Genomic DNA, 121,896 nt, shown 5'->3' on the forward strand with positions numbered 1-121,896 from the left:
AGGTCTTTTAAAATAACTAGTTGGAAAAAATCTACTGGAGGAAATACAAATATTTTTAATTGGGGAGCTAAATAAAAAAAGAGGATTGCATGAGATCTTGGAACAGCATATCTAAAACAGGAGGGAGGCACAAGAAATCCCAGAGAAACAGTGAAGGAAGTCCCAGGGTGATTGCCCCACGGGAGGCCCTGTGGGCAGGCTCATGGGTGGAGGGCTCCAGCAGGGGCGTATCAGTGAAAACTGAGCTGATAAACAATGTGGTTGCTTGATTGTATTGAGATGCTTCTTAGAGCTCTGTCCGATATTTTGAGGCTGAATTAGTGATGAGAAAGTTGAAAATGGAGGAAATGAAAAACAGATACTTGTGTAAGAAAAGACATGCAGTCATCCCTGTGGCTTATCTGTAACAGTTACATAGTTTTGCTAGTGTAAACTTTGACTCATGAACTATCCGGTGATACCATGTGACTATATGGGGAGGATGGGAAGGGCACGTGGACGGTGTGGGGGCTATGACACAGCTGGCTGGTGCATGGGGTAGAAAGCTAAATCCTTATTCTCCATAGGATGAAAGCAAGAGATGTTTAATACTGAAGAAAAATCAAGAAATGAAATATCAACATATTGTTTAGAAAATACAAAGTTAAGCATCAGGAGAAATATTTAGAGGAAATGACAGGGCTTGCCTCTGAAGAGCAGGAACCAGGAGTTCCTGCATGATTTTTAAAACTATGTTCCTGCGTTAGTTTGATTTTTTAAAAATATTGTTTAAATATAAAAATAAAAATTGCATTAATTTCAGAATTTTGAATACTTTGTGACTAATTAGCTGTGACTCATTTCGTGATGCATTTGAGCATCGCCATGTTGGTAAAGTTCTAAGTCATCCTCTTTCTTCAAGGGCAGGGTGTTCCAACTCCTAAATTTGCATTGTGCAGTGGACTGGCCACTAGCCCATGCATGGCTATTTAAATTAAAATTAAATAAAATTCAAATTTCAGTTCTTCAGTTGCCCTAGTCACATTTCCAAGTGCTCAGTAGCCACACGTGGCTGGTAGCTACCATACTGGACAGCACTGTCCTAAATCATTCTCAGATTTCATCCCTTCTTCCCAGCTCGTCGCTGCTCTCTCTGAGGCAGTATACAGTCATGATTGAAGGTGTGGGCTTTGGCGTAAGACTACATGAGCTCAAGTGTGGGCTCTGTCAGTTACTAGCTGTGTGATTGGAACATATCACATAACCTCTTGGTGCTTTAGTTTCACCATCTGTAAGTGGGGAGATGAATAGCATCATCATGTCCTGGGGGTTGTAAGGAAAGACTGTGATAACACATGTAAGTGAAATGCTTAGCGCCATGCCTGGCCCATAGTAAGTACTCACTAAAGGTCACCTGCCGTAACTAGTACCATCTTCACCATCATCATCAGGCCCTGCCGCATATCCCTTCAGCCACTTCTGAGCTTGCGTGCAGTCCTGATGGACAGTCCCCATACAGACTGATAGCTTCCCACCTCGAGGGCCTGCCTCTTTGTTTTTCTCTGCCCAAGGACTTCCTTGGGTGTTATGGAACTGGCTCAGTCTAGAAGCAGAGAGGCCCAGAAATGCTGGGATTACATCTCCAGTAGAAGCTCACAACCAGAGAAGGATGGCGTCAGGGGATAAGTACCCACTTACTTGTTGGAGCAACTCCACAGTGTCTTCTCCACAATCCCTCAGAGGCGCCCAGGGCAACTGAGCCCCTTGGTCCAGAGCAGTGTCCTCATCAGCGATGCACTTTTTTTTGGCCCTTCTCCTATGCCTGTCTTACTTCCCTCCTTCACTTGTGCTTCTTGGGATCTGCTCCCAACCTGTACCAATGTCATGGTCTCAGATTTGGGGAGAACCCAAAGACAGTCATCACCACCATCACCACCACCGTCACCATCGTTATCAGTTCAGATTCTCATTATCTCAAGACCAAGCTCTTCAAGTAGCTTCCTGGTTGGTTTTCCCATCTTCTCTTCCATACTACCATCAGAACTATCTCAGTTTAATACAAATGTGGAGTTATAACCTACCTGCTTAAAGTCTCCATTGTTTCCTTCCTACCTGCTTAAAGTCTCCATTGTTTCCTTCTTGCACAAAGGCAGAGATTGAACTTAGTCCTGCAATAAAGAACTTAAACAAATTCCTCAGGACCTCCCTTACCACCCTCACCTCTTGCTAGTTATGCTGCTCACCGTCCTTTAAGCATACCATTCTCCTTTGTACTCCTGCATCCTAACACATGCTGTCTCCTCTGACTGGAGTGATAATGATTTCAGTTATTAAGTTACTGACCAGCTACCCTGTCCCCAGCAGGGTTCTGTGCAACATGCATGGATTAGTTGACTTAATCCTCAGCTTTATGAAGAAGGTTTTAATATTCTCCCTGTATTAAAGATTTAGAGACTTAGGCTTAAAGAAGCCACAAATGTGATAGTAAAGTTGGGTAATTCCAAGCGGATGCCCTATGCTTGGCAGGAAAGTGACATCACACACAGTTGATGTAGAGGACGTCAATTTACTCAGCCAGGAGAGAAAGATAGGGTGAGAGAGAGAGAGAGAAAGGAGAAAGATAAATACCGTGGGTGATCTGCCTGCTAGTCAACTCCATGCCTATGTGCTCCCAGGGGAGAGAGGGCAAGGCAGGGGTCTGTTGTTACCGGCATTTTCTGGACTTCTCACACCGGGAGCAGCGTTGGCTGGTTCAGTGTGATTACAGTGCTTAACTTACTCACAATGATCATATGACATAGCCCCCCACCCCCACCTCCCGAACACATACCAGAGACTTCCTGAGAGATGGTAGGTCCATCTCCCTGTGGGCTTTTCAGGGCTGACTTTGTGCGTGACTCCCCCCTTTACAAGCTCACTCTCCAGTGCCTGGTCCATGAATGAGGTGAGACTCAGTGGTCCTGCTTCCTCTTCCCACTTCCCCACCTGATAGACACCAGCTCATCTCTTCAGACACAGGTCAAACCCCACCTCCTCTGGGGAGCTTTCCCCATCTCCCTTGGGAAGGACCTTTCCTCCCCCCAAACCCCAGACTCCTGTAGTGCCCTGTACATATTTCTTTCAGTGCTCTCCCGTGTTACCTTCTAATAATTTGCTAATGTACCCTGTTCCCCAGCTGGGTAACGGGCTCCTCAGTAGATCCCTTTCCTCCCTTCTTCCCCAGTATCTGCGACAATCCCTCCTCTGTAGCAGGGATTCAGGAACTATCTTCTTTGGTTGTCAGGAAGGCAGGTCTCTGTGCCTTCTAGAGAAATGAATGAGGTCAATCCCGGATGGTTATCATAATCAGTCATGTTCTTACAGAATCTGGGACTGAAAATAATTGGTCTCTGTTCTCCTTTTGTCTCTTTGGTTTCTTTGTTCTTTCTCTGGGGTCGCTGTTTGATCATAGGACTTTAAGAAGTCAGTTTCTGCAGGGCACTGCAGTCCAGGGAGTTTTCCTCATTAGATCTGTGTAAACATGATTTGTTGTCTATTTTCATACCCAGATTAAGACGTACCCAAATCCCCCCTAAACCCTGTAACTGGCACCATCCCTGAAGAGCTTCCAAGTTATCTTTCTGTTTTTCTATCTATCCTGTGAAGGATGTGGGTTTTGGTTGCGTGATTCTTTTTAAACCGCTTCATTTGTTTTTGGACTAATTAATAACATAGCTCCCCGAACTTGGACAGCAGCGTCAAATTCGGAATCTGGAAGCACAGCACTAAGAAGCTAATTAGCTCGCGTTTTCCATGTGAATGGGACTCAGATGCACAATCACTGCTTCCTTGTTCTATCTCTCACCCTTGACTCTGCTGGCAAACCTTGCTTTTCCTTTTGGGTATAAGGGGATTTGTTGGGAACAAAAAGTCTTTTCCTGTACTTCACCTGCCGGATGGAATAAACAAAAGCCTCCGGGGAATATCTAAATATTTAAGAAATATAACCTCAACCCCTCAAAGTTTTAAGTCTGGAATACATTTTACAGTCCAGACTTGAACCCAGGCCAGAAACATGCATGCAGATACTGACTATTTGTGTTCTTTGGCAGAGGGTCTGGAGAAGTGATATAATTCAGTTGTGCAGGGACGGAGAGGGGGAGAGAGAATGATTGTGGAGATACAGCTTCCACTTGGTTATCTACATGTGCTGGAGAATGGAGCCCACCGAACTTCCCTCTTCCATCACTGGCCTCTACCTGGCCTCAGTTCACACCATGCTCCCCATCCTTGCTGTCCACTCTTGAGCCTCACTCGCATTGTGCTCCCTCCTGCCACAGGGCCTTAGCATATGCTGCTGCCTCTGTCTGGAATGATCTTCACAGCTCTTGTCTTTACCTTATCAACTCTTCCTCTTCCTGGAGATATCAGCTCACTTCCTCAGGGAAGCCCATGAGTACGTTAAATCCCCATATTCTGAGGACACTGAATACTTCTCCCTTGTAAGCACCTGTCACGTGTGCAATTTTGCATTCCTCTCTATGATCCTTTGTATAAATTGCTTCCTAGTTTATGGCATGTGTATATGGGAAAGATGATATGCAGGTGTTCATCTTTTTTTTTTAAAGTTCTGTGTTTTTTAAATGACTATTAGGAAAAAAAAATCTATATAGTAGTAGCTTGTCCCTTTGTGATTATTTCTGCTTACAATAGCCCCAAGTAGATAAAACTGTGAACCACCTTTCATAAGACATATAATCAGTCAATGGGCATACAGGCAAATGACTGAAATTGGAGAAATACTATGTTCATATGTTTCCCCTCACTAGAATGTACACTCCAGAAAAGAGCCTTTTTGTGCACCACTGTGTCTACCAGGCGTGGTGCACATTTGGGCCTTAATAAATATTTATTGAAAGGCTGGACAAGTGATTGAATGAACAATTTAATGACTCAACGAGTGCCCGGTGACATCAGGCCAGACACAGGTCAAATGATCAGAAAGAAGGCTGAGGTTTCTCTTAAGGGCCATCCATCTGGGGGCACACAGTGGAGACAGGTTGGAACTTTGTAGACTTAGAACATTCAGCTTTGGATGTGTGAAGACTGTGTAGCATCACAGGGCTGTAGGGGGCCTTTGTGGTTATCCTGCTCAGAGCGGTGCCTCTAGCATCCTGGACAGGGATTGTCACAGGCAAGCTTCCCTGAGTAGCAGTCGCTGTGGTGAAGATTAGCAGGCAGTGAGTTTATTAGGGATCTGGGATCAACACCTGTGGAAAGGGAGGCAGCACAGCGCAGAAGGCAGCCTCAACCTAGAAGCCTCAGCTGACTTTATGAGACATTATGAAGCTGGAATGGTCCTTTGGGGTGGTCCAAAGTTGAGGCAAAGGGCCAGGCAGTTATGCACCTACGCAGACCACCTTGGAGGGCGTGCCCTTGGACAAGGCAGCTCTCATGTAGGCCGTCCGCCTGTGCGTAATACTCTTGGCAGCTGGGACGGTCATTTCTGAAGGGGGACATGGGTGATGCATCAGTCTGCCGTAGGTGCCCATCTAGTCTCTGTGTGAAGGTCCCAGGAGCAGCAGATACTAATCTCTGTCTCTGGATGTGCTTCAGCCATGCTTGGAATGGCTGTAGTTGTTAGAGAGATTTTTTTCTTTATACTGAACCACGACCAGTTCCTTGTCAAGTCCCAAATACTTAAACTCATTTTGACTACCAGAGCAAGAAAAACAAGATGACCCTTGAATTATCTGAAGAGAGCCATAATATGTCATTTTAAATCTTCTCTGAACTGAACTCACCTAGTTTCTTTTGCTGGGTTTTTTGTTCTTATAGTTGTTGTATGTTTTTCTGGCCCCTTATTATTCATCTGCTAGCCTCCATATAACATTTTTTTTTAATTTGTAAAACTTCATTTAATATGCAACATCTAAAATGCAATACGGTAGCCCTGATATGGGCTAACCAGCTCAAACTACAACAGGACAAGTACATAACATAATTTATGCCTTATAAGAGTGAGCTTGGAGTTAAGGTTAAGGTTAAGGTTCCCGTACATTTTTCAAACGAATTGCTGTGAAGCAAGCTCTCTCTGAATGTGGACTTGTGGAAACAGTCACTGGGAGCCTAAATGGAGAGTCTAAAAGATTATCTTAAGCCCTGTCTTACAATACGTATAATTATTTTTATTATGAAAATAATAACAAATGTTTATTCAACCTTTATTGTATTATAATTAAAGTTAAAAATACTTATGTGCCTCCATCTTATTGGATCCTGCCAACAAGCCTGTGAGGCTGGTGCTGTTTGCATCCTCATTTGACAGAGGAGGAGATGGAGGACACAGAGATGAGTAACCTGTCCCAAGTCACCAAGTCCAGAAACGAAAGAGCCAGGATTCCAACTCTACCAAGTCTGACTCGAAAGCCACCTTCTTCTATGTGTGGCTATTACATTGGTTTGGGTTGATTTAAATTAGTAACTGAGTTAACAATATCTACGGAAAGTATCTTGAACATACATGGTGGGCTTGGGAGAAGCTTAGAGGATTTAGAAAAATGGCATTTTTTTTTAAAGGGGACAAAGCCAGAAAACTTGCTGCTTTCACGTGGGGACTTTCTTCACAGCTGTTGCAAGCTTTTTAAGGGCAAGGACCACATTTGTTCATCTTCTAATACTGTATCTAGCACGGTATCTAAATCCTGTTTATGCTAGTTACCAGTGTATTGCTGCTCTGCTCCAGGCTCGTTAATTCTTCTTTGCCTTGTTTTGCCGTACAGGAACTCGACCCTGTAATCATTTCTCCTCTGCCCCCTGATGCACCTACAGGTTTGTCGGTAGGGGGCGCTGGAGGGCCGCTGCAAGAGGAAGGGGCTTTTCTTTGGGGTTCTTGTGCTTTTCTTCCTGCTCCTCTGGCACAGCGGGCAGCTTCCTGCTGGACACCTAATGGTGCACAACGTCCAGTGAGTGTCCCCAGCAGGTTGCTTCTAGAGTTTCGCCAGGGCTGCGGAGGGAAGCTCCCTGAAGCACCGCGTGAGGTTAGATCCTCTACCCTCCCGTGGGCCACAGCCACACCTTCATCTGGCAGCTTTGTTCCTTCCTTGAATACTTTCCTCCGCCTTGGGGATAGTAGCTGCTCCCTGCATCTGCTGCTCCCATATTCTTCAGAGACCTCTTTACCCCTCTTTGTAGTCAGTCCCTTTTTACTAGTTGATAATCCTTTCCATTAAAATTTTCCTGTTTAAATTATTGATGTGGTTTCTGTCTCCTGATCAGACCCTGACTAACCCAATGCTAGACAGCCCAGCACTAGACTCAGTAAATGATGGATGAATCAGTGAGGGAACTGAGGAAAGATGCTTCATTTTCAATTAATTGCTGCTGTCGTGGATGAGTCTGGGGGGAGTAGCCTTCTGCCTGATCAAACTCTTCTTAAGTCTAAGAGTTGCCTGGGAGTTACACATTTTCAAGTAATCTGTAAAACCATCCCTCTTCTTCACTCCAATTAAACATTATATGACATGTTCCAGTGGCACCAAGAATAAAGAAAGAAGTTTCTCTCTCATTTGTCCTGTCTACACGGTCAGCTTGGATTGCAATTTCATCCTATACTATCAGAAAGAATCCGGCCAGTTCTAAAATGCACATCATTTCCCAGGTCAGATTCAGGGTTCCTCATGCCAGAGTTCCTATTTTGAGAATGCCATAGATTTTACCATTCGTTTCTACAAGAAATTACTGAACTCTGAGTGCAGTTGACATTCCCAGTCTGTGAGCAGTCCTGTTTTTACAATTCACACAAAAGAATTAGCATGTAATAACATTCCTGTAACTTACTTTGGAGAAAAAAGTTTGGGGCTAGGACGAATCACTAAAATAATCTAACATCTTGCTCTTTTGTATCTCTGGGTCAGACTAAAAAAAAGGTTTTTTTCCTAAGGTAGGAAAAACCTGAAATATCAAAATCACAATGAAGTGTGTTTTGGGGATGATTTGCACAAATTGCCTGCCTACAGCTACATCCCCACACACTGCAGCCAAGTGAACCAAATCCTGAAATTGAGCACAGTTCCAAACAGGGAATGCCCAACCCTTCATTAAGGCTGATAGAAGGGCGCATCAAGGACGTGGTGAGGTTTTGCTTGTTTATGTAATAAAATAGACACCAGTGTTTAGCTGCTGGGTGTATAAATTTAGCCTGTGCGACAGTGGGAAGCTGAGAAGGAAGGAAGCAGTTGGGGAAATACCGCCTCCCCACATCACAAACATTCTCAGACCCGTCAGAAACCCCCAAAATGAGATCCTACAATATATGCATGTTATAAAAGCAGATCCACCCTCCAGCCTCACTTTGTATGTGACCTGGTTTCTCTTTTTTATTTTATAGCTTTGGTGGAAAGCTAACAATGTAGTATGTCATGGTCAATATGTCAACCGCAAAGTGGGTGCCATGTTATAGAAAGATCCCAATAGTCATTTAGTACATTTCCCTTGTAACTTGAGAGGATATTAGATGAATCACTGGGGTCCGGAGCACCTGATGCCAGGGCCCCATGTCTCAAGGGCTGAGTTCTCTGACTCGATTTTAGAGTAAGATTTTAGATACAACGAAAAAGGGAGTCTTTCTGGGGGTGAAGGACAGGTTTAGGGAGCTGAGTAGGAAGGAGGGGGGTGTGCTACTTTTTATGAGCTATCATTTCAGTTTTAGCGCTTGTCAAACCAATCCTTAGTAATTTTGAAATGGAAAACATTCAAGTCCCACTGCTTGGTTGGGCTTCAAGATTCTTAACTTTGCACAATTGCTGCTGAAAGTAATTTTTGTTAACTTGTGAAAGTGCAGTTAAAGGCACATCTTTGTTTAATGTGTCACTGTGACCAGGCTTGTTAATATACCAACAACCCAAAAGTGCTTAAGGTTTGGGATTCCCCTCCCCTTGCTGCCCCATGGCAGACAAGGCATCACTCAGAGAAATATGAAAGGTGATGTCTTCATTTATATTTTTTTCTCTTTACAGTCTGGTTCACCCACAGAGGCCAATTCTCAGCTACCCTAACGGCCCTCAGACATTCAGGGCATAGAGTTACACTTTTTGTTGGTTCGGCAAAGATGGGAATTTTTTAATCCCTGCATGAGGTGCAGTCCAGTAGCAGTGGTGTTTATCTTACGACTGAGTCATGAATGGTATACTCTGTTTTTAGGTAGATAAGAGCGTAGTTTCCAGACATTGATAGGGGCTGGGGAGGATGCTTAGAAGTCCTGGGTTTCTAGCCTTTTCCTGGCTCAATCTGCTTTTTATGTCTTGTTTAGAAGTGGTTATGGAATGGAAATTGTGGGGGCAAGAGAGAGGAATGAAGCAAAGACTGTAAGACTTAGGGAAGGAATGACCTCAAGTCGACCCAAAGTGATGAGAGGGAAGGAATGACCTCAAGACCCAAAGTGATGAGAATTCCGTAGGAGGGGAGAGGGTCAGTCTCCGGAGCTCTGAGGGTAGAAATGTGCTAAGACCAGCATTGGAGGCGGCAGTGGGTGCCTGTGGGATCTGCACCATTGCCTTCATTTTGCGTGATTAGTTAGCAAACCAGCTAAAAGAACTCACCGTGCCCTCAAAATAGATGGTCCTTGGGCAACAAGATGTCCCCTTTATTGTTTACTCAAGAACAAACCGTGTCTTTGAAAACACTAAAGTCACAATACAACAGCCTAACAGGGTCTGGTCATCTCTGGGAAGGAGAATGGTTGGTTGCATTAAGGCAATACATTTCACATTGTGGTTATGACCCATGAATGTCGTGACCCCATTTCATTGATCTTTGACCAGCATTTTTTAGTGGAATATAAGAAAAATCTCAGCGCATTTCATGTATTTTATTTCGTGACGTTTTTGGTTTCAGTTGTGTGTGTGTTCAAGGTGATGTATGTGCTGGGTTGTGATAGAAAATGTGGTTCTCATGGTTGCTCACAGTCCAAAAGGTAGAAAAAGACTGCTTTACGCAACTTTCACAGGAAAAGGAGGGATTGATGGTGATACGTCATTGGCCAAGTGAGCAAACACTGCCCAACTGTTTTTTATAGATGTATGTGCATGTGTGCACACGTGTGTGTGTACCTGTGTGTGTGAACATATGTTGGCATGTGCGTGAGTACGTATGTGTGTGATGAGATTCTGCCACAATGCCTGAGCAACAGTAAACTTTCTCCTAAGAAGTCGTAAGATTTAGAAGTTTATTTAAGGAGGTTTTTTAAATGTGATGATGATTTCAGAAAATCTGTTGGGCAAACCTACAGCCCCACATCAAAGGCTTTTGAGATGCGAGAGGCACACCTCTTGACATTGACTGAAAATTGTAAATAAGCCCTTAACATTTTTTTCGGGTCACTTTATCTTTGCCAAAGCACAGCTGCTCAGCTCTGCAACAGCAGCACGGTTTCACAGGCTACAATGAAGAAAAGGCGTCAGCTGAGTTAGTTATGGTGCTTGGCTCTTCAGGGGGCAAATTTCCTGACTGTATTTCCCTAATGGATCCCTAGACAAGCACTGGCCTGGCCTTAGGTTTCCAAACAGAATGAGAAGTGTTTTTCCTATTCTCCTTCAAAGTCTCACATTTGGTGACCAGCTCAGTGTAGAAAACAAGGCAGCCACACCTCAGGGATGCCACAAAGTCCTTCCCAAGGATGATGAGACACAATGATGCTCAGAAACTCAGAGAGACATTATCACCTAGAAGTGGAACATTTATTAGCATTTTTAGGGTGCAAAAAAAAGAGAGATGGTGATGAAAAACGGCAGGCATCTTCTTCAGAGGTCTGCTTTGCAGCCTAGGAGCTCGGTTGGTTTAAGCAGTGCACTGTACAAGGCTGAGGACCTGGGCTCCGTTGCCTCCAACACGAAGCGAGGACCCTGATCTTCAGTAACACGTGATGCTCCAGTCAGTGTTTTGTAAGTGCACGCTGTTGGCCGTAGGAGGCTTTAATTATCATCCCTTCCAAGGAAACACATCCCTACCACCTCCATCACCACACTGAAAACCATCGAAATGCCTGGTGCTTCGTACAGAATGTCAGGCAACTCGTAACAGTTGGCCACACGGCAGGCGGATGGCTCCAAGACTTCCTCAAGCGGGAGGGAGAGCAACAGGAATGCTCCATGTGTAAGGAACATGCTCAGAACGGGGCAGGGAACCACCGGCCGCTCCTTTCTTACAAGATCAGACAGCCTGCCTTCCTTTTTGGAAAGCGGTCCCCCTGAACTGACATGGGCTTGCAGGTGAAGTGTTAGGTTTACCTTGCCGCGTCCTCTCACATTTCCATAGGGGTTTCTTGTATGCTGCGGGTTGCTAATTCTTCCAAAACCTTGGTTTCTGGGACTTGCTGTTCATTCAGCAGGAACCCACGGTCTCTTTTTTTTACTTGACTGAAAGAAATGAATCCTTCACCATAAATATAATGCCCTGGGAGAGAAGACAGCAGCAAACCAGACAGACAAGGTTCCCAGGGGCCCTAGTACCCAGGCCAGTGCCTGGCACACAGTTGGCACTTAATATTCATTGAACGAATACATGAATAATGACTGGGCTGAGGTTGTCAAGGTCACAGTAGTGTTTCTTCTAAACGCTTTGGGTCTCTGAAACCACAGACTTCCGTCTCATCTGTTAGCCGCAGTATTTAATTTTCCTTGGCCAATGTTACACTTGAATTTGATTCATACACTAAAAGTTATGGGCCATTATAAATATCTTGGATTTCCTCTCTGGGTACCTTTTTCTGGCCAAGTCTTCATAGTAAAGAGATGTCAGGCCGCACTGCACTATCCCCAACTTGCCTGCAAAGATTTACTAAAACAAAATAAGAATCGTCTTATCCAAGTTACAAAAACAAAACAAAAAAAAAGTGATGAAATAAAACTTGCTGTACAAATGCAGAAAGATACTGTTAACCGTAGTGTTAACTTGGTTCGGTCCCTCAGTTGCAGTGTCACTTTGAGCTTTCACAGATTGTCAGTTTTCTTCCACTCAGAATAGACAGTCCAATTACTAACGAGTTACCTTTCAATTAATAATGATTTCAGTTCATTAGAAAGCACGAGCTAACACTCTCAGCAGTTTTTCTCCAGAATTACATCACTGCTTAAGAGCCCCCCATTTTCAAAGGAGAGTTGATAATAGCACAGCAAGAAACAGAGAAAAATCTCATTTTATAGGAAAAGGTGGTCTAAGCAGCAGATGATTGAGCTTATACGTCATGTCCTATTGTCGTTCTCAGTGGCTGCACGCTGATCAGTCTAACTGCCTTTGAGGATGTATTTTTAAGCGTGACTAAGCGTACAGTCTCACAGGAAGTTTAAATGGCTTATTAAAGGCCTTTATGTGGCAACAGTATCATGTCAGAGATGAATGGTGTTTCTAATTTGCTAGCCGCTCGGGTCAAGTTCACTTTAAGCAGGAAGCACATTTATACAAGTAATGGTAACACAAATGGCCTTTTGGGAAAAGCTGTTTGTGAGGGGTTAACGTTTCTGAAGTATGCTTTGGTTTATCTTCTAAATGGGCATTTTAGAGACATGGGGCCAAAGCGCCTTAAACCCAGGCCCCTTAACACGTAACACAGGCACGGCTGCCCAAGCCGTCTGAGTGCCCCGGAAGACCCACGGGTGTGTGGTTTCACGGGCGTGGCTGGGGAGGGCTGGCGTTTGAGCCCACTTCATTTGAATAACACTTTCGGGGACCTTGCTTAAAGTATGGTGAGGGAGGCAGCAGCGTCTCCAGCACCTGGGAGCTTGTTAGAAACGGGAAAAGTCCACCCCAGACCCACTGAACCAGAATCTGCGGTCAATCGAGATGCCCATATGATTTGTAAGCACTGCCCCAGGACCCCAAAGCCTCTGCTTTCTGGTGGCCAAGCACGGGTTGTGACGTCCCTTTCTTTTTCCTTCTCACTTGTAGAATCATCCTCTTTATTTAGATGATAACCTCCCCCCAGCCCATGTTTCCCTTTCTTTCTTATCACTCTTGCACCCACTCCTCAGACCCAAATGAATTTCCCAACACCCGATGTCCTTGCTTTTCTCAGGAACCCGCACCTCCTGCTCTCCCCCAGCATCAGCCGGGGGCTTCCTGCTGCCAGAGAACCTTGGGGAAGTCAGGGCATTGAAACAGCTCCCAAGGTTGTGCATTCATTCTGCTCTCCTGTGCCTGAGCCTCCCAGCCTTCATCCCTCTAGACTGTCCACTAGAATCCAGTCAGTCTCCCCGCGCCATTTCAATCCCTTCTGTTCCCGAGAGGGGATTTCTTCATCCTTCTTTCCACTCATGGAAAGCTGCCTTCCGCTAATCTAGCCATAAGTGTCTCTGCTAATATGCGTGAGAGGAAGAAAGGGAGTCATGCCAGATGTTTGGGGGACTCGCAGACGGGGTTTACTCTGCAGAGGGAGTTGCATGCAGTTACTAACAACCCATTTGGCAGCCCGCCCCCCGTACACACTTCACTTGGCCCTGCCCTTGCATTGAGAGGCTCAGCCTGCAGTAGATGCCCAGAGGCAACTGGACTTCTAAACCAGACCCAGACTGTCTGGCCAGTTGGCCCCTAAAAGCCATTCGGTCCCTCTGTTCCAAACTGTGCCAGGGTGAAGGGCTCTACAAAGAAGTGAACTGGGCATTGAGAAGCGCATTATAAATTCAGGCTCAGTGGGCCAGGGGTTAGCGCAGCCGATGATCAAGGGAACAATCTGGGGTCGGGGGGTGAGGACCCCTTCAGGCTCCTCTGGACTGGTCGGCACCCAGAACAGATTTCTTTAATCAGAGGAGACTGGCAAGGGGAGAAACAAGATCGCCTTCTGGCCGTAGTGAGTCCGAGGACCGCGTTTGCAGCTTCCATTCTTCTTGAGACCAACAAACCAATTCTTTTCGGCGTGCTTCTTGGACGTGTAGGTGTTGTAATGGTTTTCCTCCAGCCTTTCCAGGAACAAACATTCCTCATTTGGTGTCTGCTAAAGAGATAAAACCAGAAGAGAGTAGAACTATTGGTGAATGCTTTTAGACGGGGTTCTTCTGTTCACTAGCTGTGTGACCTTGGGCAAGTGAGTGAGGCCCTCTGTGCTTCCGTTTCTTCTTCAGTAAAATCGGGGTAATAATGGAACCGATCTCTGAGGAGGGAAATGAGAACTTGGTACCGGACTCAGCACATAATGAACCTTCAATGCACATTTGCTGTTACGGAAGCTCCCCTCATAACTGCTGTGCTCAGGACCCTAGAATCTCCTACTGGGGAGATCCTACATGACTTTAAGCACCTTAAGGGCAGGGCTGGGTCTTTTGTCTCTGGGGAGACCTGGCACCTAAGGTTGACCATGAAAAACGTCCAAAATGGGTAAAACCGGCCTGTAATGCAGTGGGGATTCTTAAGTTTGGTCTTGAAGAATAAATGAAAACCTACTAATTTGGCTTTACATTGTGGCAATTTCCACTAACAATATCAGGGTTTTATTTCAGTGTTGTTAAGAACATAAACGCTTGCACAAAATGTGTCCTAAGCATAAAATAGCTCCTGGAACTTAAAGTTGTTTTGTTTTTTTCTAAATGAAACTAGCTTTATTTTTTGTTACTTATCGGAAGAACAGTACTTGGAAAAAATCACAACTTTAAAAAAGGAAAGAAAAAAGAAAAAAAAATTGCCCCAAAGTGCACCCACCCAGATACAGGCAACTGTTTACAGTTGAAGAAAATCCTTCCTTACATCTTTACATATGAGCACACAGAGCGACACAGCTACGGCCATATGGACACAGACAGCATGTTATCGAGATGACATGCTATATCTGCTGTTTTAAAAATGTGTGATAAACCTATGAAAACATATTTAATCTCACTCGCAAGAAAATGCAAATTAAAAGACGATTTAACATATGTTGGCTCTAATATCTGCAAAGAGCAGAAAGATTTACAAGTCTTAGTATTGGTGACAGTGTGGGAAATAGGCACTTTCTTGCACTGTTGGTGAGATAAATTGGTGGAAACTTTGTGAGGGGAGTTTGGCAACACTTATGAAAATGTAAAATATGCCTTCCCTTTGACGCGCCATTTCACTTCTAGGCATGGACCCTTCTGAGATAGTTGAGCAGGTGTAAAACTGTATTTTCAAGGATGTTCTTTGAAGTTTTGGATATAATGGTAGCATATTGGAAGCCACCTGAATCCCTGTGGGAAGGTGACTGGTTAAGTGGATAGTGGTACATCCCTACAGTGGAGTCCAAATTTATGAACCTAGAAAGATAGCTACAACATATTAAGTAGTGCAGTTACATTAAAAATATCTACCAACAGTTACTTTTGTAGTTGGAATTCATCTGTTAGAGTGGGAGGAATCCCAGTTCTCTGAACTTTCTATTTGTCAAGATTTCAGAATACATTTATTACGTCTGGATACACATCAGTGAGGAGCATTAAAATACATATGTTCCGTATTGACTTTGCTCCAGTTCCAAGTCCTGTGATCTCTGTATCATCATCTCACCCGCAGTGGTTGATGATTCCCATTCTGGTGGTTTCCAACCCTGCTGTTTATTCTCTGTACGTGGGCATGTTTGTCTATTACACTGTCAGCCCTGCTGAGGGAAGAGACGGACTCTTGTCAGCCTTGTGTCTACCCGCCAGGCACAGAGCCTCGCAGATAATAGGTGCTCACCAGCTAGGGGATGAATTTAATTTGATTCTTGAGATCCTGCAAAGCAGTCAATAAACTTATCCTTGATTAGGAAGGAGCTATGTAACAGGAAGTATTCCGGTCTTTATTCACTTGTGGTCTAGTGGAGTGACGGCTGGGTGAGACACTTCAGGTCATTTTGGAACAGGATGGGACAGAGATGTAATATTTAATTGCACGACGCTGCTGCCTCTAGAGGAGCTTATCCAGACGTCGGTGTTTGAAGCACGTTGTCGGGGGTGGGAGGAGATAGGCAGTTTTGGACCCGTGTGGGTTGCCCACTGTCCTGTAAGGAGGACTCAGCCCATGATGCCCCGCTGTGGGCGTCAGGCCTGTGTTCTGTGACGAAGCTGGGGACGGCCGCGTCCCCCACCTGGTGTGTCTGTTACACTAGGGCACTTGACACACAGAATGGCTGAGTCACAGGTTGAGTCAGCCGTTCAAACTGGAGGTGCTCCATCCGTCCCTCACCCAGGACTGTCAGCGCTTGTTACACGCTTCGTGCAGTGCCGCGGGCCTGGGGATTAACAGCTGACTCATGCCTACTGTTTTAATCATTTTCTTTTCTATATTTAGCATGCTTTTCCCCAATTACATAGGTGATATGCACCCACTGTAGAACACTGGGAAAAATCAGAAAGGCATTCTCATATTATTATATGATTTGTTATAAGTTAATATATATATGTAATTATATATATTATATTCCCATATCATGAAATCTGCCATTCACCACTCCCAGAGATAAATATATTAACCTTTTAGAGCCTTTCAAACTTATTTTTTTAAACAAATATATCCTTTCCACACACAAAAATTTGTCTCAGGCTGGATGAATACCTAAAATTGGTCAGCACATGAGGCAGAGCCCTGAGATGTTTTAGGCCTGCTTGTTATCAGCGGGGAAATACAAGAATACTTCGGCATAATATATTAAGACCACCCTATGAGTATTTCAGGGGAAAGAGTGATGGCCGGGACGATGGTGGGAGAAGGGGGTATCTGGAGCCTAGAGGAAATTGGATTTGGGGGGAATTCTCCCTCATTTTTTTATACAAGGAAGAGAAGGTTATAATAAACATCAGAACTGACTTAAAGGAGGAAAAGCTATAAAACCGTAACCTAAGAAATAACGCGGGTAAGGGATTTATAAACCGACCGTCCTGTAGCTACCCTGGCGGGCAGGTTCTGCTCCTGGTTTCCGATTCCTCTGAAGCCCTGAATGCGGTAGTTACTACCCACTACTGCCCACACTTCAGACAAGGCTCAGAGTAGCTGAGTAACTTGCCAAAGTGACAGACGCATGAGATTCAGCTACGAGTCTGAGGTTGAGTGATTGGTCTATTGATTTTATTACCAATTGGAAGACCCGCCTTTGAAAAAAGAAAAAAATCGACTCCCTATGTAGGTCCCTGCCTAGCTCCAAACCCCTTGAAATTGTCCAAATCAATCCATATTTCAGCAGACAGCCTACTAGAAGCTACCTGTTGCTCGGATGGTTTTGTCTCCTGAACCCTAGAGGGCTGCGTGAAAAAAATGAACTGTGTTCACAGCCCGATCTGTGGCTGAGATTATGGCCGAGATTACAACTTCAAGACAGGGTTTTCCCATGCCCTCTACCACTTGGCAGCGTGTTGTAAGTTAAAGGGAGCCCCTGACCAAAATCCCCCTACTGGCTGCCTTTTGGTAGCCGTCTTCCTAAAAGGGAAGAAAGGGGTTTGGTCCAGCCGTCACTGTCTTGTCAGGCTACAGAGAAAGGATCATTGAAATCCAGAAATAATTTCAAAACCTGCAGCCACTGGCTTCAAGTCTTTTTCCATTCAGATCGTTTACCAGAGACCCCAATAGGGACAGAATCAAGCTGCTTCTCTTCTGTTCTTTTCTCACGAAGATCGACATAGACTGAGTCAAACATGGATAAACCATGAACTAGGAAGGGGATAGAGCAAGTGAGGAGGATTTTAGCTACTGAATAAACTCTGCTTCTCTAGGACAGGGATGTGGCTCACTACCCAACTGTACTTAGGCACATTTGATAAGTATTTGTTGAATTAAGCTTTTAAACATTAAAAAAATTTTTTTAATTGAAGTGTAGTTGATTTACAGTGTTGTGTTAGCATAGTGATTCAGTCATCCATGTATATCTTCTTTTTCTTATCTTTTCATCATGGGTTATTCCAAGATATTGAATATAATTCCCTAAGTTATTAAACTTCTAATCCTTTTCGGTGACCCTTCCAGACTAAAAGGGCTATTTTCGAAGTTTTATGCATAGCACATAGGCCGCTACAATCTGGGGTCTGCAATTTTTTAAAAAAAAGCATTAGAGACACACATAGACAGCCTATGGTAGATGCTCAGGAAACATTTTTGGAATGAAAGAATGAAGTGGGATTGAGTATTCTGGAGCAGGTGACTGGATGAGTTACTAAAATTTCAATCAATGTTTTCTCTATGTCTCGGTGATGCATTGGAGTATTTTGAGAGAATACTGCAAGAAACTCTTCTGTGTTAGTGCCTAAAATAAGGCCGGGCGGAGGGTGGGAATCCTGCTGGAAAAAATAACAAACAGAGACTAATTGATGCTTTATAGTTTGCATCACTCAATGTGACAAGATTTCTGGAAACCTCAAACCTTGGCCGCGTCTGGAAGCATGTCAGCCTTATACTTACTGAGCCGTACAAAAGCCCGTCGGTGTCCATGGCCAAGTACTGGCCAGTCTCGGTACTCTTTATATACACCTCCCCCACGCTTTCCGCACTGAGCTGCAGCTGAACTGAAACAAAAATAACATGAGCAAAAGTAAATAAACACCACGCTTTTGCCGATAGGGCCTGGCGGCCAGGACAGTTAGCCACGGAAAATTCTGCTCATTCATTTCGCTGAGCCCTCAAGGATGAGCCTCAGATTAATCAAAACAGAGGAACACAGTTCCTTTTTCTTTGCCCTCCAAAGCAAGCTGTCCGTGGGGAATCCTGTTCTCGAGAGAAGAGAGGTGGTGGCAGGCCCGCCCGCCCGCCCACCCTGTTTGTTATGAGATGACCCCACGTGCACTTCACAGCACCTCCCTCCTTCCTCGGTCACCTGGAGGGGAAGGATCAGGGGAGGAAGCAGCGTTCAGTCCTGGGCTCTGTCATCCTGGGGTTCCTGGGGTGCTGTGGAGTCAGCAGCTGGCCAGCCTGAGGGGCTCTGCTCCAGTTTTCAGCCTGCTTTGGTGGGGGGATGCCTTTTTATGGCCCGGGCCTTCCTGGCATGGGAGCTTCAGAAGGTTATTTTTAAAAAATCTGGGAGTATTATTTTTCCAGACAGAGGAGATTCCTGGGAAGTTGGATTCTTTGGCACATCTGAAACTGAGGGAACTCACCCACAGTGCAGTTCAGTCAGCCCCCAACCTCTGTGGCAGCCCCAGTGGGGTTTAGGCAGTGGGGAAACCCTGGCTTCTGATTGGGAGAGCGCAGCAGCTACTTGGGAACATAGGGATGGGACTGCTGGTTCTCTCCTGGGGATGGTTTTGTTCTGCAAAGGGCATTTGGCCGTGTCTGGAGACATTTTTGGTTGTCCCAACTGGAGCAGAATGGTGCTCCCGGCATCTAGTGAGTAGAAGCCAGGGACGCTGCTGAGCACCCTGCAACGCCCAGGGGAGCCCTTCACCACGAGGAATTATTCAGTCCAAAATGTCAGTAGTGCCGAGGGTGGGCAATGTCGCATTAAGGGCAAGGACTGAGGTACCCTGAGCTACACTCTCCGTTTACACTGATGATACTCCCACAGTGCCTTGCCCGCTGCTGGATACCTCCTTGGAGTCCTGTTTGATATTCATTTGTTCATCCCCCCTGGGGTGGCTCTGGAAGGAGCTGCTTTGATGGTTTCTATTTGGGAGTTGAAATTAATTCTGGCCTCGTCTGAACAATTTCTTTGGTCACAATCATTTGTTATGATTAAGGGTGAACTCTGGACCAGGGACCGATGAGCACCCAGTAGTTCTCCGGGAGGGCAGCTGACCTCTCTAAGGGTCAGCTTTGACAGAGGCTGAGGTGTGGAGGTGCTGGAAGGAACACAGGGCTTCAGTCGGCGTATCTAGTCCCCTCTTTGCTTTTTCTTTGTTTTCATTTTCTATTTAATTACTTCGAATCAGACATACACCCCCATGTTTCATACTTGGAGACACAGAAGAAGAGACGGTGCAAAGTCTACCTCCTGCCCCTCCCAACCTCGCCTTCCAACCTGTGGGGGTGCAGGACAGACAGCATCCTTGCCCTGCCTCCATCTGGGGTGTGTTCTCCTTGGGAGACAGAGACGAACAAGTAAACCCCTCCTAGGTATATTTTGAGTGTGTCCATCTAGAGATACTTTCTCCATATATGAGAAATGCATGTTATCCCTCCCGCCTTTTTTTTTTCCTATGCAAATAGTAAGACACCATACAGTACTTTGTGTTTTTTGCTTCACAGCTAACTGGAAATCTTTCCACTTCAGTACTGAAAGAGTTACCCTCGTTCCTTTTGCCCATGGAATTGTGTTCCATGACGTGGCTGGATCATACTCGCTTAGCCACTTCCTTTCTAATATGTCTGTATTTTCTCATTTTCCTCTGTTTTCCTTATCTGGTGATTCATCCCAAGGGTGATACATCATTACATCACCCTTATTGAAGATGCAATTCTCTTGTCCTTGGAAGTCTTTGCTACAGAGACCCAGGGCCTCCTCTGGCTTCCTCTGGTAAGTGGAGTTTATTTAATTCACAGGAAGGAAACCGGAAGTCATGATCTCCTTTCCCACAGGTCCCCCTAACTCTGGTTATCTCTGAGAGCATAGGCCGGGAGGCCTCCCCTCCTCCAGCCTCAAGTCATGCCACTGGCTCACTGAGTCACTGCTCTACTTCCTCGCCTCCTTCTGCACACCACGCTCTCTCCTGCCTCAGGATCTTTGCACATGCTCTGCCCTCTGTTGGTACCTTCTTCCCCCTAATAGTCACGAAGTTGGTCCTTCTCCTCCAGGCCTCAGCCTAAAACCCCTCCTCAGAGAGGCCTTTCCTGCTCACGTGCCCCACACGCTCTATATAGCAAGTCCTTTCACCCCTACCCACCACCCCTGCCACCCTAGTCCCCACACCATTGTCTTTCTTGGTCCGTGTGTGTTTCCTTCATGGCATTGATTTTTATCACTTAGAGGTTTACTTGTTTGTTTCTGCCTCCCCGGGGGAATGAACACTTGGGACAAAGGCCAGGGGTCTTATCTGTCCTATGCCCCTTTGGTCTCCAGCACGTGCCTTTGTGCCCTGTCCTCTGGGGACAGCCAGTGTATATTTGCTGAATAAATGACATTAGACTAATCTTTGCAGAGATGACTCTCTTGGTCCCTCGTCGGTAGCTGCACATTCTAAATTGTGTTTGCAATATTGCTTTGCGGAGTGAAGTAAGGCGGGGCTGAGCTGAGACTTGTCAGGCTCAGGCTGGGCTCTGCCACCAACCAGCCGGGTGGCCTGGGCTCGGCTGTTGAACCTCCGGGCCATGCTCTCCTTATTAGTAAAATGGAAAGGGTCTGGATTCGGTCGCTAGAGTTGATTCAGCTCTAACAGTCTAGGAAGCAAGTAAACAAACTTGAGTAACAGTGCTGTGTACAGTAGAATATTATTTGGCCATAAAAAGGAACAAAGTACCGATACGTGCTGCAACATGGTGGAACCTTAAAAACACGCTAAGTGAAGGAGCCAGTCACAAAGGACCACATACCGTATGCTTCCATTTAAATGAAATATCCAGGATAGGCAAACCCTTAGAGACAGGAAGTAGATTAGTGGTAGCGGGGGGCTGAGGAGGGGGTGGGGGAGAGAGAAGGAGGAATTATGGTTAAGACATATAGGGTTTCTTTTGGGGGGGGTGATGAAAATTGGTTATGGAGATGGTTGCACACATCTCTGAATATAAGAAAACCATTGCATCGCACACTTTAAATGGGTAAATTGTAAAGTATGTGAATTTATCTCAACAAAAAAAAATTTTTAATGCTCTGTGTTTTCATTCAACTTTATGGTTTTCAGAGAACTTTCACGTATATTTTTCTATTAATTCCTCAGCATAATCCTGTATATTTAAGAGAGACCAAAGGAAGGGAATAACCATTTACTGATCACTGACAATGTGCCAGGCACAACGCTAGTTTCTGTCTTTATAAATAGTGTAAAATTAAAGAGTTTGGACTCCAGAATCAAACTGCAGGAATTCAAATTCTGGTTTGGCTGTGTATTAGCTGTGTGATGATTAGGCGTGTTATTTGCCCATTTCATTATCTATATGATACTTTGTGGAGTTGTGAGGTGTAAGGCTCTGATGCCGAGAAGTGTCCGATACTCTTACTGTCATTTCCACTGTGTTTAGGTGACCTCATCGCTCCTCGCAGCATCCCTGGAGGAAGGTGGCACTGGCTCTGTCCTACAGGTAAGGAAACTGACGCTTGGTAAGAGCATGTTTTACCCAACATTGTACTTACAATTAGGGGCAAAACCATGACCAGAGCCCAGGCCCGGCTGTCCAGGTATTCTGTTTTTCCCTCTGTTTCATGCAATCCCTTGTGCTCCAGTTATAGGAATGATTGTCCAAATCAAGCCATATTCACTCCTCTTCTTGGTCCCCCTTGTGTTCAAGGTCAGACAGGTGCAAGATGGCGACTGGCCATCCAGGGTCCCATGTGTAGCCATAGAATGGAGTGATGTTAGTTGCCTGAAATTTTTTCACCTGCCGCTCATATAAGTAGGTATTTAATCAAACACATTATAGATGCAACAGGAATCCCACAGGTCAAGTCCTCTTAGGTAATTAAGGAAGATTTTTTTAAAATAGACCTTATTTTCAGGGTAGTTTTAGGTCCACAGCAAAACTGAGGGGAAGGTATAGAACATTACCATGTGCCCCTTCCCCTAGGTGCACATGGCCTCCCCACTGTCAGTGTCCCCCACCAGAGGGGTACACTCGTTAGGACTGGTGACGATTTCAAAGGTTTTCATTCTCTAGTCTGCTTCTGTTCTGTGCCTTCGGCGATCCCCGCTCGTCTTGCCGTGGGGATAAGCAGAGTTGACTTGGCCGTGTGAGGAGTCCCATCCCGGCCGTGTCAGGCTCCCCGGAGGTAAACACAGGCAGCGCTGCCTGGCACAGGACTCAGTCCTCGGCCGTGAGCCCCAGCACCAGGGTTGTTGCGCTGGTGAGAGTTCGTCTCAAGAGTTTCCTCTGTAAATATTATTTCTCCAGGATGTCCAAGTTTCATAGCTCATTTTCACTGGATTTCATTCTGGCTAAGTTTCTTGAACATATATCCTTCTGCAAGCAAAGCCGGCAGGAAGGAGTAACACCCAACCATACTGCTCGGGTAACTGACTCGGGGTCCAGCTCCCTACAGCCTCCTGCAGCTGCTGCTGAGGGGCTGTGCGGGGTGGGAAGGCGAGCAAGTGAGAGAGGGGGGCTCAGAATGAGAGGGAGGGGCTGGCCAACCGCGTTGGCTGAAACAGCACCTCCTCCCCCTTGGAGCAGTGCGTTGAGCTTGGCGGAACGCCACTCAGTCTTCACGTATTCATTGACCGGCCAGCGTGTGCTGGGCGCTGTGCTCAGTGCCCTGCGAGGTCCCTGCCTTCAGGGGCTTACAGCCAGTTAGGGGTGCAGACGACCCATGAGTGATAAAGCAACATGGTAGCAAAAACCCCACTTCTTTTTGAGCTAAAAGCCAACAAAAGTTCAACTGCAACAAAAACTCTCTTTTCTATATTTATATAGTTTTTTTTTTCCTTTCCAAGAAAAGCAGAAAATAACGTATTGGAAAAAAAAAAAACATTGCAAGAGAATGAGGATGAGAGGACTACGACAGGGGAGGGTGGTGGAGGGAACTTTGCCTTCGTCTTAACTCTTCATTTCTTTAAAAACACAATTCTGAGGTAGAAGCAGCTAGCTGGTAACAGGTAATCTGGGTGGTGGGGCTGCTGATGTTTTTGTACTTTTGGGGGCGGGGGTGGGTGGGTGGTTGACGTGTAAAGCCCGGTTCTTCACTGGTGGCAGACGCTCGGCTTCTTGCTCCTGATGAGCCCCGCAGTGCTCTCTGACCTAGTGCAGACTCGACCTCGGGTACCATCTAGACCTGAGCACTGGTATCCACAAGAGGGGCTCTTCTTGGAGGCAGAGAGGGAGCCAGGAAAGCTGGTGAAGGGCCACCAAAGCCATGCCTGCTCTCTTCTTCCAGCACCTTGCACCAGGTCAGCACCTAGCACACAGGGTGGGGCGGCCCCTCCATCCCACATGGGGAATTTAGGACTTGTTCTCTATGAGCAGGAAGGTCAGTGGCTCGAGAGCATCCCAAGGATGCAGGGCCAAGTACTTCTTGAAAAATGAGCCGAGTCATTTAGCCCACAGGGGACTCACCGTTCCCCAGGCCTGAGATGCGGAAGGCGACTTTTCACTGAGCAGAAGAAATGGAAAGCAAGTCTTTTAAAAAGGTACTCTAGTGATAGACGCAAGTTTCTTAGAGAAATTCAGAAATTTACAGAGCGCTGTGAGAATGTGCTCCAAGAAGGTTGGGAGTGTCTGCCTGGTGGATCTGTAATCACAGTGTCCCCAGTGGAGTCCAGTGTCCTGCCCCTTTTCCAGGAATGCGGTTGGGTGTGCTGGTTTGGGAATGGCCGATTTATCAAAAAGCAGGTGTCAGATAACTGAAATGCACTGACTTTCCTTGGCAGCCCGTGCTCCTGCCTTGTCCTGTGCTCGTCCGTGGACCCCTCCACGGGTCTTTATTTGTGGGAACCTATGTGAGGGCAAATCCTGGGCTTTGAGTGGATATGCTGACCTCTGACCAGATGCTCTGCCTGGTTGTTCAGAGGAATTATAAGCCAGTATCTCTGGTTTTCTCTTCTGCTCCCCAAAGCCTTCCATTACCTCATTTTTTTTTAATTGAAGTGTAGTTGATTTACAACATTGTGTTGGTTTCTAGTGTCCCTTACCTCTTAATAGGAGGCTATTCCCTGTAAGACATGTGAGCCCTTACTTTCCAAGGGTAGAAAGAAGAAAAGGAGTTACGCTCCTGAGCTCTGGGGCACGGTCCTTGCATCCTCCGATCCCGCCCTAGGAAATTTTAAAGCGAAGATCACCTGGTGCGTTCAGCAGGACAGACGCCCGCGGAGGGAGGTGCCGCTCCTGCAGCCCGTCCCTCCATGGCCTTTAGGCCTGCTTTCCACCTCTGCTGTCCAAGGAGAGGCCAAGAGAGATTACGTGCCTGGTTTATTCTGGGTTGGAGACTTCCCGTCCTTTGCTGTGTTTACCCAAAATGAGGTCAGCCTCATTCAGAACTCGGTGAGGTTGTTTTATGTCAGCGGCGTTTATAATTAAAACGTAGCCACAAGCCGGGCGCCGTAAACCATTTGAGGGAGACGGAGAAGAAATAAAACGGAGTTAGTGGAAAAAAGTTCCAATGGTTTGGAATACATCTATGTAGATAAATGAAAAAGACTTTTCTTAGAATGAATAATGGTGTCTGCTTCTCCTTTAGGGTCTGAAAAAGGTACCTGGAAAATTTTGGTATAGTCCATGGACTGTGTGACATTTAAAAAAAATAGTTTATCTAGAAAAGTCCTTTCTGTGTAACCAGATAAGGGGCAGGTGGGGAGGAGAGGAAGGGAGTCCTTTGGCATCACATCCTGCTGCAGGGTAGCGCTCCTGCCTGAAGACTAGCCCCTGTCTCTGACGTCTGGCAGCCTTGCCCCGCAGCGCCCACCGTGGTCGTTTGAAAAGCTGTTTTGATTTTTGGCCCAAGCTTTTGGGGAGCAAAGTGCCTTTACCACTAGGTGCCGAGTCATAGCCGGATGGGAGTCTGGACCACCCCTAAAACTAGGGGCAGGACGGAGTCACCGGAGGGAAAGAGCCTGCCCTTTCTAAAGGGCTGCAAAGTAGGATTCTTTGGACCAGTGAAGTCCTCTAGTGCCTTTAGGATGTGGTCGGATTTATAAATATTTGATTGGCACACACTTTGCTCAGGAACATTTCCATTTGTGTGGCGAGTGGTGCCGGTAATCCTGCTCCCCTACACCGCCTCGTTTGTGCCTGGGGAGGCGAGGGGGTGTGTGCCGAGGGAGGAGGCTGCAGGTTTGGGGCGCCCGTGAGCTTACTCCTGTCCTCCAGGTACCGTTCCAGTTGTGAATCCCATCCAGGAATGAGTCATGGCCCCTTCTGGCCGAGAGCTATCTCCAGCAGAAAGAGCGGAATCAGACACAGGGCTCCTCCTTGCTTTGCCCAAGACAGCGTGATCCGCAGAGAGGTTAGACAGGGCGGGGCTTGCGGTGCTGGTACCTGGGCACGAGGTACCGATGTGCCAGGCCTGGTGGGCTCCAAGCCTGGGCCGTCCCGGAGATGCTGAGATGGAGAGAGCTGGCGTAGCATTCGTTTAACTCAGCAGACTCCAGAGATCAGGTAGTTAGGCGAGGAAGGCCGGGCAAGCCTCAGGATGAAGATGAGGAAGGTAATGATAATAATAAATACCATTTTCCGAGCACTTATCGTGTGCCTGGAAGTATGTTAAGCACTTTCACAAATGATCACACTTAAAATTCCTACCTTCCTATGAGGGTGGGTACTGTTGTCACCTTTGTTTTTAAAATGAGGAAACTGAGGCATGTGAAGGAGAAGTAACTTCCCCGTGGTGACACGGAACCAGAAAACAGCAGGGATGGGACCTGCCTGCTCCTGCCCCGATCTGACCCACAGCACGGGTGCTGTGAGTCCAGTGCATTTACTTAATCAGCACGTGGGGTGGCACCCCCGTCATGGTGTTGGTATTGGTAAGGCCTATGGAGAGCGCCTTGGTCTTGGAAGAAGGAGCTGTGGGTCTGTGCCAAGTTTCCCAGTTAGAAGCTGGTCCCAGGCCCTGTGGGCTCAGTGTTCACAAGGTTAGTTCACAGGGTAGTTAGTTATGAATGATAATTAATAACCTCCCAGGACCATGGCTAAGAGGAAATGAAAGATTCTAGCGCAGTGCCTGGCATATATCAGGTGCTCGACAGACGTCGACGGAGTACGTTGTTGAATTTGAATTTCCCTGCCACCCACACAGTTCATTGACTCATCAAATTCATATTTATTGGGCATGATCCCAACTGCCAGGCAGTGTGCTGGACATAAGAGTTGCAGTGCGGAGCTGTTAGAGAGTGCAGTCCCCATCATTGGGGAGCCCAGTGGGGGAGGAAGCCATGAAATAATCACACGAGTAAATGCGCTGTGCTAACTCCAAGGAGGGCTGCCTGGTACACGAGGCACTCCTCAGATGCCCTGTGTCTGGAATGCCCCTGGTCTTCTTTCCCTGCACCTGTCCCTCTTCCAGGATCCTCCCTTTTATGGTGACGCCACCACGTACCAGCCTCCCCAAGTCAAGCCCTCAGAGTCAGCGTGAATCTTCTCACGAGCTGCCCCCGTCGCCCCTTCTCTCTCATTCTGCTGGCATTCCTAGTATGGCGATGTGACAGATGTCCACAGCCTGCATTGGTAATTGCCTCTGGCCGTGATTTGAGCCATTGTAAAGGGATACGCCAAAAACATCTCTGCAGTCCCGAAGCTCCCACCAGCGGAGACCTCCCATTCAAGCCTCCATTACAGCAGCCCGCGCACGCAGGCACCCATCATAGGTTTATATCACTCCAAGAAAGGCCTTGCGTTAGGTCCTGGGAAACTTACTCTCCTGGAGGTAAGGTGGGAAGACAAATTTTTGAAAACGTCCCATCTTGCCAGGGCAGATCGACTGGCTGGGGACAGAGAGAAGCTGTGAAAGGAGGGTTTTGTTTTTATTTTTTGCCTTGTAGAGCTGGAAGGCAGAAGGTTCTATCTTGCATGATTTACGTAGACTTATTTAAATATTTGATTGGCTTTTAGATATATTCTCCCTGAAGGAAGACTTAAGAGTGTGGCTTTCAACTTGTCACCAGAGTCTCTAGTCATGCTCAATCTAATGATCACAGAGTAGAAACCATCCCCTTGCAGACTGTGCTAACCAGTTACCCAGGGATCACCCGCTCCAGGCCGGCCCAGGTTGATTGTTTTTGATCCTTGAAATTGAGAAGGGTTGTGGCAGTACCACCACTGGCCAGAAGAGGGCGACAGAACCACATTGAGAGGGCGCATCCGTGCTGAGGAGTCCTCTTGGCTACAGGATCTCATAAGAATTTTCAGCTTTGTCAGATGCCCAGGGCAGTACTGTTATTCCCATTGCAGAGGTGAGGAAGTGCAGCCTCAAGATTTCCCCCCGGGAGGATATGACTAGGAGCCCTGGAGGCTTTTACACTTCTGGATGGGAGAGGGCGATTGGAAGGGGCACGGGGCTGGCCGACCTGATGCGGCTTTTACAGAGCAGTTTACACAACATGGAGAGCATGGTAGCTGTCCAGTGCTGCTCCAGGTAGAAAGCGGTGGTGCAGGAATAGGAACCCAAGGTTTCTGAGTCTAAACCCAGGACCCTGGACTCCGCAGGGAGCATGTGGATTATCCAGCTCTCTGGGCATTGACAGGTGCGGGGATGGATTTCTGCTCGCTCCCCCCACTGTGATTTCTGTCCTCCTTGGCCTTTGTTCTTAGTCCTGGATTAAGTAAACAGGCCAGCGTAAGTCTGAATATTGCCAGAGAGGCCTTGAATCAAAACCTGAATCTAGACCCTTGGCCTTCCTGGAGGGCAGCGTGGTTGAGGAGAAGAGACCAGGCGTGGTCTTTAAGTGTAATATTCTGTTTCCATGTGCTGTGTTGAATGTGTGGACATCTTGGTGGTGGTGGTGATGATAATGGTGACAACAGTAGCAACGTGACCCAACACGGGCTGCCCTGGGACTCTGGGCTGAGAGACTGCCAGGAATTTTTACTACGTTATCTCATTTAATCTTCCCAAGAAACCTATGAGGCAAGTAATATTATTCTTATATTTTATAAGTGGGAAAAGTGAGGCTAGACTGGTTAAGTAACTGGCCCAAGTTCACTTGGGAAGTCTCTGATCCAGCATTACTGGTAGGCAGACCTCCTCACACGCACTCCTACGCTACCGGATGCTGCCTTCCAGGACTCCTGACATCTTAGGTCAGGCAGCTAAATTCGCAGCACTCTCGAGACATCCCAAAGTTACATACCGAGAGTGCAGTCTACAGTGTTAGCAGTGAAGTCATGTACCGCTGGTACAGAAATTCCACTACTTGGGCTTGGAATTGTAGCCTCTCATTACCCAAGAATTCAAGTTTTCCCAGGAGAGCTGGCTTAACTCCACAGAGCACATCACCAAGGTAGTCTTTTCCCCTGGGATTCTGATGATCAGAGAGCATTCCCATTAGTTCAGAAAATTGCTAAGACTTATTAGAAACATTTAAAACCTTAGAGAAATTACAGCTTGTTCCCTTTGTGTTGCATGGGGCAGATCACATGAATTGTGTAGCTTGCCTGACACAACACAACAAGACTACAGTCCACGTCCAGTTATTTGCGGCAAAAGTTGCTGATATGTATGTTTGACATACTCAGCAGTCTTTCTTGCTTCTCTCTGGTACCCAGTTTTCATCAGGTATCAGGCATTCAACAGGCCCGTCTGAAGACAAGCCATCAAAATAAAGCTCAAAAATATCTAACCCTGCAGGGGCCAGCCTCACCCTCAGCCTTCCTGCTCCTCATCTCAAGGGTCTGCATGGTGGGTGGGAAGGAGGGGACAGTGCCACCTGGTGGATAAATGCTGGTTGTGTGTCTGAGGGTGGAGAGTGAGCGCCACTGAGGAGGCCATTTGTGCTTAGTGCCTGACCTGTGGTGCATGTCCCGTGAATATAAACCATCACATCAAAGCCAGTGTTCTGCATTCCATTTTAAAGCCATCCTGCAGAACCTTAATTTCTACCTGTGCTACTCTGTCTCCTAATTTCATCCACACTTTTATTCTCTTGATTTGTGACACGTATGACCCTTTAGACCCTCTTAGTGGGGACCAGATCTGACTTTTGTCCTCTTTACGACATCTGATGCCTCAGTGGTGCTCAGGGAATCCCTGATAAGATCACAGTAGGACCCAGACACCTAACATCAAACCTGCACACCAACGCCAACAGTACTAAAGCAAAAGGAAGAGATTTTTATCCTTAGATAGTCAAGAAGATTCTTTTTCTCCAAAGTCATACCTCCATTTGTCAACACCATCTGAGAGCCAGGCTGGCAGGAAAGCCCGAAAGAGACATTCAGCCTTTGGCTTGAATCACTTCCGCTCTCCGGTTTCTATCAGGTCTGGAGAAGGACTGCCCCTTCCCGGTTCCCACAACCACATCTGCGTGATGTGCAGAGTGGAAGCGGCGGAATTTATAATGTGTGAGCCTGCGCTCATGAACCAGGATGTCACAAGCCAAGCCCAGTGGAACCGTAACCTGGAGAGTCAGTTAACTTGAAATTGAGCCCATGTCTTTGTTGGGGGTTTACCGCCCTGGCCCCGCGTGGCTCTTCCTGTCATGGAGTGAGCGGGGCCCTGACCGGCCTTGAGGACCAGACCCCTCGCTTGTTACAGAAACCTGGAACCACTGAACACGGGTAGCCAGTCTGATCTCAGAGCACTTGTGTGAGGTCAACAGAGCATCCTCTTAAACTCTCGAGATAGGACCCTTTTAGGCAGGCTGAACCCTCACAACTCCCCATCTTCCACACCAAGGCACTTGGTACATTCGGGTCACCCCTGCCTCCGAGCGTGTCGTGCCTGCACAGAGCCTTGGGGCAGGGGGTCAGCCCTTACTATCCTCCTGTCTCCCGTCCTTGACCAAGGCCAACACCAGAAAGGCGAGGGGCTACAAGAGAGATGGGCGCTTACTGTGCTGGTCGCTCCTGTCCCTGGTCCCATCCACAGTGCCATCTGGAAGGATCCTCAGGAAGTGGCCCCCGTTGCTGCAGTAGAGGAGTTTGGGTTTCTTGTAGTTCCCCGGAGGCAGGTTAAACTTCTCCCTGAGGGCCGCGAAGGTGGTGATTTCCCCTTCAGCCATGGTTCAGCAGCTGCTGCCAGGCGCTGTCGAGGCTGTAAGAAATTAAACAGCCCTGTAGAACGTTCTTTCAGGGAAGGTGCAGCGTGCAATTTGCAAGAAGGGAAGGAGAGCCTCGGGGCACAGGCTCCTGGTCGGGTGGTAACCACAGACTGCCCAGGTGCTGCCCACAGCAAACGGGCCTGCGCGGTGGCCGGTGGTTAAGGAAGGAGGGTGCCGGCCTGGGAGGGAGTTGCAGGCATTTCCCACTTCCCAATTGGACACGGCTCTGGACCGGGCTGGTGCATTTTTTAGAACATCAAATTTGATCATTTGGCGGAGGGGAAAAAAAAATTACGTTTTGGTCCCTCCTTCTGATCCACACACATCCTCAAATTAAACACTGAAGTTGCACTAAAATAACCCTCAGGGTCTGGCTGAAACCCACAGAAGCCGAGAGGCCGGCACTGAGGTTGTGCCCTCCCCACTCCCACTGTCGTGACCAGGTGCTGAGGCCCGGGCACAGAGATGGCCGGGGCGGCCTGGGCGCGCGACACCCACGGGGACGGCAGAGGGGGCGTTTCCGAGACAGCCAAGGCTTAACACGTAAAGGAAAATTCTGGGCTTCCTGGTGGGAACAGAAGTGGAGCTGGAGAGCGAGGCACGCGGAGGTCTTAAGTGGGGGTTTTAAAGGGCAGTCCCTGTACCAAAGGAAGTTTTACGAGATGGAGCTTTAGGAAGTTTCCGCCAGTCACTGCCTGCGTCCACAGCTTCGCACGTACCTCCGATCACACAGAGAAGGTGGCAGTCTGACCCTGGTGCAAAGGCCGTCTTCATCTGAATTACTTTACAATGAGACATGCTTATTATGGCACAGAAACCACCACACTACCTATTACAATCCTCTAATGTTCTGAACACTCACTACATACAAATTTATATTATTAGGTAAAAATGCATCCATGACCCCTCTAAGGATTGATTAAAAAGCAAAGCCAGTAAACACTAGGATTTTAAAGTATGTACTTGCCTCACCATGTAGGAGGACGAAGCGCTGGTAGCTACAAGGACTGCACAAGAAAGACGCAAAGAAGAGACCCGAGAACTAACATGGGAACTTCATCCTATCAGTAAGTGCTAACTGTATGTATTGATTATCAAATAACCTTATAATAGTAATGATCATCATATCACTAACTTACTGTGGGCTACAAGTTAACTCATGTAATCCTCACTGTAACCGTTTGAGGCAGATTATTATCCCCATTTTTTCATAAAACGAACCAAAGCTTACAGATGCTCAATGACCTGTCCAAGGTCAACGGCTAGTAGGCGGTGGAGCTGAGCCTCAGGAGGGGTCTGTTGAAAGAAAGTGTGAACTTGCCCTTCGTCACCATGACGAGGCTAAGCGGCTTCACTGACGCCGCAGTGTTATTACCAGACGTGGGGGCTTTACCCACTGACTGGCATGTACCTCTGCCCCCGTGACCTTGTTACTTGTTGGTGACCCAGATGTTGGCTGTCACCACCAAGAGCCTCCACTTTTGCCCCCATGCATCTCCTCTTTCCCCGGAGAACCCTCATCACCAGGCGTCAGGGAGCCCCATGAACTTGACAGAAGGCCAGCCGGCCTCCTGTGTTCCCCCCACCACCATCCACCCATCCACCCCTCCCTGGGGGGGTGCCTCAAGGAGCTGCTCCCACAGACAGCAGTTCCTTCAGAAATCAAGGCGGCAGCTTGGGTGATTTGTCCCAGTGACTTTGGAATTACGGTTCATGTTGGAAGCCTCCATTTGTTTCCTCTGCTCCAGGCGTTTTGATGTGTCTGGAACGTCTCTCCCAGTCTACAGCCACATGCGCTATGGTCTGAAGTCCCTCCAAAGACCCCAAGGGAGAGTTTCGCCTACACCATATAAACCATCTTTAAAGTCAGACCACCCCATGTATCCCCTTCACATGTGGTGAAACTCTGTCCGGCCCTTTCCACATAGCATAGTAACAGACGGAAAATTAATTTCATTTACATCAGTTTCACAGGGAAGACTGCAAGGTTCACCTTCCACAGCACACTGCGTTTCCTCCCCAAACCCTCGCTCTCTCTGCCAAAGCCCTCTCTTTCATCCACAGGCCTCTGAGTCTCCGTGCCCACCTCTGTCCCCCTCTCTCTCATGCTGTCCTTCTACTCTGCCCTTCTTCCTCCCAGCGTCTCTGTCTCCCTCTCCCTTCACTTCCTCTCTGTGCTGGATTCTGGATCCCCTCCGACGGAAAGCAATTTGGTGCTTCCAAACACGGACATCTTCACCTCTCATTAGCATACAACGATGGCCAAATCCCTCTTCCTTAAAATACAACTAAGAGATCATCCATGTTTTCTGTTTCATCAGTTTTTTTTCCCCCAAGCACTTAATTTGGTACAGGAGACAATAATTATATACTAGTGGTGGCCATTTCACTGAACAAATAGCTGTGCGTATTGTCCATCTTAGACGAGCAGAACTGTGTTTCTTGCCGTCCCTGGGTTTCTTCACAGGGAGGTCCCCGTGAGCCCTGATGGTGCAGCCACTGCTCAGTGAGGATGGCCCCTCTTCTAGATCCAGCACCCAGGGGGAGTCTTGCTTCCATCCCATAGGGATGAAGGGAGCAGATGCACTGAAAGGCTGGCTGAGGTTGGAGGCATCAGCTCCCACCAAGGGTTGTACTCATGCTCACATTCGCGTGTGGGGAAGCCATGCAGCCTGGGCTTTGTTGCTGCAAGCTCTCCCCAGACAAAGGACCTCTGCCAGAGGCCAGCGGGCCTCCCCTCCCTCCCGATCGCAGTGCAACCTGTGGTTAAACAGGACCACGCCTCTGCTCTCTGCCTGCTCCCCCGAGTAAGAGGGACAGCGATGAGGTGGCTGTATTGACTTCACACAGCCCCGGTCACCCCTCAGTTCCGATCCTTGCCTGAAACCTGAAGGGGACATGCTGACTCCTGATAATAAGCCTTGGGTCCATGTGAAATTGACAGACTAGAGCAGCGAGTGGGATTAGGAATCAGCGGGAATGTACAAAAAAAGAAATTCCTTTTTGTTGGCAAAGGGAACTCCAGGGGCAGGAAATGCCTCTCCCCCCACCCCCTCACCATCTTTTCTTGCTTTATTTACAATTTACCTGTATTTTAAGCAGTGGATGGACCAGAGTTCCTTGCCAATGCAGTATTTGTTAAAGGGTAGGAATAATGAGGGACGTATATGACGTGATAAAACCTTGAGGCAGCAGTTTTAGCAGGCCCTTGGGGATTTTCACAAATTGCTTTAATAAATGAATCCATTTACTATGTGAAACCAGGCATTAAGCATAAGGGAAATGTATAAGCTCTGCTTCTCATTACTGTTATCTTCTTGTTGGCTGTCAGGGGAGGGGACCATCTGTGTGTGTGTATGTGTGTGTGTGTGTGTGTGTTTGGAGAGGCAGAAAAGATCAAGCCCAGTGGACTCCATGTCACGGTCGTGTGCTGAGCCCAGCCCCCTGAGACCTGGGGCACTGGGAAGATTGTCTTGACTTACCAGTGGCACCAAAGAGAGGGGAACACCAAGCCTGCTGGGACATCTGTGGTAAGGCTGACATGTCTTGCCAGCTGTAGCCTCTGGTAGAGAATCTGAACTCTGACCCATGAGCAGAACGTTACGTGTCCGTCTCTCGCCCAGGAATACAGCAGTCACGTGTCACTGTGGGGCAGTGAGCAGCACTGTGTCCCAGCGGTGCACAGATTGGCTCTGGGAGCCTGGGCGAGTCATTCTCTCCTTCCAAGGTGTCTCTCCTAATAATCCCCACCCTGCCTGCCTCAGCGTCGTCTGAAGGGTTCGTGGGTGTAGTATTCATAACAGCACTTGGAAAGTTTAAACTGGGACCTGATCTCTAGGAGATAAGAGTCACTGGTTATGTTGGACTGGTTGAAGCCTGATGTGGCCTAGGTGAGCTGTGATTGAATGGTTAATTTAAAATAAGTTTTCAGTTGCTATGGAAATAGAGTTTTTCATTCCCTCTCATATCTGGCAGAAATTGGCTAAACACCCCCCTCCCTCATCAGTGAAGCCACAAACACAGTAGAGAATTTGGAGGAGGCAAAGGTAAGCCGTGGTTCTGTAAGAGAGAATGCAGGTCACTGTTTCAGACTCAGTTCTCAGCTTATCAACAGTTATTGAAGTGACATTTGTGATGCCTGCTATTTCTAGGACACATTTGTGTTCAGTTTGGCCCAGTTGACTAGGCTAGAAGGGAAGACATATGGTTCTAAGCTCAAGGGGAGGCAAACACTGATGTTTGTTTATTTGTTTGTTTTTAACCCTGTCACTGGGTAAGCAATGAAGAATACCCATGAAGGGGGATGTTTTGCAGAGTATTTTGAACCCCCGAAGGTAGATGTGTAGGTATCTGTTAAGGTGATAATTGGGTATGTGTCCTCAAATGCAGCTTTCGTAAAACAGGTCTCACCTTTGGTACCAAATATGTCCTAAGTCCTTGCTCCCCATCTCCTTGAATGACATCACCCAAAGCCTTAACTCTTCCTTAGAGATATTAATTAATCTTAGATTTTCTTAAGTTAAATATGCATGTTAAATTTAAGGGAAGCTACTAAAAGAAAAGAAATAGAATGCATTCATTCCAGCCAGAAACTGGTGGGAATAAAGGAAAAGAGGTGAAATAAATAAAACAGTACTTATCCAAAAGGATCCAGAAAAAAGAGAAAAAAAGAGAATTTTTTTTAATCGCTAAAAATTAGGTGACAGAAATAAATTCAAATATATTTTCTAATTACAATAAATGTAAATGAGCTAAATTTACTGTCTACTGGATTTTTGTAAAAACCCATCTACACTGTGATTACAAGAGACACATTTAAAACATAAGGACACAGAAGGGTTAAAAGCAAAAGGATGAAAAACAGACACCAAATATTAATGAAAAATTGAAAGTTGGTATAGCAATAGCGGTATCATATAAAGTAGGTCTCAGGCAAAAAAGAATTATCAGGGATAAAAGGGATCACTGCATAGTGACAAGGGGATCGATTCAACAGAAAGAGCTAAAAATTCTAACTTGCGTGTATTTAATGACAGAACCTCAAAATATATAAAACAAAAATTGACTGATATATAGAAGGAGAAGTTTTGACAAATCCACAATGATGGTGGGAGATTCTGTCCCAAATGGTAGAGCAAACAGACAAAAATATCAAGGATGTGGAAGACTGAAATACACAATCAGCAGGCTTAATGAAATGGACAATTTAAGAGAACCCTGAACCCAACAATTAGCAAACACCATTCTTCTCAAGGACACATGGCGCGTTGACAAAAATTGACCATGTCCTAGACCCTAAGGCAAGACTCACCGTAAACAGAATTCATTTTGTTGAGACTATTCTTTGGGCAGAGTAGAAATCACTCCCGCCCATCCCACTGGTGACAAAGCCTTCTCAACTCTACCTCTTTAACATCTCCCAGCATCGCCCTGTCTTCTCTGTTCCCGTTGTGCTGCATTAAGGCAGATGTGACACCTTCTCTCACCTGGGCTGCTGGGGCAGGCGGCAGTGGTCTCTCTTCTCCAGCACTGCTTCCTTCCAGTCCACTTTCCACCCTGCTGCCAGTGACCTTTCTAACATGTGAAAATGAGCCTCACTTTCCTGCTGAAGATCTTTGGCTGTGTCAGTGGGTTCCCCGCTGCTGTCAGGATAAAGCCCAGACCCCACCATGACCTATGAGGCTTCCCTCATCTGGTCCCCACCTGACCTTGTTGCCTTTTCTCTTATTGGCCTGTTCTTCTTGGAGCCCCCCACACCCTCACACTCATCCAGCCGTGTTCCCTCTCTCCCCCTTCCTCCACCCTTCCACCTTGGCCTGGCTAAGTCGTACTCATCCTTCAAAAATTCATCTCAGATAGTCCCTCCTCCAGAAAGCCTGTTTGGACACATCCCCAGCCCTAACCTCCCTACGCTTCCTTCATTCCACACACAGCACCTTAGATGAGCTGATTCCCTAATGCTCCCATAGCGGCATCTCATTTACTCTGTCACAGCACTGGGTGTCCTTGCCATGCAGATTCCCTGCTTAAGCCCGGCAGTGTTTTCCCATTGCTCTGGGATAAAGCCTAAAGCCAGCTGTAACAAGGCCTGCAGGGCGCTGTGAGGACCAGCCCTGGCCTCTTTACCTGCCTCATCTCCCATCACGCTCACTCTCCAAACTAGCCTTCCACTTCCTTGAAACCTTGCTTTCTCATCCGCCTTGGGACCTTGGCCTACACTGTTCCCTCTCTCTGGAGCACAGATCCTCTCCTCCTCCTCTCTACCCCACTCACCTGGTTAACTCCTACTTGTTGTCCAAGTTTTAGTTCAGTTGTCAGTTCCTCAAGGAAGCCTAGCCTGACTTCCCTGAACTGGGTCAGGTTCCTCTAGTTCTCACAGGACCATTTAACACTTCCTTAGAGCTCTTACTTCAGTTTTTAATTAACTTTTATTCTGTTGATTATTAATGTCTCTCTCCATGGCTGAACTGTCAGCTCCATGATAGTACAGACCCGTCTGCCTTGCCCGCCATGGTATCCCAGTGCCTGGCATCAAATGGGCATTTGATAAGTATTTGTTGGATGAGTGAGTGAATATATTTAACTATGTTTGCTTGCCTGTCTCCTTTAATAGTCTCTGAGACCCTGGGACAGAAACTATTCCTCTTCGTTTTACACCCAACACTCACCAAATGGTGAGTGTACATTTGTTGATTGGATACCAACAGGCCAGTCCCCTCTCAGGAGCCTCTCGTGGAAACATATTATCAGGACAGCTAATTAGAAGGTCGTGTCCTACAGGTATTAACAGAGAAGCTAAGCCAAGAGCCTACATGTATTTTACTTGGGTTCAATGTACTACTGTGGGTTAAAATGAGGCCCAAAGCTGGTTCCCATCGTGTAGAAGATACTTCCTCACTGCTTCCAAAGAAATATTAAGGAAATTAAGGATCTAAAGGAAGGAATCATACCCTTTGGTCTCAAGTCGGACTTCCTTATCTGACCAAGAAAAGTATGTAGAGTCCGGAAAAAAGTTCTAGGTATTATTATTTCTGCCAGGGAGCATCAGGTTGGCAGGGACCTGCTTCATGCCCTCTGTTGAAGGAACGATTACCTGGAGAAAAGGAGACAGTGTGTTCTCCCCCCGTCTTTTTTCCTGCCCCACCCTCAGTGGTCTGCAGCAGGTCCGGGTAGGACTGGAGCCGTGGCTGGCTGGCCTGGGGTAGCACCTCAGCATGCTATGCCCAGGCCAGTTCTGTTCCAGGAGCTGAACTCTCATCTTCCCAAGTTAGCGGTAAACTATGGATGTGGCCATGGGACGGGCTTGACAGTGGTGTGCAGGAGATGGCTCCTGTAAGTTTGTGAAAGCCAATTATTAAACCTTTAGGAATTTTGCGAGCCAACTGCTGAATAATTACTAGCTTGAAATTGACCCCGGCGAGAGCATTTACACCCCAGAAATTGACAGATGCTCCAAGTCAAGGCTTTTTTCTCTCTTTCCATTATTTTTCCCCATCTCTCCTCCCCTCTTTTCTCCTTCCCTCCTATTTTCCTCCATCTGTTCTTCTTTTCCTTCCTTCTTCCCTTTCCCTGCCTGCCAAACTCAGGTTGGAGTCCTGGCTGGACACTCATGATCAAATTACTCAGTGTCCCAAAGCCTCATCTCCAGAATGGGGCCCCGTAACAGTAGCTCCTCCACAGAGTTGCTCTGAGTGTTACACGATAAGGCACATAAGGTGCTGAGCCCAGCACTTGTAAGCTTGTAACATCCAGTAGATGTTAGCTTGTTTATCAGCCTCCATGTATCTTATGGTTTAGTTTTGCCAGTCATCTCTGCTATTGATTTAGGATTGAACAAACTTGATTTTTAACATTTAGTGATATTTTTGTAATATATGAAAAATATCATTCTCTAAGTGATAGGGTAGAGTTTTTCCTCATCCCTGACGTGCAGTCCCTTCTTATTTGCTTATGTACTGAGAACGATACACTAATGACAAGTTCTCAGTGTATTTCATGGATTTGTGTGTGTTACTGTCCAGGACAACAGAGAACATACGGATTCCTCTCCTGTTCTTTAATTTAGGATCCTTCTAATCCTTAAGGATCCCCACGTCACTGAGAATAAACTATCCCCTGGCTTCCAGAATCTGATGTTACATGAGGGAGATCAAGATGTCATGTTCTGGTTGCCAGCAGCTTCCACTTAGCACTTGCAGGGGGAAGAATACTGCAGAGGTCTTGGAGATTTAAAAAAGAAAAGAAGGAAAAAATAAAATGGAAAGAAAAAGAAAGGCCTGAAAGTCCTAATCCATAATTCTGAAATACAGAAGACTCTGAAAGCCAGAAGGTGTTTCATAACTCAGATTGTGACAAAACCTGACCCAGACTGTCCTGAGACTATTTAAAGCCTTTATTTATCCCACTTTTTGTTAATATTTATATCATCCGGTCCAGAGCTACTAGCATGTTTGATTATACAGTACTGTGCCAGATGCCACTGGACCTGTTCCATATTATACAATATATACACCGTACTACCTTGCTAAAATCCCCCAAATTCTGGATTCTGAACAGGTCTAACCCCAAGGCTTTTCAAATAAGGGATTCTAGAAGTATAGGAGAAATCACTGTGTCTGCTTTTAAGGAATTTACAGTCTACTCATACCAGACTCATCAAGCCTGCTTCAGGTAAGAGGGGCAGAGATGCTTAGACCAGGTGTAGCTGGCAGGAAGTGGGGCTGTTCATCTATTCGGGCTGTGTTCCCGGCACCCCATCCTAGCCTTAGCTTTCATGCTCTTTGATGAAGAGTAGAAAATACGAGCAGACACGTTCATTCCCAAGGATCTCCTCCAATATACTTTATTCCTTCCTTTGATTCTGGATCTGCAGTTCTCTGTGGTCTGGCCTGTCTACCCCCAAAACGCTTCCCCCATAGAGCCTCATTCACTTGGAGCTCAGGAATTCTTTTAAGTGCTTAGAGACAGCAGCCTCCACTCAGAGAGGAAAAACAGAGCGCTCTCTGGCGCAGCAGTGTGCTCTGCAGGCCCCAGTTCTGTCTGAACTTTAATGGTCCACCCTGGGCCAGAGCATCCTGCAGATGTTCCGCCGTCCTGAAGACCTGCACACATCTTCAATGGAAATATCCTTTCTGCGGACTGATGCTTTAAAGCCCCGGGGCTTTGAGCCAGATACAAAGTGATTCTGCAGGGGCTCTGGCAGCCCTCGCCCCCTTCCTCTAGCCTTCTCTTACTGATGTGTCTCCAAAAGTCTTTTGAATTTCTTGTGCAAGTTACAATCTCCAGAACCAGCCCAGCAAGGACATTCCTTTCTTAAAGTTAGCAGACCTTCCGGCTCATAGAAAGAGAGTTTGTTTGCTGAGTCTTCCCCCCCCCCCCTTTTTCTTTTCTCCGGACCTAGAAAATTTGGCTTCTCCAAACTCAGTCTTCTGAAGTATGTGTTTGTTATCTGTTTGGAAATGCCAAGGGCTTGCCCTGCCGTGTTTCCCAATAGCCTGCTCTGGACATACCCATAAATAATAAAATGTGTCCATAAATAATGAAACAGTGACCTTTTCTCGAACACTTACTGTGTACCAGGTACTGTCTTAAATGCTTTGCATACATTATTTTAATTAATCTCAAAGGAATTCTGTTCGGCAGGCATTGCTTTTTTGTTTGTTTGTTTGTTTTTCTTTATTTTGGAGGCTGGGAGGTAAATCAATAGAGTGACATTTTCTGTGCAATCACCTACGCTAGCCAGTTCAGTGTCCCAGAGTTTAATTAACAGAACAGGGAAGAGGGGAGGGTATAGCTCAGTGGTACAGCATATGCTTAGCATGTACAAGGTCCTGGGTTCAATCACTAGTACCTCCATTAAAATGAAGGAAGGAAGGAAATAAATAAAAACAGAACAGGGAAGCTGCCCTCAACTGAACTCAAGGCATTGCTTTTTTAGCCCCCGATTTGCAGCTGAGGACATCTGAGGCTCAGAGAGCTTAAGTGATTTGTCTAAGGTCACACAGCTACATAAATGTGAAAGCTGAGATCCAAAGGGAGGGTTTTCTGACTCCAGGGTGCATGATTTTAACTGCTGAAGAAATGTGGGAAAGAGAATAAAACGCCCCTTGAACTGAGTGATCCTTAGCTTTTCTGCTCATTTCACCCAGCAGCCTCCAGAGCTGGTGAAGCCCCAAGGACTGTGTTCTAAAGGAGGTCCTTGTTTTCCTTAAGGAAGTCTTTGCAGGTTTCTCCCTTGACACAGGACTCTCCTCTCCCACAGAGGCACAGTGGTCCGCACCAGCACTTTCCTGATTGTTACAGTGATGCTTCCCCAAGGTGACCCAGCTTGGTGAGGTCCGTCTTGGCTTTTGTCACAGCAGAGTCATTGGCCCTTGCTTCTGATGAGCTGGGGTGAGGCCAGGGACCACTGGGCTTCCTTCAGATTGGGTTGGAAAGGCCATGAAAAAGGGAAGTTCTCAGAGACCTGGCTTTTGGTTTCTGCTGTGTCATCAACTACTTGCATGACCAGAGAGTCGATTAACCTGATCAGGTGTTAAGCGGAAGCTGTTAAGAGGATCTGTCATGGCACCATGAGGAAAGAGTGGAGCGAGGCCCGGGAAGGGCCTTGCCGGCAGTGAGTGCCTTAGAGATGGAAGGGACTGTGGCTGTTTCTGGTAAGAGCCTGTTTTAGTGTGTTGATTATTTACGTTTTTTATTGCACATGGGATTTCACAAAGCATTTTACATGAGTGAACAGGCACCCTGGGGCTGCCTGTCTTAGCGACACTCCGTTAGGTACTTGGTAATCAGTCCGTGCTTGCTGTCCTGCTGCTACACTGGACGGATGAACGCCGGTCGTCTTCCCTCAGCCGAGAGGACCGAGACACAGAGAGCCTGAACAGCTTCTCACAGCACGTCTGCGGCTTAGCCGGGAATGAAGCCCTCAGTTCTGAGACATCAGTGTATCATGCGGCCCCTCTGTGCGGCAGCCTCGTTTCCAAGGGCCTCATGCTCACTCAAAAGACTCAAAAGTAAAAAGGACAAAACTCGCATTTCTGCCAGACGGATGATATCCAAGCGTCGCTGGAAGAGGAGCTAGCAGCCCTGGCGTGCGGTTTTGTGTTTTAAGGCGCTTGGATATGGAAGAGGAATGTAAACCCCACGGAGCTCGTTTCACATGTCAGAGTCTATTCTGGAACTTGACAGCGGGCCACTGAGGCCCCCCCCCCCTCCCCCGGGCCCCGAGAGCCGCATTCCTGCAGAGGCATCCAGGAGGCGGGCGGGGGAGCAGGGCCCAGCGTTTGCAAAGGGACCTAGGGGGTGTCACAGCCAAAGGGCAGGAAGAAAAGACTCCCCCCTCCCCGGCCCCTGCCCTAGCGCCAGCCTTCTAGGCCCTAGCGTTCACAGAGCCTGCATCAGGACATAGAAAACTTGTTTCCTTTTGCATTATTTCTCTTTAAGGACGTTGGCTATTTTTAGCACTTTCTTTCATTTGCCGTCTCTCTTGGATCCCATGTGAAAGACCCAAAAGGGACCAGTCGCCTGTTTGCAGTTTGCTCTGTTTCAGCGTGGCTGATGGCTCTCGGGTCCCGTGCCCACGGCACTGGTGTTCCACACACAGGTCCACACCCGGCCCAGCTGTTGGCAGGAACCAGGTGGGTTTTATGGGAAGGGGATGGAGCGAGAGAACAACCCCACTGAAGGCCCCGGGACGGGATTAGTGTTTCATAAGGGATGAAAGCACTTGGAAGTGAGTTGAAATCTTCTATCCAAGAAGCTAAACTAAGAGATAAATCTGCCCCTGGTATCTAGCATCTCCAGGAAGGTGCACCTTACAGGCAAGACACCGTTTATCAGAAAAATCACAGGGATGGGTAGGTTCTGATAACCATGCCAGTACACTCATATGTCAAACGTGGCCCCCTCAGGAGTTTTCTTTCATTTTGGCAGGGAGCTCAAAGCGTGGTTTGCTTTCATCCCTTCGACTCCTCAGGTTTTTCTCTCCTTGTTTATTTCTTTTTGTCAAAGTGACCTTTCAAAGCCATTAGTATCCTCCACCATCCACTGCTCCTCTCTCATGTTTTAGAGATGAAAGCGCCCACTGTGTTGGGTGGGGCGGTTTGGAAAATGGAACATTTCTACGTGATTGGCCTTCGAAAGCAGATTAGGCAACGAGAAGGAAGGAGAAACGTCAGAGAGACTTCTTACTTCTCTGGGCTGCCGTCTGTTTGCACATAATTCCTCTTGACCTTCAAGGAGCCTGCATTCATTCCTTGGCTCCTTGGCATTGTCAGGTTCAAGGGCTCCTCTGGAATTTGATAAATCTGGATGTTTAGGTGGGCCCATGGGGTGGGGAGTCAAAAATCAGCGCATTTCCCAGCACAAGGTACTTGTTTACTCATATAAAATGCTTTGTGATGCTGTATTCCTCAACTCTTCCTGGTGTGAACAAATTTTCTGTGGATCTGTTCATACAGAAAATACATCAATGAATGTGTGTGCCTTTCAGAACTGTCCTCCGTAGGACTAAGTCACGAGGTTGTCACGTTTTCACACTCTGTAGGGAGTTCGGTTGATTTGGTTTGCAAAAACTCTTAAATCAGCATCTTCGGCAGCATGACTGTTAGGAGCCTCCCTGAGTCTCCTTAGGTGGGGCCCACCCTGTCTTGGGGAGATCCTGTCACTTCCCTGTCCTCTCTCTCAGCCCCGGATGTGTTTCCTGCATAGCATTTATGATCATTTATGATTTTATGTGCTTGCTTCCTTGTTACTGCCTGTCTCACTCAACTCCACAGACGCGCGCACACACACACACACACACATACACAAAGGTAAGCCCCGTGAGGGCACATACACACATACATGTATTCGTCTTCATATTCTTTTTCATTACAGGTTACTACAAGATACTGAATATAGTTCCTACTGATCCTTTTTTTTTTTAAAGAAACTTGATACTTTGTTCATCATGGACTTTTGCGTTAAATTGGCTCATCTGGTTTGTTTGACTCATAATATTGAGCCAATGATATTATCAGCCCTTCAGTCTGGGCCTGACACATAGTAATTGCTCACTAAATATTTGGAAATGAATGAATTCGAGAAATACATTTTCCAAAAAGTTGTTGGGAAAAGGAATTAAAAAGCCCAACATGCCAAAAACAATCCCTGTGGAAGAAGATGGTATTTAAGGTTCGTTTCCTTTTTCTACGGATCCTTTTAAGTGCGGTGAATAGCATTTGTTAGAGAATGGGGTCTGCCAGAGGTGGCATCACTGGGTATCCGGGTGGGACTTTGAAGGAATAGTGTGAGGCCCCTCACTTTCTCCTTCCTCTTGTTTTCCCTTCTATTTATCCACCTTTCCTTTCTTCCTGTTGGTTGAATGCCCATCAAGTATATGCCGGGCGTGGTAAAACTGAGTAATGCTGCCCCCACCTCACAGGATTGTTGTGAGGATTCAATGAGATACTTGTATTTAACAGTTTCTGGCAAAGCACGTGACGTGTTAAGAGCCTGATGGACGTTAGCCGTTAACATTACCAGCAGAAATGCTTATGAAGCAGCTACGAGGCACCTTCTGTCTCAGAGTCTCCATAGTAAGGAGGAAGGATACTATCTAAACCACCAGGGGGCTTGTGATGATTTATGTTACTACTTTTCCTTCCGTAATAGCTATTTTCAGAGCAGAGGGTTACACGGCGGCCTCCTGCTGTACAGGTCGGGAAGGTGAACTAGCCAGCACAAGAGTGAGGAAATGAACAAAATATCAAATTTTTTTTTAAAAGACAGGATCAATGACTGATTTTTCCTTTTGCCTCAGGCTCCTTATATGGCTTGGCACAGTGCTGTTACTCATCCTTTTTTTAAAAAATGTTTATTATTTATTTATTTTACTTGCAGTATAGTCAGTTTACAATGTGTCAGTTTCTGGTGTACAGCACAATGTCCCAGTCATGCATATACATACATATATTCGTTTTCATATTCTTTTTCATTGTGGGTTACTACAAGATATTGAATATAGTTCCTATTGATCCTTTTTTTTTAAAGAAACTTGATATTTTGTTCATCATGGACCTTTTTTGCATTAACTTTGATTTAAAAAAAAACATTCTATTACAATATTATTTCTCTTGATTGTTGCGTAAATTTTACACCTGAAGCGAGTGCCTCCCTTGTCCCACACTAGTCCCAGCCTTGTTAGCTAGTCGACCTCTCGGAGCTCTCATGATCAAGCCCTTTGACTCTAGTTGAGCGCTATCATGTTCGTATCACCCACTGTCAGTGTCCAGTCCAGTCCACCTCTAGCTCCTGTCTTAACTTCTGAAGTTGCCCCTCTTTTGTTCTTGGCCCCCTGCAGGCATTTCCATACACAGAGTCAGAAGATCTTTTAAAACCTGTATCAAGTGACCACTCCCTGGCTTAAAACCTGTGGCTTTCCATTTCCATAAAGTAAAACCCAAACCCTATGCCTTGACCTGGCCTCCCGTTTCTCCCTCCCTCTGCCCATTACGTTCCACCCACTCCTGTCTTCTCTTAGACCCTTGAGTCCACCCTGGTCGTCTCCACACAGCTGCCTTTGTGCAAATGGTTCCCTTCCCAACACTCTCCATTTTGCAGATGGTGGCTGAAGCTCTGCCTCCCCAGAGCTCTTCCTTGGCCTCCTGATCTCAGTGCTGTCTCCTCTGACTCTGTTATTCACTTTTGTTGCCTCTTGTTCTTTTCCTTGTCAACACTTCTTATCATTTGTAATTTAATTACATATCCATCCACGGGTTTGCTTGGTTGATGTCTTTCTCCCCCACTGGGCTGCACGCTCCTGCAGGACAGAGCCGTGCTGAGTCCCCACCTTCTCCCCAGCCTCTAATCGATGCCTGGAACAGCGGAGTTGCTCAACTGTTTCTTGAGTGAATGAGGGAGGGAAGGGGAGGGAATAAATCAGTCTTCAGCTTGCAAAATCCTGACCTAAGAACCCCGCCACACACTTGGGAACTTTTATGTCCCAATTCTGCTCTCTGTCATCATGAACTTTGCTGTTCTAAAGCAAGTGTTTTTTCCCTAGATTATTTTTATAGAAAAAAGTGAAACAAATATAGAGATAATTGTTGATTCTCACTCATCAAGTCCCTGCTCCCTATCACCAACATCCTCCTGAGAGCCTGCTGCAGAATTCCTGGGAACCACAGGAAATAAGTCCACTAACCACTTGAAATGCTTCTATAAAGATAGACCAGACTTGACCTTCTTCCTGTGGAGGGGCCTCTTTCCTCTGGGCAAATGTTACAAAGAAATTGTATCTGCTCGTGGGAGCCTCCCTCTCCCATCGTCCTTCCAGCAGGACTTTTCTGGACATGCCCGGAATCCTGTTCTGAAGTTGTCCCCTTCTGCCTGGGTCACCACCTGAGCAAATCCCTCATTTACCATCTCCATGCTGTTGTGTTTATATTAAAATGACAACATAGAGAGAGATGGGAATCAAGGCCTTGTTGTCGGGGGGTGGGGGTGGCTATTGGGATAGTCTAGTGACATTGATATTCCATTAGGGGTGGTTTCCCCCGTGCCAGAGGCGAACCCTGCTTTCCTTGGAGGTCAGTACAGGTGTGCACCTTCATCACGTTGATCGTTGTCCCCTTACCACGTTCCTTACTTTTAAATTTTATTACTGACATGTAGTTTTACTTGAACTTAATTCCCTTATTTAAAGGAAGCTTTATCTCTCTGGTATAATTGCAAAAGTGTCCCGTAAAAAGAAGGCGGTGATAAAGGCAAGTACTGTGAGAGGACAGGCGTCCCCGACTTCTGCTCAGGGGCTGCTTCCTGCCTGCTCAGCTCTTTTGGTTACAGAGAGCACAGCAGCTCTTCTAAGGGAGCTGAGAACAGAACGGCACTAAACCAAAGCTTTCTCCTTGCATAGTGAAAATGCCTGGTGGGGGCTTCAAAGGGGGCCCCCCTTCTCTCCGCAGTGATGCTGAAAGATGTTTCAGTACCACTCAGGACTTCCCCCTGTATCAACAGGGGCACGTGCCCCATCCTTTGGGAAACAAAGGGTTAATGCTGAAGGTCTGTGGCTTTACTGTATGTCAATTCAACAAATAAACAGAGGATGTCACTCAGTCCCCTTAGAAATCCTTAAATATGAGGGCGTGATGGAAAAATTAGTAAATGCAGATAACAATAAAATGTTTTAAAAGATTGTCCATGAGCCTGTCAGCCAGAGATAACTTCTGTGAACATTTCCATTCATGGAGGTCTAAGCATTTTACAAAATAGAGTCAGGTATGTGATTCATCTGCATGAATGTCTCAGATTTCCCGAGACCTAAAGACAGCTTTATTCTTTGTTACTTTTCTGCGTGGTTTGCCTGATTTCTGTTTTGTTGCTATCGACTTTTATCTTTATTTTTTCTTATTTCTACTTACTTTTAGTTTACTTTGCCTTTTTTTAAAAATTTTATTTTACCGAGTTATAGTCAGTTTACTATACTGTGTCAATTTCCAGTGTAGAGCACAATTTTTCAGTTATACATGAACATACATATATTCATTGTCGCATTTTTTTTTTCGCTGTGACCTACCACAAGATCTTGTATATATTTCCCTGTGCTCTACGGTGCAATCTTGTTTATCTATTCTACATATGCCTGTCAGTATCTACAAATTTCGAACTCCCAGTCTGTCCCTTCCCACCCCCCCGCACTTTGCCTTTTTATTTTTCGAATTCTTCTCATGCAGAATCTTGGATCATTAATTTTAAGCCTTTTAAAAATTTTTTAGTATGAGCACTTAAAGGTAAAATTTCCCTTTAGTAAGTGTTTGAGTTGCCTCCCCAAATCTTTGTATCCTGTGTTTTACATATCATTCATTTTAAACCATTCCACAATTTCTTCTTTGATTCTTTTTCCTCTGGTAGATGATTCTGATGTGTGTTGTTTAGTTAGAGGTATGTGTAGTTTTCGTAGCTGTTAGGGTTATCGATCTCTAATTACACGTGATTAGAGAATTTATTCTGTATGATTTCAATTCCATTAAATTGATTCAAACTTGGTCTGAAGAAAGTGGAATCACAGGTATGATTTTTTCCTCATTAATAAACCTAAATCTGTGTACATCTCCATTTGTAATGGCTGCATAGGATTATAGGATTCCGGTATGCGGACATGCAAAACTGTGTTAACTAATCCTCTATCATTGGACATTTAGGTTGGGTACTGTTTGCCACCATTATGGACAGAATTGCTGTGGTCATCTTTGCCTACCAGCCGTTATGTCCTTAGGAGGATTTATGGAAATGGAGTTGCTGGGGGAAACCATACGTGTTTTGTTAAGGTTCTTACTCAAACTTTTCAGAAAGTTTTTACCTGTTATGGGCTTAAGTTCCATTTCTACTCCTTGACTTATCTGTACTTCCTTTCTGATTTCGATGTCTGCTCAAGGTAGAGGAGAAATTAGTTTGAAAGTTTCTGACCTGCTGACTTTGGTTTCAAAGTCCCCTCCTAAAACAAGACCCTTGCCCCCTTCACCTAAACTTGCTCCGAGGATGCCCAGCACCATCCGTGAGATTTCACCGCACACGTTCCTGGGCCTGTGTCCCAGCCTGAGGGGTGCCTTTGCAGTAGTGCAGGGGAGCAGATGCCCTCAGGCGGCCTTGGAGTTGTCTTCTGTCTCTGATGCTTCAGGCCCCTTCACTCCTTTGCTGCACTGCCCTCATCTCTCGCTTCTCACAAGGCAATCCTGACCTCTGTTCAAGTCTCACCTCCTCTAATTCATAAATTTACAGTGAATTCCTGCCAAGGGGTACCACACCCTCTACTTAGTAGACGTGGGGCTCTTGTGTGGCACGGAGCACAGTGTACTGAGGGCAGTAAATACTTGCTGAAGTAAGAACCCAGCATCTCCCCGACTTGGGGTGAGGCTTGGCACAGCTAAGTTTAAAATGGCAGAGAACTGGGAATTCTTGCTCGCTCAGCATTCCAAACGGTGTCTGTCCTTGTATGTAAAGTAAGGGAAAACCCAGGTTCTGGGGAAGAACCCACTGTGGTTCAGACCAGCAGGTGCAACCTCATAGGCAATGAATGGAGGCAGGTCGCTGGTCCTCTCTGAGTCTGTGTCCTCCCCTCAGCAGTGCCTGCTCTTGGGGTTGTTGCAGAGGTCAAACTTGATAAGAACCTGCAAAGTGAATGGCACCGTACCCAGCATGTGATCAGCCCGTCACAAGTGGCATTATTAATGTCTCGTATTTGGGGAATTCACAGCATGATACAGCCTCCCTCTGGGTTGGGGCTGTGGCCTCCCACTCCCGTACCCCTCTGCGTGCGGCAGGAACAAATTCTAAACCTCCCTGACTCCATCCTTCCATGTAGGTGGGAAAACGCCTGCTCTGGTTTGGGGACCTCCCTTTCTTTTCACCACTCATGAGATTCAGCTGATTGATTAACTAGAAGAAGATAAGGCTCGTCAGGTGTCCCCAGGTTGATCACCCATTGTTTCTTAAAGCTATATAATTTGCATCTATTCCTTCGGTTTTTTAATACCTTTTCCATTAATTGTAATTAGAAAGGCAAGGTTTGGGTATCTTAAGGGCATTGATGCGTGGTAACAGTTAAGAAGGGACACTACAGAGGAAGACAAATACATGATATCGCTTATGTGTGGAATCGAAAAAATGATACAAATGGACTTATTTACAAAACAGAAAAGACTCACAGCGAAAACAAACTCACGGTTACCAAATTGGAAAGAGGTGGGTGGGATAAATTAGGAATGTGGGGTTAGCATATACAAACTACTGTATATAAAATAGTTAAACAGGGTCCTACTGTACAGCACAGGGAACTATATTCAATATCATGTAATAACCTATAATGAAAAACAATATGAAAAAGGATGTATATGTGTATAACTGAATTGGTGTGCTGCACCCAGAAGCTAACAAAACACTGTAAATCAAGTATACTTCGATTAAAAGAAAAAAGATGGGACACTGCACAGTCAGGGAGATCTGGGTTCCAATGTGGATCTGCATTTACTTGCTGGTTGACTTTGGGCAAGTCATTCCACTGCCCTGTGCCTTGCTTTTCTCATCCATCAAGTGGAGATGATAACAGTAATGATAATGATAATGATAATAATAATAATGCCCTGTAGGGTGTTTGAGGATTAAATGAGAAAATGCGTGTAAAACGCCTAGCGCATTGTATTTGTAAGGTGTCAGTAATTGTGAGTCACTGTCATCACCATGCTTCATTCCATCCTGTCATCACCTTGCCTTTGCACAGTCCTTGCCTATGGAGTCCACTCAGTCAGTGTCAGCTTAAGTGAACAAAATGAATAGAATATGTGTTCCCATCCCCTCTTCCGCCCTGAAGGTGAAATGAACAATCTTCATGACTGCAGATCCGAACTATAGTTTGTGGTGTTTTACTTTGAACGAGGTTTCCAAGTTCCTGACTTTCGGGTTTCCAGGAGCAGACCAGAGTTTCTGACCTGAGCTGTGCCTTATGTTACTAAGCACAGGACAGAACGTTACCGCCGCATCCTGAGCTTTCCTCTTCAGAGTGACGCCTACCTGCGTGGGAATTGGGTGCGGGTCCCTCCCCCAGGGGTCCTGATTCACTGGGCCTGGCTTGGCGTGGGTGCCCAGGCTAAACAGACCTCCCCTAGGGATTCTGATCCATACCAGGGTGTGAAAACCACTGGTCTGGGGGATCCTTTTTTTTTTCCCCTACATCAAGAGAGAGGGAAGGAATTCAGCCTAGAAGAAAGTGGTCAGCTTGATTATTTTTCTCATTTTAGCAAAGTCACTAAAATATCTCCAAATCTTCTGTCCTTGTTTTCTTTAAAAGCAGTGGCCCAGGGGACATTGCCCATTTTGATATGTTTATTTTTTCCTCTTTCTTTCCATTACTCATATTTCCTTTACTGAATTATTGTTTGTCCCTGCTGGGGGTAGAAAATAAAACAGGGTAAGGAGAAATGAGTGCAGGCTCTAGGTCTCTCCTGCCCCGTTTTGCTGGGCGAGGCTGGGGCTGGGGCAGGAAGGCTTCCTGTCTCGGCAGTGAGAGGCCCAGGCCGACCAGCAGGCTTACCGACGCATCTCACCTTGATTCGTATGGCAGATTATGGTAGCGCCTGGTGAAAAGGCCCAGATTTTTCTGAACTGAGCCAGAAGATAGTTCTGAAGAATTAACTGGGGCCTAGTCACAATACACAAGCCCATAGGAAGATGAAATCAGGCCTCCCCCAGAGTCAGGAAGGTCACGTGGCTGAGGATTGCAATGCAGTTCTGTTACGTTCCTGTTTCTCTCTGCCTCTTAATTTATTTGGTAAAGTTGTCCCAGCTGTTCAAAGATCTGAGTACTCACTCATTGGCTTGACACATATTTAATGAGCACCTACTATGTGCCAGACTTGAGGAATATAATGGAGAACAAGGCAGATATAATGAGGCCCTCTTGAAGTTCACATTCTAGTGGGGAAGACCCACCGTATAAGGGATTCCCAGAGAACTGAATGTTATAAGAGCAAAGTCCAGGGCACCCTATGAGCCCGATAATAGTTAACTACAGGGGCTGGGAGATGGGAAGACTTCCTGGAGGAAGGGGCATTTATATTCCTAGTGACCAGGGAGGAGAAGGCAGCAGGAAGAGCATGTGCAAAGGTCCTGAGTCCAGAAAGAGCATGCTCCACTTGGGGAACGGAAAATAGTCCATGATGGATAGGCAAGAGGGCTGTGGCTGGGGAGGCTGGCAGGGCCAGATCAGGCAGAGCTCTGCAGGCCTTTATCTAAAGGACTGTGGAAAACCACCAAATAATGCAGGCTGCCGTGTGACATAATCAGATTTGCATTTTTGAAATGTCACTCTGGCTACTGAGTGGAGAACTTTGGAGAAGAGGCAGAAGCAGGGAAACTAGATATACTCGGCCAAGGAGGAGATGGCAGGACCTCAGGCGGCATGGGAAATGTGAGTACAGGCCAGATGTGGTGTCCACTCTTCCGGCCACCATGTCTTGGCTACACGGGCCCAGTGGCCTTCTCTGAGAGAGACAGCAGCATCCAGCCAGGGTGTGGTACCAGGAGCTGAGCTCAAGTCGGATTTGAAAATCTCACCACCAGGTTTACCAGGAAATATATTTTCCACGTGAGATGGTGCTGCTGTGGGGTGTGGGGCTCGCTGATCTTCTGGAGCAGGCTGGGAAGTGAGGCACTGTGGCATCTCAACAGATGAGAGAGTGCAGGGGAGCCAGAGGGCCCCGGCTGCCTGACCTGCCAGGCTGGGCACTAAGGACTGTTGTCCTGGCCCTTCTCCATCCTGCCCTGACTCACCGGATGACTGGACCAATCGTCTGTCCCTCGGCTGTACGTGTATGACCTCAGGAACCGAATTTCCGAGTCATGCTGCTATACTTGGTAAAAATCTCCAAGGCGGTGTCATCTCTGGGAGGTCTGAGGGCAAGTCAGATGGCCTGGAGGGGACAGAGTGGACCAGCCAGCTCTCGAGATGCCTTTTGGTCTTATGGTTCTCTGGGGCTTGGTGACACCAGAGGAGATGACTAAGGTCACCTTCAGGGCACTTCATTCATTCAGCCAGCAGGTGGTTGTTAAAGAGTCTACTGTGTTGTCAGCCCCATCCTCAGACGGTGAACAGAGCAGCAGCGTCCTACCCCTGTGACCCTATATTCCAGTCATTTCCTGAGGTGTGACTGGTGACCCACACTGCCTCCGAGCTCCTCTGGTCTAGGACTGAGCGAGAAGGCTCAAGGGTTCCCTGGCATCGAGTCCATCAGTGGCCTCCAAGAAGGGAAAAAGTCTTCTGGTTCCAAGCTGGCTCTCACCTCTGAGCCTTAGAACCTGCCTCCCCTTGGCCTGTAGCTCTCTGCCGGCATTGCCCACCGCCCACCAACCCTCAGGATTCCTGCTTCTCCCTCAGAATTCCCCTCAGGTGTTCCTCGCATGAGCTTCCTGAGCCCCAGGGCCAGCCCCCCGGTGGTCCCTTGTCCCTCCCTGTTGCACTGCAGCTGCTCACTGCCTGTTCCTCCCACTCGACTTTGCTCCATGGGTCAGAATCCTTGTCAGCTTTTTATCTCCAGTGTCTTATGCCGACCTGGCACATAATACACTCTTAAAAGTATTTGTTGAAAGGAATTAGGGTCGGCGGGGAAGAGTGGTCTGGGGCGTGCTGTGTAGTGTGTTGGTTCTCCTGAAAAGTCACCTGCTACACCTAGATGTCCCCTCGTGAACCAAAGCCTGAGAAACTCTACTCACTTGCCAATTGCCATACTGACCCCAAATATGAGTATTTTCAATGGATTAAATCCATCTGGAATTAATACTATGTATTTTCTAAAGCCATTGATCCCATCTCACAGAAACTAACAAACCAACCAGGGAGATGCAGAGTCTGCAGGAAGAGATGGGGTGGAGTCGTCTGTTGTCAGTCACTAATTAATTCAACAAATATCTCCTAAATCCTATGATTTACCAGGTACTGAGGATGCACAGGCAAACAAACAAGCAAAGTCCCTCCTTTCGTTGTCTGTTTTTTTCCTATCAGGGGAGATAATAAAGTTTCTTAAAAGTGAGTAAGAAAATCTTTCAGTGCCAGTGTCTGTATCTCCCTGTGGAAATCAGATAGCAGGTGGCCGGAGGTGGCGAGGGCACTGGAAGATGGAGAGTGGCTGAGGGTGTCTCTGGGACAGTGACACTGAGCTGAGATCTTTGAGGATGGGCAGGAGTTCAGCAGGTGGGCCCGGAGATGTGTGCAGAGCCACGTGCGTCCTGCTCTGTTTCACCAGCTGGAGAAGACTGTGTGGTCCTCCTGAGCAAGGAGCTGGCAGAAAAGAGATGACAGGATGCTAAACTTCCTCCCAGTCGTTAGCCCAGCATAGGCAAGGGACTCAAGATAATCCACCAGTTGTAAGGGAGAGGGTGCGAGAGTTGATATAATCTTTGTAAAGGACGGATGCGTCTCAGAGGGCCAGTGCTGCCTCCTTCCTGAACCCGTCCTGGTCCTCACCAAGCTGAAATTCATTGTTTCCTCCTGCGGCATCCTGCAGCTTGTTGGCTGGAGCTGTTTGTGGCAGTTACTACCTTCCACCCTGCAATTAGAGTTATTTGCATCCTCTGTTTGGCCTCCCTAGTGAGTTTCACCTCCTCAGGGGCAGGGATTGGATTTTCCGCGCTCCCTTCCCCCACGGACACGCACTCTTGCCTTGTACTCAGTGCATATCTGTGGGCATTTATTAAACTGAGTAACTAAAATTTCTGGCCAACACTTTGGGAACATACCTATTTTAAAACGAATTTGATTTAGGGGATGGGGATGATAATTTTGGAGCATGGAACTCTGGTGGGAGACTCACACCCGGATGCTTCTAGTGGAAACCGTTGAATGCCTCAAGGCTTTGCAGTAGGAGTGGCAGGATAAGCAAAGAAAACTCAGAGGGGCACAGAAAGGGTCCGGGGCAGGCAATGAGGACCAACTGGGCATTTTGCTCTTTTGGTCTTGATGGTGTTAAAAAGCCATTGAAAATTGTCTTGTACTTCTTGCAACACTATTCCGTACTCATCCGGGTTTGCTCTGAGATTTTGCTGTGGTTGGCTAGTTAGTTGATTTGGGGTTTGGCTGAGGTTTCACGTCTTTTTGTGTTTTCTTTGTCATTTCTTTGAGGGGGGTTATTTTCTGTATACACAGAATATATTGTCCTGAATAATCTAGATATACGCAGCTACAATGTATTTTTGTTAGTATTAGTATTTTTGAAATTGAATCAGTGTTCGATCTGTAATTCATATCAAATAAAAACTTAGTATCACTACTGAAAATATAGAACTAGTATCACTTGCCACAGAAGGTAATTAGAAGAGTAAATATGATAAAAAATAATCCATGTTGTGAAATGTTAAAAGTAAAACGTATGTAACTAATTAAATCTAGTTTATTTGTACTCTTATTAAAGGCTTCATAGGTATCGTCTATGATTTTGTGTAGCAGTTGGAGTAGCATAAAATTCTCATCTTCACAGATGAAAAATCTGAGATTCTGAGAAATTAAATAGCTCCTAGAGTTAGGAGATGTTTTAATCTAAATCATTTAGTTTGCAAATAGAATATTGGAGCTAAAACATAGACTAGAAGGTGGGCCTGGAGATGATTAACTTCTAAATTGCATACTTAAGTATTGTCTGTTTACTTTTGTAACTAAAAATACAATGTAATAAAGCATAGGAAAACAAAGCAAAAGACAAGAGGAGAACGGAGCCCTGAACTGGGAGGAGCGAGGTAGAGCAGCCAGGATGGTGGGAGGGGCCCGCTGACCCTGGGCTTCCTGGGCCACCACATGGCTGCACTTGGCAGTGACATCGCCTCAGTTCAGGATGGGGAATGGTGGCCCCGTAAAAAAGGGGTTACATGGAGTCAGGGAAGGGAGGAGAGGAACCAGGTGCTTTACTTCCTCTGAGCTGTTGCTTATTAACTAAACTCAAGTCCATTTTCCTTGTCCCCTTGGACTGGGGGTAAAGTACTGGTGGTGGCCTGAGGGGATAGTTCTGTGGGGCCTTTTCGGGGTCAGAAAACTCACAGGCAGTCAGCTTTGTTTACATCAGCAAATCCAGCTGCATGGTGCAAGCTCTTGACCGGCCACTGACTCCCAACACAAAACAGATGTCTGGGCTACACAGAGGGAGCACACAGGGCTTCTCAACTGGTAGGACTTTATCTTGATGAGTTAGGAAAAAGACAGGAGATGGGTGGCACTGGGTGTGCCAAGAGCTGACAACAGCAGCGACTGAATAGACCTGGCTTTGTTCTGGCTTGAGCCACGTGGGCTCCGAGAGTTGATGCTCAGAGCGGGCTGTAGAGGTCAAACTGCATTCCTGCCTGGGAAAGCCAGATGGCTGTGTGTGTTGGACTGTGGGGTTGTGAACTGCCGGTAACCGGGCCATAGAAAGAGATGGGGTCCCCCAGGCCAGAGGAGGGGAAGTGAGGTCAGAACCAGGATTCAGATTGGAGCTCAATCCTAAAAACTACTCCTCTGCTTTCTGTCTGTGTAGCCTTGTTGAGTGTCATTTATACAATAGCTTGTGGAATAAATCCCTCCTGAGAAATAAATGGTTACTTGATTACGCTAATCATTATGTTAAACATATTCTAGATAATGCTTACCAACTAGAAATAGTAATAAGTAATGAAAACCCAAATCTTCCTAAAAGAACCAGGCACATACACCAGATCCAGTGCACCCCAGGAGGCCCCCACGTCTCCTGCCCACTCATTTGAACAAAGGAGCTTGCATTCCATATTATGCCCCACTCTGTTTACTGATACTCGTTTAGGAGATTTGCAAAATTGAATACAGTGATACAGTTCTCCCTTGAGGAAAAAGATGAAGTCGAGGCAATAACAATTATTTAAGATCCAAAGAACTATGGTTTTAAAACACGGTATCTATACACATGCATTGGAAAGAGAGACTACAGCTCACACACACACACGTATACATACCCCCCAGATTGTGACTACAGCCATTATTAGGTGGGAAGGTTATAGATGATTTTTGTTTTCTTCTTTATATTTTTCCACATTTTACTATTTTTTTCACAAGTAGCACGTATTATTCGTATAGAGACATTTTTATGTTAAAAATCCATGAAAAATACTATATATGCCCCTTGCTGCAATCTAGAGGTTAATACCCTGAGTTATCGCTAAAAATTCCTCACTGAAGTCCCCTCTGGGAAATAAGGCTTTTTCCCCCCTTGGATAAAATTTGAAAATTTCTCAGTAGGGAGCAATAACTAACCTGAAGATTCAAGATGGTACCCATGAGAGAGGTAATGGCTAAGCGAGTAGGCTTCCAGTCTCTTAGCATAGGGGAAAAAATGTTTTCTCCTTCTATGGTGCCCATTTTTCTTCATCTGCCCCTCACTTCTTTGTGTCTTCTGTCAGCTAACTCTTAGAGTCAAGTAAGTCTACATTCGCGTCCCAGCTCCACAATTTGCTAACCACGGGATCTCGGCCAAGCCTTTTATAATCTTGGTGCCTCCGTCTGTTCGTTTGTAAACTACCAGGCTTATTAGGACGATCAGATGGAATAATGCGTGTAAGCACAGGGTAGCACAGGCAGTAAAGGCTGGCTGTCACCATGATCCCATTGGCTCTCCGGATCATCTTTTCTAACTGCTTTGCAGAGACCATGTTTCTGCAGTAGCTGGGCTCTGTAATCTCAAGTTCCTGTGGCCTTCCAGCATGGCCCCAGGAACACCAAAAAGAAAAGAGGAAAGCTCAAAACATCATTCCTACTTACCTGCTGGCAGTGGGCTTGTTTCCCCCACAGAGCCTCACGGTCCTTGGTTGAGCAGCAAACTTCACTCACTCAGGAAACCACTGAGAGCCTGTGGCCCCAGGGCCTGCTTGCCTCAAGAAGTCAGTGCTCTCTTTAAGCATTCCCTTTTGGGTTTTCTGACTCAGTATCTTAAGTCATTCTGAGACAGCCTTCTCCTCCCCACCTTCCTCACTTCTACCTGTTGTCCTGAACATGTGTCATCCTTTTTGACCACCCAGCATCTGAAGCCCCATCCTAGATGTGAGGGATGCCCTCCCCCTCCGCCCCCCAGGTCTTGGTCTGGCTGGATCCTTCTTACAGTGGGATTCGGGGTTACCACCGTCTCAGTGGCTCTCTGGGCAGCCCCGTTTATTATCATTGAAGGTTACTTTTGGTTGCTTATAATTCAGGAGCCCAGTCAGCTCCTGCTTGTCCTCCCTTGGCATAAATCCTTCAGCTGTTAGTTCCCAAAACTCTCTGTCATTTGATGTATTACGTTCTGCAGGCTATGGTATTTTATTGTACTTGCCTGCTTCTTCCCCCCCTAGACTGCGAGCTCCCTGAGGACAAGGACTAAGGCCATCTAGATGACTGCAGCATCTCTGTCAGGGAGCAGAGTGTCTGACCCATAGTAGGCCCTCTGCAAACGCCAGATGAATGAACCAGCAGCCACCTAGGAGGGGACCAGCACCACCACGGTAATTTCACTTAGAGAACCAGTTAACTTGCCAACTTGCTGATGACCTGGCACCATTCCTAGTCTGATTCCAGGAGAAACCAGATTTCCTTTAGGCCTTGGCAAGGAAGACAATATTCCAGCAGCGTCCTGAGTGGGAGGGTGTGATGTTGGCTGCGTCTTAAAGTGGGTGAGTAATCCCCTAGGCAGCACTTAGCTTTTAAACCCTGGCTTCTAACGTGGTCATCTCCTGAATCTCCCAGCTTAAAATGGAAAGTGGCATTACTCATGGTGAAGAGCAGACAATAAAAAAACATTTAGGTGGAGCCCGTCACAATGGGATGAGTATTCCCTGGTGATGGGTGAGAGAGCATCTGTGCTCTGAGGGCTCACAGCCCCGGCAGACAGCTCAGTCAGAGCAGGGTTTTTGAACTACACCTCCGAATTAGCTCATCACCCAGCACCTCGCTCTTTGGGGTGTTGGAAGACATTGCAGTTTCTCAGCCCACACCAGGCACGATGAGAGGAAATGCCCGTGAATAAATTCAGTAGGTGGTATAAAGCAGCAGTTAGGAATTTAGGTTGTGACATCCAGTGGAGCTGGGTCTGAATCCTAGCTCTTCTTAGTCACTAGCTCTGTGACCCCAAGTAAATTGCTTAACCTCTCTGATTTTTGCATTCCTCATCTGTGTGATGGGTTAAATAATAGTATGTACTACAAAGTCATGAGAAAAGGAAATCAGATGATCTCTAGTAAAGCCCTTATCATAACGCCTGGCTCGTAACCAACGCTTAGTAGACACTGGGTTGAGGGTGTTATTCTTGTACCGTCTTCCTCCCGCAGCCTCCGAGTACCTCTCCATCCTGTAGGTTTTCATGTGTCTTTTAATCCCCCCCACCCTCCATACCCTTACTCCTTCCAGGAGTCATCCTTTATCCTCTAACCCCCTTCTAAGCTGCGGTCACACCCCAGCCTCCCTGCGTGCTCACTCCTTCTCCATTTCTATCTCGTTTTTCTCTCACTTTCTCGGTATCTGTCAGCTAGTGTACCAAGACCCGGTTTCTGACCTGTCATTATTTCTTCCCCGCCTCAGAATCCATGGGCTGGCACCCAGTGAAGCAAAATGCACTGGAATAAATCGATCTGATTTTAATGACACCTCATGGACAGACTGGGCACAAGGTCATAAAATGGTCAGGGCTCAACACCAGTGGCCAGTGCTCCAGTGTAATGTACGTGTTCCACCAGGAGGCCAAGTGGACCAAGTCCAGTCTTACCAAGGCTGGGTGTGGAGCGGTAGTACTGATGGTTACATATGCAATATTTTTCTCAGGAAAGACCATACCACCAGTTTTTCTAATAATAGACTTCTTTAGTGAGTTCGTAAATTTGATTTAGATTTTTTTAAGGCGTGTACTCTTGGCTTCAAGTCAGTTACACGCAGTAGTATTTGGAAATAAACAAGGTCGTGCCTGTGTTGAGACGCTCAGCATTGTTCTAGGTAGTTCTGTGCCCATGATCTGGCCACTGACGCAGCAATCATCGCTTCCTCCAGGGAGAACACCTCCCACCTTTGATCACTGGTGACTAGGTAACCACAGGCTGTCATCTCAGGACATGTCCTAATCATTCATTTATTCAACATGTTTAATGAACAGCCTTTTATGTGCTGGGCTCATTTCTGGTTATCATGGCAGAGAGGGTAAAAGAACAGGATGCGAGTCCTGCCCTCCAGGAACTTACAGCCCAGCATGGGAGGTACATACACACAAATAACTCATGGGGGGCGAACGTGATGAGTGCTACAAACGAGGCAACCAGGGGTAATGGGAGTTCCCAGGAGGCACACATCACACGAATGATGGCGATGCTAGGGAGGACGGATTACTTGAGGTGGATTCTGTAGGTGACTAAGATCTCAAAAGGCTAAGATTGGCACGTACATTGGACAGAAGACACAGCACGAGCAAGGAATGGAGTTGGAAAATTCACCGTGAGAATAGGAGACAGGACACTTTGAATTAAGGATGGCGTGTATATAACAGTGGGGAGGTGAGGCTGGAAAGATAATTTATGGCCAGATCTTATAACTCACTTCCTGCTAACATCTCTACTTGAATGTCCAATAATTATCTTAAACTTAAGATAACTGGACACATCTGTTGGTCCCCCCTACTGAATCGCCCCGCTTTTCTTTCTCAGGTATTTCAAATCTTCATAAATGTTCCCAGTGCCTCAGCCCCAAAACAGAGAATTCACTGTTTCTGTCTCCATCTCTTAGCCCCATTCAGTTCATCAGCAAGTTCTATCTTCAAAACACATCCTCAATCTGACCTCTTCTATCTTCTCCGTTACTGTCACTACGTCCCGAAAACCGTCACTTCTTACCTGCTTCCTTGTTTCTACTCTTGCTCTCATATAACCGTGTTTAAGTCAGATCAGATCCCCTGCTTGCTGAAGACCTGCCAGCAGCTTCCCGTAGCTCTCTCCACGGGAAGACCGTGTCCTCCGGGCTCACCATCAGGCCCCAGCCTCTTCCCCGCCTCACCCCTCTCCTCTCTGCCCTTGCTTGTCCTGCTCCATCCACACTGCTGGCTGCCCTTCTCTTCCCTGAGCACACCAAGCATGGGCCTGCCGCAGCGTCTTTGCCGTGACTCTTCCCTCTGTCTGAAACACTGCTCCCTCAACCTGAAAGTCTCCTCTTTCCTTAGCCGTCTGCTTGTCCACCTCGTCACGGCTCATATCTCAGCTCGGATGTCACCTCTGCAGGTTACCTGTGACCATCCTGACTAAAGTCACCCCTTCTCAGTTTTCTTTCTCTCAGAACTCCAATTTTTCACTTATCTGAAATGCTGTCCGGTATTTGTTTATTCTTCTGTTTCATCACCATCATTTCTACTGACTTGTAGTTCCATGAGCCTTTGTCTTATTTACTGCTGTCTCTTTAGTCATCAGTACAGTCCTAGCCCAAGCAGGTAGTCAGTGGAATGCAGGTTTGTGGAATGCAGATTCCTGGGCCACACACCCAGAAATCCTGATTAATTTGTCTGGATTGGGGCCAGGCAAAAGAGGAGTTAATTTGTTTGAATTTTTTTAACCGTATGTGTATTTTTAAACAATGTTATACCTAGTACAATTCCCAGGTGGCTCTTACTTTTAGGCAGAGTTGAGAACCCCTGACCTAGAGAATGAAAATCCCTGTAGCATCTTGCTTCTCAAAGTGGGGTCCTTGGACCCGTAACCCCCAGGTACTTGCTAGAAATGCAGATTGCCAGGCTCCAGCCTAGCCCAAGAGAACCAGAATCTGCAGTTTAACAAGATGCCCCAGCTGACCTGTATGCATATTAAATTAAGAAGCACCAACCGAGCAGAAATACAGACCTGCTGAGGAGTAAAGGCTTTGAATTTGGCAGGTTGAGCTTGCTCTGTCTGCAGGACGGTGAAGTGAGCATGTCCCTCAGACAGTTGGAAATGTGGTTCTGAGGTCATGGAAAGAGAACTCAAAAGGAAATGAACATCTTTACCAAAATGCTCCTTGAGGGTTGGAGTCCCAGGGCTGGCTGAGGTTGTGGTTGGAGAGAAGGGCAAAAGGAAGGAGAAGACAGAATTGGTGAACTATAGGGGCATCCCCCGTGTGGGCATGAGGAAGGGGAGTTGAGAGAAGGCAGTGGGGAAAGAAAGAGACGGATGAAGAATGATCGCATGAGCCTGGGTAGGAGACGAGGTCAGGAATAGGGTGACCAGAAGCATCAGATTTTGCAGAAGCGTCAAGGGACATGAAGACCAAGAAATGACAACGGGGTTCTATCCAGAGATGGGCAGATGGAGGAACCAAGCGAGGGAGGAGAGGCTTGAGTCAGTGGTGAGCAGCTGGAAGCAGTGAGTCCACACCACCCTCCGGGGGAGCTCTGTGGTCGCACCAAGAGGAAGATTGTGTCTTGAAGGAGGAGGAGTGGGGAGAAGCTTTGCTCAAATGAGAGACCTGGGAATGTTTGTCAAGAAGGAAACTTCATGGAAAGGGACTGAATAATTGGAGATCAAGAGAGATTTAATTGATGAGACCAGGTCCTGGAGGGAGTAGGAGAGAACCACACTAGACTTACATGCTTGCTGATGCCTAGACTGACTTACACAGGATACAAAATAAATACCAAGCTGCCTTCAGGGAAGGAAACGGGGTGACCAGGGAGGCAGGGTGGCTTTCTTTTTTGTTTAAGAAAAACCAAAAAATAATTAAAAAAAAAACAAAACAACCCCTTGTGTGTGCTCTACCCAGATTTAACAAATAACATTTTTCTCAAGTTTACTTTAGTTTTTTTTCATATGAAAGAAATGAAACATCAGAGAGAAAGTCAAAGCTCCTCTTGTTTCCCTTTTCATAACATCTGTATCCTCCTTCCTCCGAGGCAACCACTACTGTGAGTTTAGTGTGTGCGTGCGTGTCTCCAATGCCCGTAAAGGGCGTACTCTGCTTGTATATATAGTTCTGCAGGTTGCTTTTACTCGCTCAGCATTGTAACTGAGACCTCTCCATTTTGATACATTGTCTGTAATATTTACTATATAACAACAAATATCACATAAGACATCCTGGAAGTTCTGACCTTAAAAATAGCCTGTTCTGTATTTGCATTTTTTCTCTAGGGATGGACATTTATGTTACTTTTCGTTTTTCACTATTATCCAAACTGCTGTCACAAATACCCTTGTACATGGAGAAATGTACTTATAACTGTCTACTCTTTGGAGTTTTTTTTTTTTGCCATATGTATTTTTAAAATAGATGTTTTAAATAAGAAAAATTAATTTTCTTAGGAAACTTCTCAGAGTATGATCCAAGGATCACCCAAATCAGAATTACGTGGGCAATTTGTTGTAAAATGCTGATTCCTGGGCCCTGCATCAGACCTACTAAGTCTACTACGTTATAATGAACCTCCCCAGGTGATTCATAGGCATCCTCTAGTTTGGAAGCACCGAGTAGACAGAAGGTTCCTCTGAGAGGAGGTGGGGGTGGCGGAGGGCAGGGCAGGTAGATGGTGGAGGAAGGGCTGTGCATGGGGAGGGGTGGAGCGTACCCTTGATTGACAGCTCCCCTATACCATGCACATTGCTACAGCCTGACATTTAAAGCAGATGATAACTGCGAAAGGTTCAAAAGGCCAGCAGAGATGAGTAGGGCAGTTTGTGGAGTCCACTGCTTAGTTAGTGGCTGTGTGCCCTTGGGAAGTCACCTAACCTCTCTGAGCTTCAGTTTCCCCATCTGCAGAATGATGGTGGCACTACTGCCCACCTCAAAGGTGAAGAGCAAATGACTTAAGGCATGTAACCTGCTTAACCCAGAACTTGAAACTTCTTACATGGCTGATAAATGATGACCATGGCGGTGAGGTGATGCTGACAATGGTGATTGTTCAACCCCCTTTGTATCCAATACATATCTTTGAGAGTTTGGCTTATAGCCTCCTTATTTGAAACTATAACAGCTGTTCATAGTGACTGGATGTTGTTTTAATATCACATTATGGACTGAGATCTGAAATATATAGCTTTCAAGTGCTCTATTACTCTCATGGAAAAATATGATCAGCACATATAAGCCGCTACAAGGCACAGGTTCTGGAAATGTGCTAACGTGGAGAATGGGAGTTCCTGTATTTTGGAGGTGAGGGACTGAGTTGGAGAGAGCTCAGCACACACGTACCCCTTGCAGCGTGCACGCAGCCAGATGGTCCCCCCCCCCGCTCCCGAGGAGCGAGCCCGTGTGAACGGGAGGGCGGGGTGAGGCAGCAGCACCCACGCCTCCCTCCCGTGAGCCTTTCGGGCAGGGCCAGTGGCTCAGAGAGGTGAGCGCTGGGGATCCCACCCGTAGACCACGGAGCACACAGAGGTAGCCCAGAGGGGCCCTGAGTCCTTCCTCCCTGAGCCTCAGCCCACTTCTCCTCTGTGCCCGGCTTCAGCCCACCAGAGCCTGAATCTTCCACCACGGCTGAGCGAAGTGGGCGAGACCCCTGGCTCTGAGCTCAGATAAAGTAAACTCTGAATCTCGGCTCTGCCTCCTAAGAGCTGTGCCACATAATCCTTTTTTTTTTTTTTTTTTTTTTTAACAGACTTTCTTAAAGAGCAGTTTTAGGTTCACAGCAAAATAAAGAGAAAGGTGCAGAGATTTCCCACGTGTCCCCTCCACCACGCAAGCACAGCGTCCTCCATCACCAGCGTCCCCACCAGACAGGTGCATCTGCTACAACTGAGTGGCCTACACTAACACAGTGAAATCGCCCCAGATCCATCGTTTAACATTAGGACTCACTCTTGGTGGTGTACGTTCTGTGGGTCTGGACAAATATACAGTGACACGTAGCTACCATGTAGTATCAGACAGAATGGCTTCACCTGCCTGAAAATTCTCTGTGCTCCCCCGGGTCATCCCTACCTTCCTCTCCCGGAAACTGTTTGATCTTTTTACTGCCTCCATAGTTTTGCCTTTTCCAGAATGTCATATAGTTGGAATCGTTTACGGATTGGCTTCTTTCTCTCAGTAAAATGCATTCAAGTTTTCTCCATGTCTTTTCATGGCTTGATGGCTCATTTCTTTTTAGTTGTAAAGTAATCTGCACCATGTGGACACACCACCTTTTTTTAGCCTCAGTTTCCTGGGCTGTAACAGGAGGAATGGGTCACATGGATTGAGAGAATTCATGGTGACGATAAGCTTGAATGTTTCAGTGTGCAGGACCAGGCTCTCTGCTCAGTGCCTCTTTCTGCACTTCCTCCTCTAGTCCTTCCTGAACCCCATCATGTGGTATATAATACATTTTACTCAAATGTGTCAACAAAATACATTCCTATTTTACAGATGAGGAAGCTTAAGCCCAGGGAGATTAAGTAATTGCTCCAGTCCGCAGGTCCAGGAAAGGACTGGTCTGTTATTCAAACCCAGACATTCTGACTTCGGGTCTCAGGATTGGGGCTGTAACCTCCCCAGAAAGTTCTTTACAGTGTTTGGCATGTAGTGAAAACATGTCGCCTGGTGTCACCTCTTATTATTGTTAATATTTTTGAAGCAGAGCCATTTAAATGGTCAGGTTGCAATTCTTTTCTAATGAGACATACAGAGCACTGAGATGTTGGGAAATCCCCTGATGCCGTGCTGCAAATGGGTTACAGAGCTGGGATAAAAAGCCCTGGGTACCGGAGGCTCCAGGTTGCTCTAAAGAGAGTCCTAATTGATCTTTAAACTGACGTTGACTGAGCACTTACCGGATAGGTTACCCGGTTCCATGCCATGACAACCCATTTTAGGAAATGGAAGTGCCCAGGATCCCAGCCCTGCTCTCCTTCTCCCCTGACGCTGCTTCCATGTTGCCCATCCCTCCTCACCTCCCTTCTCCCATCTCTGCCCGGGGGCCAACCTCTGCAGCCCGGGCACATGTCAGGGCACAGAGACAGCCTGGGAGCGCCTGGGTCTGCCCAGTGTCTGGCTCCAGGGGTGAGTGCCTTGGCAGCCAGCCGCAGCTCCTCGTCACCATCCTGGTGACAGTACACGCTGGTCCCTGGGCAGGCAGCCTCGGCCTGGGCACACCTGCTCACTCCCTGTCCCCTCCACTTCCTTCTGCCCTGGATTTCCAGACAGAGTCAAAAATGGGTTCACATCAAGTAAGATTTGTTTTCTTTCAGAGTAATTTTCCATTTATAGACAAGCCTTCTCTCGGGAGGCCCTGTCCTCCTTCCTCTGTCTCGTTTTTTCCTGGGTATTTGGGGATGAAGTCTTGGTGGCTGTTTTTGAGCCCTGTGGTCAGCAGCCCAGCCGGTCACTCATTCAGAATGTCTCCAGAAAGCCAGTGGTTACCCTGACAGGAGCGTATGCTGATTTCTGCGGCCTCTGAGACCTCCATGGACCTGTGCCCACATAGCCAGTGTGAAGTGTTAGAAAGAAGGACGTGACCTGGGCCAGCACGGTCCTCCTCGCAGGCTCATCCTGGTGAGATGACGAGGATGATAATTGCAGCAGTAGCAGCAGCTGATACTCACAGGAGCTCCTCTAAGTGCTAAAAGGGATTCACTTATTCCTGCGAGCTGGGTGCTGCTCTCATCTCCTTCACACAGACAAGGAAATAAGCACACAGAAGTGAAGGCCACAGCTGACCTCTCTGGCCTGGCCACCCCAGCATCCCCCTCCAGTCCTGTGTTCCAGCCACGCCAGCTTTGGTTTTGTCCCTTGGATACACTATGTGATCTCCTGCCACAGTTCCTTTGCACATGCTTTCCCTCTGTCAGGACCACTGTTCCCTCCGCTTTACAGCGAATTCACTGAGTCATCTTTCCCATCTCAACTGCGACTTCTTCAAGGATGCCCTACTCAACCCCCTCTCCCTCACCCCGGCCAGATGTCTCATTAAAGCTCTCACAGTGCCACCTGCCTCTCCTCCATGGCCCTGGTCAGTTTAAACTCTACTTTTATTTGTGTAATTTTCCGATTAATGTCTGGCTCCGCCTCTAGACCATAACGCCTTGAGAGCAGAGGCTTGGAAGAGCTGCCTTGTATATAATTCTATCATTGCACTTACCCTGGGGGGCTGAAATGATTTGCTTATGTATCTGTCTCACCCCGTGGTCTGTGACTTTCCTGAGGGCAGAGTCCAGGTCTTTTTCTAACAGCCTCGGCTCTGCAAATATCTGGTGAGTTGAGCTGAATGAACTGGATTTAATTGAAGAGTGTAACCTAGGGAAAGGCACCTGAATATTTAGAACTTTTGATGGAGCAAGCCCACAAAAGACAGTCGTTCAGAATCACCCCGTTGGAAATCTGGAGTGATTTTGGAGAGAAGGTTAGCTTTTTTAAAAAACCAGGTTCACTTATGATTTGGATAGCAGACCAGAAGGACCCATGACTTTCCCAAAGAAGCATCATATTACGGTTATAAATCCAAGAGCAGTGAGGACGAAAGGATGTCTGCCTCTCTGAGGTTCATCTGAAGTTTAGTAAAAGTCAGAGCATAAATAACTAGTGGAATCTCATTGGAAGTTGTGTTGAGATTTGGCTCCTGAAGCCCTTGGCCTTGCGTCATTTCCTTATCTCTCCTGGATGACCTTGCCTGGCTCACGCCCCAGTGCTGTTCTTACTGTCTTTGACTCCGTAAATGTTGGGGTCTGGTTGCAAGGAAGGATCCTCCTCTCTGGGCCTGGTCCTGTCCAGGACCTGATGCCCCTCAGTCTGGGGAATGGGCCTCAGGGCTTCCACACTTGAATGAAAAAGAGAGAGAAAGAGGGAGATACACAGAGAGAGAAGGGGGCTTCTCTTCTGCCCAAAGGATGAGCAGGGCCGGGGCGGAGGTGGGGGATGGTGAGCCATGGGTTACAGGCCTGGTGCTGACCCAGCAGGATATATGAAGGAAGTGCCAGGTAACTGCGGGCTCCCACATCCAAACAGCGCCCAGCCCCAGCTCTGCACACCTTGGCTCCAAGGAAAACGGGCAGTTTTTCGAAAAAGCTGTTTTCTTTCATCCTGCCTCCTCCTTCCTATCAAAACAGATTATGAGCGTGTCCCTTGGAGGATTGAATAGCCCCTTTCAAGAAGTTAGAAAGAAGCTGTTTCTGAGTTGAGAGGATTAGGCTAGTGAAATTCAACATTTGCAGCACATGCTAGATTAGCAGGTAATTTGAAAGCACGTTACTGAGGCTCCAGTAGCCCATCGTGACGCTCATAGAATTTCAAGTGTTTTGCAATAAAAACACCACCTAATTATCACACAGGAGGGATTAAAGTGGCACTGCCCCCCTCTGGCCCCCCATTGTGAACACACCCTGGCACGCAATAGGTACAAAGAACCTGTTCAGTGCACAGAGGACATTAATGTCTGCCCTAAGGTCCTGGCAACTTTCCAGAGCGGGACGGACAGAAGCCCTTAGTCTTAAACATATTTTGCTTAAAAGCATTGGGTAATGACACATCAAACTGTTTGCCATTCTCTTTGGGCTTCTAGACCTAGTGTCCACTTATCCAAAATTATGAATTTATTCCCGACAGTTAATAAACTTACGTGGAATCCCAATGGCTTAAACTCAGACCTAAGGTTTTTTTTTTTTTTGTAAGAGTCACTAAAGACTCATTCTTAAAGAGGAGACAGAGTCTTGCGTAACTTGAAAATGTAGCACAAATATTGAGAAAGGACGTCTTGGAGTTTCAGTGGCTAAGGCAGAAAAAAACTCAAAGATGTGTTGAAGTTAGAACTGGAGCCGCTTTCCAAGCTTGACGGTCAGGCTAGTCCTGCCCTTGGTGGGCTGGGCCCGGGCGGGTGCAGTGGCGCCGAGGTCCAGAAGAGGGCGCTCTGAGCTAAGTGTGTGGACCGCGGCGGGGAAATCAGGGCCCTTGAAAGAGGCTGTTCATGCTTCATCTTTGTTTGTCCTGCCTGTTTTTGTGTTCTCTGGAGGAGTGAGAGACAGTTTTCCCCCCTCTGTGCCAAAGAATGATCTGCAAATATAATTAAACTGATGATTTCACAGATTATATAGCAAATCCCAGACATATCATGTTAAACGTTTATTTAATGGCCTTCAGCCTCTGGTCTCCCTGAAATCTGTGAGCAAGTTTCTCACAGCACGGCTCTTCTAGCATATTTCAGCGGGCCCTCAGGAACCAGTGTCTTCTTTAAATGTTGACTCTAGGCCTAGAAGGTGGATGTTCAAACCAACAAGAGTAGACTGTTGCTTTCTCTCTGAGAGTGATTTGTGTTTGTTCCATATTTATCAGCTCAGTGACTAAGCGTTCCCTGTGCACAAGAGCCACCTTACCCACAGCGTCTTGATTAAAAAGCTATATAGTCATCAGATTGGGATACATGGAAGCTTGTTTCCAGTATATAAACTTCCTCAGGAAAACACCTTCTTCCCGCATTTCTCAGCCCCAGGCCCCGAGGGAAGAGCAGGCAGATTGACCAACTCCTTCCAGGAAACCGCACGCCATGCAGGCTCTGTGACGGCTGAGCCCCATGTGAAGATTTCGTCTTAGGGAAAGGTTCACCCCAGGGCCCAGAGACCGCTGTGCGAGGTTCACAGCAGCCCTGTTTGCCATAGCAAGAACTTGGAAACCATGTTGCGTCGTTAGTGGAATGATACGTTATACAGCCAAGCAAACCCCAGGCAGCCGTAAAAAAGAGAGCTAGACAGGACACAGAGGAGTGGGGGAAAGAATGCCCTGGAGCAATACGTGTGGAAATAGCCCATCACTGATTTTTTAAATTGTATGTGTAGATACATAGATAGAAACTTGAAAAAAATGATGGCCTGCAGAGAGTGGGATGGAGTCCGTGAAAATGCATCACAGGGGTTTTTCTAATTTAAAGGGGAAAACGATAACCTTTGTAAAGCCCTCCGAAAAGGACAAGAATGCCATCGTCTCACTCCTTCCCTTCATCCTCCAAACTTGCTAAGTGTCTGTCACCTGAAGACCCCTCCCCCCACTCCCTGGGACCCTCTAGCTCCCACGGCTCTCTCAGCTTCCCCCGCGGCCGAGCATCCCCCTAGAAAGTCGGCGCTCCAGCCCCTCTCAGTCACCCCCCGCCCTCTGGGGTCCTCCTTCCACGAAGATGCCCTTGGAAAAGCTTGCCCATGGTGTCCTCCAAAACTGGGCTTGCAGACTGCTGACCCAGGAGCTGGAGGTGGCCTGGGGACACATGCTTTGCTGGAGCCACGTTGTGGTTGTGGTTGTGGTTGTTCTTGATCAGTTCGACATCGACCCATGGGGAGATTTCACCTGGAACTCGAGCTCCCTGTCCTCTTTAACCCTCAGAAGATCTGACCCATTGCGCCCGCCTTCCTGCATTACTGGAGCTGAGGGGCAGCCTGACCCTAGTCTCCACGCTCTCTCCTGTGGGCTCTCCTGCCCCCCCCGGGCAGTAGTGCTTCTGGTCTCACTCTAGACCGTCCTCCTCTGTCTGGTTTCAGTAAGAGCTCTGGCTTCTGGGTCCTCCTCTTTAACTGCCCTTGCTCAGCGTCCTTTCCTGGCTTCTTGTCTTTCAGCCCTGCTTTGACGTCCAGCATCCTTCCAGGGTCAGTCCCAGGTGTTCCCTCTTAACCACATATGTGCTCTCTCGTCCCACCATGCGCCCTTGCCTGCCTCAGCTTCCACCCATGTCTCCAGAATCCCTAACTGCCTCTGCTTTAATAAGTGACAGTGCAGTGGTTACAAAGTAACCCAAACTACAGACCTTAGTCGGATTTCCTTTCCCTCACTGCCCACAGGCATCTTCTAATGGTTTGACCTAAAGAGTCCTTACATTTTCGTTCCTTTCCTTCCCTCCCAGCAGTGTCTTGGGTCAGGCCAGCAAAGTCTTGACCCCTGTCCAAGGTGATGGCTTCTCATTTTTTCTCTCTGTAGCTTATTCTCTTACCTCACCCACCGCACCTCCAGCTTTGTCCTCCCAAACCACAGATCTGATCACGCCTCATCCTTGCCCAGGCACCCTCTGTTACTCCTCACTGCCTGCAGGTCAGAGCCCAGACTTCTTAGCTTGGCATTCAAGGCTCTTTATGACCTGGTTCCAACCTTTATTCATTCAGGCAACAAACTGAACACCCGTATGTCAGGCTTTGGAGATACTTTTGTGAAAAAAGTAAGACATTGTTCCTGTCCTCATGGGACCACATTGAACTTGGAACTTTACAGATAATACACACACACACACACACACACACACACACACACACATTACAGGGCAAAGAAAGAAAAATTCGGTCTCAAGGAGCCAAGACAGAGAATAAAGAGTAAAACCAACTCAGAATAGGTGATCAGACAGAACTCTCTGAGGAGGTGACAATTAAGCTGAGACCTGAAGAAAGAGAAGGTGCAGAGATCTGGGGGTAGCTCATTCCAGGGGAAACCCCTCCTTCTCTTACCTGCCTCTCTTTACTCCCTTTCCTGTCTACTCAGAACTCCATGCAGGCTGAACCATCATCCGCACCTGTAGACACTGTTCTCCGGGGGTGTTTTCTGCCCCACTGTGAACTTCTCAAAGGGAGGAACTTCCTTATGCATTTGGGTCCCTAGTGCTTTGTAAATACTTGGCTCAATAACTGTGAACTGAAAAAACGGATGGATGGATGCATGAATGAATGGGTAGATGGACGGGTAGGTGGATGGTTGAGTGAGTGGATGGATGCATGGATGCATGGATATAGATGGATGGCTAGATGGATGGGTGGGTGGGTGGATAGGTGAGTGGATGGATGGGTGGGTGGAAGCACACATGCTTTGAGCTGAGCTGAGTGTAGTGTCTTTCAGGGACAGTCACATAACCAGCAAAGCTGAGACCTTGAGTTTGCTGGAGTTGGCTTGTGCTGGGGTAAGAGTCCCTGAAAAGTGTTCTCACTCAGGTTCTCTACCACTTTGGTTGCATGTCATTTTTCTATTTAACCATCCTTTTTACTGTGAAATGGGCATGTATTTTTTTTCCAAATAAAAAACAATAACATTAAAAAAATTTTTTAAAAATAAACAGCCCTTAACCAGATCTTGCTTCACTTATAAGGGAGATTTGTGGATAGAAAAATGGGAGGCAGTGTACACAGTGCTCAAGTACCCAGCCTCTGCCGTCAAATCACTGTGTTCAAATATTAATCCAAGCTCTTACCCACAGTAGATCCTGGGAAACCTCACCAAGCCCTTGGTTTCTTTATCTATAAAACGTAACTAGTCAATGTACCTGCTTTCACAGTACTCCTGGGAGGATTCAGTGACACGTGTAAGTGTTATGACAGCACCTGAAACAAAGTAGCAGCTCAAACACCAGGAGCTGCCACAGTTAGAGGACTGATGTTTCCTCAGCCTGACCCATCCTAATGCCTCGAAGAGCTTCTAACAGAACCACAGCCAAACATGACAAAGGACGTGCACTTTGAGCTGTTTTTCTGGTTGTCAAGGAGAAATTCTCTTGTGCAGATTCCTTGACTCCAGAGCAGGCCCCTGGAAGCGGCCGCAGACACGGCCACACTCAGGCGGGGGTCGGATTCGGACCACGTCCCGGCGCCCCCTGCCCGGCGCGGGCCCGGCTCACTGCGGGGCCGGTCAGCCCCTCAGCAGGCCCAGGTGCAGGTCACTGGTTTTGTCCCGCAATGTGACTGTGGTTGCTCTTTGTCTGTAGTCGGGGCTTCCCTCCTAAGACCTCGCCTGTTAGGTAACAGCCTCGGTCTCACCCAGGACAGGAATCTCGGCGGTCCTGTTAGGCAGCGCTCCACCCACATTCCTCCGTCTTCGGCCACCCTCCCTGCCCCTCCCGGAAGTGTCATCCAGCTGTCAGGGGAGGTCACTCAGCCTCTCACTGGAGGATGCCAGACACTCAGGTGCCGCTGGGGCCCGAGGTCTCAGGGTGAAGCCCTCCGCCTGCTCTGTCACTGCCCACCTGGCGCCGTTGCGGCCCAGGCTGAGGTCCTGGTCTCCCTGGCTCGGTCAGGGCCGGGGCGGCTCCCTGGCTGACTAGCTCTTGCTGGCCGTGTGCGGGCCCCTCGGAGTCTCTGTCTCCCAGCCCAGGAGGTCTGCCGCTGGCCCTGCTGCAGGTCGCCCCACCATGGCCTCTGGCTTTCATCTCGGCATCCGCGCCCCACGGGCGCAGCAGGAGCTCTGGTGCAGACCGCACCCGCTCGCCGTGGCCTCAGGCCTGTCCACCCTCTCATCGCTCCAGGCCTCCCCACGTAGCTGGGCCGGAGTGCCTTCAGCTCATCGGAATTTGCCAGACACAGCCACCTCCATCTCCCTGTGCATACACGCGCGTGTGCACACATACACACACATACACACACTCATATCTTCTTCATGGCTGACCCCCAGTGGCCAGTGGGCTCCCCCGTCCGCGGTGGTAGAAACTCCACAGTCTGTCTGCCCAGCCCACCAGCCCTTGCTGTGTTAAAAGGGAGCTCGAGCAAAACTTCTCTCCACAAATCTTGGCAGTTGAGCCGGCGGCCCTCAGTATTCAGCGTTCCCGTTTCCTTCCCCGGCTCCGGGTGACTGGCCTCCTGACCCAGCCTCTGGGTAAGAGGGCTCCAAATGGAACATGGTTTAAAGACTGCAGGGTGGGGATGGAGGGGTCAAAATACATTGCTTCCTTTTTGCAAAATATTCTCCCTCATACAACCATTCCTCTTCCAGGCCTGCTGTAGCTAAGCAACCAGTGTCCTTCAAGGCACTTTCCTTTGTTCCATTCTTCCTTATGTTCATTCAGCAACTGTGACTGAGCACCTGTGACGTGCAGGCACTGTGCTGGGCATCGGGTCAGTAGCTGCCTTGCAAACATAATACAGATATTCTCACCTCCATGTGGAAAGATGCTCAGCATCATTAGCCATCAGGGCCGTGCCCATCAAACCACAACGAGATGCCATTCACGTCCACTAGGACGGCTCAAATCAAAGGATGGATTATAACAAGCGTTGACAAGGATGTGGGGAAATTGGAGCCCTTGTACCTCACTGGTGGGAATGTAAACTTGGTGCAGCCACTTGGGAAAACAGTTTGATAGTTCCTCAAATGCTCGTCCATGGAGTTGCCTTAAGACCCAACACCAACAGTCTCACTCCTAAGAATACCCATGGGAAATGAAAACATATGTTTGTACAAAAACGTATGCACTAATATTCATAGCAGCAATATTTATAGCAGCCCCAAAGTGGAAGGAAGCCAGATGTCCATCAAATGATGAGTGGATAAATAAAATGTGGTGCATCCATACAGTGGAATATTTTTTCAGCTGTAAAAAGGAGTGAAGTACTGATAAAATGCTACAACATGGATGAAACTTGAAAACAATATGCCAGTGAAAGAAGCTGGTCACAGAACACTCTGTATTATATGATTCATTCATGTGAAATGTCCAGAATAGGCAAATTCATAGAAACAGAAAATAGATTAGTGGTTGCTGGGGCTGGGGGAGGAGGGACTGGGGAATGACAGCTTAATGGGGGTGGGGGTTTTTTTTTAGCGTGATGAAAATGTCCTGAAATTAGACAGTGGCAGTGGTTGCACAACTCTGTCAACGTAGTCAAATCCACTGAATTGTACGCTTTAAGTGGGTGAGTCGTATGGTGTATAACTTATGTCTCAGTAGAGCTATTTAAAAATGTTCTCATCTCATTCTCTGACTCTCCCTTTTCTGGTTTCTTAGCTCTCCCAGGACGAGTATGAATTCAACTTTTGGTCATTTTAAAACTTTGTCCAACACCTTTATTAGCGTCCAATATTTGGAGGCTAGACACCAATTTAATGGTTTTTCAACAGTCCTTTTCCATTAGAAGTGAACCTTCAAGAGAGCAGGGACTCTGGTTTTGTTCATGTCCACTATAACACAGAGCCTGGCACGTAGTAGGGTCTCAGAAGGATGTGCTGAATGAACAGGTATTTCATGGCGTTTACATCCCAAATGGACACAAAAGCCCAGCAGTGATTGTGAGTCGTTCATTCACTCAGCACGTGTTTCCTGTGTCCTCGCGGTGCACAGAGTGAACGAACAAAGCAGACAGGTCTCTTCCCTGGGGGCGCCTAGCACAAAGGAAACCTGTCCCGAGCAGGGTCAGCACTTTGATCAAACCCTGAAAACAAATAATGCTGAACCTTCAGTAAAGGTTTACGTAGATGGACAGTGGAAATTTTGTTCAAGTGGGGCTTTGTGGGAAGTTAGGCTGAATTGAGATAGTCGTGCCAAAAAGGAGAGATTCTGAAGGATAGGGGACGAGTGAGAAGAAACTTAATCAGGAGAAAAAGAAAATGGGCATTTTTTTCCAATAGGACTGATTTTGCCCGTTAGGAGGCATGTCCAAGCTGTGATTTTAACTTCTCGTCGAAGTGGGGAGGAAGATGGGGAAAGCGCAGAGTGCCAAGTCTCCCGCTTCATCTCCAGTGTCGGGAAGTCTCTGAGAAGAGATGTGCAGGGAAAGAGTGACTCAGTGGCTGGGAGGGGAGGGGACAAGGGTGCTTCAAAGAGATGGGGAAGATTGCCTTTAAGTACAGCTGCTGTCCTCACTGTGGAAAATCACAGGAAGGGCAGCCAAGAGGCTAAGGCAGAGGGCAAGAAGATACTCGATGATGACACAAGCTGGGAAACCAAGAGGCCAGCTTGTAGATCCAAAGCCCACTGTGGGTGAGGGAGGTCTTGGCGTCAAAAATTAAAACAAGGAAACTTGTCCAGTTGGCTTTTCCCACACATACCACCTCCTTGTTCCACATCTCTTTTCCCCGTATTTTCATTTTGACACACAGGGATTTGAGAAAGCCTTAAGTGAGAAGGAGGTGTGAAACAGGGCTAGGATGTGATTAAGACGTGAATAAGGCTCTTGAACAAGGCAGGGTCAGGCCAGAGGGTCAAGACTCTTGGAAAGATGGGAGGAGGCAAGGAAGATGTGGGAAGAACAAAGTTCAGGGTCAAGGATGATGCTGCAGAATTTGGCAGAAATCACCAACTGGAGTTCAGGAAAAAGGAGGGTTGGGTCAGAGAAAGACCTTGGGCTGAGGAGGCTTCTGAACTAGGAAATGAACGGGCAGAGCTGCAAGGATCTTCCTAAATGGGTCACCTGACCTGGCAGCCAGAGGACGCACCCCCAGGGTTCAGGGGGAGCTTGAGACTCGGGGTGAGCCCAGCGCAGGGGAGCCTGTGAAGAGGAACAAGGCAAGGTTTTCTTTTTCCTTGAAATCTGGTGCCTCTGTTGTGTTTTTGGTTTACTTAGCTGACTGCCCACCAGAAGGAATGAGTGACAGAGACGGCCCATCACCTTTGGAGGCGATGTGACCTGGTGGCTGGAGACAGGGATTTGGGGCACCGGAGGTTGCCAAGGACCCATCCAGGCTCCACAGCTCCCTAGCGCGGTGTCCCTGTGTCTTCCTCTGTAACAGCGGGGGTGCTAACGGAGGCTGCTGCTGGGGGGGAGTGAGGGAGCCGAGGCAAGGCCCCCAGCGCAGTGAGGCACTTGGAACATCTCCCCAGCCTCAGGCGCACTTTTCTTTTGGTATGTTAACATCTCTAGCCTTAGGATGTGCAGCGTTCTTTTCCTTAGTGTGACATAAAATGATGGGGTATCTTAAGATCTGTGGTTCATTACTTTAATAAAATATGGATGGAGCCATCCAGCAAGTGGCAGTGGAGGTGTTTTGTGCTGGATTCACGGCTCTGTCTACGCCTGGCGTCGCCCTCTTCTGTCTCAGCTGGTTGAGCCTTTTCCCTGGGGGCCAGGCCCTGGAGGGCAAGCCTTGGCTTGGCTCCTACTCGCCGTGAGACCCGGGCTAAACAACGTCACCTCTCTGGACCTCAGTTTCCTCTGCTCTGCCCGGGGGATGACAATATTCCCCGCACTCCCAGGGTTGTTGTGAGAATAAAATGACAGAAAGTTACAGAAAGTGCTTACTTAGCACAATGCTGCTTTGTGTGAATGTTAGATGATGGTGATGATACAGATAATTAACGTTCCCGTATGTAACAAGATTACATTTTCTTAAAAGTCTTATTATTATTCCTGAGCTACCTCCGGAGCCCCACCGCAAACATCCATCTCAGATTCCCAGTGGGGACAGGGATCTCAGAACCCAAATCAGCCCTCATGCTCTGTGATGGTGGGTAGGACCGCAGCCTCCCACTGCCTCACCTTGAACCCCGCCCCTCCCGCTTCACTGCTTCCCCCCCCCCCCCTTTCTGAGCTCTCCCCAGCACTCCCCTCCTCAGGACCCTGGACATGTTACTTAAGGAACTGTTTTTTCCTGGAAGGAGGGCTGGCTCGCTCCCCCTTGGAAAAGGGCACCACAAACCCTGGCAGGGGTTTTGCTCAAGCAGTTAATGACCCAAAATCTTCCCTGACAAATCTATTCTCCGTCCGTTCATCTTCCTGTCTCCCCTTGCTCACTTCACCCAGCTGTCTGCCTCTGTCCTTGCTGGAACCCCCTGCTCTATGTAAATAGCATGTTTTTCTCAAAACTTCTCACTTCTACCTAATAAATCTTTTTTTATTTTCCTAAAGGCATCGGTTTTTATCTAGCATGTTCATTTATCATTTGCACAGGCTTTCAGTAAGCTATTTAACATTTTTATCACATTCAGAACATTTGAATCAAAGGTACCTTAGGGAAACGTGCATAAATATCATACTGTCGAATTGGAATTAACTTAATATTTTATATTTGCCAGAGTGCATATGCATTTATATGCATCCATGTTAATCGTCAAACTTCATGACTTTATACCTTTATCTGTACAACCGACTTTCTTATAAGATCATATTAACCAAGATAAGAAAAAAGGATGGAAGAGGCCTTGTATGTTGCTCTCAGAGTCTGTTGTGACTTGTTTTCAAACTGTTTTTGGTGCAGTTAGCTAGTATATTGATCTATTAGTAATTTTAAAATACCAGTGACTTTAATCTTTACAGTTGACACCAAATCTCTAATAGCTTGCCTCTCAAGATCTTCTTTGCTTTAAATTAGAAAGTATTTAGCCCCGAATTTCATCAATTAACAATTCATGGATGATAAAGAAAGCTAAGTTTCTACGTTTTCTTTCTAATGCAGCTTTTTTCCAAAGGCTCTGACTTTGTATAGTGGTAGACATAAATAAAAAGTCATGGCAGTGCGCTATTTCCAGTTTGCAACATGCCCTGAACTTTTATGGCAAAATGATAGTTTTTGTATAGGAAAAGGGGTGATAATGGTCAGCCTGGGTCCTGCTTCGTTATCTAGAATCCCAAGGGACTTATTTCACCTCATGAGTCTTATGTATCAAAATTAATCATGCTTTACGTTTATAATATTAGTAACTCACATGCCTTCCTTGGTCTCTCCCTCCAAAGCATCTCACAGTGCTGAGAGCATCACACAGCCTTCCTCTTCAAGTACCACAAACGAGCTTTTCCTCAGGGGAGGCTGCAGAGTGTCACGGGTGCACAGGCTTGGCCTATCCCTTTCTTGAGCTCTTATCTTCCTTATCATTTCGTGAGCGCAGAAGATGGATGGAGCTGACGTCTTTTCCCCAGGTTGGCTCTCTGGCAAACTTTTCTCTTTTGAGGTGAGACCCTCTTTCCTGTAATCTGCCTTGTTCTCTAACTGGCCTGTCTCGCTGCACCAAATCCGAGGTCAGGAAAACCCAGACTTTTGTGTGCAGCCTGGCTGCGGGGGATTCCAGTGGAACTCCGGCCGCTGCACTGTGGCATGGCATCTGATAAAGGCTCAGACTTTGTCAGTCCAACAGCCCCTGGCTCCCCCTCCAGGTCTGTATCACAGGGTGAACCTGGAGCAGCACTGTGGGCCCTGCCCCTTGGGGGAGCTGTGGAATTAGGAGTGTTCACTGTGTTTATAACAGAATGACTCTTGTGGTTTAAGGGGCATGTCAAAAAAAAGTCCCAACTCCTCAAGACTTGTTTCTGCTCACTTAAAAATCTTAAGGACCTAGTGCAATGGGCTGGAGGAGGTCGGATGTAAGATTTCACAAAACGCAGCGGCAGCGACATGGCATCGTCGAATCAGAGTAGAAGCCACGGCGTGTTACTTTACAGTCTGTCTGCCTCTCTGCGCGTCCTCCAATGTGTTCAGACAAAGACATGTGGCAGTTAAGCCAGGATATGGAGCCCAGAGTGGCATATAAAGGTGTCTACAGGATGGCAAGATGAGCCCGACTTGTCTGGTGAAGATGGAAAGCGAGAGAGGGCCCCCTCCTCGGAGCCCCTCCTGGGCCACTGGGGGCAGTGGCCGTGGGAAGGCAGGAGCGATGCCCTCACACTCCCAAATGCCCCACACTGCAGATGTTTTCTTTTGGGGAGCCCTGGAAGGCCAAAGTGCTGACACCGTCAGGCTTTGGAGCCTGGGGCTCCATTCCCACAGGCTCTCCCAGGTGAGCGCCCTCCGCGTTCATCCCAGAAAGGAACGGAGGAAGCGCCCGGCCAGCCTGGTGGCGGCTGCCGTGTCCGGCCCTCTGGGAAGGCAGCCCTTCCCCTTTCCCAGCCTCCCTGTCCCAGTTCTCCCCTCTGGCCCTGCTCCCAGGACTTGGGGTGCCAAGCTGTGCCTGCCCGCCTGCCCGCCTTGCTCACAAAGGCAGGTCTGTCTGGAGCTGAGCAGGGCAGGCCCGCGGGGAGGGCCAGGGCTCCCCACCACTCCCCTTAAGGAAGCGGACAGGCCCAGTGCAGTGAGGGGGAGAGAGTGTTCCCCTCGTGAAGTACCTCCTCTTGGGCTCAGCCGAGAAGCAGTGGGGGGGTGTGAAAGGAAAGTGCTTTGCTTTGGATGCCTTGTCCAACAGGGCTGTGCATGCAGCATGTCACCACCCAAATCTAATCAAATTCAGTCATTCTGGGTTCAACAAGCCTCCATCTAACCCTCTGCCTCTGAATCAGTCAAAGACGCTTAGCTCTCCTTTAAAAGCTGTCTCTGCTTCACAGTTGCTATGTGCACGTGACAGCAGGTGCGCCACTAAACGTCCTGCATCTGCCACCTGTCAGTGATTGTGACTTGCAGTACGACCCTGAGGACGCTGCTCTGGGCTGCACTGTCCCAGAGCCACCCCCTAACTGAGCCACCCCTACTAAAGACCTATTAAGTACAGAGACCTGACAAGACACAGGGAGGGCATAACAGGTGGCGTTGAGGTCAAGGGCATGAGCTCTGAAATCAGGCTTCCTGGGAGTCAGTTCACTTCTCTGAGCATCAGTTACGCTGCCTTTAAAGGGTGCCCACCCCGCGTGCTCATCATGAGGGTGCAACGTGGCAGCGCAAGTAGAAGCACTTAGCACCACTCCTGGCACATAGAAAGCATCGCGTAGCCTTGCCTGTTATTTTTGTTGTGGCGATTATTCAGGATGAATCAGATAAGTTCCCTGTCCTTGATGGAAAGTAAGAAGCAGAACTGTATGTAAGACGGACTGCGATGAGTGCTGTGAGGAAGGTGCCAAAGGCGGCGGGGAGAAGAGGTCTGGGAGGATTTACTGGAAGCTGTAGCAGCTCAGCTACAAGACAAACAGCTTCACACATGTGGACGCGGAATAAAGGGGCAGCCAGGACAGAGGCCGGGGCGAGGGCGGGTAGAAGTGGTCTGGTCCCAGCATGAGAGACTGGTGCCGCTGCGTAAGGGGCGTCCGGGATGCTCAGGTCAGTGCACCCTAGAGCCAGACCATCGAGCACCCTAGATGGTGCCATCCCAGAGTGGAGACTGCTGTCTGCAAGCAGAGGGGAGCCAGTGGAGATTTTTGAGAAGGGAATTGGAAAGATGCTTCTGGTAACATTTTATAGGAAAATCTTCGTGGGGGTGGGGGTGGGGGAGGGGGAGGGCTGGGCAGAGGCTGAGAGGCGTTTACTCTGCACTCCCACCTCTGAAAACTTCATCAGTGTTCAAGTCCTTGCTTAACATTCAGGACAGGGGCCGTGTGCTTCCTCCGCACTGCTGTGTTGCCAGCAAGATCCCTGGTTGCTCAGCAAATGCTTGTTGAGCTGAAATAGACAAAAGATCCTAAAGTAGAGCCTTGAGGGTAGGAGGGAGGGCATGGGTCTAAAGTCACTTGGGGAGGAGTGTGAAGAGGATTTGGCAAATGCCAGGAACTCAGCAAAGGAGTAGTCAGAGATAGCTGAGGGCGTGGGCGGGGAGGACTGCGGAGTGGAAGGGAGGGCGGGCAGAACCAGGAGGAGCACAGTCAGCAGAGCAGGTGCAGAGGGCACCATGCAGTGGGCTGCAGCCAGGGTGGGGGGAGAGTGGGAGGCACCATCCGCTCAGAGCTGAGAGTCCGGCAGCCCTGATGATGGAGCTCTGATGAGAAGCCAGAATTGGAGGCAGATGCGGGAGGGTCGGAGCAGAGGGGAGAGATGGGAGCTTCAAGGGAGAATAACCAGGGGCCTGAAGAGAGAGGTGGACAGAGGCCACCACCCCATGAGACACCCCACATTCCCAGAGACCCCCAGATATCTCAGAGGAGACATCACAGGAGACTGGGGGCCCAAAGGTACAGGATCACGGCACTCAGAGGGGAGGCTGCCTCTGGGCCACGCTATCCAAAGCTGCGAAGAGGTTAAAGAGATGGAAAACAGAAGCCAGAGCCTCAGGATTGGTCTCCTGCCTCCCAGCATAGCTGTTCCAGTGACTTCTCCACACGGCCAGCCAGTCCTTCTAAAGGAAGACCTGCACCGGCCAACCTTCCATCATCAGAAGCCTTCCATCACTTCCCACTTCCCAGACATTAAGGCCCAGAGTCCTTGGTAAAGTGTTTCTGTGATGCCCAATCTTGTCTGACAAGCCTCAAACTTCCACTATGTCCTCCCCGATCTGAGCCATGTGGGCACCCCCCCCACCACCTTCCTGTGCGACATCAGTTATGCCCAGGTCTTCATGAGCTGGTTCATGCTGCTCCCTCAGCCTGGACGGCCCTTCCCTTCCAATCTCTACCAGCTACAGTTCTTCTCTTTTCAAGGCCCGCATCCAATGCTACCTCTGCTGCAAAGCCTTCCCTGATCTCCCCTGTAGAAAAGGTCTTTCCTTCCTTCAAGGATCCATAGTATGGCGCTTCGCCTAGCAATTATTTCATTCCTTCTAAGATTCCATCCAGTTGTCGGTTTGTCTCTCCCCTCCATTGGCTGATGACGTCTTGAGAGCAGAACATGTCTGCTCCTTGAACTTCCCATGGCTTGATCTCTCATGCATAGAAGACCCTCAGCCGACACCAGTAAAGCATATGAAGAAATGAATACCTGAGAGCAGAAAGTGCTGGCGTTTGCACCACATCCAGTGATGTACTTGGAAATTACAGGGTGCCTTATAATTATCTGACTTCTGGTGTTTGCCCTGCAATTAAGATCTTGGCCCTGTGTCAGGTTGCCTTACAATCAGATGGGTTATCTGTGATCTCTAGAGCCATTTTTTAAAAAATTGAAGTACAGTCAGTTACAATGTGTCCATTTCTGGTGTACAGCACAATGTCCCAGTCATGCATATACATACATATATTCATTTTCTAGAGCCATTTTGACATTGAGGATACACTATTACACATACACTAAGATTTTTCTGCACATTTCTCATATTTAGACAAAAATGGGAAAACTTGGCCTGGTGATCAGAAGTGCTTTATCACACGTGCTCCTCTGGATGGCGGGTTAGAGAAATCCCTACACAATTCCACCAAGATCATAAGCATATTTCAAGGGCCATGAATTCGGAGGAGAAAGTTTCCCAACACTCAGTTTGCAAACTCAAAAGTCATCTGGTCATTTCATCACCTACCATCTTCTTCAGCCGCTCCAAATAGGCTCTGACAGTATTTAGATGAAATGAACATACTGATTTATTTCTCAACAGCTCTCTGTTTATAAGGAAAACTTATATTCAGTAAGTATATTCAGCAAGGTTCAGTGAGCACGTACTGTGTGCCAATAGCGTGTCTTTCTTAACAAACAGTGTATATGATGTATGAGTCAGGTTCGTTCTTTCTGTGGTCTGTGTTTAGGGGTTAGATATTCTTTGTTTTGTTATTTAAAACTGAGAGCAATTTAGGATGGATGTAGACAGTCCTGGGTTTTTTTTGTTGTTTTTTTTTTTCATTTGGTCTGCTTTGTTTTTATTTTAAGATAGACAGTTATAAAACACACCTGGCAAAATGGAAAGGAAAGCTCCATTCCTGATGCAGCTGTGAACAACAGAATTTCAATATGTCTCTAATCAGCAGACCTGGTTCTTAGCAAGGCAGGGAAAAAGTTAATGTTTTTTTTTAACGGTTTAGACTTTCATACAGGGTAAAAAGGCAATAGAGCTAGAGGGTATGTTGAGTGAGTGTTAAATTCTTTGGATCCTACAGTGTAGGGTGGGAGGGAGGTTTCCAAAGCGCTGAATGTGTCAGGAAAGTCTTCCTCGACCTTGCTGATGATACTGATCACCATTTCCTGAGCACGTGTTCTGTACGGGCAGATGCCGGCGGGGAGCGTTACCTGTTTTGTTCCTCATTCCATCCTCTGAGGCGTATGCCATTTTCACACGGGGAAACTGAGGCTCAGGGAAATGAACCGGTCAGGGATCACAGAGCTGGTGAGCGGCAGGATTGGAATTTAAATCTAGTTGTCTGAACTCAGGGCCCACATTTTAGCCACAAGCTGGATTTTTCTTAACTTTCCTCTATTGCGGCAAAATTGCACCAAAAACATCCTTGTGATTAATGACCAGGCCTGGGAAAATGAGGAACATTCTAGGTGCCATCTCGTCCGCTTTAAGTGATTCTAAAGGACAGATGCAAGAAACATGATTGGCTTTTCCAAAAGAAACCTAAAAGGAGGTGCCTTTCTCCCTTTTGTATTTCAATATACAATGTCATCTCCTCCTTAATAGCAACAGAGCTATGCATAAATGTTTTTATAGAAGGATGTTCAATATGGCATTACTAATAATAGTGACCATAAACTGAATATCCAATAATAAAGGACCCATTAATAAATTATAGCAGAAGACACTGCCACCATTAAAAATTCTGTTTTGGGAGAATATTAAATGGAATGGAGAATGCCCATGATATGTTGCTAAGTGAAAAATAAGTCAAAAGTCTATACATACAGTACAGTCCCATTTTTGTTTCACATACACACACACATGCGTAGGAAGATAGGTAGAGAGACAGACAGACAGACAGACAGAGACATACATAAACACAGGAAATGAACTGGAATGCTATCAGTCAGTATCGCCAATATTTTAACAATGATTAGCTCTGGATGATAGCAAAATTTTTATTTTCCTAAATTGTATTTTCTAATATTTCTTACATTTCCTATAATGAAATGTATTACTTAGTTATCTAAAAATAAATTCTAAGTAATGCATCCTCATTAACTCGACAACTTCATTACACAGTTAGTTTTTGAGAATCCACTGTGTACCAAGCTCTGTGTACTCAAAACACTTTAAAAAAAAACCTAAAAACAAAAAAGAAAGCAAAGTAACTCATCTCCCTGTTCTGCTGGTGTTCAGAATGATCTCCTTCAGGTCTCTGTCTACGCCGCTTCATAACACAGGGGTGACCAAAGCAGACAGCCATCTTTCCCTAGGACGTAGTTAGGGGTCCTGCCAGGGGAGGCTGACCAGCCTCTGGACCCTGACTGCTGCTTCTACCACCGGACATCGCTTCTCTTCCCTCTAAGCGTCAGTAAAAAGGATTAAAAGTGGTACCGCCCTCATCGGCCTTTTGGACAATTAAATGAGTTAAAAGTAAAGTGCCTTGAAGTATCCAACAGAGAAGAACGATTACTACTATTACTCTATGTAGAATGGCTACATTTCTGTTCTGTTTCGTCTTCTGTCTCCTTTCTTCCAAGGAGTAGAACGTAGCTGTGTTTCTCTTGGTGAGCAGGGACCACTGTTTAGGGCATTCGGGCGTTTAAAGTCATCTTTGAGATTCGCATGTAGGTGAGATTACTCAGTCAAAGGCATTTGGCCTCATAGCCAAAGCTGTAAAGGACAGAGGGCTGTGGTGGTGTGAGGAGAGACCAGAGGATTTCTACACCTTTCACAAACCCTTAGGAGCCAGTGTTGGACAAAGATCTTACCTGTGCTTGGAAACCTAATAAACATGGCTGGTTAGAGGCACCAGGAGGTCAACACCCTGCTGCTTATACTGACCAGCTCTGACTAGCTCTGCTCCCTGAGCTCTTTGAAAGCAAGATGTCCAGTAGCCGGCTAATTCCTGCCAGAGCCAGCCTGTTTCTGGTGGTGGCGCTGCCCCACTCCAGCCTCAACCCCCATCGTCTCCTTTCTCCATGGCTCCCAGTCTTCCCAGCTCATACCCTGCCTTCCCTCTGGCCCCTCTTAGAGTCAAATCTCCACTAAGGACCAAATGACAGTCTTAAAATGTCCATTGTCACATGTCACCTCTAATTCTAATCCCCCAGTGGCTTTCCAGTGCATTCAGAATAAAGCCCAAACTCTGCATGCCTGCACTCTGCACGATCTGGTCCCTATTCACCTCCGTAGTCTCATCTCAACCCTTCCCCGCTTTGCCCACGCTGCTTGAGGTGTCCTGGACTTCTGCTGGATTCTAGAACACGCAAGCTCTTGCCCACCTCGGGGCCTTATTGCCGGTTATTCGCTCTATGAAGAATAGCCTTTACCCATCCTTTTTGCGTGCCTGGAGCGCCTTGGTCTTCTGATCTCTGCTCCAGTGCCACCTTAGAGGGCCCTGCCCTTTCCACCTAATTTATAACAGCTTCTCTTGTTCCAGTACCTATTTATTTCCTTTGTAGATCTCATCACAATTTCTGCTTATTTCATTTCTTTATTGGTGAGCTTACTTGGGGGTGTGTGTGTGTGTGTGTGTGTGTGTGTGTGTGTGTGTGTGTGAACACGTATACTCTGTCCCCTACTCCTCTGCTTCATAAGAATGTGAGCTCCTCAAAGGTAGGGACCATGTCCGTCTCTTCACTGTTGTATCCTCAGGGCAGGGCCCCTCATGGACAAGGTGCCCAGTGCCTACAGAAGGGCGAGAGGGAGGGAGTCTCCGAGAAGAAGGGTTCTTCTCCCAGCAGCCCAGGTCCCCTGTGCCTGTGGCCAGTGTGTCCTGCTCAGCCTTCACATTACTGTGCAGGTTTCAAAATAACCCCCCTGGGCGGAGTGAGAAGCCTTTCAAGAGGATGGGGGAGAGATAATGAGAAACAGGAGCTGGCCAGCACAGGCCCAGCCGGATGTGGGACCGGCCAGGAAGAGGAAGCAACCTCGCCTCCAGGAAAACACTGGCTTTGCGGCTGCTGGAGTCTGACAAAGGTGGGATGCCTCATTAGTTCCCGGAGGTCTCCCTCTTGAGCTGCAGTGTTTGAAACGGCTTAACCGGCTCAGAGATGCTTCCATCCTAGAGCAAGAGCTGGTCGTAGTTTTTTTAAGAAGAGCTGTGCTTTCCACCTCCTAAAGCAGGGGCCCCCACACCCCTGCCGTGCTGTCAGAGGAAGAGGGGGAGGCGGGAGGCCACATGGAGGCGAAGCCTGCTTTGGCTCACCCTCCCCCTGACCTTCCCCAGGGCCCATCCCAGCGTGGGATCTGAACCTCCCACCACAGCAGGACCCCGGCCAGCCATCCCAAGGTGTAGCCGCCCTCCAAAATCTTGGCTCAGTTCTAGGGCAAAGCAAGGCGGGGAGGGTCAGGTCAGTGGGTCACTAGAAACAACTTGGACATTGCCTAGGAAACGCGCTCCCCACGGCTGCGCTATGTGCATTTAGATCCACCCAGAACCAGATGTGTATTAAACCCTCAGGCCGCAGTGGGAGGTAGGCAGGCATCTGGGGAAGGTCAGAGTGTGTCAGGAAGGGGTCCACCTCCGTGATGGGAGACCATCAATCTTAAGGCCTTAGAGAGAAGTCTGGCGACCCAGGAGAGCTACGGGCTGAAAATCCATCCTCTGGGCCTGGTCTGTGTGGTCAAGAATGGGCTGGGCTGAGCGTGGGGGCTGCCAGCATCCCCTCCTCCAGGCTGTGACCTGGACCCTTTCCCGTAATCCATCTCTCTGTGCTGCTCCAGAAGCCAAGTGATGTGGTCATGGTCACCTAGTGCAAGGGTATATTTGCAAACCTCTAAAACATTGATCACCACTGGGTTTTTCCATATTCTCCTCTTTGTGATGGTCTGGAGGGCCACAGAGGAAGGGGAAGGAAATTAGCAAGTATGGAGAGAGATAGCTGCAGCTCTCCACACCCCCCTAATAACCTCCACAACCCCATCTAGAGACGAGCTCTCGCAGAGAAGGAAACCAGAACACAGAGAGGACCAGTTCCTTACCCGAGGTCACTCACGAGGGCGGGGCGTCAGGCTGCCTGAATGCAAGATGGCCATTCAGTTCACAGCCTCTAGCAGACCATCCCGTTCATCCTGTGGTCAGCCTTCAAGGGATTTAAACTCAGAGCCCAGGACCGAGGGACACAAGCAAAAGTTTGAAGGAGTCCACGCACCAAGGAATCGCACACCCACCGGAAGGGTGGGAATCCCAAAGCCTTCTTGGGAACTGAGCAAGGAGTCTTGCTGAAGTCAACACTCTTTCAATTGTTTGTTGCAAACGCCTGCAGCTTAAAACCGCTGAACCCAGAGCCTGGGTCTGCCCCATGCCTGCACCCTTTCGTGGCTAGTTCTAGGTTCCTGACGTGGGGGCTTTAAGTGCTGAAAAAGCACAGGGTGATAATTGTCCCTTGGAACAAAAAAAGACGGACAGGGGAGCAGCAGGGCACCGGGTGACCTTCACGTTCCAAAACCATTTTTTTCTAGTTCAAATACATTCTTAGGAAGGCTTCCAAAAAAACAGCCAGACTGCAAAGCTTGTCAGCGGCAATAATAATTAATGTTTTGTTGAGCAAACACTGTGGGCTGTGCGTTATGTACTAAAACATTTTTGTCTCACTTAAGTCTTAAATCAGCCCTAAGAGAGAGTAAAGACTGCAGTCGATAATTTAACACTCCCCCTCAAATAGACATCACCTGTATGAACTCGCATAGTCCTGTCAACACCCCCATTACTACCTCTCTTTTATAGGAGTGGAGAGCTTACAGAACGTGGCCAGGGCCACGCGGCTTTGCGTGTCAGTGCCAGAATTCAAACCCGAGCAGCCCCGAACCTCATACTGCCTGCCATCCGGCCCCCAGCCTGTCACCCTGACATAAGGAGAGGGTGATGAGAGAGACGGGGCAGGGTTGGAGCCGTCAGGGGACATCTTGGTCCCCCGTGGCAGCTCTCTTTCCGAGGAGTTTAGGACTCTGTGTCCCCAGCCCTCGGCAGAGACATCCCAGGCCCGACCTGGGAGAACGGCACCAGGTTCTTTGCAGCCAGCTGAGCGGGAACTTTGTCCTTGGGAAGAAACCATTCTGAAGCCGGCCTTCATCTCTGCCACTCAAAACATCCCCACTTCAAACACGAAACACCAGCGGAGGCTGAAGAAGGAACATTGCGCTCCTCTAACTTCAGTGCCACCCTCGCATAGAGGCTGAGAAGCCTGGGCCAGCCCGGCCTGTGACCCCGAACCAGGGACCCGCTCTCCCAGGGGCTGCAGCTTGCTGTGTAGACTCCAGGGAGTGACTCTGGAGCCTTCATCCTCAGCTATCCTCCAGGTGCCGTTTCTAAATTCTGACGAGGATTCTGAGGAAGCACAAGAACAGCATCGTTTTCTAGCAACTCTGTGTCCCCCGAGGTCCTGATGCAGCACTTCGCTGCACACTGATTAATTGATGCTGCTTCCGCGCCCATCAGACCGCTGGCGGCGGGAGGGGGGGGGTGCTGAGCGGCTCCATCCACCCCCGAGGATGCGAGGCCCAGAGCGCGCTGGGCCAGCGTCTCCCTCCTGGATGCCTGACGTCACATGTCTGCCTTTGATGCCCATCAGCCAAAAGAAGTTATTCGTCTACAGGCATGAATAATACAACTCGGCTGGATTTTTCCAGAGTCCCAAAGTGAGTTCTCTAAAGAGACAGGACCACGCCGACAAAACCAGAGCAGCTGGCACGGAGCACGGGGTCCCAGGAGGACTGCGAGGGGCCTGCCCGCCCGAGACAGGGTCAGACCCTTGATGCAAACTTGCTGCTTTCAGAGGTAACACGCCCCTTTTCTAGAGATGCGAGGAGTGACAGAGGATGGGAGGTCCCACTGCCATCCGTGGTCTTGGCTTTCCCACTCCCAAGACTGAACTATTGACTCCTTCATTTGTTGGACCAACTCGAACTGAGCACCTGCTGTGTGGCTCGGCCCTGCCCTAGGCCCTGGGGATCCAGCAGGGAACCAGACAGACGAGGTCCTGCCCTCCTGGGGCTTATGCTCTAGGGGCAGGAGGAGCAGTAGCAGCTTTGTAAAAAACTGACAGCAGATGGGAGTTAGTGCCGTGAAGGAGACAGAGATGAGATGGAGAGCCCCAGGAGAGAAAGCCTCTTGGTGGAGTTGATGTGAGAGGCCAGGCCTGCAGGATGAGGCCGTCTGCCCTGTGAAGAACTGGGGGGTAAGCCCCTCATGCGGAACAGCAACTCCGAAGCCGAGAGGCAGGAAAGGGCGTGGAGCAGCAGAGGCACAGAAGGTAGGCCAGCGGGGCTGGAGCGCGGAGAGGGGGTGAGAGCGGTGGGAGTCGGGGGATCTTGCCCCCCACGCGGCCTCCTGGCTGCTCTCTCGCCTTCTGAAAGTCCCTGCTCTTCTCCAAAGTGTGCTCCACCTGCCCCACGAAACTCACCCTCACTTCGCCGAATCCAGTCCCTCTGCTCAAAGGAAAAGGGAGGGAATTCTTTTTGCGGTGGGGCGTCACTCTGACGTGGGGACTCACCATGGATCCTGCCCACAGCAGGATGGCATGGGTGAGAGGCTTCTCAGTGATGGGAACAGGGGTGTGTGTCTGCTGGCAGAGGCCCGGAGGCTCCAGGGTCCAGACACCGAGCTGGAGCTCCTACCACCACAGGCCCACCCTGCTGCTGCTTGCGGGAAGTCACAAATACAGCAAATTTTGGCTTCCAGTCCTTTGCGCTCCCCCTTTCCCATTTTCTGCCCCCTTTCACTCCTGGTGCCTCAGGGGGTCCACCTGGACCTCGTGTCCCGCCTCTTTCCCCTCCACGACTTGAATCTCTCATTGGCTGCAGCCCTGCTGAACAATTAGCCTCCTGACAGCACGCTGGCTCTTGTAGCTTCAGGCAAAGTTCAGCCAGCAAACGAGAGTTTATATTCACAGGGCCTCTCCGCATCCATCACATGATGCCAAAGATGGGGCCGCCTGGTCCAGCCCAGTGTGAGCCCGGCCTGGCTGCCAAGCTTGCTAATAAGCCTCAGTGATGGGAGAGAATTGTCCCTGTTTAGACCCTTCCCGTGGGGCCATGACCAGCACCTAGAACGTGCTCTGTTGTGGCGGGGACCGTGGCCAGAACGCTGTTTGGCAAATGGCCTGGAACTGTCCCCCTTAACGGTGACGTAGCCAACCCTAACCTGTGAGCTCGGGAAGCCTGCTGTCTTGTGTCAGCGCTGGCCCACTGCTGAACCACGCCACCAGCTCCTCTGTCCTTTATGGAGATGAGAGTTTGCCCTACAGAGGACTGCCCCCTTCTCTAGCTTTCTACGGCCCTGGGCAAATGGCCTAAGTCCTCCCCATGGCCACCATCATCCGGCCTCGTAGATCTCAATGTGCCCCCCCCCACCTTCCCTGCCTTCCAGCCACGCCGGCATCCCCTCCGCTCCTCGGTGAAGCCACAGTCCTCACACCAAGAGACCTTCACTCTTGCTCTTCCCTCCACCTGAAACATTCTGCCCTCACCCTTTCGACCCCCGCCTGTCCTCCGCATCTCAGCCCAAGCTTCTCCAGACCCCTGACTGGGTCCAGCACTCTGCCCTCTGCTTTCAGGGGGCCTCTCAGGAGAGATACTGCGTGCTGGATGTCGGTGGCCCCACCTCGCCTCTAACTTTCGTGAACATGGGAAATTTTCTAAGGCCACCACGGCAAGTACCACCAGCTGGGTGGCTGAAACGAGAAATTTCTCGTCTCCCTGTTCTGGAGGCCGGAAGTCCAAAGTTGAGGTATCCACAGGGTTGGTTTTTTCTGAGGGCTGTGAGGGAAGGATCTGGTCCAGCCCTCCCTCCTGGACTCGTAGCTGGCCATCCTCTCTCTGTCTTCACCTTGTCTCCCCTCTCTGCATGTCACTGTGTCTCAGTTCCCTCTTTTTGTAAGAACACTCGTCATTCTGGATTAGGACCCACCCTAATGACCTCATTTGAACTTGACTGTCTCTGTAAAGACGCCATCTCCAAGTAAGGTCGTATTCTGAAATACCTGGGTCAGGACTTCCATATATGAGTTTGAGGGGGACACGACTCAACCCATAACACCTACCTTCCATCCACCCATTGCTCCAGCCCTTTTTGACTTAATGAATGAGAGAAAAATAGGGAACCACAGGCTACATCATCTTCCAAAGAAATCGAATGGGAGTCTGGGAATGGGGGTGGACAAGACAGAATGTGAAGAGAAAGACAGCCCAGAGTGAGAAAGGAGGGTTGAACCTACAAAGAGTGAAAGCTACGTTCACCGACTTGCCTCGAGGTGCCATGCCTTTGCCCTGGTCATCTGCAGGTCTCATATCGCAGATCAGCCACTTACTGGCAGCAGGGCCTTCGTTCTCACTTGTTGTGAAGCTCAGCACTGTGCCCAGCCCACAGAAACCCCCCTGGCAGACGGTGTGCTGGCCTCGGTATTATGAGCAGTGGGGGTCTAGCCCAAGCCCAGTGGTGGTTCAGGAAGAAGGCCATGACAGAGAAGAGGCTTATCGCCACCGACTCAGGTCGCACGACTCTGTTCTCATTAACAGCCGTGAAGACAAGGGAATCTGAACAACGGTCAGCCCTCGGCTTCTTCAGCTGTGGCCTGGGGACCGAAGGTGTCAGGCCCCACCAGGCCCCACCCAGAAAAGGCAGAATCCTGAGTCCCTCATGAACCTGGCTAAATCAAGACTGGTACGGGTGGGTCCCAGGAACCTGAGGTTTTAAACAAGATCCCCCGGGATTCTTCTGCACATTCATGTTTGAAAACCCCCAGGCCAGAGCACAGGTCCTGGAGCGGCGGAGCTGAGTCCTGCCCATCAGTAGCCCCGACATCCACACAGCCCTGGCGCCAGGTCGGTGCAACCCGCACACCTGTCCCCATCACCAGCTTTCCTTGGATGAAGTCAGAGAGGTGGGCTTGAGCAAATACATGTAAAACAAATCTGTGTCTCGTGTTTTAAATCTTCCACTTAGAGGGACTGCGTTGGCAAATCAAGCTTTTTACATCATAAACTTCACTGCACCCAGATGCTGAGTTCTGGATTGCCCATCCCTCCTCTCTCCACAATTGGAGTCACCCAGTTTGAGCTCAGCCTTAGCTCAAGATGACCTGTGACCCTAGGCTGGAGGGAGCCCTGGCCCAGCATCCTGGCTGTGCCCCCATCTCTGCTGTCAGGCACCATTCCTTTTCTTTCTAGGCACCATCCACGACCTGTTTCAGGAAAGCCTGAGGCCCACCTTGTCCCCCAGGACCTATGTTCATATCCTATTTCCAAACACTCAGTCCCTAAGGTCAAGGCCGAGATCCTGCCACATCTTGGCAGAGCTTCCAAGCCCTGGCCTACTTTCTAGGGCCTCCAGATACCAGCTGTTGCTGAATTTCACCTGTCACCAAACCCCACCTGCCTCTCAGGACATCTCCAGTGATTCCCCCAAAACAGAGTCGGCACACCTGTTAGGAGCACAGCCTGGGTGTCAGCTTGGCTCTGCCACTTGGTAACTGTGTGACCGAAGGCAAACGGACCAGCCCCTGAAGCTCAGTTCGCGCCTCTGGAACAGCCCTACTTCATGGGGTTGGTACGAGAACCCGGCGAGGTCGCACACGTAAAGTCAAGCACAGCGCCTGGCTCGTATAGGGGCTCGAGAAAGCCTGGCCACCAGGACAGAAGCTCTTCCGTTCTGAAAGCTCAGAGACTCAAGCAAAAGTCCATGCCAAAGCAAAAGCACCTCCATGCTGCCTGGAAGATGGCCCTGGTGGTCACTCAGGGCATCACTTTGGACCTTGCAACAAACAGACTTGTGAGCAGCCTTTTTAGAACCTACCTTTCAGCAATAATAATAGTAACAATAATGGTCAATACTTAGGCTGTACTCACTAGAAACCGAGCACTGTGCTAAGAGTATTACACATTAGATCCTCTCAGTAGCATTGTTGGTACTTTATTACCCCCATTTTCCAGATGAAGAAACTAAGGCACAAGGTCAGACCTAGTAAGTATCAGAGTCCGAATTTGAACCCTGGACTTTGCCTGGTTGCAGAATCTGTGCACTGAGCCACTATATTCTGCTGCTTCTCTTAAGTAGTGACATTTAGGAACCAAAATGCTTACTGTTCCCTCCCTCCCTCTCCTCTTGCTCTAGGCTGCTGGCCCAGATGCTTGTCCTTGTCCTTAGACCTTGGACTCCTTACCTCCCAGCTGAGCTGGACATCCTGTCAACCCAGGTAGGTCCCCACCTTTCTCTGTGGTTGAGTGGGCCGCATCCAGTTTGTGAAGGGACACCTTGTCAGTACTCAGTGAACTAGATGAGTGAACCCTTTCTTAAGGAAAAATAGTCATTCACCTACAATTTATGTGTCATGGATAGGTGTCAGATTTACCTAAAATGGGGTATGTCTGTGGCACAAATGACTACAGATTATTTTTCCAGTAGCTTAAATCAAGGAGTACTGCGTGAGCCAAACAACGCCTATTTGATGAGGTGGAAGGGGTGTGCCTTCCCCTCTGCATCATCCCTGACTCCTGGAAGCTCGCACAGCGGGGCTGGCGGCTCTATGAGCCTTAATAGTTTATTCAGGGTGCACAGAATGCATGTCAGCCAAGGGAGCAGGCACATCTCTGTCCTGGTAACAGACATCCCTTCGCTAGATGTAGGTGGAGCATATGGATGTCTGTCCACTGTCACCAGGGAAATATCATCATCATAGTCCGTGCCACCTGCCTATAAAATCAAACCACTGAATGAACTGGATAGTGCTTCCTTAAGTCCTTTTTGGACCAGGCAAGGCATATATGTGTATGTGCACACCAGATCTGGGAGGAAGTTTACAAGAAACTCAATGTTTCCTCCCTTCATTTTTTGCATATTAACTTTGCTTTTCATTAAACACTGCCTTTGCAAATCCATTTCCTCACACTAAAAAGGAGGATCCACAGAAAACAGTCTCCCTGAGTTCACCTGCTGCCCTCAGCTGCAGATCTGGTGACCTCGCCTTTAAATACACAATCTCAAAAGGGGAATTTCCTCGGAAGCCCTCAGTGACCAACACAAAGAAAACAAAGGGAGTTTGCGACTGTGAATCACAGTCTCCTGCTACATCCGCACTCATTCACCCAGACAGCCCCGGGAAACAGCCGGCCAGCCCTTTGCTAGACACCACTCTGCAAAGCTGATTTCTTTCCAACCCTTTGCCACCGCTGGGCGGGCTTCACCCTCACTCAGAGCCCGGTTCACCCTCTGCCCGGATGCTTGCATCCACCCTCTGGTGTTCTCAGAGTTAAACCATAAACAATTGCATTCCTGTAGTGAATGAAAGGGAAAGTGCCAGTCACCAAAGCAGAAAGGAAGGCAGGAAAATGGGCGTGGATTGAAACAGCTAGAGAGAGCCCAGAGCATTTGCATCTGCAGAAGCACAGAGCAAGCTCTTGGACCTGAGAGGCAAGCTAAGTGGGTGCCCTCCTGGGTCTCTGAAAAAATGAGTCCTCGATTAAATGCCTGAGATTCCCACCCCAGCACCTGGAGGTCTGGATTTTTCAGGCATTTAGAAGCCTTGCATACTTCTGGCATGTCCCAGTGACGTGGGTGTGGACAGCATCACTGCCAGAGAATGTGCCCAGTGGCTAGCCATTCCTGTTCCTCCTCTGCCGGTACCTATCTGGAGGAGCCCTGAAATGGGGATGTGGTTTTCAAAGAAGATCGGAAGGCAGGTAAGAAGTAATCCAGGTGACCCACTGGGGCCATTGGAATATCAGCCTCGCAGACACACTCAGATAATCCTATATTTCAGCCCAACTTTTATATCAAAAGGTTGATCAAATCTAAGGTGCCCACCCAGTAGACCAGATTTCTAGGCAGCTGAATTTCCAGGCTACCTAAGAGGGTGAGTGTGACAAGCGTAATCAAGCCAGCCAGGCTAAGGCCACAGCATTCTGCTGGACCACAAAGGCTGCGTCCAGCACTTTAGTGAATGAGACCATTCCATCCCTCCAGCCCTCATGGCCCGGCAGTGGGAGGATGAAGGTAAAGGGGGCAGCGTGGTGCATGACAATTCTTACAGTCCCTGCACTCCGGGCGCTATTTTTACATGCCTGTGCCATCAGCCAGCCCTTCTTTATTTCCAGGCAGTCTTTTACTTTCACTGGGATGGACACACACACACACACACGCACACACACACTCCACCTCAGCTCTGGATATAACCTGCTCTCTGCTCCCCAGAATAGAAATCTTGATTCTTACCCGAAGAGCTTGCAGGCTGAGGGCTGCGCCCCTCTCCGGCCGAGGGGAAAGAGAATCCACCCGGTCTGGGCTGCTCTGCGTTGTCACTGTCACCGCGCTGCAGCCCCGAGCTGGCAATCTGAACCTCCCGGTGACTGCGGCTCTGTGTGGGGAGCGAGGACGGGCCGCGGCATGCACATCAGGCTGCCGGTCCGCCTCCAGACACCCTGCCACAGAGCCGGCTAGCAGTCCCGCAGGGCTGGGTGGGAAGCAGGGAGGCAGGCGGGGGCTGAGAAGGTCAGCCTGTAGGTCTCTCTCTGGCTGATCAGCTGAGGGGACCTGCCTTTAGGCACCCGCCCGCACCGACCCCGCCCACAGGGATGCACACAGAGCTCTAAGCACCCCCAGCCCCGGACTGCCAGCAGCAGGCCCAGGGAAGCGGAGCCAGCGGGGAAGGAAGGCAGAGACGGCAGACAGACAGCGGCAGCGACTCTCCTGGGTGTTATTTTAGCGTGGTTTGTCTTGGGGCAAATGGCTGAGCTGAATGGACTACTAGCCCGTCTGAGCAGATTCCTGTTTATTTTGAGGCCTCGGTTGGCAGGGAAACAGCAGGTCGTGGCTCAGAGACACTGCTCTGGAATCAGAAGGCTGCTGGACAAGAGGGCGTCCTTTTCTCCCCTGCCTGTCCTCTGGCAGCCCTGCGCAGGATGGAGATATCTGTGTGTGGCAGTGTGTGTGTATGTGTGTCTGTCTGTCTATGCTGTTCCCATTTTGCAAAGCTGCTCAAGGCCATGGCCATCCAGTTTAGGGCTGGGGAGGGGCGGCAGAGAGCATTTTCTGCCCGTTCCCACCAGGGGTCAAGCCTGTCCCTGCTGAACGAGGCAAAACATCAGGTGAGCCCAGCTTCAGGCGTGGGGATTTCTTCAGTGGACCACGGGCATCGTCTTTATGCCCGAGGCCAGGATGGGGTAGGGAAGAGGGGGAGCTGCCTCTGCAAATAACTCTTGGGTGAGAAGGTGAGGAAAGAAACTGGACTGAAAGCATACAGATCAGGAGGTGTCTTTGAAGAGACCAAATGGAAACATGATTAATAGTTTCCTGTAACTGATGAAGAGTCCTACCTTGTGATGCAGGCGCTGGAGCCTGGGAGGTGTAGCTCTGTGTGTGTGTGTGTGTGTGTGTGTGTGTGTGTGTGTGTGTGTGTGTGTGCGTGTGTGTGCCCACAAGCCTGCCCACCTGATGATTCATACAGGAGGTACAGGTTGACCTGTTGGAACTAGAAATATTCTCACTGGTCTCTCGCTCCTCTGGGAAGGTGGAGGTGGAACCCTGTTCCCTAAACCCATCAGGGAGCAATCAGGAAGCCTTCAGATGCCTCCTGAAGGGATGAGCCTCGGAGCAGCTCGTCTCCTATGACAGGGCACTAGAGGCAGAAGCAACACATAGCGCCAACAATGGGTGAGCTGTGGTTCTCCCAAAAGGGACTTGAGAGGTACAGAAAAAGTTCATTTCTCCAAGCCTTATTAATAGGAACCTCCATGAATGGCTGCTTCCACATACTCAAAGGCACTGATAATTTGCTTTAAAAAAATAATAATAATCTTCTTGAGTATCTGCACGATTCCTGAAGACCTTCTGAATCGTAGAAAGAGGAAAATATTTCAGACAGTCTTCTCGATATTGGAGAATTGCTTTGCTACATCCAGGGTGTGTGTGAGCTCTTTTTAACCACGTGGAATGATACATTTTAAAGTTAGGAGACACCCTAAAGACCCTGAGGACAGAGACACGGCTCAGCGTCTCCCCCAGGTTGCACCCCTAGTTAACTAAGTCCTCGCTGGGTCTGAAACCGGGTCTCCTGCCTCAGGCTAGCACCTGTGAGCCTGCCCACACTGTGCCATTGCACGCTCCTGGGCAGCCCAGCTCTTCCGGGCTCTCCCTCCCTCCCTCCTGAAGGGGGTTCCTGAGACCTTAACCACAGCTTCCCTGCAAGCTGACACGATTACGGTGACAGTCAAAGGTGCCCAAGTGTATGACAGCACCTTGAAAACCAGTAATGCAAGTGTAAGTCATTATTTTAATTTTATTTCTCGGTTACATCTAGTTGTGAAATACTGTTCAGGAAAAAAAAAAAAGTTTAAAAACCACACAGCTCTTAGGCAAATATGAGCACTAGCTACTAAGAGAAACCAATTTCTTGATTACATATCGGGTGTTCAGCAATGGTCCTGTCCAAATGCTGGGAAATCATGATTCCTCAGTTCCTTAAAGTACCTTCTATAATATAATTCTCCTCAGTATTGAACTTTTTAAAGTTTTACTTTAACGTCCCTCAAGTTCTGTATTTATTTCAACATCTGTGTCAAGTACCCAGATTTATCTTTTAAGTAATACACGTTCAGAGGCTTGGAGTCAGGAGACACGATACTGTGAATGCTGTCCAGCCCCTCCGTTATTTAGCATGGGAAGGGGTGGGGGCTACCTAGTTGAAAAGCCTGGCCTCAGAGCAGCCCTCCAGCTCCGGGCCAGGGGATAGTCCATGGGAATAACAGCTGTCAAAGCCACTTATTAAGCATCCAAGAGATGCGACAGCCTTTACAAGTAACAGAAATGACATCATCCCTTAAAGCCCTTAGGTCGCTTTTAAAGTCATTTCTGCAGTGATTAAAACCTTATATAGCCTTAAAAACCTGAAAATAGACTTGCCATATGATCCGGCAATCCCACTCCTGCACATATATTTGGAGGCAACTCTTAATTTGAAAAGATACATGCGCCCCAATGTTCATAGCAGTGCTATTTACAATAGCCGAGACATGGAAACAGCCTAAATGTCCACTGACAGATGACTGGATAAAGAAGTTGTTGTATATATACACAATGGAATACTACTCAGCCATAAAAAAGAGTAAAATAATGCCATTTGCAGCAACATGAACGGACCTAGAGATTGTCATATTAAGTGAAGTAAGTCAGACAGAGAAAGACAAATATCAGATGATATCACTTATATGTGGCATCTACAAAAATGACACAAATGAACTTATTTACAAAACGGAAAGGGACTCACAGACATAGGAAACAAACTTATGGTCACCAAAGGGGAAAGGAGAGGGAGAGATAAATTAGGAGTCTGGGATTTGCAGATACAAACTACTATAGATAAAACAGACAAACACCAAGGTCCTTCTGTATAGCACAGGGAACTATATTCAATAGCTTATAATAACCTATAATGAAAAAGAATATGAAAAAGAATATATATATGCATAATTGAATCACTATGCTGTAGACCAGAAACTAACACAATATTGTAAATCAACTATACTTTAATGAAAAACAAAAACCAAAAACCTTATCTGTGTGCTTACTAGCACTGCAGAGGTGGGCTTGAGAAAGGAAGAAAATGATCGATTGGGAGGACCAAAGAAATCCCAGTAGAAGCCCAGGAGGTTTATCCACAGAGGTGTGGCCTTGGCCCGAATCAGGCACGTCTAGGATGTTGTGGCTGATGCTGGAGGTGAGATTTTTCCTTCCACGTCCTAAAAGATTGACTCACTACCAAGCACTTCAGCAGTTGCTATTACAGAAAGTGGCTCTAAACCTCTTGTGAGAGCTTTAAAAGCAGGGGGAAAGTAGACGGCGGCGTTTCTGTGGTTTCTCTTATTTTGTGCTCAGTGCCTCTGAAAATCAGACATAAAACTATCACTTTTTAACTGCACTGGCATAAAAGAAGAGTCAGAGTGTGATAGATTCAGCAGGATTCAAAATGTCCCCAGTAAATAAATTTTCTTTCCCTCCAGGCATAACACATAAGCCCAGGCTTCTTGTCCTTGAATCATGAGGCTGACATTCAATATTTGCTTTAAAATTTCTCCTTGGTTCATCCTGTTTACATAAATGATACAGTTATGGGAAACGCATACCAGACACACTGCATTTTCTTTCTAATCTCATTTGACCTTGTTCGGACTCAACAAATCCTAATCAGCTGACAGGAGAAATCAGACGCTGCATGCCACTCGCTACCCCCAGCAAAGCATTTCCTTCTGTTTATGCCCAATCATGCAATTAAATGAAGGGCATGCTGGCCTCATGGTGAAGCAGCTGCCAAGATGACGGAGGGGAGCAATTTGACAAACAGGGCACAGGGAAACGCAGCAGACGCTCACAGGAAATTGTATTGGTTGCCCAAGGAGACCTGACAGACACAAACATCACCAGAGCTGCAGGACAGGAACGGGGTCCAAAGGTTCTCAGTGGGGAAGGTGCCTCGCTCTGCTCCCACTGTAACCCAAGAACAGGAGCTTGCCCCAGTTCGTCAGCCTGGCACTCAGCGACTTCGGGGGAGGACGCTTGGACAGGGTCATAGCCACGAGAAGTAGGCTTTCTCTTTCTGATATTCATCACCTGTTGCCAATTCTGTGTCTTCCTCAATCTGTTTTCCTATTTTAATTTTAAAATATCTTGTCTTCAAATGAAAGTAAGGCTTTATGCACATGATAAAAATGTGTAATGTTCAGAAAGGTATAAAATGACCCTCACTCACCCCCTTCTTTCCAAAGATAATCATTCTTCACTTTTTTTCTGGGTCCTTTCAGGGGAAAAAATGTCTCTATGCATTTGAATGTGTGCACAGCTTAAAAGCCATTTACTAGGCACCATGTCCGCATTGTTTGTTTCTCATGTAATAATAGATCTTTCATGCTGGCCTAGACCACCTGATCACCAGCGTTCCTTGCCTGGATTCTTGTAATTTCCTCCTGGCTGGCTTCCCTGCTTCTACCCTTATCCCCTACAGTTCATTCCAGAGGGATCCTGCTAAAAGGTAACTCAGATCTTGTTCTCTTTGGTCAGGAGTATCCAGTGCTTTCTCTGGCACTAAGAACAAAAGCTAAGCTTGCTCCCACTGCCTGCCTCCACAAGTCCCTCCCTGATGCACTCTTTCTCCTCCTCACTGTGTTCCAGCCTTACTGCACCTCATACAGGCCAAGTGTGGTCCTACCTCAGGGCCTTTGCACTTACTGTTCCCTCTGCCTGAAGTTTATTTATTTTCTGCCCCTCCGTTCTTTACTTGGCTGGCTCTTTCTTATCATTCTGGCCTCATTTCAGACCCTCCTCCCTGACCACCTCTTCTGAATCAGCCCCTCACCAGTGTCTATCACATCCCCCTGCTTTCTTTTTCTTCATAGATCTTATTACTGTCTGAAAATGATCATGTTCAGTTATTTGTTTACTTGTCTGTTTTCTGTCTCCTCCTACTGCACATTCTGCATGGGATGTCAAGTCCTTGAGGAGAGCAGAGATTTTATCTGTCTTTTCACCATTATATTCCCAGTCCTTGTACTGATGGTTTTCAAACTTGAATGTGCATCAGAATCATCAGGAGGGTGTTTTCATCAAAAGCACAGATGGCTGGACCCCAACCCCAGAGTTTCTAAATCAGTAGGTCTGTTGTGGGCCTGGGAACTTGCCTGTCTAACAAGTTCCCAGGTGACACTGTGTTTTTTTCATTTTTCATTTTTATTAGGTAGAATTGTTAACAGTTTGCACATATACATTATATTGCATGTAAATACATACATACATACAATATACTGCACTTATTTTTAGTTTATATATATGTACTGATCATTATTTCTAAGAACAGTTTAGAGCTTTAGCTTTTTAAACTTACATAGTTACCAAAGGAATAGAGCCAACCACAAAATAAGAATCAACAGAATGTGGTCATCTAATCATAAAGGACAGTCAAATGTGCTTACACACATATTCAAGAGCTCAATTGTCTAAGTTATAAGTAGTTCCTTTGTGTCTTTTTTTTTTTAAGATTCCATATATAAGTGATATCATATGGTATTTTTCTTTCTCTTTCCAGCCCACTTCACTTAGAATGATGATCTCCAGGTCCATCCATGTTGCTGCAACTAGCATTATTTTATTCTTTTTTATGACTGAGTAGTATTCCATTGTGTACGTGTACACACACACACACACACACACACACACACACAAACCCCACAGCTTCTTTATCCAATCATCTGGATATATTTTTGCTGCTGGTCCGCGGACCAGACTTGAGAACCACCAGTCTAGACAGTGCCTAGAATCCCGTGGGTGTGGTGTATATGTTTCTAATGTGATTGCACAAGTCTGCACAGAAGGATCTGCTACCTTCTTTGGAATGGCAGTTTCCATGACATCACTTATTTATATTTATTGGACAGTAAACCTCCTCAAATTCTTTGTGACAGGAGTGCCCCAAGTTCTGTCAGCTGAAATGGTTTTTCAGCTCCATTGATGTGTTAGCAGATGATTGGAAACCAAAAGTGTTATCAGCCCAAGGGGACCAGTGAGAGACACCTCTTGTTCTCTGAAAACACCAAACCCACAAGGAGTGGGACTCTCGCTTGACATGTGACAGAGAACTGTCCCGAGGGCTTTCCCCACAATTGTTTAACAGCTGTCCTGTTGGTTTGGATTAGGCCCCGGTGCACTGGAATGCACACAGCTTGTCTACCTGGGCCACAGGTTATGAAATGTAGGGACCAGTGGTCTTTCTGTGGGTCAGAAGACCCCAGAGAGTCTGACAAGACCTATAACCCTGTCCCCAGAAAAATAAACATACACACACACACACACCCGATTTCACACTGAATTTCAGGAAGTTACAAGATGCCCCAAGTCCATTTTAATCTCAGATTCAAAACTCCTGATCTAATCATTGGCTAGCCATTTGGCAAAACAAATCAAAACAACCTGGATCCCAGTTTGTCATTTAAATTCCTGATGAATCAGAGGTTTAAATATAATAAGACAACCCTTAGAGGAAAACATTAGAGAAAACCTTAGCGGAAATCATTAGGTAATAAGATTTACCATATTTGAATGGGGAATGTTTTGAAGCATGATTTGAAACCCAGAAACCAAAATAGAATAGTAAGATTGATTTTGTACAATTTAAAACGATCTGTACAAGAAAGAGGAAAAAAGGTCCTCCTAGTTTAGACTCTGGGGAGAAATCTATGGACCCCATCTTTTCCATCTGTATTCTTTCCACTTGAATTGTCTGGGTGGCCTGTGGCCAAGCTATGGGACGAGACAATCTTATCGGAGCAGGCAGGGTCAGACCACATCCTTCAGCGAAGTCCTGTCACTGCACTAATCATTTCATTAGCCATGGTTTGGGGGTTTTTGGAATAACTTTATTGAGATATAGTTCACATACCATGCAGTTCACCCATTTAAAGTATACAATTAAGTGGTTTTAGTATATTCACAAAGTTGTGCAACCATCACCACTGTCTGCTTTAGAATTTTTTGTCATCCTTAAAAGAAACCCCTTACACATTAGCAATCGCTCCCCATTCCTCCCTCCCACCAGGCCTAGGCAACCACTCGTCCACTTCCTGTCTCTCTAGATTTGCCTATTCTGGCCATTATAAATGGGGTCATACACTATGAGTTTCTTTTCCTGAAAAATCATTATGTCTTTGAAATTCATCCGTATTGTAGCATGTATCCGAATGTCATTCATTTTTACTGCTGAATGATATTTCACTGTACGGATATGCCCCATTTTATTTATGCATTCATCAGTTAATGGACATTTGGCTTGTTTCCTATCGTGCGTAATGCTACTGTAAACATTTGTGTTGTGTACAAGTTTTTTTTATTTTAATTGAAGTATAGTCAGTTACAATGTGTCAATTTCTGGTCTACAGCATAATGTCCCAGTGTGTTATGCACAAGTTTTTGTGTGAACGTATGTTTTTATTTCTATTTGGTCTAGTGATGATTTTTCCCTTAAAGATTTACCCAAAGCATTTTACTTAGCCTATACAATTCTTCTGGTTTTAGTTTTGTTCTCTCGTGATCTTGTGGGGAAGCAAGCAGGTCTGGATTCCAAAGACCTTAGAGCCCCTCTGCCCTGAGCCCGGCCCCTCTCTGTTTCTGTGTGATCTGGGATGTGACTTCATCTCGGTGCGCCTCGGTTGTAAGAACACCAGCTCTCGGGCTCTCAGGAATATCATGAGGATTAATGACGTGGACCAAATAGGATCTTATGTTGAGAAGGTGCTAACCCACAGGATGGGCTCGTGTGCATCAGAGAAACAAGATACCCTCAGACCAAGGGCTTGCCCAGCACCACGGGTGACTATATCAACCCCGAGGCCAGTGGTTGGGTGCAGAGGCACAGATGGTATAAAAAATACCATTTACTTAAGATTTGGGTTTCCCCTGTGATCCAACTTTGGTTGCTTTCCAAATCCTGCAAGCCGCCCTCTGAGGGAGGCCCCTGCCTGGTCACCCTGTTCAGGGAGCAGGAGGAAGGTCAGGGCCATGCCCAGTGATGGGCAGCCAGATGGGCAAACTTAAATTCTAAAGCCCACCCTCCAACTAACATCTCTCCAAGGACCACTCTAAGCCAAGACCTCATTTAACCAAAAAGCAGCTCACTCTCTACAGAGCCCCAGGGATACCTCCTTTTGTGAAATCCTCATGGCCCTGACCTTCTTGTTGGCTCTGGAGTAGAGGTTTGACCTCTCACCCCTAGGTACAGTCTGATGAGGACCCCCCCACTTAGCGGAAATCATTAGGTAATAGTGGCAAAAGAGGGGTGGGAAAACATCTGAGCTTCCTTGCGCTCTCTGATCAGTCACCTGTGCCCCTTGCTCTTTAAAATCAGGCAGCAGAAAGTGCGGCCACTGATAAGCATGTAAATGAGGAATTTAATAGGGGAGGAGATGGCAGGCATGCCTGGGTTCTAACCCCCATGCCACCACTTCCTAGCTCTGAACTAGGAGAAGCTTTCTGAGACTCAGTTTCCCCATCTGTTAAATGGGGGTAATAGCAGTATTTACCTTGCAGGGTCACTGTGCGGATTACGGGAGAGGATGCTTGTTTACTGCACACAATCCCGTCTACATTGCAGAGCTCCATCAATGTTTGTCCTTATTATCATAGCACTTACAAAATCAGAATTAAGGATCTCAAGTAATCTAGCCATCCTCTCTAAGCTATTTAGGGAGGCTGTTTGTTTGTTGATTAGTTGGAAGCACCTAGTATGTGTCAGACACCACAGGGAGCTGCTGGTGGCCATCTCAGGAGGGGCGAGTCCTCCTGTGAACAGGACGACACCAGATGCAAAGCCAAAAAATGGAGAGAGACAGATTCAGGATGCCCTCGTCTGGGCACCGGAATCCCACCATAACAAAACCCTGACCTTTTCAGCGACATGAGGAAGAAAATTTCTCCTTATTTTGCCTGTCTTTTCAAACTGGATTCCATTCGATTGTCACTAAAAGAATCTTGACTTATTCTAGGAGCTGTCTGGTTCCCACAAGCATTTTGTTGACTTACCCTTAGCATAGATATTTGTGGTCCCTAGCAGAGGGGCGATGTGTGTCAAGGAATGCATGCCTGTGCACGTGACGGAGACATCTGTCCACGTCCCCAGGTGCACACAGGTACCTGTCATGTGCTTGAGAGGCAGAGACTTTAGAAGGAGAAACCAAGACTCTGCAAAATTTCCTTTTTCTTTGTCTCTCGACTCTGCTTACAGAGCAATTCTCCCCAAACCCTTAATTTTATTCCTTTTGTTCTCGACCAAAGAAAAAAGTTCTTGGCTCTGTGAAGTATATTCTGCTGGGCTCTAAGAAGTCAGGAAGAGATAGGGAGGTGGGTGTGGGGAAAGGAAGCTCTGCAGATCCCATTTGTGTTTTTTCTCTTTTACCCAATTACAAGGACTCAGCCAACATCCATTTATCTATTTCCTATTTCGTACGGAGCTTTTAACAACTAAGCATTAACATTACTGTAATGGGATGTGTCTAATGATTTTCTGGGAAATGTCTTCTCGGGTCTCAGCAAAGATCATTTACTTGGTGGAACCTCTTCCTGATTCCCTGCTCAGAATTAGACTCCCCAGTTCTCTCTGGAAGCAAGTTGGCCTCCGAATGAGAGAAGGGAGTACGAGAATGTTTTACTACAGCATCCATCACACAGACTCAAACCTGCCACCCACTCAGATCTGGGAGGAGAAGAGGGAGAAGGGGGTTGGGGAGAACGTTCATGCTGAGCGCAAGCCTGAAGCCAAGCAGAAAGTCTGCAGCAATCTGAGCTCCTTGGAGAAACAGACGCACTCACCTCTGTGCTTTGGCTCTGGGGACCCTCCTTCTGGGGCAACGGGCAGCTGTGACAGCCTAGGGCGTCCACGCCGTCCTACCAGGGCCGCTGCAGGCCGGCTGCTGCAGGAAGAAGGGAGTTTCCATTCTCCATCAGAAGGGAGTGTCCTTCACCGAAGGAGGCGATGCCCTTACTCTCCTAGAGTCCAGGCTGTTGGATCTGCTTGTCCCCTCTCTTCTGCTGCCTCTCTGGTGTGAATGGAGCCCAAGGGAGCCCCCAGAGAAGGGCTGTGTGCAGATCACACACCACACAGGCCCCTGATCCAGGCTGTTCCTCTAGCCTTGGGGAGCCTGGGGAGGGAGGCGGTGGAGTGCGGTGTGAGGTCACCCTCTTGGGGCCCCTACCAGTGTGGCCGGTGTACCCACAGAAAGCCCAAGGACAAGCACTTGCGTATTTATTTCTCCCCCTCTCATGTGATGTTATTTTTGGACCAAACACAAAAGCTATTTGGGGGCTGGACAGCTGCCAGGCGAAAGGACAGTTATGTCATCCAAGTTGTCTCTGTGCCTTTCTGAATTAGCCTCCGTTACCTTTCCCTGGGAAAGGCAGAATGGGGGGGGGGGGGTCTTGCTCTGAACCTTACTTTTAATATATCTGAGCAATTAGTCCAAATTACTAACTGAATATCACCCAGTTCATCTCCACACTTTGAGGCTGCACAGAGGATCGGTGTAATGAACAAAGTCACTGCTCTCACGTCTGAGGCTGGTGGGCGTGTCCCACGTCAACCTGCATCCGGCCATCATCCACCTGGCGGTGCAGACGCAGAGACCCTCTTAGCCGCGCTGGGTGGGATCCAGCCATGTGGAGGAACGAAGCTCAAACACGGAATCACACTGATTCTGGCCATTTCCCCTGGCTGTTTCTGCTTCTAAACGTAAACCATTGAAATAGCGTGATTTTTCACCCCTGATTCTGCCTCTTCGGACACGAATGGGAAGCTCTGAAACCTCATGCCTGACAGAACGCCAATTCCACATCATCACCTGCGCTGTTATTTCTTGAGCCCTCGCTAAATGCCATTCCCACGCTGCCCTCTTTCCTCGGGTTGCCTCATCTACCCTCACAGCCGCCCTGTGAAGAAGGCAGTCTTGTTCCAATCTGACAGCCAGGGCGGCAGAGGCCAGGGGAGTGAGCTTGCCGGGGGGGAGGGGGTACGGGGGGGGGGGGGACGGCAGATCCCAGCCCCCACCGCCTGACTCCAGAGCAGGGGCTCCCGGCCCCTGTGTGGCTCCTGTCTCCGGAAGCTATAAATTAATGAGATTTCACCGTTTTCATTTCATCAGAAGAAAAACAAAAACCTCACGGTTGATTCAGACCATGACTTCACTCCTCAGAGATTTTTCCCCCCAATTCTTTTTTCCTAGTTCTTGAAGGAGAGAAAGAATAAGGGTTCCGTCTGTTTGCCGTCCCAGGCCCTTATTCTAGGTACAGGATGGAGAGTCTCTGGCCTCTGTGCTCCGTGGGGCCAGTTTCCTATGAATAACTCACTGTGCAAACACACACACCAGAGAAGACTGGGCTGGAAAGCCAGGGGCCTGGCTCCCCACTGCCTCCGAGCTGAATTGCCCTTTCTCTCTGCCACCTTGAGGGAGAGCCAGGGAGATGGGGCCCCACAGCTTGTCCAACACTGCCCTCTGCTGGCCACTAGGCGGAATTACCCCCAGGGTGGTGGTCTTGAGGACTCTCCATTGAGCGCAACAAGGATGATTCTCAGAGGACCAATTTCCAGGTTCTCAGTTTTCTTTAGGTACTTTTTCCTAAAGCTGTTTTGCCTGAGAACATGTCTTTGTTCATAATAATCCTTCCCTTACTGGAAAGAATACCCCTCACTCTTCCCAAATCTTACTAAGAAGCCATTGCCCCAAATGTAAAAATCTCCAGGTCCAAGTCCCCAAACTGGAAACTTCCTTTAGTAATTTAATTCTGCTTCCCTCAATAACTAGTTAGGCATGTTTTTGTTTAACAGCTTTGTCTCTTCTGTCCCTTGAATTTGAGGCAGAGTTCTGTGAAAGCAGATTATAGAGAATATTGGAAACAATAATAATAGATTAATAGGTACATTTAAAGAACGAGGTCGCAGCTTAATTTTTTAATTGCAGTATTTACAGTATCCTGGAAATTATTATCTCGGGTTCATATGAACTTAATAATGAACACGTAGCATGTCAGTTTTGAACGTGGATATAGGTAACGTTGTTTTCCAAAACTGTTTTAGAAGGCACAGGAGCAAAAATGGGTGAAGGCTGTTGCAGCCCAGGGGTGGCTCTTGTTGACTGATAATGGCTCTTATCCATCCATCCATCCACCCATCCATCCAACACCTACTATGTGTCAGGCATTGTTTCAGGCATTAGATACAAAAATGGTGAGCAAAAACTGACATGCGACATGCCAAATTCTTACTTATGAGAACCTCTAGGGAGTCGAGTGAGGGAAACAGATTAATTTAATAATTTCTCAAATAAATGTAAGAATTCACCTTTGATAAATACCTCCAAGGAGGGGGAGCCAGTGACTGGAGAATGTATAATGCTGATTGACAATGTATAATGAAGACTGACCTAATTCATGGGGGAGACATTAAGAATGAGGTCTGAACCAAGAATAAGGTATCCAGAAATCTCTATGATAAGACTGTGAAAATCTGGCAAGAAGGGCCATTTTAATGTGGCAGGACTGGGGAGAAGTAAGAGCAACCTCTGCAGAATCTGTTGCTTTCAGAAAGGGCCTTTGCCCTGTTACAATACAGTCCATGTTATAAATCATTGGGAGCAAATTTTCCCAAGGAACATTGGGCAATTTCTGGAGGTATTTTTGGTTGCTGCAACTGGGGTTGTGCTCCTGGCATCTAGTGGGTGGGGGCAAGGGATGCAGGGATGCTGCGGACATCCTACAATGTTCAGGGCAGCGCCCCTTCCCACCCCCACCCCCGCCCCTGTGACAGAGTATCCAGGCTGGCACTAAAGTCAGTGATGCTGAGTTTGAGAAATCCTGTTATGGATGAGGGCAGGGAAGCCAAATAAGTGTCTGCCATGGATGTGGGTTCATTCATTCATCCATTCATTCACTCAGCAATTACTTACTGAGCACGTACTATGTTCAAGACACTATTCTGGGCATCATCGAGGCATACCAGGCACCCCCTAACCAAAATTGTCACCTCAAATAGCCTGCCTAGTCCTATTCCTGTTACCCACCCTAAAATTTTCACCATTAAAATGGTGGCAAAACTTGTCTTGCTGTCTATAGAAAGAAGAGACAAAAATCTATGGGTACAGTTTATAGTAAGGTCGCTGAAACACTAATAGTGGAAACCACCTGAATGTCTGTCAACAGGAAAATGCTTGCATAATTTGCTACATCCATACCGTGGTGTACGAAGTAGCCAATTAAAAATGAAAGAGGCAAATTTCTTTGAGATGACACAGAAAATATCCATGAAGATACTAACTGGATTTTTTTTTCCAGAATAGCAGGTAGAATGTAATTGATCTAATTTTTTTAAATTGGTTTATATGTGTGTTTGCGTGTGCATGCAATTGCTGGGAAAATTCTCATCAAATTCTTTAAAAATGGCTACCTCTAAGATGTGGGAAGAAAAGGAAAAAAGATGTTAACACATTAATTGAGAATAGTTCTCTCCCTAATTCCCTCCTTTTGCATCGGTTAGACTCTCCCCAGTTCATCCTCTCCATTACTACCAATATTCAACTAGTCACGAACTTCTGGAGAAATTTCACCTTCCAGACAACATCCATTTCTCATTATTAATCCAACCCCTTCAAAACTCGCCTCTAGCCGGTCTTCATAGGCTCTTCTTGGGAGCTGCTTTTCCTGCCTCAGCTCTCCTCCTACCCCACCTCCCCAGAACTTAAGTCACCGGGAACCCACCAGGACTCACCACACCATACTCTTAAGACAGGCTCACCTCGGTGCCCAAAAACCAGTCCTTCTCTTTTTCTGTGTATTATTCAGGGTAGACTAAGTTATACTGTGTTATAGGGAACTTTCCCACACATCACCATCGACACGTGCGTTGGTAGGCTGGCGGGGCAGCTCCGCTCCGTGCGGTCCTCAGCTGAGGGCCCTGCGCTGAGCGAGCTCCCGCCCTCTGCTCACAGGAGGGAAAGGGGACACGTGTTTGCCGTTACACTAGCACCTGGAAGCTACTCCTACTCATATTTTATTGGCCACAATAAGTCTTATGGCCACACCTAACGTAAAATGAGGTGGAGAATTTCAATTTTATTATTTGCTTGGAAGGAGGGGAATCATAAATATTTGGGGAACCTGAATTCTGTAATTGCTGGGTACAATATCATATACAGATGTGTTTGTGTGTGTGTGTGTCCCCACTAAGTCAAGTTTGCTGGTCATGTTCAAACATTCTATATCTTTGCTCGTTTAGCTGGTCATTTCTTGTGGTTTGTGTCAGTGTTAGCTCCATATTTTTGAAGCTACGTTATAAGATGTGTAAAAGTTTTACATTCCCTGTATGTTCCCTGTGAATTGAACTTTTTATCATCATGATGTGTCCTTCTTTAGCTGGAGTACTGCTTTTTGCCTGGAAATATATTTTGTCTGGTATTATTATATACTATTAATATTAATATAATTTCAGTTCATATTTATATTTTGTCCACCCTTTACTTTCTACATTTTAAAATTAGTTTTAGATGTGTTTTTTATAAACAGTATATAGATTTTTAAAATCCAGTTCAATACTCTGGTTTTTAATTGAAGTATTTTGTTCATTTACGTTTGATGTAACTAATGATATATTTGGATTCAAATCTTACCATCTTATTAAATGTTTTCATTTGTCCATACATGCTCTGGTTTCTTTTTCTCCTCTTTTCTTTCTTGCCTTTGGAGTGGTTGAATATTCTATTTTTCCTGCTATTACCTTAGAAGTTATATGCTTTTTTTTTTTTTTTTACTACTCTTCGAGAGATTATCCTGGAAATTACAATATGTATCTTTGATTTATCTAAGTCTAATGTTAACTAACATTTTTATCTTCTTCCATAGTAATACAAGGACTTTAGAACATTTTAATTTTTACCCCTCCTTCCTGACTTATATTTTAATTTTTTAAATCCCCAGTGGACATTGCAATGCTGTTTGGTACAGTCGACTTCATTTGATTTCTTTAACCTCTGTGGCGTTCTCCATTTCTTTCTGCACCTGTAACCTATCATATTAAATCATCTTCCTTCTGCTTAAAGAGCATTCTTTGGGATCCAGTGCTTGTAAAGAATCCTGAAAATGTCTTAATTTAGCCTTTATTATTAGGAGCTACTTTCACTGGACATGGAATTTCAGGTTGGCACTTACTTTCTGTCAGCACTTTGAAGATGTTTAAGTCCTACTAATTTCTAGCTTCCATTGCTTCTGTCAAGAAGTAAGCTAACAGTCTGTTCCTTTTTCCCAAGCAATGGTAGCTGCCTTTAACATTTTTTCCTCTTTGTCTTTGGTTTGCCCATATTCTATAACGACCTACCTTGATGTAGCTTCCTTTTTATTTACCCTGCTTGGGGTTCCCGGGGATTCTGGAATCTGCGGCTTGTTTTCAGTCAGTTTTGGCAATTTCTCAAGTACTTTTCTCTTCAAAGTAGTGCTGCTGCCCTGTTGTCTCTCTCTCCTCCTCCTCGAACTCCCATCTTCACTTCATCACCCGTATCGCTTAATCTCCCCACGGTGTTCTCCATCCTTGTGCCTCGCCAAGTTTCACCCTGAGGTTTCCTGCTAACCGACTTCCCAGTTCATCACATCTCCCACTGACTGTGTCTAGCCTGCTGCTAAACCCATCCACTGGGCTCTTTACTGTTGTTATCACATTTTTTGACTCCAAATTTCTACTTGGTTATTTTTCAAATCATTATTGTCCCCTCTCCCTCTTTTTTTTTTTTTTTTTTAAGTTCCCAGTTCTCTGCCAGATTTTTAAATCCTGCCTTTTATCTCCTTTGAACAACGTCTGTGTGGGACAGCTCCCTAGGTGGGGTTCTCTGGGGTTGCTTCCATTGTAGCCGTGACTGCGGGATCTCACTCACGTGGTCTTAGTTCCCTACGCGTCTGGGTCTTTTCAGACGGACGTTGTACATGGAGAATTGCTAGGAGAAGTGACACGAGACATTACGGTGTTCTCCTCCAGAGGACACTTACATTTGCTTCTGCTGGGCACCTGGGGATGCCGGCAACCTGGGATAGGCTTAATCCCATTTGAAGAATTAAGCTGATTGGGAGCTGGGTTCAGGCCCTGCAGAATCTGGTTGTTTCCAATTCACCTCGTCTTAAGGTGTAGTCCTGCAGGGTCTCTGTTCCAGGGCCCCTCTCCTTTGGCGGATTTCAGCTTTTGTCCCCTTAGATGTGCAAAGCTTCCCAGGTGCTGCGTCACCTCTCAGCTTCGTAGCTGTTTCTTCTTGTAGCAGCAAGAATCTCAAGGGGAAAGGAGCCCCCAGTTATAGGGCTCGCCTCCCGGAATGTCCACCTTTCCCCAGAACTTGGTTTAGCGATTCTTCATTATATCATTAACTCGTTGATGCCTTCAGACTGATTTTATCTTAATTTTGTCCAGTCTTTCTAATTGTCCTCAGCAGGAAGGCAGGTCTCAGTGATCAAGTCTGCCGTTAGCAGATGGTAAGAAACAGAAATGCAGGAAGCAGGCCAGGTGCACCTGCCCATCTGATGTGCGTGGTGGGCGCTGGGGTCAACCACAGGGCATGGGCTATTTTTGCTTGATGGAAATGAAAGTCTCATGTTGCCAGACTTTCCAATTTTTTTCAAGAGAAGTAGGAAATGCAGGCTTTTTAGATGTGAAATCTCAATTTTCAGCAGTGGCTAAAAAAAAAAAATTAACTCTCAATGAGCCAAACGAGACCCATCTGGGGTCCAAATTCAGCCTATAGGTCACCAGTTTGAAATAGCTGGACTCCAGTCTGTGTTGATGGGAGAAGTGGGGTGAAGGGTGGCTGTCCTTCATCATTAAACGCGAGCCTCCAGTGATCCAGGCTGCCTTGGAGAAACACCAGTCTCTCATAGAAAAAATAATTTTAAAACCGATTTATGTCTTTACTGAAATCTCTTAAAAATGCCAAGGGGGCAGGGGATGGATTCCAATCATAATACCAACAACACGTCTGAAAAAATCTCCCATCTCTCTCCCGAATTCTCGTCATGGCAGCCTGGCAGCTACTCCAGTCCCCCTTAATTTATCTCTTAAAGTCCCCCCAATTCAGCCCATCCCTGGCTCTTATCTCTCTTGTGCCCCCTCTCACCTTCACTTTCTCCAGTAGGTGATTCCCTGCCTTTTCTTCGGTGTCATCTGACCCACAGCACTGCACCCTTCCGAATCCCTTCACGTATTTTCCTGTATTCTCCACAAGAAAGGCTCCGGAACGTAGCTGGCCAAGACTAAATCCTCCTTCACAGGAAGTGGGGGTGGGGAGAAACAATGCTGTAGACTCTAAAATATGTATGTTTTCCTCAACCATCAGCTCTGCCATCTGGGGGCTGCGGGGTGAGGCCAGGACGAGATGTCATTTGCAAAGGAGGCAGAGCCCAGACCCAGGATGCTTTGGCACCAAGGTGAGTCTCCAGATGGCTGCCATCTCCTTTTCCTTTACCTACTATTAAAGGGACAGGGCCCCCACCCGAACTACCACGTCTTCCCACAGAGGAGGAGGGAGAAACCCAAAGGAAGAGAAAGCAAATATGGGCTTTCTCTGATGTGTCTAATAATAGAAAGTTGGCAAAGCATGTCATGAAATAGAAAGTATTTGATAAAAATACCATGCGTTGAGCTCGGGACTCAGGCTGGAGATGCATGGAATGAAATCTGTTCTTTCTACTAGTGTTCCCATGCTAGTGTCACAGTTCTGTCTCCCGTTAATGACGAAGGGCTAAAATGCTGCTCTCTGTGGCCGAAAGGCTTTCTTTCCCAGGGTCTGATGGTGGAGGAGGTGCTGGCCGAATTAGAGAGAGCCCTGGACTGAGAGGGTCGTGGGTGTGGCCATACCCTCCTCTCACCCACCCTTGACTTTGACACTTTCGTCTGGTCTCTTTGACATCAGCTTGTGAGTTTTCCAAACAATCCAGTGTTGCTGACTCACAGGAGCCTAATTAGGAATAATGACAGTGTTGTGTTTTTTTCTCCCTCAAAGGGAGGCCGCTGGCCCGGGGGCCCTCAGTACAGAGCAAGGTAGAGGATGGTGTCTCCCCACCAAAGCAGCTCCCCACTGTGTCTGGGGCTCTCACACCCCCTTCCTGCTCCCGAGGACCCCACAGCAGTGTCCCTCTCAGGTCAGGACGGGGCTCCAGAGCTGGCCTTTCCACGTCCCACAGCCCAGGGAATGGCTATCCCCAGCTCTCCCAGACCCCAGGTCCTAGGAGATGTCTTGCCCCCGGCTGAGTTTCCTTTACTGAAAAGCAAAGCTGAGCCAGTCTAATAACAGATGAGAGCAAGGGAATCAAGTGGCCCCTTTTAAATGAGCTAGTTTTTCCCTTGATTGTTTTAATTGTGATAAGACACACGTAACAAAATTTTCCATCTTAACGGTTTTTAAGTAAACAGTTAGTGGCATTAAGTGCATTCACACCGTTGTGAACCCATCTCCACCATCCATCCCCAGAACCCTTTCCATCACCCCAGACTGAGACCTGGTACCCATGAGACAACAACTCCGCGTTGCCCCTCCCCCCAGCTCCTGGCAACCACCCTTCTGCTTTCCGTCTCTATGAATTTGGCCACTCTGGATACTGCAGGTGGGTGGGATCATACAGTGTTTATCCTTTCGGGACTGGCCTGTTCCATTTAGCATAGTGGCCTCCGCCTTTTGGCCGTTGTGAATGATGCTACGGTAAATATGGCTGCTCTTTTCTGGATTGTTTTGACTGGTTTGTGTTTTGACAGGACTGTTTGGGAAGGTAATCCAGATGGTGCAATGTTTCAGGGATCTGAGGCTGGCCATTGAGAGCTGCTTTAGGTGGAGACAGCCTTGGTGTCTTTGGCAGCAAACTACGTCACGTGCATCTGGGGCTGCCTGCGGGTACGTATTGTGCGTTTCCTCACTGACGGGGATAAGAAGTCACGTCCGGTGGGAAGAAAGTGTTTCTGACTGTGAACACCTAACTTCCCAAGCCGCTTGGCCGTGAGACTCTTGACAGGGGTTGACCATCAGTGACAGTGGGAGGTGTTAGGGCAATGCAGGTGCCAGGAGGCTCTGACATCACACCCGCAAACATGTGTCCCCTACGTGGGCTTCAAACACCTCCCTGTCCTGACTCTTTAGGGTCCTTGCTAATGCACACCCACCCCCTTTCCCAGTCCCCCTGTATCTCCAACTCTTTAATTTTTTTCCCCCTCAGCCTTGCAGCATGCACAAGTTTAACAAAACAAAACTTCATAGCAAATCATACCCCACGCCACCTCCAACCCCCCTTTGAAGGCAAGAGCCCTGCACCCTGAGTGGTCCTGGCAGCTTTCTTCCAAGGCGGTCCCTAAAATACTAAGAATTGTATATTTTATTATTTATGTGTTTCTTTCTTTCTTTCTCTTCTCCATCAAGAGAAGGGCTATAATCTAGAACCACACCCTCACAGACCCAGAAATAAAAGCAACATTTGCAAATCACCTTTCACACAGAGGAGCACAGAAATTAGGGGATCAGTTCTATCATCAAACAGACCTCGAAACAACTCCCAGCCCTGCCAATTGTTAGCGGGGAGACCTTAGGCAAGTTTCTTAACTCTCTGTGCCTCCTCCCCTCACCTCTAGGATGGCAGCTGTAATTGCAGCCTCCTGGTAGGACTATTAGGAGAAATAAGTAAAAAAAAAAAAAAAAAAAAAGTACTGAACACAGTGCATGACTCATAGGAAGCATTTCATAAGTATGAGCTCTGTCATAATTTTTTATTGGGGTAGGTTGACCTTAGTGCTTAAATCTGTTTTGATTTTCATGCCTGTAAAACTTTAATGAACAAATGTGGTAAGACTAAGGGGTCTAATTGCAAAATTCTCTAGAGAATAATTGGTTTCCATATGAGAGCAGAAACATTCACTAAAGACAGCATGAGAACTACAGGGAGAAACATCGTGTAGGGGCTACTGAAAGGCAGATTCCCTGAATGAGGATGAACACTCCTAGATGGTGTGGGCTGATCCAGAAGACAAGAGGGCGTGATATTAATGTGTGCCTCGGTGATTAGCGTCACGTAAGATGAATGATCTCTGTGATGCAAGTACAAACACAGACTGTGGGAAAGCAGCCACTGGAAAAGCTACCGGAACTAAAATTAGATGACAGTCAGCAGTCTGGCCACCAGACGAGGAATCTCTTCTTTGATAAGTTTCACAAAACCATAGCCCTCATTTTAAAAGAAGTAGGGAGATTCCAAGAACAGGTTGCAGGGTACGGGAATAGGGACAGGGTCTGATAAAATGGCTGAAATTGAAGGGCACTGAGGTATAATTGGCACGTGCTGTTCCACACATCGAGGCTGGAGGGTGGCTGGGCTGGAGGCGAGGAGTCTAGTCCTGTGCGATGCCACATGGCCGCCAGTGGCACATGTGGCCCTTGAGCAACCTGACGTGTGGCTGGTGGGCATGAAGAGGTGCTGTGAGTGTCAAATATGCACAGACTTCAAAGACTGAATTAAAATAAAAAAGAATGTAAAATCTATCAACAATTAACAAATACTAGTTGCATGTTAAAATAACAGTTTTGATGTCAATATTGGGTGACATATAAGATATTAAAATTAACTTAATAGGTTACTTTTTTAATGCAGCTTATAGAAAACATAGAAGTACACATGTGACTTGTATTTGTGACTTGCTTTATATTTTTATTGAACTGTGCTGATTGGTTCAGGCCCACAGTCCCCTTGCCCCACCCAGATCCAGCTGGTATTAACCATGACCTTGGACAAATTATTTAACACGTCAAAGCTTCAGTTTCCTCATCAGTAAAAGAGTGGTTGTAGGAATTAAAGGGGGTAAATGAAAAAGCATTAACAGAGTGCCTTGCCCAGAGTAGGTAAACAAGTGTAAGTTTTTTTTCCCTGTTATTATTTCAACCCATAGAGCGGAGAGTTTACTAGAGGTTGGTACATTAGGTATTTAAGATAATACTAGGGGATGCCTTCCCAGTCTACCCGGTGGGAGAGGAACATCTGCCCACCTTGAAGAGCAGCGGTTCTCAGCGGGGGGCAACATGTCTGGTGATGCCTGAGACATGTTTGATTGTCCATACCTGGGGCACGGGGGCTGCTCCTGGCATCTACTGGGTAGAGGACAGGGATGCTGCTAAACATCCTGCAAAGTACAGGACAACACCTCCCCCCACCCACCGCCAACACACATACAACAAAGAATTATCAGGTCAGAATATCAACAGTGCCCACGCTGAGAAACCTGAATTAGAGGCTCTTGATAATTTACAGGCTTAGACTGATTAATGCTCAAGCTCTCAATATGTGTGGCATAAGGAGAAACTACAAATGCCATCCAGGTGTGTGCCCTGCAACCAGCAGCATCAGTCACCCAGGAAGTCAGTAGAAACGCAACTTCTCGGGCTCCATCCTAGTCCCACTGAATCAGAATCTCTGGAAATGGAGCCTAGAAATCTATGGGTTAACAAGCCCTCTAGCTGATTCTAATGTACTATGAAGTCTGAGAAGCCTGCTCAGCTGAGGGAGTTTCCTGGTTACCAACTCCTGCACATCCCAGACCTGAGCAGCAGGTGGCAGCATATGCTATAAGGCTATTGAAACACCTGCTAAAAGCTTACAAGCTGCGTGCTTGTGCCAAGTCAATTGGTGACAGAGCTGGGTACCAGAGTGTCTACACTAGACCAGAGTTAATAAAGGCAGCTTTCTAATTTCAGGAATGTGAGGGGGGAAACGGTTCAAAGTCATTCTAAGTTCCCTTCTTAACCACATAGTGCTTCCAGGGCTTTGAAATTGTTCAGTTCTAACTTACATTACAAAGGCATCTTCTCCAATAGAGAATTTAGTGAGTAACCCAGTTTGGCCTATTCTCCTAAAACTATAAAATCCCAAGGCCATGAGAATAAATTATTTCTGTTGTCCTTAGGCACCTTTGGACCAAGCATCTGACCCATCACCCACCTGAATGGACTCTTGGCCCCTCCTCTACACGTGGACCAGATCTAGGGAATGATGAACATCTCAAGTTTCCCTGGATCTTCTGTCAAGCAGGTAAGACTAAATTTGTTCGGCAACTTTTATTAAGGCTAAGAGTGAGTGCATTACAGTGCAGGTAATTTTCCATGTGTGCCACAAGGTGGCACCCTCACCCCGCCGTGGGTATCTATGGTCCAGGTAAAGGCACTGAATGGGGAAGATTTAAACAGCGAAGGGAGGAGGAAGGAACTGTTACTTTTCTTCCAGAAAGTGGCTGAGATGTGGCCTCGGAGTTTGACTTCCACCCTGGACTCGAGAGCCGGGTTTCTCCAAGTGTGTCTCCCAGCAGCATCAGCATCACCTGGGAAGCTGTTAGAAAAGCAAATTCCCCATCCCAGACCGACAGAATCAGACGCCCTGGGGGCGCGGCGCCGCAATTTGTTTTAATGAGCGTCTCCTCCGCCTCCTCTCCCCCAGGTGATGGTGCTGCAGGCTCCAGCGTGAGCAGCACTGCTCTCCAGTCCGGAGCATCTTCCTGGTTATTGGCTGGGAAGCAAAACCACGTTGCCATCCGATCTTATCACACTTCTGCCAGGAGGTGAAATGGAAGAGCCCACGTTCTTGATCTTCTCAGGTCACTTACCTGAGAACCACTGAGTTTTCTGAGGTCAGTCGTTCTGCACGAACCTGTGGCATCCCTGGGCTCTGGGGGATATAAAGGAGCACTAAGTACGGTGTCTGTCCTCGTGGAGATTCCACTCTCCTGTAGAAGGTGGCGTTGCCACAGGAACCAAAGACCGAGGGGGGCCCCGAATGGTGCGGTGTGGCTGCACGAGGAAGCAGACACCTGCCAAGGTCCCTTCCCTGTCCTCACCTTTCTCTTCTCCGCACCCGCCCCCACCCAAGGCTGCTACAGTCCCTCCCTTTCCCCTCCCCTCTCAACTGCCCGCCCCAGGTTTGCCCTGGTTTTCTCTTTCTTTTCCCTAACCTCCCACATCTCTTTTCCTATTATTTCTCCTATCCCATTCTGTTTTTCTTTTTTTTTTTTTTAATCACCAAAGTCCAGGGATAGGTCCAGCAGGGATGGGGTCCCCAAAGGGCAGGGGGAAAGGAGAGAACCGAGTGGACAAGGGCAGATTTCTGTATGGGGTCAAGACGGAGAACTCCGGGCTGCACGGGGGATCACTGCTGCTCCTGCCCCCGGGGCAGGGCGGGCCTGGGGAAGGGAGAGTGCTCCGTGGGCTGCGGAGGGAGGGAGGAGCTTGTGAGGGCGGCTGGACGGGCGCTAAGGTTTGAAGGGGCTTCGGGTGCGCAGAAGGGACGGAGGGGCCATGCCAGCCCCCTAGCAGGGAGGAGTGGGGTGTGATGGGGCGTCATGGGAAGTGATGCTGGTTGGGTCTCCATATTGAGGAGGTGACAGTTCAACTTTGAGTTTGATGATGGAAGTACTAGGGAGATACAGGAGATTCTTGAGCAAAGGAGAACCATGCATAAGAATAAAATATATTGGTATTGAGAAGGCATCAGCTATGGCGGGTCACAAACTCAGACGCCTACAGTGTGAAGCAAGCCCAGGTGAGAAACAGTGGGCGTGGAGGGGCGGGGGAAGCTCAAGGTAACATGTTGGCTCTCAAATGGACAGTTATTACACAAATCAGGACAGTTATCGCTGTGGGGAAATAGGAGCCCAGAGCTGCCAACTCTTCTAGTTTCTCAAGAGAAGTTGGAACTGGATTTGTTTCTTTGAGGGGGGGTGGAGGGGAATGTAATTAGGTTTGTTTGTTTGTTTGTTTAATGGAGGTCCTGGGGATTGAACCCAGGACCTCGTGCATGCTAAGCACGCTCTCTACCTGAGTTGTACCCTCCCCGCTGGGTTTGTTTCTTAATATGAAGTTTCTCCATTTTTAAATATGGCAGCTAATTAGAAATCTAAAAGCTGGACCTCTGCTTGGCCACGTCTCACCTGCATTTTTTATCTGACCTCGGGATTTGTACCATACTCTCGAAATACTGTGTCGTCTCTTCTGCATTTCCTCCCTCACTCTTTTATTACCAAGTCCATTTATTATAAGCAAAAAATAAATATAACATTCACCAAGCATTAATAATGTGCTGTTTTAAATGCTTCACATAGATTATCTCACTTACTCCTCCCACAACCCTGTAAGATGAGTTAGTCCCATTTATAGACGGGATTAAGTGTCAGAGAAGTAAACTCACTTGCTCTAGATCATTCATTTACCAAGTGGGGGAGCCAGGACTCACACCCAGGTGGTCGGATTCCTAAGTCATGCATTTAACCTGTATGCCGTAGCCTTTCCTGTAGAGTCCAGTTACCGCATTTCCATCATGTTTTTCGCTCTTTCGAGCATGAGTTTATCAGATTTCTCTCATGTTCTCTCTTCCAAGCGTGAGTAATATTCGTGAGGTTACGTTCACCTTCTCATGTTAAAATATCAGGCCTGCTTTTTTATTGCCCGTGCCCGGTACGTGAGGCATGTGAGTCAGTTCTGGTCGGTTGGACAGACACTGAGAACCCATTGTGTGCCGTGCACGGTGCTGGGCACCAGTCCAACCTCAGGAAGCCACTGTAATAGGGGATACCGACAAATAGAAACGCCACGTGTCAATGTCCTATGGGATGTCACTTTGGGATAAAGGCATCTTCCGTATGCAATGGGATCGCACTGTGGAGTCGTGAGTGTGGGGAGGAAGCGGGTCAGGGACACCTTCCCGGGAGAAATGTCGTGGGACTGAGTGTCAGAAAACTCTGAGGAACACCAGGGTTCAGAGGCCAATCACCGGAAGAGCTTGAGCGTGGAGGGGAGATTGGGAGAGTGGTGACAAGGCACCAGGAGGAGTTAGGGGACAGCAGGTTTGAATCCACCTGAGAGGCTAGTAGATAGGAAGAGGGACCCAGGCTGGGCGGCAGGGTGGGTAGGCTGAGGGGCAGACCGCAGAGAGAGAACAAAGGTTTGTTTGCAGAATGAATAGGTGAGTAAACCCACCGGCGCACCCAGCTGGGCAGACCATCCGGCAGGCTGCTGCATCCCTTACTGGTTGTGGTACCTTAGACAGGCTGCTTCGCCTCCTCAATCCTCAGTTTCCTCATCTGTGAAATGGAGTCTCTCACTCATATTCGTTTGGTGAGAACTGCATAAGATGCCCATGCTAGCTCTAGCTTACTGCCTGACCCAGAGCAATCCCTTAGACAATCTGAGTTATTATTTCACTGTATGCAGTTGGTAAATGTTTGTTGAATGAATGAAAGAGAGCAATGGCTTAAATGATCCCAGTGATACCCACTGGAGGTGGGAGATCAGGACAGGTGCTTAAGCTTAAGATTCGTTCATGATTCCACTTGTCTTTTGAGGACTGAGAAATAAGGGTTACATTCATCTGAATGAGATCTCAACTTTAGCATAAACTCCAAATGAAACCATCTGGTCCCCCTGAGAAGCAGCCTGCCCAGACAGGCAAGTCTGACCACTAGTCCTGCAGCTGAATCAGCTATAATTCAGGGCTGAGGCTGCTCATTTCCCCTACTGGGCTTTCTGCACTCAGGTGACTCTAGCATTCCTGCAGGTTCCATGGTCCCCTCCAGGTGCAGTTAGCCTTTCAGACAGAGCGCATCCTCGCCCTGGGCAGTTGCAGCCACCTGGCACCAGGCACCGAGGAGCCCGTGTGGCGGTGATGCGCAGCTGTTCAGGGTGCGTGCCAGCCACGCTAGCTCGGGTGATGGACGGGTACAGCTGCCTTCCTCACTCCCAAATACCAGGGAGCGCTGGTCTCCCAGCCAGGTGGCTGGCTCCAGGTGGCCATATTCACCTTGGGGATTCCCATGAGACCCAGGAAAAGAGAGATAAGCTCTATAAACTGATGACAATCATCCTTTTCACTTCTGTAGTCATGATTGTTTAAGGATCTCACCTGCTGGGGCACAGGAGAGTTTTTCTCCAGGATTTCTGTGCCGAAAACTGTCGTGCCTTGATTTTCAGAGGGTGATGAGTGCTCCTGGAGGAAAGGACCTCAAAAGTGAAGGTCTGGCTGCTTTTTTTTTTTTTTAACATTTTTTATTGATTTATAATAATTTTACAATGTTGTGTCAAATTCCAGTGTTCAGCACAATTTTTCAGTCATACATGGACATATACACTCATTGTCACATTTTTTTCTCTGTGAGCTACCATAAGATTTTGTGTATATTTCCCTGTGCTATACAGTGTAATCTTGTTTATCTATTCTACAATTTTGAAATCCCAGTCTATCCCTTCCCTTTTTTTTCTGAATGAAATAATTTCTCTGGCAGGGCACACCCAGCTTAGCTGCGTGCCGGATTCTTCTGTGGAGAAGGACACACACAGAGCTGCAAGTTCTGAATCGGTAAGTGTGTGGCCAGACCCAGACACCGAGATGGTTAACTGGCTCCTGAGGGCTTACTTCTCACAATGTGGTCCCGAGGCTGCCTACATGCAGTCACCTGGGCCCTTGTTTAAAAACGCACATTCCTTGGTCTCACCCAGGCTCACTAAATAGACAGGTATAGATTTTTAACAGGTGACTTTAACCACAGGTCTCTCGGCAGCTTGAACATGTTTGTATTTGAGAACTGCTGTATGAATGATGTCCAGGTACCAGGGCACTCGGGAAGCCACTGCTCTACAACAATTGAGGTTGAATTTCCATCCTGCAGACCCTAGATTTTTTTTTCCTCACTCAACTATGCCTTCTTCAGCCACTGAGGAAGTGCTGGCCAACAGAACACAAAGAAGCAAAGAAAGTAGAAAAGCAATGTAACTTGAAGCCACATTGAGTCTGAAGCCGAGAAATTGTGATGGAAAAACACCAGGGCTCCCCACCTGGCATGTGACAAGGCTTTGGAGGGTGAAGGGGAGTCTGTGAGAACCTTCGGAAAACTGCCCACACCACCCAGTTCTTTGACGAAGGGGATAGT

General features: G+C 47.6%; 1 protein-coding gene across 7 annotated transcripts; it reads right to left on the minus strand.

Moving 5' to 3' along the window:
• Positions 1-10,661: 10,661 nt before the first annotated feature.
• FGF1 (fibroblast growth factor 1) lies at positions 10,662-105,174 on the minus strand. Of its 7 annotated transcripts, none has more exons than XM_032477019.1 (5): positions 104,757-105,174; positions 94,629-94,770; positions 30,485-30,685; positions 18,328-18,431; positions 10,662-13,939 (listed from the first exon to the last, which is right to left on the minus strand). In XM_032477019.1, the coding sequence occupies exons 3-5, from the start codon at positions 30,651-30,653 to the stop codon at positions 13,748-13,750; spliced, it is 465 nt and encodes a 154-aa protein (XP_032332910.1). In that variant the 5' UTR covers positions 30,654-30,685; positions 94,629-94,770; positions 104,757-105,174; the 3' UTR covers positions 10,662-13,747. The 7 variants fall into 7 exon arrangements, with proteins under 7 accessions (XP_032332910.1, XP_014414432.1, XP_014414429.1 ...); XM_014558946.2 differs by having other exon boundaries at positions 10,662-13,942; positions 104,757-105,171; XM_014558943.2 differs by lacking the exons at positions 94,629-94,770; positions 104,757-105,174 and adding exons at positions 36,179-36,266; positions 36,966-37,070 and having other exon boundaries at positions 10,662-13,942.
• Positions 105,175-121,896: the final 16,722 nt, after the last annotated feature.

The sequence above is a fragment of the Camelus ferus genome, chromosome 3 (assembly GCF_009834535.1).
Source record: "Camelus ferus isolate YT-003-E chromosome 3, BCGSAC_Cfer_1.0, whole genome shotgun sequence".
NCBI classification, from domain to species: Eukaryota; Metazoa; Chordata; class Mammalia; order Artiodactyla; family Camelidae; genus Camelus; species Camelus ferus.

Excerpts from the sequence above, each read along its gene's own strand:
- FGF1 (XM_014558944.2), bottom strand. The coding sequence starts at position 30,653 with ATGGCTGAAGGGGAAATCACCACCTTCGCGGCCCTCAGGGAGAAGTTT. Across the intron at positions 18,432-30,484 it reads GGACAGGAGCGACCAGCACA|TTCAGCTGCAGCTCAGTGCG; the intron begins GTAAGCGCCCAT and ends TTTTTGTTTCAG. Across the intron at positions 13,943-18,327 it reads ACGGGCTTTTGTACGGCTCA|CAGACACCAAATGAGGAATG; the intron begins GTAAGTATAAGG and ends TTATCTCTTTAG.